The sequence below is a fragment of the Electrophorus electricus genome, chromosome 26 (assembly GCF_041902795.1).
Source record: "Electrophorus electricus isolate QZ-2024a chromosome 26, ASM4190279v1, whole genome shotgun sequence".
Classification (NCBI taxonomy): domain Eukaryota; kingdom Metazoa; phylum Chordata; class Actinopteri; order Gymnotiformes; family Gymnotidae; genus Electrophorus; species Electrophorus electricus.
The window spans coordinates 8815781-8957753 of record NC_137522.1 but is presented as its reverse complement, the minus strand read 5'-3'; the positions used below and the strand labels follow the sequence as shown (position 1 = coordinate 8957753).

Genomic DNA, 141973 nt, shown 5'->3' with positions numbered 1-141973 from the left:
AGTAAGGGTTCTGTGTCTGTATGTGTGTGTCAGGGGTATAACGCACACACTCTTCGCACGTTAAATCCTTTTCGTGCATAATTCTCTGCCATAGTCCCTCTAGGTGGTAAATCAGAGCTGCTCGCAGGGAGTTGGCTTCGATAATGCAAATCCAATTACACTTCCTTTCTTTAACACAGGGAATATTTATGCAATAATTACATGGCACATTACAAACCTTCATTGGTGACAGATCTTTTTCCGCAAAATATTAACTTATCGAATTTTTTCCGTTTTCTGTTTTCAAACAGGAGGTTCATCCCTCAAAGAAATTAATTTTCTAATCTACCTCTTCTGAAATGGGAGGAGCAGGATCTATTTTGGACTCTGGACAAGGACAGGAAAATGACTTAGAAATATAAACATTTATTTAATGCACACAAGATTCCTGTATTACGTGGCCACAGATAAGCACACACCCAGTAAACCCAATACAGACATGTAAGTGTAAATCTAATAATTTTGAATAATAAATTCAATGAATTTCAGTGATAAATGACATGTCAGCTCTCATTTGGATAGCCTGTATGTATGACCCTTCTCGTACTTTATAAAGAACAGCTGATTTAGCACATGTAGCGTGTTCGTCTCTCAAATAAATTAACTTGTTGTTTCAAGTTCTGTTGCTCATACTGGGTGAATGCATGCAGCTGAAGACACATCAGCTGGGTGCATATTACACCAGTAAATTAGTTCCCTCTCATCCCGTATCTATACCCCCCTGGCCTAAACACAACCCGTCTACCTACAAGAGCAATTTTCCAAACCCAAGTGGTTTTGCCAAGCGGTTTACATTCGCTCCAAGTTTGCTGAGATCATAAGTGAGATGTGCTGTCTGTTCCCTCAGACTCCTGTGCACCTCTCTCACACACACACACACACACACACACACACACACACACACACACACACACACGTGCGCGGTGGTGATGGGATGACTTTCCACTGCTACAGCACGTGTGGCTTGGTGCAGCCAGGCCGTCGAATCCCCCCGGACGTCGGCGGTCTCCTGAGCTCTGAAAAGAGCGAGTCGGGCCGTCATCTAATTTGTCGACGTGGTGTGTGAGAGACAAAAAATCGCTCGTGGTTTAAGAGCAGAGAACAGTGCAGACGAGACTGGGGAGCTCTCTGCTGCCTGCTTAAACTCCCTGCGGTCAGAACCGTGGGCAGAGGGACTGTCAGCACGGCGGCTGTATTACACGGCTCAGGTCTTATTAAGAACCCATGTTGTCATGTGCTCGGTGTTGGTGGGCCAGGCTGCTTAGGATAGCACGCTTCAGAGCACAGTCGAAGTCACTTCGCAACGGGGCTCGCCGTTCTGGAGCGGCATCGTGAGGGAGGCTGAGGTCTGCCGGGGGGTTTCCGCGATGACCGCTCTCTGCGTCTCTGGCTTTCACGTGCGCATTGTGAAATGGGAGGGTTTTTTTCTTTTCCTTCATCTTTTTTCTCCGCAATAGCACCACACAGACAACCTGTCAGAGTCACAGCTTCAGGTCCTCCGCCCTAGTGCTCAGTCCACTTGTAGGTGATGAAGTATGCCATAATCATCCTTATTTATAATAATTCTAATGAACATGTTATGTGCCAATATTTTAATCATGTAATATGTGTTATATGAATGTTACAACAGCTACAGAGTACAAACTGGAAGCTAAACTCATAAATGAATGCCAGCTAAATAACATCATTTATAACATTTCAAGAGTTGAGAAACCATCCAGAAAATGTTTACTGTAGATTCCTTTGAAAACTAAACATGCTTGCTAGCCTGTGGACCATATGTATTCGAAAAATTATTATCTGAACAACTGCAAATGTATAAAGTAAAAACATACACTAATAACTAATAAATACATTAATTATCACTAGAAAAATGTCATGTCTAATCTAGGCCTAGCCTCTTTTTTCATGTTTTTCTCTCTTGTTTCTTTGTACTGAGAGCACCTGTAGTGTGTGCTTGGTTGTGCCGAGGTGCTTGTACGTGTGTGTGTGGCGGGTGCTACACACATGACGTTCGTTTCCCAGCAGGCCTCAGCTCACCTCCCACCAGCATCACATCGCCGGCCGTCCCGAGCATCGTCACGCCTATCGTCAACGGCTTCGCTGGCATCCCTCACCAGCCTAACGGCCACCCAGCTGTGGAGGCCGTCTACGCCAACGGCCTGCCCCCCTACTCCACCCAGAGCCCCACCGCGGCCGACACCCTCCAGCAGGCCTTCACCGGGGTGCAACAGTATACAGGTACCCCTACTCGTCTCAATACCACCTCGCCACCTTGCCTCGCTAGCAGAGAGAGACATAAGGGCAGATGTTTGTCTGAGTTCACTGTCGGTGCTGATGATAAAATCTATGCCAACTGAGGCCTTTGAAAAGCTGTTTCAGAAGCAATTCCTTTTTGATGGCTTCCGTGGTGAAATGATGCTTTTTTGATGTTTTGTAAATCATTTATTATTAAAATCTGGTTACTCATTATAGCTCCTTTAAAATCTGCTCTATGAATAAATGTACAAACCCAGAAATTATTGAGAAGAGCTTAATTAACAGAAATTAAGATCTCCTCAATATGCTCCAAGAATTTAAATATAAGACTATTATCACAGAGAACTTTTGATAAGCTTAAGGTTGCCATGTTTCGCCTTGATTTTGAGTGGAAATGACCATGCAGCTGTATTCATGGTGCAAACCCTTGTAGTATTTGAAATTCTTGAAATATAATTTCTTCCGTGTGCAGTGTTTTGCAAGGCACGTCGAGATGCCTTTGCTACCACTCAGTGGTTGTGCTTAGTTGCAATGACTATGACACAGTGAAGTATATTGTGCGAGAGTCTACATAGCTGAGGACAACCAAGTGACATTTAAGTAGATTTTAGTAAAAACCCACATTCAGCTTCGTATGACAAGCCTCTGCTCTTTCTGAGCCTGACTTAACTTGCTCTGTTTCCTCTTTGCTTCTTTGGTAGCAATTTATCCGGCGACCACACTGACCCCTATTGGCCAAACCTTGCCACAGCCAGCCCAGGTCATTCAACAGCAACAACAAAGAGAAGGTGAGAGTGAGGGCCCTGCTTTTGTGACGATAATAATAAGAATACCCAAGCCCACATTTGCATAAATACCATAAAAATACCACATAAATAAAGACTTGTAAAATAAAGTGAAGACTTGCTCATTTGGAATTTGAAGAATTGATATGGGGAAAAAAAACCTACTGAAATATGTTCTATCACCATTTTAAAATTCATGCATCACTTTCCCTTGGGAAATGTTCAAGTCGATGTTTAATCCATACTGTAATAGTATTCAGGCATCAGTGTGGCGTATCTTATGGCCTGTACGCATGGACCTGTTCTGAATCTTTTTTGAGGCTTTTGAATTTCGAGCTACAGTCTCCCTTGGGACACAGGTTTCCATTTAATCCACAATCTAATGCCGTTGCTTTGCTTCAGGGCCTGAGGGCTGCAATCTCTTCATCTACCATCTACCACAGGAGTTCGGCGATAACGAACTCATGCAGATGTTTTTGCCCTTTGGCACAGTGATCTCCTCCAAGGTGTTTATGGACAGGGCTACCAACCAGAGCAAGTGCTTTGGTGAGTAGTTTGCACCGGGGTTTGTGGGAAAAGTACGAAAAAATGCAGAATTATTGTGCTAATAGTAATGTGTGTTTGCATATGCACTGTGTGGTATAATTCTCATAATATAATTAGTACAATTAATGCTCATCACATGCTAAATAATTAAATAGTCTCAGTCTTTTTTTCTTCGGCAGCCCTCTGGTAAGGCTGTAAAATGGTAATTCTTCTTTTGCACACATCAGTCCAGAGTAGTGGTGGTATTAGACTATTAACTGAGGTAATGAGAGAGGTTCAGAGAAACAGCCAGAGAGGTAAATTGCTTATTAATCCAAGACCTGTGATAATTGTCTGTGAGTCTTATAAATAATGCATTTGAAAAGTGTGAATTTCTCTGGCAAAAGAGCAGGCTGAGTTTTTATGTTGGTGTAGACGGATCTTTTTAAACATATTGAATGCATTTTTATGGACATTTGAATTTTACTAGATGTCACTGGGGAGTCTGCACTAATGCCCACAAAGCTGGGTGTGTTAAAAAGGGGCCATGGCTATAAATAAAAGAATTAATTAATACATGTTGGAAAAGCATGTACTCAACCCACAAACTACCACACAGCCATGTTGAGGATTTTTGATGCCTTCTTGCAAAGACGAGGGTTGGAGAAACCAGAGCAGTCATTACAAATCAGCATCTGGTATTCCTCCAGGGAGCGGCTCTTCCCAGGCCGAAACTAATCCTGGCTGCACTCTCCAGAGGGACCTTAATAACATAAATGTGTGCGAGAGGGCTCATTTGTGCTATTGACTTATACACTATGCACTTAACATGCACTGTCAGGTCAGAAGAGGGGGCACTTCACAGGGTTATTAATCTACGGTGGAGGCGCAGGGCGGGGGCCTGAGCCCTGGCCGTCACGTGAACAAAAGCGGTGGCGTGCGTAGATATCGACCCACGTCCCTTTGTTTCGCTTCCCTAAGGTCCAACTGCTTTTCTTTATATGTAAACTTGAAAGGGGGGTGCTCGGGCCACCCCTCCCTCCAAGGATGATGGGCTCCCAGGAGACAGGAGGATTGTGGTACATGGAGATCCTAGTCAGAGTGCTTACCCATTCAGCAAAGTCTGTCTAGTTTTCCATTTATGTCCTATTGCAACAGATCTTTTTTTTTTTTTTTTTTTTTTTAAATAAGACTTGCTCATGCCAGAAGAGAACAATCTCAGGAAAAGTTCACACGGGAAGAGAGTTGATTGAAGCGTGAAGCGTTGGCCGTGTCTCCTGGCCTGCGTGGGCTGGCAGGCCGTGACTCCTTCGTCCTCTGCTCTGTCTGCCTTTGCTCAGGCTTCGTGAGCTTCGATAACCCGGCGAGCGCACAGGCTGCCATCCAGGCCATGAACGGCTTCCAGATCGGCATGAAGCGGTTGAAAGTACAGTTAAAGCGGCCGAAGGACGCCAGCCGCCCCTACTGACAGAGCTGGAACCACGCCGGGCTGTCTTCAGCAGCACAGGTACCCAGCGCCTCCCACCACACGCTGGGACTACTCTGGAGGGATCCGTGGTGCTTAAGTTAAAGGGGATGAGACAAGGGACAGTAGCACACTGCAGATTTTTCTGTCCTTCTCACTCGTGCCTCATTCTTGACAGCTTTGGCACAGCCATGTTAAATACAGAATTGAAATTCAGGTTTTATTAATATTTGTGGCTTGTCACCAAGTCATATTTCTGACCTGCTTTGCCTCATTTTCCACAGCCTTAAGATCCTCTAGTCAGTTGCTCTTACACATTCCAAGGCCTCAGATGGGCTTCAAAGATGACAGTGGAATAGCTTTTTAAAATCTCATTTAGCAAATCATGTGTTTTTCCGACGTTTTGAGTCCTTTGAGGTCTTTAGCATTTAGTCATGTTTTTGTCATGTTGCCCCTTTATTTTATTTCATTTATTCCATGTTTTAGTCTATGGTTTATCTCATGGTTTATCTTTTTATAACTTTTTTGTTTTTTGTGTTTTATAACTTACAAGGATTAAATCATTTAATTTTACTGTAAAGCACTTTAGCCAACGACTCTTAGCTTTTAAGGTGGTCTATAAATAAAGATAACTGGACTTTTGTTATGGCATTTGGAGGTTTAAGACTGTGGGGCAAAATGTTCTGTGCAGTTTTTTAAAATGGAAATTGACTTAGTTTCAACTGGTTTCATTTATAATTTTTTATTTAATGATAAAATGATAAAAGCCTAATGTTGGCCCGGTGTTATAAGGAGGTAATTGATTTACTGTCATGTTCAGTCAAAGATGTTTTTGAAAGAAAAACCTTTTTTTTCTCTTCCAGGTTTTGAAGATTGACATCTCAAAAGGAGTGCAGTTTTTTTCTTTAAAAATAAATAAAACAAGATAAAAAAAAAAAGAAGATGAAAGGTTTTTTTTTTTTTCTTTCCGAAGACATATCAGCATTTACTTACAAAGCTGTTCAGCGGAGTGGAGAGAACTGACGGAAGCAGCACGCCATAGACAAGCAGCACAGCGTAAGAAAGACAAGGCAGGAACAGAGCGGGAAATCCCGAACCACCAGGACTTTTGCGCTCCAGAACTCCTTTCGCTGAGACTCGAGTCATCAGTTACGCAACAAACAAAAAAATAGCATCCAGAGCAAATAGATTTCTATATCCATATTATATACACATATGCTATATCAAGGAAGAGGCGCTTCCAGCTTTTAATTATACTGGACAAATGAGGGTTCAAACTTAAAGATCAAAGGGAAACGCAGTGGATGAATCGCTCCTCTGTGCCGCCAGCAGACTTCCTTCTCTTCTTCCTTCTCTCCTTTCGTCTGTCCCCGTCTCTCAGCAAGCATGGAACTCGGGGCCGTCTGTGGTCGCGGATGTTTCCATAGCTACAGTGCAACTGAAAAACCTTTCACCCCAAGGGACCAAAGGACCAAACATTTTTATTGTTCGACAGTAATATATAGTATTGATGATGATACTAATACTACAAACTACTACTAATGATGTTACACGTAAAAATAAAAAAATAAAAAAAGGGAGGGAAAAATAAAAAAAAAAAGAGAGAGAGAGGAGATACTTCAGGTTGGAAGAGGAAAGGGATTTCTTTTCCTTTTACATTTAAAACTACTGGGTTTCAGAATATTTAAACAAAATAGAAAAAGAGGAAAAAAAAGTATTTTAAAATCTATACTATTTTAGTGGAGTAGAATATGTGGATTGGAGATTGTCACGGGCGTGTTCTGGCATTGTTCATCCATAGTGATTCAGACTCTATATCTGGTACATTTGGAAACAACACCCCCCCCCCCCCCCCCCCGTGTCTGTCAGCCCTCGTTATTAAAGTAAAGCACATTTATGTATTCCTTTCATCTGGCAAATGGACATCAGTGTACGGACCAGCTTGGCAACATGTAGGACTTTCTCCTTGGCAAAACTGAGCATCGACTCAGTGGATAAAGCACATTAGTAAACAGAGTGGTCACTTGCACGGTTTACAGCTGCACCACCTGCTATACCAGGCGAGGATAAGATGAACTTTGCAGCTAAGCCATTATATCGATGTTATAACTGAAATGTTGATTAATGTGAGATGTATCCAAATCAATGACCCTTACAGGGGCCCAAAAACAGACTTTATGAGGCATTCCCAGCACAGACCAATCTTGTTTCTGGCTACCGCTTATAGCGACCTAAATTATAAGCTATGACAGTCCTTTAACAGCGCCTACCATAATGCAGGCACCCAGGGCCCTGCATCGTTACAATAAGGGCAACATTGATCACATGGCCAGCCTCTGCCTCAGGCCAAATTATGCACAATCAATGACACATCGACATTTGCAATTGATTTACCGATGGATGGAGTTAATTTTTTTTACACTTCAAATAACATAAGCTTGAGGCAAATTTGCCTCAGGTTTGCTTTATTAACAGAAGCTAGATCAGCGTTTTATAAAGTGAATACGCAGGTCAAAAACCTATAGCATACACACACACACATACACACACACAAATACACACACACTGACACGACACGCTGTTTAGTGAATCAAAGGTCGAAGGATGAAATTGGATGGCATAGGCTTTATAACAGAAGCAGAAAGGCAACGTGAACTGGCATGCTGTCCCTCATTAAGATTTGTAAACCTCGCTTTCCACTTGTCGCTATTTCCAATCTTTTACTCCCATTTTCGTCTGTTCCCATTGCACCGTGAGTGGACGTGTCAGATCACACCTCTTGATAACTACTGCCTTCACGATTAAATGTTTGCACGGCATCCCTATTTGGCGTGCGAGAACCTAACGAAGCCGCCCAGAAGACTTAACTACACAATGCTAGAATCTCAACAAGGGAAAAAAAACCTCATTTTAACCTCATTTAATTCTGGGTCACAGTTTTGACCTGTTTGTCATACCCAGAAATACATTGGCATGTTTGATATTCAATCTCGCAGAGCTCGGAAAATCAGTTCTGCTGAAAATGAACATCATATCATGACAGATTTTACCCCTGGGCAGGAAAGAAATGGATGGAGTCACAGGTTATAATGGCTTTTCCCGCCTTACCTCTGTTCATCTCGTCTGTCCTCTCCTGTCCAGTGGTAGCGTGTGAGAATGTGGTGATATACACACAGGCAGCCTCTGGGCATCTAATAACCCCGTGTTGTGAGGGCCTTCCTCTCAGAATCTCTACATTCCAGACATGTGAATTATTAAAATCAAATTAAATTTGTCCCTCACGTAACAGAAGGGGTAATGCAAATTAAAAACGGCAACTTGCGCCTCAAGTTTAATAAGTTTGAGAGATGTTATCGTTATGATGCGAAAAACCAATAAAATGAAATAAACATGGAGTGCTGGCATAATGTGTTCAGAGAGGGGACTGAGTGTGTTGATTTGAGTTAATCCTACGATCGTATGCCATTCCCAAAGAAAAGGCTCAGTCGTTGCACCAAATCACCAGCATGTATCGATTCTGTTTCCCTTCCACTCATAATGGCAATAGTTTTGTTTCTCACATCTTAATGCCCAGTTTGAACTTTGAGCATGCTCGGATGGGGCGTGGGTGGGGTGGGGCTTAAAGTGTATTAATGGTACTACTCGTATTAACAATATGATTCTTTAACTATGGTTTGTATGCTAAGGAAAGTAGCTTATTATAGATATAAAATCTGTATATTAGGGAACATCAGCACAGGAATCGTTCTCAGATTCATAAGGGTGGGGGGTGGCGGGGTTCTGCTTTAAAAAGACCATGTTAAACTTCAGCACAAAGAATATGGACACCTACAGTATATCAAGAGAAATGACTTTACTGATGTATGGGTGTGTGTGGCATAAGGACCAAGCACTGCAGGTGGTGCTCTCAAAGCTTGGAATGAGACCATGCTGTTTACACTTATTTTATTTATTTATGTGTTTGTTTGTTTATTTATTGTCTTATTTTTCAGGAAACGAGGAGAGTAAAATCTGTTTGATATGCTCTGTACAAAATGACCAATTGAAATACAGTATAGCATTTTTTTATGATAAAGCGCAGATATATTCAGCCTGAGAAATCAAACATTCTCCTCTTGAGTTTTATTCAGATTTTTGCTGCTCACAATGTTTCATTGTTATGCCAACTCATGTAACTATTTGGTATTTATTTATTTATTTATTTATTTATGTTCATGTGTTGCATTATTCAATTATTATATTTAGAAAAAAACATCAAAGGAAATGCATATTGGGCTTTTCTCTTGCTCTTTTATTTCAATTTTACAATAAAATTTTAAACTAAATATACTAAATTTCTTGTGCATTTGATCAGTACTTCTTTGATGGCTCTGGATCTTGACACATGAAATATTGACTTTTTAGATTTTCTCACAAGCTGACTAATGGCTTTATAATGTGTAAATGTAACATTTCAAGATGTGGACGTCATCAGACCTCTTCTTGGGATTTTGTTCGGCGAGGACTGAGGCTCATTAATCTAATACACACGAGACCCAGACTGTGATTGATCGTCCTTCAAAAAGTGAGATTGTGTCAAGACTGCTGCCATCATGCATATCGATGCACAGGATGCAGGTTCCACGCTTGCACCAGGGGGCACCCCAAAACCATACCTCCTTGTGACTGTATTACAAGACTGATGTCTGTTTAAACTGCTTTTTAGTTTACTTCTCAGATGGGGATGTTGTATTAACATAGTGGAAAGGCAGATAACAGTCCACTTTACTGAAAAGCATATAGGAACACAGACCTCTCTGTGCACCTAATGAGATGATGTACAATGTTTACAGTGTAATGATAATCCATAAAATGAGAAAGCAGAAACATAAACACCTTGAATTAAATCCATTCAAACTCAAAGGCATTGGTAATTATGTTTTATAGCAAGCCTCTAAAATATAAATACTTGGGAATGTTAAGCTCCCCAGTAAGTCCCAGTCTACAGAGGCCTGTACTGGGGAAAGCCGGTGTATATGCTGTATATACAATAAACCTAAAGAGGATAAAGCAAGGTGTGATTGAGTCATTAACAGAAAAGCGTGTGCGTGATTGTAAGAACGTGTTTGTAAGGAGTGGTGTAAAAAGATGGGGCCAGGGAGAACGAGACTAAAATGTGGAGACTGTGGCTCATGAAATAAATTGGCCCAATTACAATAAAGTGTGGCTCTTGGTCAGCGCGCAGGCTTGGTAGTTCATCTTTATTACAATCAGTTAATGAAAATCAATCCCCCTCCTGATAGACTCTTATCTTCATGGCCTCTGAGCACCCCGCACGCACGGAGATAATAAATTAGGCTAATATTGCCTTTGATGAGGAAGTGAATTGCAAATTATTATAACTTTCCAAGATTTATGACACAGACACCTAATTTCCGTGCAGGGTGTTTTCAAGCTTGGGGTTTAGAAGGCCGGGCCATTTGTTAGAAAGTTTACAGGTGTGGACTATGATCTAATATACACTGGTGGTTTGTGTACAGTGCATTTAATACAGTTTAAAAGTTATGTAGTTCACATTTGTTCTTTGGACATGCATCATGCTTCTGGTAGTTCATACTGCACCTGTCATACATTATCTGTGTCTGTTTCTACAGCTCTCTATGTAGTGTAACATTTACAGTATGTAAAATAACATTTCAGTCTTTGGTTTCACTATCCAGAGGAAAAGTACAAAGAAATAAACATTCCAAGAAACAAGATTATTAGGTGAATGCATAAGTATAATTAAGCTACTTTTCCAAAAAACCAAAAAAAAAACCAAAAAACAGTCAATCTAGCAATTTATCATTCAAGGAGAAGACATCACTCATACCACCAATTTATCTTCCCAAATGCCTCATTAGTATTAATTTCTTCATTATGAATATCAATCACTCCTGTTTTTTTGTATGTCATTAGCACAATAATTGCCCTTGTTTATTAGAGGGAAATGGGGACCTTCCAGGGCAAATTCAGCTTTTTATTGCCCTCATTTCATGTAACCTGCTCTTGAACATTAGCAAGCTGGTTACTGGCAACTTACCACCAGAACGTACCACCAGAACATAACTTCTTTAAAAAAGGAAAACGCTTTTGAAACAAAGGCTTGGTCTAACCCAAAGCCATACAATTGAATGAAGTGAAATAACCACATGGGTGTGTATGTTCACTAGAAGCCTTCCCTGGCTCTGCTTGGCTGGAATGACTGAGCACTGGCCTCTACTCCTCCTCTGCTGGATATTACGACTGAAGAGGGTGACGCATTCTGGAATACCACAGCCCTGGAAGTGCGCCTTTAGGATAGCGAGGCATCTGAAACTTTTCCATGGATCTGCTTTTTCACTGTTTGTCTTTTTCCCCCTCCGAGACACCTCACAAAATAACCAACAGCACACAAGTCCAGAATTATCAGCACCTTTAAAAATTGAGTATAATAATAAATAGATCATAAAACTATATGGGTCTTATACAGTAAGTTATAGAATGGATGAATAACAAGATATATCTGGAATTTTTCATAGCTACAGCCGTTTTTAATATCTGAATGTCACCCTTTCCTGCAAGGATAATAGCACTTTCAATATGTTTAATAAGGTTGGAAATCACCTGCGGGTATGTCTGGTGTCAGTGTCTTGTTGGAAGGTTCTTGTGCTGTTAAGGCTAAGCTTCAAAGCACGTTTCACCACACTTTTTTTTTTTTCCGCTAAATGTCATGATTGCAGCAACTGCCCCAAAGCAGCAACACTGCACCACTAAATCTGGCGTTAGGTGCAAGGTGCATTTCGCTTGACACCAAATACGGGATTCATGACCAAATATGTGCATTTCGCCTTAGTCCTCTTATCGTAGCTTCTATGATAACAGTTCCAGTGAGATGGAGGTTCAGATAGATGATTTTACACTAATTGTACTGGTAACCCTGAGGCTGTTCTTACAGAGTGGTGGGTCCATCGTACGACAGTCATTTCATCTCAAATCCGCAGGCCCGAAAACATGGACCTTGTTTCTTTGCCTTCCCCATCCGTTTCTCATTATATAAACACGACTTTGCAGGTGGATCCTGCCTTTGGCAAGACTGCAACTGTTCCAGATGTTTGAAAGTTTTTTTTTTTTTTAATTGTCCCTATAGTGGTTTGTGGTATACCCAAACATTTATGCATTTATCTACTAATTACCTGCTTGGGTAGGTAAACAACCATCTGTTTCTTTTGATTTGATGTCCCATGATATTGAATAACAATGGTATTTTTCATTTGTGGTAACAATGTCCTTGGACAAGGTCCAGATGTAATTATGTTAGACAGTTTCAAATGGGACGTAAGCATTATAAATACGGAATGAAATTATATTAGCGTGGGCTCGTCAGCCACATTAATGTCAAACTTCAAAATAAGGCAAGATAGGGTCACAAAAACGTTTTTAATAATGAAAGGATGAGGGATTACATAAAAGGAACTGCTTTCAAAGTAAAAACAAACTAAAAACAAACAAAAAGGTCAAATGGCTGCAAAAGAAAAATCACATTTAAAATAATCTATACACAGGAGAATGTACACATTATAAAACATATATACAGTCTTTCAATATATTATTATATAAAGAATTTGTTTCTTAACCTTATACAATAATGCTGGGAGCAAAGCAGCTTGAAAAATGAGCGTTCTTACACTGCAACTGTCACTTCTGATGGAAATGAGCAATCCGGAACCATACACAAATGGGTAGGTAGTATTTTTGTTCAGTTGTTGGATCCCACATACTTTTTTTTTTTAAAGCCGGGTGAACACTACATGATTTTTAGCCCCAATTTTGCTGTCACACACAAATGTTTGGGCTATCGCAGTCTTTCCGATATTTCCAAACTTGAAATTCTCGGCGATAAATCATGTGAAATCTTATAGTGCGAGTACCTCTGTGACCAATAACAGGGGCAGCGATGAGGAACAGCCAATGAGAATACAAGAGAAAAAACTCGCATAATGACTTGCGCAGCTACGACTTCAGTATACACTGTAATTACACTTGTGAATAACTTGGGGGAAATACTGACACTGACAGCCAGAAATCAGAGATTTAAACCTGAATCTTAGTTTGGCCGTTACCATTTGGGAAAACATTTGTGAAGGAGAGATTTGTTATGGTTCTTTTGGTCTCTACGACCTTTTTCAAGACTAACTCTCAAAAGCTGAATGATGTGAATAAACAGGCTTAGCTTAGTAGGAAAGATTTTAGATCAGAATCGTGTATACATCTCTATAAAACTCCCAATAAACTTATGACTGGTTCTGGTCTGTACAGACTTACGCATTTATCCACGAGTGAGCACGGAATACATAAACATTCCTGATATCATTAGCCTGTGACAAGTCAGGGCACATGTGAAACCCTGGTTTTGACACTTTAAATCAGATGAGAGCAACCGATTCATTTTCTTGAATGTTTCAAACATTTCATTGCATGTTGTTCCACTATTTACCTCCTGCTCTCTGTGAAGAATATTTAGCCCTTCCTGTCAGCCTCTCCCCAACCAATTCTTCTTCCGTGGTTTCCTTTAACCCTTATTGCTTCATGTTTCTCGTGAGCTGAGTCAAAAGGTCCCAGTGTGTGAGCATCATGTGTGATGGCTCATGTGGTGTGAATACCTCTACGTCAGCCAAACAGGGTACAGGCGATAAACCTGTAGGACAAACAGGATGGCGATTCTGAGATTTGAAAGTTGCATAGTGTCCATTTGACTTAAGGAGTGTAGAGTAGTATCATATTCTATCCAGGAAGACAGACACAAGCGAGTCTTTGTCAGGACCTCCTCCATGGTTCATTTCGCAACTGTCCTCCTGTATGACATCAGACAGCACTGTTTATTAAACATTAAAATAATGTCTATATGCACACCCTCACTGTCCACCTGCAGAGAATTCCTTAAAGAGTGTCAAAGAGCTATTTAGATTATCTGCCCTCAGCCTTCGTGGACTGTAAAATCCCCTTCAGAAAACCACCGTATGTTATGTTGCAAAATAATTCCACATAATTGCGACTTAATTCCACTTAGGAAATCTCACACATAAAGTGTTAAAAGGAGGTAATGTGCTTCAAAACCAGCGTCTTGTGATTTAGGAGGGGTTTTCACGACACACCTTTGTGCACTGGGACTGAGCGTCGCAATGGCAATTCAAAAGCTTCTCCTTACAAGCGTAACTGTAGGAAGCAGGGCTAAGTTATTCAGGAGCGCTTCATACAGGTGAGGAGTGCTCTGTTCTCAAGCCTGGGTCACTTCAGCAGGAGCAGGGGCAGGAGCAGCGTGAGGAGGCGCGCCGGCTGCGCCGCGGCCCCCGCCGCGCCGCGCACCTGTGGAGTCCTCGCCGAGCTCTGCCTCAGTGTGCTGGGGGGCAGTGCCTTCAGGTCCTCCAGGGCGCCGAATGCTGCCATGGAGAACTCCAGGTCTCCCGTGGTGAGGATGTCGAAGACACACGACTGGAAGTAAACGTCCTCCACCTGCAGCGTCTCCCTGCACCTGGTGGTCGCGCGCTCCAGCATGTCAGCGTGCGGCGCGGTGCCCCGCGGCAGCTCCGATGTGGCCGTGCGCTCGCCCTGCTCCACCCCTCCCTCCTCGTACCAGCCGCCGAGGAGGCGGGGCGGTGGGCGGAGACCCTGCTGCCGGGTCAGCACGTGGGCCTTGATGACTTCGCTGCTGGGGCAGCCGTGCAGGCACAGCTGCAAGCCTCCGTTCTCCTCGGCCAGCTCCTCCGGCACGCGGATGGCGAAGGTGAGGTAGTGGCCCACCTGCCGCACGATCACGCTCGTGCCTAGGTAGCGCGCGTGGATCATGACGTGCCGACCGCCAGAGCCGCCAGTGTTCTCGGCGATCCACAGGCTGCCCCCTTTCCCGCCGCTGCGCGTGCCGTCCTGGAAGGCCGAGGGCAGGTCCTCCGTGGTTGCCTGGTACACTTTCTGCTCTGTGCAGTCATGGTAGGATTTGAATATGACCGTTATCTGTGGACAAGACAATCAAGATCAGTGAGAAAGATGCAAGGAAACCAAACTTTTAGCTGTGAGCACAGACTCTTGTCAATACATTGTAGAGATGAGTAGGCACATTCAAACTGATCAGAGGAGTATGTGGCAGAGTCAGAGGAGGTTCTGGGGTGAAGTATCAGATCTCACCACAGCGGGGCAGCAGGTGCACACACAAAATAAGAATGAAAGACAAGTGACAATCTTAGACCAAGCTGTTAATTCCAATCAGAGATTCTGCTTAGCTGATTTGTAGTTTATTATATTTTATATTATACTATTATACACAGATATAATGAAAAGATAATCACTGGCTACTGAGTGATATTGCCTGCTGAATAAACCCACTAAGAATACAGACTTGATCATACAAACATGTTCTACTGTTTTGCTGTCACATTGATAATACGACATAAAAAAAAATTCCTCCCCTATTAAGAACAGTTGTCAAAAAACAAACAAACAAACAAAAAAAACAACAACACATTACCACCAAACAACCAGCAACAGAACAAACCATTCGGTTGTCCCCTTTCTGTGCAGAACAACTACACAGTGACGCTCAACTTCCTGAGAACAGACAGATGCAGTCGACTTGTTGGACAACTGCACCCAGCTGTCTGACTGCACACATCATTTCCTCCATCTTATGTTATCCGCCTGCCGCACAGACTGTGAGGAATCAAACGAATCACTTTTATTCAACTCCAAAGGTCCTTTCTGCTTCCCAGCTGCTCCACACCAGCCCCTGCTGGTGACACTAATGGAAGGGTCTTGCAGCTCTGTGCTATTAACAGGTGAGAGTGGTGCACATGGGAAGGTCTAATCTGAATGCGGACCACTGTTTACCCAGCAGGCAAATAGAAGTCACTGCAGCAAGGCGCTGGTCACCTTATAAACGGAACTCTTCTGATTTTCCTATTTTTGTCACAGTGCACCAAGATGGAATCAATATGTTTACAGTGCAGTTTGATGAAGAACAGACATACTTATTTTTAAAACATGGATAATGAACCTCTTTAATTTGATCTGTTATTACTCAAACTTATCCTTAAAAGCCTACAATATTAATATCAGCATCACCATAAATAGACACAGAATATTGATAACTGGCACATATGCAGAAATTTTAGACCTTCAGACTATTAAAAGCACTTGCAAAGAAACCCGTCTTGGTTGCTGATGATCTACCTTGTTGGTTGCCGTGGCACTCGAGCCTCGCACGACAGGCACGTTGGTGACCTGGACAGAGAGGAAGCGGTTGTGGATGAGGGGCCACGCACCCTCCACCCGGCACGTCTGGAACTCGTCGCGGAAGGTGCGCAGGTGGGGGTCGCCGAACAGGCCACAGTGGCCATACTTCTGCTGCTGTGCGCCGGGGCCCGAGGCCAGCACCCTGCCCTCGTAGTCGCACGTGTCCACGGCGGGCGGCTGTGACACGCGCGGGGCCCTGGCTGGCGATGTCGGCCCGTCGCTGGAGCAGTTGTGCTGGGCAAAGAGCTCCTTGATGCGGAAGACGGCCGAGTGGTACACCAGGTCACCTCGGCAGCCGCGGGCCGTGCGGCGGGTGCACAGCGAGTAGGCTCTCAGGGCGATGCAGTGGTCCACGTCAGGCGGCGCCTCCTCCGGCAGGCCTCCGGGCAGGGAGAAGGACGCCACATACTCTGCGTTACATCGCTGAATCCGACATGTCTGACAGCACGCTGGAGGGCAGAGAGAGAGCGCAGAAGCTCGGTCAGTCTGCCAGGTCCAAAAATATTTTATATTTTATACTGACCAGATTTATGACTACTGGAGTGAGATCTGAGATTAATTGTGGCACAAAACAGCAAAACGTTTTTATTTGACTGAATGTTTAAAACATAAATCTATAGAAACCTCTAATGAAAAAAGAAATTCGTAAGATTAATGATGTTTCCTGACCAGTGGGACCCAGCAACAATACTGCATTAGTAGTAGTAATTATTATTATCAATATGAGGGATCTTACCTATTGAAACACCCGCATTTGCTTTTTATTAGAGCTTAAAGAGACAACAGGTAAATCTACTATCGACATTAACTGAAAAAAGATTTTTAGTAAAATCACAACATATTGACGTGGACTAAATCAAATATTTGCGTTAAGATGCTCTCTAAGTGTGAAGCCTGTGCACCGCTGGACCAGATGTTCAGTCTTTACTATCTAAGAAAATGTCTGTAGTGAAACAGACGACCATCTTACTGCAACCAATGGGACATTTTATTGCAATACTGGCCTTTGTGATGCTGACATCAGAGAAAACAGCAGTAACAAATGACAATTTCTAAATGTATTATTTGAGGTGTATAATCAACTGATTACAGTTCTAAATAGGTGTGATATCCTACTTTAAAATACAATCTCAAAATGACCTTCCCAACCCTACAGTTAGCAAAAGCAAAGCAAAGATTATGTCAAATGCAATGTGTACATATCAAAGCTGTTTCACAGCAATCAGTAGCATACATTACGTCATTAGTAATATGTTTTTTTTTATCCCATATATTTTTAAATGTATAAAGTGGCTAGATTTACAGTTAACTACAGTTAAACCTTCACAGTTATAATAACTGAGGTGGACGCTGTCTGTTATTTGCTAGGCGAAGCAAGGGCTGTTGAAAATAACCGAAATAACTTGGCCTAATCAAAAATAACTGAAGGCATGTAGCTAGAGCACTTTGCTGTTCCAATTGTAAATGTTCCAGGGTCCGATACTGTAGCTGGTTAGTTTACAGGATGTAAATAACTAGTTAGATCCCATGTTTCATACTCTGCGAGTACACTGTGAACTGTGAAGCTGGCTAGCCAGTTAGAAACGACTAATAAACTCCAGCCAAGATCTCCGTACCGCAGGATGAACATGGCTGCACGAAATATTCAACTAGTTACGATAACTAGCGGGGAAAATTTTTTCCCCCCCCAAACACTGTACTATAAAGAAGGCCGGTTATCACTTTTCCACTATGTATCAAAAATGATCCAACTGTCTTGTCGCTTAAAAACATTTGATGGCTTTATTCCGACTCCAAACAAAACTATGAAACGGAAGGCAGCCAACTGGGTATCCGATTTGGTTATCTAGCGATGTACAGCGTAGGTAGCCAGGCTAACTCGTCTTCGTAACCTGCTAGCGTCTGAAAACGCAGAACAAGCAAGATTCGCCATCCAGACGCAAAGTCCTGCCAAATACACCGTGCAGGGTACTTAGTAGCCAACGGCGTAGGTTAATTTAGTTCAAATCACTTCAGTTGAACCAAAAATAATTTCGACTGGCGTTAGCTAGGTTTCCGGCCACCATAACAAAACCAAAAAACAATAAACGAACTAAAAAAGTAGCAAAAAAAAAAAAGTAGTAATGACCGTTACTGAAGTGTGAATAGAAAACCACGCAAGTCAGGCTTAGCTAGCTAGCATAACATGCTAGGGTGTTTGCTAACTGGCTGCACGGCTCCGTATCTAGCTTTCTGGTCATTCGTTTAGCATAAAAAAGTTTTTTTTAAAGGTGTTCAACTTTCCTACGAAACATTGAAAAGTTACCACGTGAGAAACTTTACGACACGACTAGCAGCTAGCTAGCTAAATCGCGACAGCTATTATAACTGGGTTTGAGGAGGGACTTTCAAAAGTTAAGAGTGCGCCGTTCCCTAACCGCCAGCTAGCTCCACCAACATTACCAGCGCTCCGCAAAACAGTTATGCATGCCAATGCAAAAAACTTAAATAAAAAAAAAATAAAATAATATATATATATATATATATCCTACCTGGTCGGAGCAGCAACGACCACAACAAAACCACAATAAAAGAAATCCAGTTCCAGAGCTGTAGCTTAGCCAAGCTGAAAGATCTGCTTCTCCCCATGCCAATCCATTCAGTTCGAATGGAGTTCTCCGACTGCTGCTCGTCGCCGGCGGAGCTGCGAGAGAGCAGACAACTTTTCCATCCCTTTCCCAAGCACTCAAACGCGCCCCACGGGTGGAGCCTGGGGGCCGACTAGGGGGTAGTACACACCCGGGCAAAGCAACGCCACATAAGAAGTGATCTGCGGGCTTAAGTGAGACATTGAAGGGAGCAGAAGAAACCGTGGCGTTCATAGGGTCAGATGCTTTGATTGGAGTGTTGTGTGTCTGTTTTAAGTGGTTTCAGTTTTATTTCTGGAGGTAATAAAAGTTACATTTGGATAAAGAAACAAATGATAAACACATAATGGAGCAGAATCCTGGGCCTACAAATCAAAACCATGATTTGTCAAGAGGGAAAATATAACTTTATTAATACATTATTAAAAGTGATTTACATTAAGACTTATGAATTGCCCACTTTTGAATACGGTGCTTATTTAACTTACCTTCTTAAGACCAGATGCCCAGGATCCATTGTGAGTGCACTCTGAAAAACAGAAGTCAGTAAGTCAAACAAATCGATTAATAAACCTCCCTTCCAATTCCCAAAACTTAGGAAATGCTATTAACACAGCAGGCTGATATTAAACAGCTAATGTCTGTTGTTTGTGGCAGGTTATGAATATATTTTGATGTGGCTTTTGCTATTTAGTGTAATAACCACTAGAAACAAGCTAAAGGTGACATATTACCATCCAGGCACGAAAAGAAGTGAATTATTGATAACTATCGCAGAAGTAGTTACATGGTTCCTCTTATTTGAGCAGACTGAACCCCTAATTTCATTCCTCACCCATGGCCATAAGGTTCCAAAGTTTCAAAGTTTATTTGTCACGTACGTAGTCATACATGGTATAACTCGCAATGAAATGGTTTTGTGACTGCTCTGTCTGAGCTGAGGAAGATACAGGGATATAAAATAAATAAATAAATACATGTAAAAAAAAATAAGGGTGTTGATACCACAGAGGGGTGATTCAGAGGCTGGCCACTGAAGCAGACACTTCGTTCACTCACACGGATGGACAGGCAAGCCATTTACAAGCCTGGCAGGACTGACGGATGGAGAAAGGGCTCCTTTTTTCCCCCTGAGCTTGTGAATATATTACACCACAAAATTAAGTGAATACACATTTAACTCCTCTAGAAATGGGGCCAGTGGTCATCATTTACTGAGATGAATTGGGTAAAACAAACAAACAAACAAACAAACAAACAAACTAGAAGAAAATAAAGAGGAGAGGAAGAATAGAATAGGCCAGTGCATTTCTCCTGCCGCTGATTCACTTGTTCTTGTACACCAGAGGAAAGAGAGGTCAGACTGGTGAAATTAGCCATGCACTGTATGGCTGAATGGCTGACCAGTGAGAAGGGACGGTTAGTCCCCACTGGAGAGCTGGACAGAGAGAGACAGACTGGCTACGTTTAAGGCTGACCGGAATAAAGACGACAGCAGGATAAGACCAACTGCCGTCCGCCTAGATTGTCAACACTTGAGTACTCACCTGGGAGGAGTAAAGGCAAGGGAGTGAACTGGGATCAGCTACTATTGACAAAGAACAGCCGAGAACAGCAGAACGTGACGAAGCTAACCGACCGTCCTAACGTTTACTCGGCCCTGAAAAGGGGAGTGTGAAATGGAAGCATGAGAGGAGGAAATGAGAATGACACAGTGAGGGCAAGTGAGAGACAGAGAGAGAGAGAGAAAGAGGAAAATGGAGAGATACAGACAAAGATAGAAAGAGGAAGAAGTATGTGGTTTCCTGCCTGGGCAGCTGCATATGGTGCCCATTATGTCACTCACACTGTGAGAGCACCTCCACATCGTGCTTTGTTATTAGAGCCATCACACCGTAGTACACGGGCTGCTAAACACGCAGGTCCACTGACGGACCCGCCGTGCACAGCACTGCTAGGACCTTGGCTGCCACAGTTCCTGCTGTAATACCTCGGACCGCGGCCAGAGACTCCACGCCATGCAAAATAAGCAAATAAACTGTAGTGTAGGCCTCCAATTCGGTCTCGCTGTTGGCATTAAATGGAACCTGACTGGCTGAGTGACTCTGAAGGAGAGCTTAGGGATTTACTTTAGAGGAAAGCAGATTGGATGTTCGGAGCAATTATCATCATAGATAACAGAGACAGAAGAGTGTGAGCACCTTTAAGAGGCTGTTCCTGATAACATCTCCACTGAAGAATCCCACTTAACCACTGTGATGGATGTCTGACTACACTCTCATGGGTAGCTGAGGCAGGGGGAATGAGTCCCTTTAGGGGCAGTTCAAGGGCCTGTTTTTATCTCTGACAAGTGACAATTTGTTATTTTACAATGAGTGCACTTGTTACACATAGTACAGAATGTTCTTTTTTTTTTTTTTAACATTTTCACAGACTTGCCTTAAGATTTCAGAAAACATTCTGGATGAAAACTTGGATGGAGGCTTCACGGATGAAGTTTTCTGCAAGTGGTTTAGTTCCAAAATGTTAACTTCAGTAAAAGTGTCACTTGTTTTCCAAGGGATATTCAAAGTAAGATTACAAGATAGTTTAGAACTGAAAACATTTCTTTCGTTCAGTTTCCATGGGAACAGTGTACTCTCTCCTCTGTGTTTGGACCGTTCTTCTCTTTTTTTTAAATCCCATTCCCACTTCTTGTCTAACAGCTGACTAGCTGTTTTCTTCCTGCTAGCTCAGGATCTTTGAAATCCATAAGTGCACATTTAATTTTGTATTGTAATGTTGGGTCCTGCCTTTGTTGAGGAAGTGTGATAGAAGAAGACCAGAGGTTAGGATAGGGCAGCTGGAGAAGCCACTGTTCTCTTCTCACAGGGCAATGCCCTGAGACAACTTAAACGATGGGCACTCACCAGCAAGCTGCACTAACTCACATCTGACAGCAGATCAGCAGCTTGTGTATTATACCTGACTCATCCTTCCAGTGAGTGATCCTGTTTTATTTTCTACCAGAGACCAGGAAGTTTGAGGGCGTGGCACAGTATTTACACCATTCCTAGGACTGCGGTCTTCTGTGCTGAGATCAATGTTGTCATTCCTGACATCTTTTCGAGACACTCCTCTGACTTACGGGTCACGGCCCCAACTGCTCCTGTCGCCACTGGGACAACGTTTATGTTTCCACTTTCTCTTTTGTCTACATAGATACAGTACATATAACTTTATATATAAAATCTAATTGCGTTTAGTCATTGTTTATGTTGATTTCATGTTTTTTTTTTTAATGCTAACCAAACGGATTCTTCGGGCATCTTTTTAGCCAGGTTTTGACTGAATTTCTTTTTTTTCCCCAGTTCTTATGTTTCCGTGTACAAATGTTCCAGGAGAGCAGTGAGAGGGAGAGAAGCAGTGCTCTCCTGAATTCTCCAGAATTCCCTCTCTCCCACTCCAACACCTGCTCAGGATCCCATTTCAAACCCCTCAGCTGTTGCATGGCAGTGTGTGGGAGAACACAATGACCCAATAAATCCCTGGAATCAGATGTGACTTCATTCTCTGAGTCTTTTTTTTATTTTATTTTAACACAGCCCATACAAAAATACCACCGTAGCTGTCCGATACTTTTATGATTATTACGTGAAACCAAATAACTCCTGAACTTCGAATAAGCTGTGTATTGTATTGAGGCTAAAACATGGTGTCCTCTACCAGCATCCTGTAAGGTCCTTCATCCATCCTATACTTACAATTTTGAAAGCTAGAAAATGGACAACTTCCCCTAGTAACCATCCAGTGAAAGATCTTTATCATGATCCGTTCTCCCCAAAAACGGCTCCAAAAATTGTCCAAAATGTCCTCTTAGGTTAAGTAAATCTACTTATACAATTAGTGGAAGGCTGAACCCTGGGCAGCTCATGACAGCCATGACTTTCTTCGTTCAGATTCCTAGTTTTCCATTTCAACGTTGACTTAAGAAAGGATTAGGCAGTAATTGATCTTTTGAATCAAGAGGAAGTATAATATTTGACCCAATAGAACAGAGAGCAAGACACCAGCACTTGGCTGGGGTGACAAAATCAATTTTAAAACTCCAGACCAACACAGTATTTCTTGGGATTAATTTATGCGTGTATTTTAAGGAGAAATATTAGTTATAATTAGTGTAATGCTGTGAAAAGGTTTAACCAAAATAACAGGAAACCCAAATGAAACTTACCTTGTGCTTCTGAGGTTCCCGTACGTGAAGTAAGGGCCAAGAGGAGAGTATTTCTCTATGAGAGGAGAATTTTGCCTGGTTCCTGACTGATTATGCTGCGCGACTAGGTTCAGCCTCGCCCTGCACGGAGACGTAGCCTTGAATTAAAGCACATGACAACAGCTGTCTTTTAAAGAATGACTTTGATAAGTCTAGCTGAGCGATGTTCTCTGATTCCTGGATGTTGGGGAAGGGAGCTTAGAGGGGGAAAGAAGAGGGAAAAAATGCAAACACAAATACACATACACACACACACACACACACGCGCACACGCACACACACACACACACACGTGCATGCACGCACACACACACACGCACGCGCATGCACACACACAAATACACACATGCACACAAATACATGCACACTTGCACACACACACGCACGCACACACACACACACGCACAAACACACACACAGGCACGCACGCACACACACACACAAATACACGCACACACATGCACACACAAATACACAAACAGATACACACACACGCACATGCACACACACGCACGCACGCATGCATGCACACACACACACACAAATACACACATGCAGACAAATACATGCACACACACACACACACGGATGCACACACACACACACAAATATACACGCATGCACGCATTTACAGACTTGAACATGTGTTGGCCTTGGCCAATGTCCCATATTCTCTGAAGTCCTGAGAGACAGACAAAGTGAATGTGCTGCACAACAAGCCCATGCTAATAATATGATCATGTGAAGTTATGTGGAAAATGAATTAGCCTATTGTGTTCTTATACACTGCTGAGTAAATTATATGCCAGCACACTTGTGACAAGAAATGGCTAAACACAAATGTATATGTCACATGTTCTGAGGAAATCAACACCTGTTTCATCACATTTCCAAAACTAGCATTTAAACTCTCTTAAGCAACTAAAATGCAGACATATATAAAGAATTATAAGTCCTATAACGTCTTATGTGTTAACAGAATTTCTCGTACAATTGGCACACTAGTCCATGAAGTATTAACTTGACCCAAAATAACAGTTGGATGCTTGTATGTAAGTTGTTTAAAGAAAGGCCATGGCTGTTCTGACTTTGTTCAGATTACATTTTTGGTTCTGTCAAATATTTTCAAATGAGCAGCTGCTCAAATAGACAGCTGCACTGGCCTTTCACTCCAATAGCAGTGATTACAAATCAAGCCAATGTTGTCTTTGAGTTGATCCATTGCTATTTCAACAAGTAATCCTGCCTCTCACGCACACACACACACACACACACACACACGTATGCAGAGAGGGAGCGAGAGAGAGAGAGAGAGAGAGAGAGAGAGAGAGAGAGAGAGCAATGCATGGTGACACAAACATTAGCACATAAAGTGATGAAATAGTGTCAGAGTGTCAATCCTGGAAGACATTGCACACATATTTTCCAAATACAGATGAGGCCAAATAGCACCAGCATGGCACCAACGGCTTTGGGCCTCCTAATCTCTGCCTCACTCTTCCTCTCATTTTTTCCATATCTCACTTGGCGAGGAGAATGGGACCATCTAAAGCCCCTGTGGCGACAACCTGGCTTTCAGGAGATAGACGAAATGAGCGGGAAATATTCGTCTCTCGACATGTGCGTAGGCAGGCGCTTGTGCACACATGCGTACACACACACACACACACATACTGTGTCTCCAGTTGTTCCTTGATCTTACTACACACAGCAGGTGTAGGGTGCACCCTGGATTTCTTTCTCTTTCTTTTTTTGGTAGAACAGCTCTGCTATTGTTATGGTCGTGTGTTTGTCCCATGATGAGTATAGAAGAGTGCATGGCACTCGTGCAGCCTAGCGGAATGCGGGAGCGCAGCTGCAGAACGGAGCTGGCTTGCACAAGGCCAGTTGCAACCTCCTGTGCTTCTCTCTGGCTACAAAACAGTGAAACTCCACTTTCAAGGGTCTCTTCACTGGGGGAGCAGTGGTCAGTAGGTCATGGCTTCATGTGAAGACCCGGAGCAGTGTGGAGCTACTCGGTCATAATTGTAAGTTGCTTTGGATAAAAGTGTCAGCTAAATGCCATAAATGTAAATGTAAATGTAAATAAATGAGCCACAGAGCCACCTTATCCCCTGGGTGGCTGTCAGGAACACTGATGCAATACTGAAGTTCTCTAACTTAACTGAAGTCCTTCCTTTATTAAGGCACTTCGGCCTAAATTGTTTAAATGGGTGAGGTTCCCCAGTGAGTCCTGTGCCTGTCATGAACATGGACAAGAACCATTTCCAATGGATAAACTTGCATTTCCAGTCAACTTACATGCTATAAATTGTTAGCTTAAGAAATGTAGTCGAGTCACATCAAGTCAAATGTATTTACAACATGCATTGTCACAAAGCAGCTTTACAAATTCCTGGATCCAGATCCTTAAAGAACAAGGCAGTGGCGACAGTGGCAAGGAAAAACTCTCTGGGCAGATTAAGGAAGAAGCCTTGGGAGGAACAAGACTCAAGATGGAATCCATCCTCCTCAGCCCAGCTTACAAACATAAGTCAGTCTGAATATGACTGATGAGTTTCACATCCTTGCACGTAAGAAACTAAAGAAGTCAATTTGGGTAGTATGTTTATTCTGGCTAAAATAGAGAGTGTAGAGAAAAAAAGTATTTGACAGAACACCATAGACTCCTGAGCTGTAAACATTAAGGTGCGTTTGTGCACACCTGCATTAGTGTTGCACCTTAAGACACATCTTGGACCTTGATGCATGAGATGCGTTAAGTTCTGACTGCCACACTGTTCTTAAAAGACCGTGCTAAATCAATGTTCCTCTGGAAATCTGAAGGCAGAGTATAATTGGCCAAGGCCCAGAACATGGAGCGTAATAGGCCCAAGGCATCAAAGTGTGACCACTGCCCTTCTCAGGGAAGCTGAACAAGGGCAGAAACAAAGACCCAAACCAGGCCAGATGTGACAGGAACAGAGACGATGGAAAGGCAAGCTGTTATTATTTAGCAAACAACAGAAGTCCCAGAATGGGGCAAACGGAGCACACCGAAGACATCACGATGTTCCGAGGGACGAGTGGAGGTGGAGCTGCGATGGTGGGGACTATGGGAGGGTGTGGTTGGGGCTGAGGGCAGGAAACCAGGGTGAAGGAATCTGAAACCGGAGAAGCCCAGCAGCTGCATTGGGAAGGCTCTGTCCGACCAGCGCAGGGCTGCGAGTGACCGGCGTTTTAGCTGCACTGCCTGCTTTTGGTGTCCTGCTGGTGAGAGGCGAGGGATGAGAGATGTTGTAACTGCCATTCCATTCAGCTGGGTCATTTTTACTGCTTCCATATTAGCAGTGTATTATGAGATGGTTCTCTGTCACTGACCTTGAGCTGCCCTGCGGGTCACCGAAACGAATGCGGCTTTCAAAGTGTTGTGAAGTCACCGTACTATTAGCGGTCCAGCCATAACTGGGGTTCGTTGGTTTGCAACCAACAGTTTAAAAATACAAAAAGCAACATTACCACACTAAAACCCTTTTTGCCTAATAATTTTAGTCACCAAAGATGACTTAAATCATTATGGAGTAATGGTACACATGCTATATGAGCGCAGTGCAGTCTCGCGGTCTCTGATCAGAGGCTAGAAATATGCACATAGAGTCATCTGGTGCACAAATCACTTAATCAAAACACACAGCATAACGCCCACCAGGTTGCAACCTCCTTCAGCCTATCAGTGGCGTCAATGCCTCAGCGCTGATCATTTGGGTATGGCCAGCATGTTGTCACGCATGGCAAATGTATCTGTGTGTCTTTTATCCCGTCTTAAGTTGTCAGGTTGGGAGGGCCTTTTAAAACGCACGACACCGTCATGGTGTGGCATCTGTCTCCCGAGTCCTCAGTTTAAACCTGCTGCAGTTCACAGGCTGAAGACAGCAAAGAGGAGCTCTCAGAGCGGGACATCCGCCGTGCGCACAGCCAATGGGCTCATGCTCTCCCACCGAGAGAGAGAGAGAGAGAGAGAGAGAGAGAGAGAGAGAGAGAGAAGCATCATTCTTCTACTGTGCTGAGGAGAAGAGAGAGAAAGCCAGGGTGAGTAACTCCACTGAGCATCCTCTGTGCTGAAATCACATCCAGATGTAACGAGAGCATCAGAGCAGGAACGAGTGCATGCCTGCAATTTTCAGCAATTTGTCAGATTTTAGGGTTCACCCCCCTGATAGCACCTGATAGACAAATAAAAGTCCTCCCAGCGCCAGGGCGGTAATTCGAAACATACGGGCAGTCCTCGGCTTGCTCGGTGGCGGTATGCTCCCAGGCTCAGAGACAGGGACAGGTACCTGTCCACCCGGGGACGCACTTCAAAGTGTGTGATTTGCATGGAGCTGAGGCGCAAAAAATCCCAGGAAAGTTGACGCACACTAAGTCCATCAAGCTGCACGCAAAGCCAAGCAAACAACTGCAATGACTCGACAACCAAAACAAACACACGCATAAATAAAGAAGACAGTAGCTTTGCTTGAGTGCCTCCTGCAACACTTCAGAAATTTAGACTCAGGCTTCTTGGCCCCAGGACAGCTAATGTGATTTTTTTCCACTGTTTTGCATTTTTATTTCACATTAACATTTTGGAGCATTTAAGGTCTCCAGTCCCCAATAAATCAAATCAAATCAAATCCAAGCCATCACATTTTCTAGCGCAACAAGGCAAAGAAACAAGGCATTTGTATGGCTTCTTAAAAAGTACCCAGAATATTGAAAGTAACTAAGCCACAGTGTTTTACCTTTTGGCTAGTAGAGCAGACTCATGGATGACATAGTGTTGACTGCAGGCTGGCGTGGGGTTTTTCCTTTAAGGCCTGCATATATCTGCACATACAGTTCAACAGGTTGAAAGACCCTGGGTGAGTGTGTGAACGGTGTGCGAAAGGTACTGTACACTCACGCCGTGCGTGTGTAATTAAACACAACTGCTTTGAGAGTGTGAGGGTGCTGAAGAGCTAAGCTTTACTTTCTTCTCTCTCACACCAGAATATGACTAAACTGCAGGGCATAAAGGCAGCAGAATCTTTATATCTATGCTTGTGTGTGTGTGTGTGTGTGTGTGTGTGTGTGTGAGTGATTGTGTGCTTTTCAAGTGTGCCGAACATGCTTCCATTTATCTTAGGGTTATTCTTGTAGGGTGTGTGTGTGTGTGTGTGAAGATGTCAATTTTCAAAGTGTGAAGAACATGCTTTCATTTGTCTTAGGGTTATTCTTGTAGGGTGTGTGTATGTGTGTGTATAGGAAGCATGTCTCCCCATTCACATGTGTGAGTGTTTCTCCTTAAGGACACAAAACAGCTGACAGGAAGCATCTGCGCCCTAAGCTTCCTGCCACCTGCTGATGCCTTTCTGCCCATGTTGCCTGCTTCTCCACCTCCTCTCTGCTCACCGTGGTGGACCTTATGTTTCGTCTATCACAATTTTACTTTTTAAACACCATCCTACGCAAGTTCTCATTAGAAGCGCAGCTCTGCGTCGTCTCGTAGCCTGCCGAGCAGTGGCTGTCCCCCTAGCCTTTCCTTTCCTGGCAAACATCTCTCCATCCTGCCTCTGAGATCTCCATGCCTCTGGTTCGGGCCGTGCTGTGAACAGGTATCCGTTCTTTAGGGATCACGAGCTGGTTCTCACTTAAAGCAAAGTAAACTTTGAACAGACACAGATTCACATTATCATAAATAGATTTTCAAAAATGATTAGAAATACATGTGCACACACCCACAAAGCACGGGGGAATTCCCCCAAAAAAGTTTTAGAGGTTATTTTTCATCATATTTTTCTACGGTAAATTAATTTTACAGTAAGTCATAAATTAATTCATTTCAGTCAGTCAGCTGAGATGTAGATGTGTTGTCTTCTGACAATAACGGTCAGTATGGGGACTCATATCCTTGGCGGGATGCCACTCAAATACAGTGTCCAACTTCTTTGTCTTCCCCAGTGTCTGATTCTCTTTTTCCCTTATTCTCCCAGTTTTGCCATTAAAGCCAGAGGGTACCATTGACTTTCCTTAAGTTCAAGACAAAAAGTCAGTGAAAACAACAAAACATTTTCCGTATTCACTGGGCTCTCAAGTCTCTACGCCAGAGGAGCCGAGTCTGAGAGGCACGGTTTAGGTGACTCCGGGGAGAGGAAAGAGCTAACTCAGAAAGCAGGAGCTGTATGTGTTAGTAATTTCCAAGTTGTGGGGGTTCAGCTCCCACAATGCACCGGTGAATTCCTTTAACATATGGCACATCAGGAAAGGGGTGGTTGACCTCTGACTTCCCAAGGGTCCCGTGAGACGACCCGGTCTGGCTATGTCATCATCACTCGCTCCGCGACCGTTTGTGACTGGTAGAGCAATCATTCTGCATCTTCTTACCTTTCCCCTAGAATTTGATGAACCACTCAGTGTCTTCTTGACTTCTCAACAGTGGACATTCCTTCTTTTGTAGTCACAGTGCAGTCGCTGATGCTTTTTCGTTCTGCGCTATACATCACTGCCACACATGTAATCCATTAAGGTAAGAGTCAGGAGAAAGCACAGGAAGTAGTCTCTGTGCAAACGTGTTAGCCTACTTTCAACCATTTCCAGAGGCAACGGACGGCCCAGAGCACCATTTCCTCCCCGTGTGATCTGCTGAGCATTTAGACGTGAATACTGTCAGATGTCCATGAACACTGGTCTGAGATCAGTGTGAAGAACAAATGACATTCAAAATGGCCTGAACACATTTTCCATTGCTTACGGGTAAAATATATTAAACGAGGCCTTTCTTTGCAAAGAACAGAGGACTGAAATAAGAATATTTTGACTGACGACCAAATTTAATTCAGTTAATTTAATAGCACTCGGTTATAACACTGAAAAATTGTAAGCATGTAAGATTGTAAGATTACAGCATTAGCCTTGTATGGGTGTTCCTACACTTTCTAAATGTTGGCTTCACTTTTTACTTCAACCTTAGCACAGTTAACATTTTTGTTAAAGATTGTCAACTCTGACGTGCTGGGTCACCATAACCACTCCCAAATGCCCCATGAACTCATGTCAAAAGGCTCAGTTCTCTACCAAAATATAATCAAGCAAATGTGACCTTTGTCAGGGACAGCCATCGATCGAGACTCGACCCTTCCAACAGGTGCAATTCTCCGAGTCGCCCGAGGCCTGTAAGTGATGACTCCCCCAGTATCAAAGGGTGCACTGATAACAGCTCGGGGCACCCTGCAGACGCGGATGCCTTCTTAGGGGTGGTGGAACAGGGAGGGTCAGGGCCAGGGGTGGAGATGCACCGCGCGCTGGTGCTTGTGGCAGCGAATGCTGCTGTGTTTGCGGGAGAAGCTACGAGTGGGGTGCGTCACCACAGCCCAGTGAATGGGACCGCTGCAACAAACTGAATAGGGGATCTCTTGGTCCTGACTCACTCTCTCTCTCTCTATCAATATATATATATATATATATATATATATATATATATATATATATATATATATCTCTGCAAGCGATTATCTGTGTCTGGCTCCTCTTATAGGATTGATAATAAACAGTCTTTTTTTGGAGAGAACTGTGTCTCTGTATATAGTAACTTCTCCCTGCTCCAACATTGCTGCTTCAACATGAAAGACTGAAATCAACATGAAAGACTGAATCAGTGGCTTGATTGCACCAGCACTTGCACTGCAGTGCAGAGAGATGCTGTAAAGAGTAGTAATATAAAATAATAATATTCAGTGTAGGGGTTTTACTATAGAAAGCATTGAGCATTTGGTCATAATTGTTCATTGAATGGGTTCCAGTCACACAGGTCAATAGGGAGGACGTAGGATGAGGTAGTTGAGCTGAACAATGTATTTTCACCCATGTGCTAAACATTACGTGTTAATAGCAGTTAACAGCTCCGTGTTTAGCACAGCCTCGTTAAGTATACTTTACTGTTCCCACAGAATGTTTTTTAGCAGTGACAGGCACAATTGGCATTAGGAAAATTGCTAATTAAAGTGCCCAAGTGGTTTCAGCTATGACTCGCATTCAGTTGAGTTCATTAGTAAGCAACGGGATTGAATTCTTCTAACATTGGCAAATCCCAAAAAAATTGAGAAAAGGGAGAGGAGGAGAGGAGGAGAGGAGAGGAGAGCAGAGGAGACGAGAGATAACAGTGGCTCTGTTTGACATGTTAAGTTTTCCTTTCCGGAGTCTTATATTATTGTTATCATTTTCCCTTGTGGTGAATCTGAATTCGATTTGGTGATCTCAGACCCTGTTTGGAAAACTTTCCGGATGGTAAGGTATGTTGTGTGTGACCTATGCCCTCAAGGGGGATGGGCATATTATTGAATGGGTATAGAATGACTGAGCTGTCAGTGACCCTGGTGTGACCTCTGCTTTTCAGTCATGCACGGTGGCCAGCAGTGATGGTTCTGGTTGATCTTCACCTGTCAAAGCAAGACTCACACTAAAGACCTGCAGTTGGGCAGAAGGAAACCAAAACAAGAAGAAAAACAAAGTGAATAAACAGGCCTCTCACGCACGAAAGAAAACTCTTCAGGATGCCAATTCCTGATTGGTCAACACAGGTAGGGAAGCACAGAAACCCCTCCCCCATGCCCAAGAAACCAAAAAAGCAGTGATCAAATTATTTATTGTTTGAATTTATCTACAAATTTTATAGATCTTTGCTCAAGTTAGATTTTTTTCCCCTATAAACATTCCTAAGGTCACTATATTTAGCACACACACGTATCTTGTGTCAGCTAACTGTAATTTAGAGATGACCACCAGATATTCCGACACCTGAAACTCACTGGTAACAGAAGAGCAGAGCCGTTTGGTGTCATAATGGCGTATTCTGTCTTTCAGTGGGTTCTAGCTTGCCTTTGAAATGGTACGTGCTGCACACACACACACATGGGCAGTTGAAAGATGAGTCTGTCAACACGGACCGGAGCTTCATCTCACATCCTTTGTACTTGTCCTTCTGCTTGTCTTGGGGCTTCTTCCAGCCCGGCCTGCCTGCCTTAGGCGACAAGAATGATTTGGCTTGGGTAACAAAGAAACGCATGGACGTGTTAAAGCGTTAAGACCGCATCAGGAAATACTTGAGGGGGCAGGAGGTAAAATGCTGCAGAAACAACAGAGACCTTCCAACAGCTTAACAAATGTGCAGCAGACAGGTTTACCTTTGCTTGTAGTCAGTAAACTCAGCACTAGTCCTTGGCCAGTCTGCCTCTGTGGAGCTCCTGGTCCCTGCAGCCGTGGCTGAGTTAGCTACAGCAGTTCATCTCACGCCGGGGCCGAGTCTCTTTCAAAAACATCAAATGAATGAATGAATGAATGATGTCTGCATATTGTTGAGATAAATATTGTTGGGGGGGGGGGGGGGGGGGGTTCCTTAAAAACTACTTAATTCCCAAACTGTAACAATACATCCAGGACAGGAACATGGACAGAGGAAAGGCTGGAGCGCTTTAGGCCGGCATGAGAGGTCTTCTTGGAAAACACCAGCAGTGCTTGCAGTTCTGCTTGACTAGCTTAAGACTCCCCCCTTGATCTCTGAGAAGCTGGGAGTCAACCATTTCGGTCCTTGCTATCACAGCTGGACGAATTAAAATAGAAATGTATCCCAGCTCCTTTTCCCTGGGAGTTCTGTTTGTGTTCTAAAGACGTATTTAAAACTGTGCCTTACACTAGTCGAAGCTGTGCCGGGCGGGTTGGGGGGGGCAACTCTTGGCATTGCTGCTGTTTGAAATGGAGCAGTGAGCCAGTGCAGAAAGCTTTCCGTAGCCAGCCGATGAGTCCCCTCATTTGTCTATACTGTAAATCTGCTTCGTTCAGCTCAGCTAACGCAGCTTGCCTTTCCCTTCGGAGCAGTGCCTAGGGTAGTGTGTGTGTGTGTGTGTGTGTGTGGGGGGGGGGTTACCTGTTGCCTGAAAACAGTTCTGCTATTATGTGCGCTTCCCCAGGGGAGGCAGCAGGCTTGTTCTGCAGCCGCTAAAAGACTTGGCCACGGAGCCAAAGGCACATCTGGTCCATTTGAAGAGCGCAGATGCAGCGTGGAGGCTCTTGTCCTCCAGACGTTCTGCTGTAAAGGAAAAGACTTTGGCCAGGAAAAGCCTGCAGTGCCTGTAGTGGGAACAAAGAGCACATGGCTGAGGCCTCCCGTGCTTCCACCCGGCGCTCCAGCGAGAAACCCTTCGGGCTGGAGACCATGCCGCAGTGAGGGGGTCGTTTTCCACAACATCCAAAGACAGAAAGCAATTAACAAATAAAGGTTACCAATACTATCCACTTGAGTGCAGGTCTATTTATGTATAGGGGGCAGTTGTAGGTAACATTAGAATAGAGTAAGGTAGAGTAAGGTCCACCTGATTGTGGAATGTACGTTATATGCATGCGCACCAGTGGGATCAGACCATTCGGTTACTCCTTTTTTTCAATATTATTCTTAGCAATATAAAAGTTAAACATAGATTGACTGCCAAACGCAAAAGTTCAATACTATCCTAACTGAGTTTCTTTCACCAAAGGTTTTTAGAAGCCCTGTGTCTGTAGCATTCAGCAAATGGACTGGAAAGCACAAGCTGAATTACTGGCACAATTTGAATTACATGATAGTTTATGGCTATGCACATGTCCATATGACTAAGTTTTCATCAGTCTTCAAACTTAAACAATCAGACTGTAAACAGCAGGTTTCCAGGCGACATAGAGCACTGCTTTGAGCACTCACACACGTGCACACACACGCAAATGTGCACACACACGCACTTAAACACACACTTTGGAAAACACAGCTGACGGTGCAGTCGGATGGCCAGTGACCTGTTCCACAGTCTAGTGTTGATGGAAAATCAAGGCAGTGGTGCACACACAGACAGACTTTGTGTGAAGCAGCCAGTGAGGTGGGGGTGGGGGAGTCAGATACACACTTCCACTTGCCCCTGGAGAGTCCCAGCAGTGAGATTCTGCCTCCTGGTTGAGCCCAGTGTGAGGAGACGACGTGGAATCAGCCTGTAGACCATCTGCACTGCCCACTTCAGCCAACGTCCATCCAAGAACCTGAAGAGTTAACCTCCAATCTTGGATGATGGCAGCAGTGCAGTACCAACATCATCCATCCGTCCATCCATCCATCCATCCGTCCATCCATCCATCCATCCATCCATCCATCCATCCATCCATCCAAAAATAAATGGAAACTCGGATAGAGGCTAAGGAAATACTAACCAATGTCTCATCTATGAATAATACAGGTTTTAGAGGAATAATACAGAGCTGAAATATTACAGAGCAGACGTGTGGCTTGAGCATCAGCCACGGCTTCAAGCTGCGCACAGACGACAGAGGACAGTGTGAAAGTGGACAAAGGCGTTTCTCTCTCGGCCATCCTTGTTGTCTCTTTAGCTCCACGCGTGTTCTCCTGAGATAAAGGCCGTGTGCTACAGAGGCCCAGCTTGGCCACACTCCAGGCTCACATCTGCTCCACTGCTGCACTTCTCCCGCTCATATTTTCACAGTTGCTGAGCTGTTAGGTCTGGATTTCAGCATTCAGCGCGCGTGCACACACACACACACACACACACACACACACACTCTTTCAGCATATTTTGCTCATATCTTCAAGATTATAGTGTCATACATAAATTGCAGTTTCTAGATTTTACGCTTGGTTAAGACACTTGGTTCCTGTGATAGTCAGATGATTATAGTATAATAAAGGTTTGGAAATTGACTGAGGCTCTTCTTGTGAGAATGGGTGGAAGGGTCATCATATGGGAGCAATTAAACTGAGAAACTGAACAACACAGCAAAACATCACCCAAACGTGGAGGAACGGGACCGCATGACTTTAGCTCGGTGTCTTCACACTCCAGCCTAATGGACCAGCGGCACGGAGAGATGCTTTTCATATAGACAGCAAAACACTGCTGTAAATGGTTCTGAACAAGAGCATCTGCCAGACACTGTAAACGTGTTAACGACACCCAAAAACATTGTCTCCCCTGGTTCTTTGGGCATTTATATACCGCAGGTGGGACCACCGAAGAAAAGATAGAAGAAAAAGAATCGCAAACAAATCCCCGGCAATTAGCAGTGCCTAATCAGCAAAGCATGTTTTTCTCTCTCTCTCTCTCTCTCTCTCTCTCTCTCTCTCTCTCTCTCTCTCTCTCTCTCTGCCCCCTCCCCCACTGGGCTGCTGCTAGCCCTGCACTGTATGTGAACCCACTCTGCGAGGCAGCAGCGGATCAGTCTTGCCGCTCCTCACTGTGCTGAGGCTTTGGGGCCGAACTGCTGACCCCTTCCTCACACCCGGCGTCTGCTGTGAGCTCCGAGAGGTGCAGGACAGGTCACGGCGAGCCGCGAAGGCCCGAGAGTGGGCGGGGGGGCACACAGACAGCATGGGTAGCGATCGCGTCCAACTACAAGAACTGTGGCGTGCCAAGGCGTCAGCGGCCATACTGCGGCTGCAGTGCTGGCTGGCTAGGCTCCGTGGATCCATGGGTGGAGACTTTAACCCGCTTATGTTGGTGCTACTTGGGGGACCCGGGCCATCTTTCTCTGCGGCAGCCATGACATCTCAACGAATCCTTAGTGCTGTACGTCACGCGGCGGTCATGTTTGGTGCTAAAAAAAATATTCAGAATCACCTGTTCCATCAGGCAATCTTATTTTTAACATTTTCCATCTATTTTTCAGTATTATGTGACTGCTTACCTCTAAAAGTGTGTACAAATTGTATTTATGCATTATTAAGTCAACACTGTATTATTCTGTATTTCCTCATTATTAAGACGATTGAAAGGAGCCCCCACGTGTGAAAAGATTAATTTCTTTATCCCAAATGATAACAGCAATGTGTTTTTCACACTGTTCTAGCTACATAAGCCACAGACGTGGATCGGAGAGCATGACACCGAGTGTCTGTCTTGTAGAACTCAACAGAAATGTGGCTCCATCTTCCCATGGCAATACCCAGGCCAGAGTAAGACACTTAGCGAAACATTTCTGAAAGCTCGCGAAACAGAGCATGGGAAGAAGCTGTGTGTGTGGCTTAGAGAGGACGCATGATGCATACTTACGCGAACACAAAAGCAAGACGCGAAAAAGATACCGGAGCGGCGAATCCCATGCAGTGGCCCCCTCCTGCTGTCCGCTCCGCCGGCTTCCAAACTCCCCTGTCAGAGCAATCGCTCCCAGATGGCGGCTCTCAGATGGCGACTCTCAGATGTAACCACGGCCTCTGATGCTTTTTCCACGGCCTGAGTGAAATGCTGCGCCATCCTGAGCGACATGGAAGGCAGTTTTTACCCCCAAGAGCCGGACGCAGTAAATCGGGGTGATGGCTCACTACACACGTTGTTATAAGCAGCTAGGCTGCACCTGCGTTTGCAAGGCCACCGTAAGAGGGATGGCGAGTTTCTGACGCACGTACTAGGCCTACGATCACGGCAGGCAGGAGCGCAGCCAGGCGCTCCCTAACCCGCTCACCGCCACGTCTGCGTTCGACCGCGGCGGACATGATTGCCACTACAGCGCCAATGCTCGTGTGTTTGTGGGTGTCATGCTGGTGTGTGAACATCGTGTGTCGCAGTGTTGCTGGGGTTTTGAACAAGTGTCAGCGTCGCTGCTGGGTTGAAAAGTGGTCAACTGCTCAAAAGTGGCCCCTCGACAGCGGCCCCGTGGCCACACACTGACGAGGAGTCTGAAGGTGGCTGAAACACACACACACACACACACACACACACAAACACACACAGGCACCACATACAGACTATAATCTTTGGATACCTACAGGTCGTTTCTAATTAATTAACCTGATGCTTTTAACTAAGAGGGAGCTGAAGGAATATGACAGTGTTATTATTGTTCGGTGAGGCGACTACTGGTTGGTAGTGACAAGAGGTGAATGAGTGTATAGTCTACACCCTAGACCACACCCTATAACTCCCCTACACCCTAGACCACACCCTATAACTCCCCTACACCCTAGACCACACCCTATAACTCCCCTACACCCTAGACCACACCCTATAACTCCCCTACACCCTAGACCACACCCTATAACTCCCCTACACCCTAGACCACGCCCTCTACTCCCCTACACCCTAGACCACACCCTATAACTCCCCTACACCCTAGACCACGCCCTCTACTCCCCTACACCCTAGACCACGCCCTCTACTCCCCTACACCCTAGACCACACCCTCTACTCCCCTACACCCTAGACCACACCCTATAACTCCCCTACACCCTAGACCACACCCTATAACTCCCCTACACCCTAGACCACGCCCTCTACTCCCCTACACCCTAGACCACACCCTATAACTTCCCTACACCCTAGACCACGCCCTCTACTCCCCTACACCCTAGACCACGCCCTCTACTCCCCTACACCCTAGACCACACCCTCTACTCCCCTACACCCTAGACCACACCCTATAACTCCCCTACACCCTAGACCACACCCTATAACTCCCCTACACCCTAGACCACGCCCTCTACTCCCCTACACCCTAGACCACGCCCTCTACTCCCCTACACCCTAGACCACGCCCTCTACTCCCCTACACCCTAGACCACACCCTCTACTCCCCTACACCCTAGACCACACCCTATAACTCCCCTACACCCTAGACCACACCCTATAACTCCCCTACACCCTAGACCACGCCCTCTACTCCCCTACACCCTAGACCACACCCTATAACTCCCCTACACCCTAGACCACGCCCTCTACTCCCCTACACCCTAGACCACGCCCTCTACTCCCCTACACCCTAGACCACGCCCTCTACTCCCCTACACCCTAGACCACACCCTATAACTCCCCTACACCCTAGACCACACCCTATAACTCCCCTACACCCTAGACCACGCCCTCTACTCCCCTACACCCTAGACCACACCCTCTACTCCCCTACACCCTAGACCACACCCTCTACTCCCCTACACCCTAGACCACACCCTCTACTCCCCTACACCCTAGACCACACCCTATAACTCCCCTACACCCTAGACCACACCCTATAACTCCCCTACACCCTAGACCACACCCTATAACTCCCCTACACCCTAGACCACGCCCTCTACTCCCCTACACCCTAGACCACGCCCTCTACTCCCCTACACCCTAGACCACGCCCTCTACTCCCCTACACCCTAGACCACACCCTCTACTCCCCTACACCCTAGACCACACCCTATAACTCCCCTACACCCTAGACCACACCCTATAACTCCCCTACACCCTAGACCACACCCTATAACTCCCCTACACCCTAGACCACGCCCTCTACTCCCCTACACCCTAGACCACACCCTCTACTCCCCTACACCCTAGACCACACCCTCTACTCCCCTACACCCTAGACCACACCCCGTATTCCCCTACACCCTAGACCACACCCTCTACTCCCCTACAGCTTAGACCACACCCTCTACTCCCCTGCACCCTAGACCACACCCTCTACTCCCCTGCACCCTAGACCACACCCTCTACTCCCCTGCACCTTAGACCATGCCCTCTTCTCCCCTGCACCCTAGACCACACCCCGTATTCCCCTACACCCTAGACCACACCCTCTACTCCCCTACAGCTTAGACCACTCTGTCTACTCCCCTGCACCCTAGACCACGCCCCCTACTCCCCTACACCCTAGACCACTCTGTCTACTCCCCTGCACCCGAGACCACGCCCCCTACTCCCCTACACCCTAGACCACGCCCCCTACTCCCCTACACCACGCCCCCTACTCCCCTACACCCTAGACCACTCTGTCTACTCCCCTGCGCCCTAGACCACGCCCCCTACTCCCCTACACCCTAGACCACGCCCCCTACTCCCCTACACCACGCCCCCTACTCCCCTACACCCTAGACCACTCTGTCTACTCCCCTGCACCCGAGACCACGCCCCCTACTCCCCTACACCCTAGACCACGCCCCCTACTCCCCTACACCCTAGACCACACCCCCTATTCCCCTACTCTCCTTTTTTGTCCTCTGGCTGATCTGCATTTTGCCCCTGTATCTCTGCCTCATCAAAATTTGTTTAATTACTGCGTAGACTTGGAGTCGCTCAGACGTGTCTCTCTCTCTCTCTCTCTATTTCTCTCCCCATATCTTTTTCTTTTCTTTCGTTCTCATGATGGAAACAAACCCCTTTCCAATTCCAACCAGAAAATCATCTCATCGGACTTCTCTGCTCCACCCTGCACACGTTACTTTGCACAGATGTACTGCACTTCTCTCTCATCTCTCCCTTTGAACTCATCTCACATCTAAGACAAAGCTTGCATGGCCTGATTTAGTCTGCGTCACACTTCAGTTTAATGATTAGATGTGCTTTTCCAGCCATTTAAATCCACTTTTGCAATCAGCCACCTAATTGACTCTGCGGGCCTACTGACAGGGCAACGGTAATAACGTGCCATCGGACCTCGGTGGCTTTGGTGCTGTGAACTTTCTCACCCTGCGCTGGACGGCGTGACTCGGCGTGATTCTGGGTGAGGCGGGGCACGGAGGCGTGTGCCTCTCCGAGGGTTTAACTCCGCTACGAGCTGCCTCTGTTTTCCCTCCTTTATTCAGCAGACTGATTTATGGGAGCACACAGAGGGGAGGAAACACACCCGTGTCACTTCCGCGCCTCTGATTAATGGCCGGGGGCGGTGCGAGCGCACCGCAACCCACGGGGCTTTGTGTGCGTTTTCACCCAAAGGTTTGGACGCGTATCACTCGCAGATGGTGGAACGAGAGGAGAAGCGGAGCAGCATCGCAGCGTAAAGCTAGAAGGAGTCCAGGCGGCTCAGCCGGCGTAAACACGCCCGAGTCCAAACGGGTTTTCCAGCAGGTCAGCATTTTATCTGAAACACGTGGCCCTGATCTGCAAGCAACATTACTGTCAGGTGCATAACACAGAGGGCTACGGAGCTGCATGCAAACCTAAACATGAAATCAAAATGGTGGCGAAGCTTCGAGCAGCTATGTTTGTGTCTCCTGCTCACCTCACGTGCTGCTGCCGCACCCCACCCACCCCACCCCACCACCACCCCACCCCACCACCACCACCGTGAAGAATTCAAGGCTCTTCTTCTCTCCAAATGAAAATTCTTTGGAAAGTCACTTTATATCACTCTTTGAAGGTGCACTGAACTGTAAAACCACCCCACTGGAAACAAAATAAAAGGTCTGTGGAAGGGAGGGGAAGACACCGGGGAGCGACGCTCGGGGAGAATGCGGCGCAAGGAGGAGTTTTAGCATTTCTCTGCCGTCTTTTGGTATTAACCCGAACACCACTGCTGTCAGCAGCTCGAGGAGGGGGGTGTGAGAAGAGAATGTTCAGTGTTAATTGGCACTTTGTAAGCTTGGAGTCTTCTCACTGTGAGAGGTGGAGAGCAGAGTGGCAGAGTGAAAGTGTGCGCGCGCACGTGTGTGTGTGTGTGTGTGTGTGTGAGTGTGTGCGCTGGAGAGAGAGAGAGAAAGAGAGAGAGAGAGCTCTTGTTCTTGTTGGGCCTCGCTGAGGGTATTTACGGTTCACTTCTTATCCTTTGTTAATGGGTCTTTCGATCTTTTATGGAGGAGGAAGGAAAGGTTGAGAGAAGAACTCATCCCACCCCCACCTCCTGCACCACCCGTGCTCGGATCCTCCCCGGAAAAGTGTGAGGCAGAGAGGAGGGGCTGAAGCTCTCTAAGCTCCACCATACGGGGCAGCACGTGGAGCCTCGTTAAACCAGCGTGTGGCAAAGACATCCAGAACACTTTCATACACACTTGCGTCCACGGCTCTGGACGCCTTGTTATTTCATCAACAGATCAGTGCATCACCAAGGATTAATCAGTCTAACTAGTTACAATAAACTAAACTAAAACTAAACTAAAATCAAATAAAAATAACATAAAAGCGAAGCCATTTGGAGCCAGAGCACAACTGCCCTCTATCCCTGATGGAATTTTATCTGCCTCCACAAGCCTGAACTAAGTAGTAGTTCGATAACAAAAGTTGAGCTGAGCTTAGCTGTCAATCATACCAACAAAGAAACAGAAGGGCAGGGTCACTCGTACCTTCGGTGTGAGTTTGGCCACTGGCGAGGAGGCTTGCTTAGACAGACAGGGAGAAAGAAATGGAGGGAGAGAGGGAAGGAGGGAAGGAGAGAGGAAGGAGAGAGGAAGGAGAGAGGAAGGTGGGCTGGCATGGCTTTGGCCCATTTCAGAGAACCTTTGGCCTCGTCTTCCCGTTCACCGAATGCATAAACAATAACAGAGGCCACTCTGACAGCACAGAGGGGAGAGAGAGGGGGGGGGGGGGGGAAGAGAGAGAGAGAGAGAGAGAGAGAGAGAGAGAGAGAGAGAGAGAGAGAGAGAGAGGAAGAGAAGAGAATGAGTTGAAGGTGATTTGCCTCCTACCTCACACCATCTCCCTCTCCTCACCCTCTCGGTCAGTGTTTCTGTCATCCTGTGAACAGCACAGCCATTCGGGATTGGTTTAGGTTCAAATGTGGGCCGAACTTTAAAGATGGCTGATTCATAAACATCATAAACAAATATTTTTAATGACTCATTTGCATTGCTTGACAAGTGGTTCTGAAGAAACAGGAACAGACTGGTCAGAGTTCAGAATGTTGCCTCGCTATTCTGCACAAGAGTCTCCCAGAAACTACGGTATCACGCGTTCATGCACACATATGGGCATATTCCTCGCAATCTTTTGAAGTTAAGTGGCACACCTCAGAACGCTGACTAAGATCTCCGGCTGACCGTCGCCGCTCGGTCACACGGGAAAGAGGCGCTACGACCGAGCCCATGTCGACAGCCGCTTACAGCGAAGACAGTGATGTATGAGCCGCGGCATTGTCCTGCTAGCAGTTTTCCTCCTCTGCTCTCTCTCCTCGTCTCTTTCCTTCATCGACGTTCAAGGCCAGAAGTGTTTTGCCAATATTCGTGTTTGTAGCCGAAAACCTACATCCCCCGGGTCAGCCTGAATGGCGGATATATAATAACTGCACCATTACAGTAACTAGGGCTAGATAGAAATTGTCAAAGGTAGCAGGGTAACTGTGAAAGCAAAACACCTCATACTGATCAGCCCTGAAACAGAAAGACAGAGACAGAAAGTTGTGCATGTGTGCTGCGCTGCTAGAGTCCTGGCGATGCGGGGACGTGGGAGGGGATTTATTGCCCAGCATTAGAAACAGTAATCTGTTGCAGGTGTTACTGGCTGCTACCCGAAACAGCGAAGCCTGTGCTCTTACCTCACGAGGCCCCAATGTGTGTGTGTGTGTGTGTGTGTATGTGTGTGGGGGGTGGAGAAAGTAAGAGAAAGTGTTTGTGTGAAAGTGTTAGAGGAAAAGACTGCGCTTATGTGTCCTCAGGCGGAGTACAGCTCGCTGTTACCATTTATGGAGACTTGAGTGCTTCCTCATTCTTCTTTTTGTTATTATTTCCAAATATATTTTGCATTACGTCGTAACATATTTTACCTCCGGATTACCTGTAGTCCCAGGACACTTTCTCTGTCAGTTCCTGAAACTCTGCCATCACCACCGGGCCTCTTTACACACCTTGAAAACGAATCAGGAATGGTGTTCAATGCCTATTACTGTACTTTACACTGTTCCATGTAGAATGCACACAGCACATAATCTATTTACAATGTACTAATTGTAGGCACTACTAACAGCTAAGTAACACGCCTGTCAGGACATATACCAAATTCTGCAAATTATCAATTATTATTTATGTAATTAATTATAATTGAATGATATAATTTCACTTTCATGTTTAATGAACACTCCTACAATATTATTTTTTTAATAATAAACAGTAAAGAACCGCCAAATGTGGACATCAACATTGACCAGTGGGAACGTGCTTGTTAAATGGTAGTCACTATAAAGATAAGTAAGCCACTGCCCCCTGGTGGACAAATTGAATTATTGCAGTTTAAAAGTCTGAGCGCATGTTATTGACGTCGTTGTAGCAATGACATGCTATCTGATATGGAAACAAGGCTGTCGCTCTGTGTCGGGAAGTAATGGAACTGATTGTACGTGGGAAAAACTGGACAGCAAAAAACAAACAAACAAACCACCCGAATTATGGCTGTATAACACATCCGTAATAAATCATAACACACAATTCAGTGTTATTTGCTGGAATTAAATAACAACAGTCTGACAATCACGCAAAGTTCTTTTTCCAGCTTGTGGACTGGGACATTGTGCTTGAGGGCAGAGGGTACAGGGTCCTGCAGGAGTATGTTACATATGGCTAATAGTTTCATTTAAAAAAAACAACAACCAAAAAACACTCCCATCAGCTAATATGGCTATTTGATATGGTGTTTGACCAAAAGTAATTGTGGGAAACATTTATCCTAAAATACATAAGTATCACAAGCTGCATGTTGGAAAGGTCACCAATCGGTAATGAAAGCAATGACCAGGCCCCGTCACTGAAGCAGAGCAAAGCCCAGGAGAAAAGACCAAATGGATCATTAAACTTAAACATTCAGCTTATGTGCCTGTGTGCTGCATCATCTGATCTCTGAGGAGATACAGAGAACTGTGTGATGATTTATGCTTTGGTCATTGAGATGACTTTCTCATTCAGTAACCGCAGATAATAACTTTTTTTTTTTGTTTTGCCATTACCTAATGAAGAACAGACTTTAAAAAGAACACTAAACACTAAACACTGAACACTAAAGTTGCAATAAGACAGATGCCACAGACCTTGTAATCATCACCTCTTTTGACTTTTAATTTTTTTGTGTAAGTTGTTGAGGTGTAACTAGAGACAGGTGAAGGGACAAGCATTTGGAAAGTTGATTCGTGGTGATAACTGTCAATCAGTGACATGAATTGCATATAATAACTCATTAACCAGTTTATCATAGCCCCATATTCCCTTCTTACAAGTAAAAATCATGTAAAAAGCTTTAAGGTTGTTCTCAAACTGTACAGTAGTGTTTAAGTTCAGTAGTTCAATCGCGTTTATACTTGAAAAACTACATTACAATAGCATTTAAAATAATTAAAGGTACAGTATATAAACAATGAATTAATCCTTTGAACACTGATTCAGGGTTTATCTAACATCTAAGCTTTACATATCACCTGGACATTTGAACTACAGAATCCCTGTGCAGGGATCTCATTATCTCATTCGTATCTCATTATCACAGATCCAAAAGTGAGTCTAAAGGTCCTAAAAGCTATTTAGCTGTGCTCTGATCATATATTCGGTAAACTGACCCTAACAAAAAAACAGAAATACAGTGTTTGAAAAGATATGCAGGGCCAGAGTACCACAAAGTTCATGTCAATTGCATCCCATAATCATCCCCCCTTATTCACCAGCCGTGCGTTCCTCAGTCTCTATAAGAGGTCACTGAACGCTTATGGAATGTAGTTGTATGAATTCCGAATCACCAGATCTCTGAAGTAAGGAAACCAGTCTCTGATGAGAGTGCAGTAGTAGGTGTACCAGGGATAGAAGACCTCGCTCTGACGAAGAGCTCCAGCCTTCACAACCTGCCATGCAGCCTCCCGAGCAGGGTAAGGCCTCATGTCTATGTAGCCTCTGTGTTCACAAACAAGCAAGATAAATCCATCTTAGAGCTACATAAAACACTGTAGGTTAATCATTATTGTAATTGTTTTTTTGTAATACTGGTATCACACGAGGCTGCAATATGCAATTCAGCCTTCTAACAAATCTTTTTTTTTTCCCCATAACAAAAATACTTTTAATCAGAAATTTTTTTTCTGAGAGTGTTTGGCAGGTACTCTGATGAACCAGGCATTTCATATATTATTATATTAAGAAAAGATTATTTCATGTGTTGGGCGACACTGTAGAAATTGCAAAGGCTATTCACTCAGATAAAGCAGACACAAATATCTGACACTTGCTCTTTGCCTCTTGCTTTTCAGTGGAAAGGGCACTGTGTGAGGGGATGTGCACTACAGTCTGTATTGCTGCATAAACTACTCTATGTACAATTGGCCCTGCTTGTCAGACTGCTGAATTTTACATCAAGTGACAGACACAGACCCTATCCTGTTAGCACCTTTCTAAAAAAGACACTTGCTTCAGGTTTCCCAGTTGAGCTGTAGCCGATCTCCAGCATAGCAGGAGTCGCACCTGTATACTGCCACTTTGCAAGTCTAAAAGGCTAAAGGCCGACATGACGAGTGCCTCCTCCAGTGTGTATGCAGCACGCCATGGGTTCAAAGAGAAGGACAGGGCTACACACTTGATTGTTCCATACAACCATGAACCAAGCAGGAGATAGGAGATGGTCCTTGCCTTCTCTGAGTGTGAGAATATAGTTGAAAATGTCCTTCCACCCACGGAGACAACAATGGTTCCGACAGGGCCAAACATCTAGTGAACGATGGCTTACTTGGTTTTCTCCATGGAAGAATCTGTGTCGATAAAACCCAGGATGCAGACGCTGACAGAAACGTTACTCTGCTTCATAGCCAACTCATGCTGTAGACTCCCAAAGAAGCCATTCACTGCAAACTTGGTAGCAATGTATGGCAATGCATAGGGTGAACACAATTTTCCTGTGGAGAGTAGTTTGAGAACATTAACCACTCACAGCGCAGGTCGTTTTAGGCGGCTAGGGGTCTGAGGGTTGTTCACTCACCGATCAAGGAGGAGACAACCACTATCGATCCCATGCTTTTCTCAAGGGCCGGTAAAGCCTTCTGAGTCATTTGCACATAACTGTGGAAATTCACCTTCACACAATACAAGTACAAAGGAAAGCTAACAAATGTCAGTGCGCAGACTGAATTTTAAACAAATGCAGAAAGATGTTCTTCAGTGTTTCCCAGGTTTCCTGTGACTGTAACAGTTTTGATTTTTGCCTGCTTTGGCTTTAGCTGCCTTAATGAACTAATGGTCAGGTTCAGGGGAAGGCATGAAAAGGTTCAGCTTCATAAGTGCAGCTGGAAAACACTGTTCTCTGCACCAAATGAGTTTGGTTACAACAAACAAAGGAAATGTCTACACATGACCAAGCTCTAATTCACTGTCACTGCATTGCCATACTTGCATTAGCCATCGCATGTGATCCACATCTCCGTCCCACATTCGGTACGGACTGGGTCCGATGTGGTTCAGCACTATGTAGTCCAGTCCTTCGAGCTGTTCCTCTGCATCCTCTACGACCCGGTTGGCCTCAGCAGGACTTGCCATGTCTGCTGGGATATACAGTATTTTCTGAGCTCCTAGATCCTGACATTTCTTTGCAACCTGCAATCAAATGGGGGGGGGGGGGGGGGGGGGAATCTAATATGGTTATGCTCAGACAGGTTGCTGAAAGCAGAGGTGTGAACTTTGATGGGGCAGTATTGGTTTGAGAGGCAAATGAGAGAAGGAGGTCTCATGAGGGCTTAAAAGAGAACAGGAGAGACGCACTAACAACATACAGGTATACAGTGTATACAGGTGTGTGTGTGTGTGTGTGTGTGTGTGTGTTAAAGTTTCCAGTAATGTCAAGCCAGACTAACCTTGTTTAAGGCATGCGCTCTTCTTGCTGTGATAACGATCTGAGCACCCAACCTGGCATAGTGGTATGCCACCTGCTCCCCAATGCCAGTGCTAGCACCAGTTACTAACACTCTCACTCCCTTCAGAGACTCTAGACAGAGCAGGAAGGTCCATATGTACACATACGACACAACAGTCATGTACAAAGGTAAGACAATCCTTTAAGAGCATCTCTCCTTTCTTCTGAGACTAATATACCAAAGAAAGATCGCAGAGAGAGTAAAAATATTACAACGTACAACCTTGCTTTAGAAAGGTCAGTTAGCTTCAAAAGTGTAAAACAGTTCAAGTACTGCAAACACATAAACCATCTACTTAAACCGATTATTGTGTTATTACAGTTTTGCAAATTCATCGATTAAGTTAAATCTTTAAATCTTATGAACAACTGTAACAAGCCGTCTGTTATGAGCGGCTGAACTCGTATAAACGTATCAAGCAGTATAAGCGTTAACAGAATAGGTGAAACCTTACCTCCACTAAAATATGGGTCGTACCATTGAAACGCAATTAAAGCGGCGCTCAGACTCCCAAACAAAAATATTTTAACGGGAAACTTCATTTTAACGGAAAACCTGTGACCGACGTTCGTGGGAAACTAGCTATGTTTTGAAGATCTGGCAGGTAGGGGGCTCTCAGGGATCAAGGGTGCAGTTGTTTTATTCCCACTGCCTTGAATGCAATGAGCGTAGTAGCAGCTAGCTAGAACTGCAATCCTTACACAAATAATGATGGCTAATGTGGGGTTTCATAAATTAAATGAATGCTAAGCTTACACTAATAGAGAATAATGCGCAGAATGGAATAGGACTAATGCTTGAATTAATAAAAATAATTACTGTATGTCCAGACATAACAGGAAATGCCCTAGACGTGCATATGTGTGATTACGCAAGAAGACATGTGTACGAGACCGTCAGAGGCGACGGAAAAACACAAAAGCAGAAGTGGTGCAAGGCGAGAAAACTATAAGTCTGTCTGTTGCAAAGTTATGCTTTAGATCTCACTAGCACTGCGTTGTGAAGTGACATCTCCAGAGCTCTGCATTAATAAAAGGCCACAGGGTAACGCACTGGTTCCTGTCTCTTCTTTCCTGCATCAACAGACACGACAATTACTAGGATAATTAGCCATGTAGGTGGGTGGATGATTGTATGTAAACGGAATAAAGTACAATAAAACAACAATAACAACGTCATTATTATTATTATTATTATATCATCTATGGAGTACTGTTAGTTACCTTGATTTATTTTGGAAAAAAAGTAGCTTAGCTAACCTACATGCTGTTAGCTAAAACTACAGTAACAGCTAACTACTCTAACTGAAAGTCGGTTGACAGGTAAATTATCAATCATAGGTTATTGTAAGCTAGCACACCGTTAGTTCATAAGGAAGGCTGTTAAATCTGTTAAGAGTTATTCAAATCATAAAACATTAGCAGAAAATGTAGCTGGTTAAGCTTTCTAATTATAGCTAAAATAGTTTTTATAAGTTTGACCCGGAATTCAAATTCTTGCAACTTTATTTACACAGCGTCAGCTTCCTGATAGCTTTGCCCTTGTGCATGGAGCTAGCTGGCTGTTGAGATAGCTAGCTAGCGTGTGTGAAATAGTAGAGCATATAGATATAGATATATATATATAGATAGATAGATAGCTAGGTGGGTATATACTGACCCACACATTTGCGTTCAGGCAGCGGCAGTTCTTGTGGAGCCATGACCAAGGTGTTGCCAGTAGTCAAGTAAGTTAATCTAACCCCAGCTAGCTAAGATAACCCGGCTAGATGTCATTTGCCAAACTAGGCACCATTTCACATTTTACTTTAAACAAGACATCTTTAAATTTTACGTTGGGATATTAACACTTTATTATGTTGTATGAGAGATTTATTGGTGCGAATCCATTGAAAAATACGTTTTGTTAGTGCGGCTGTTAGCAATTTAAAGGAATTGTTTAGTTAACATTCAAGGACGGAATTGTATGTGGAGTTAGGCTAAACTAGAGTAAGCTCGTCTGACTCTTCGCTACCGACGTGTAAGAAAGGGACGTTTTCGTGTCGTTTCAGATTCATTTTCTTGTGTGCGTGCGTTTGTTCTCACAAGGTTGGGATTAATATCTGCGTGTTTATTTGTAATTTATAGCAGTGTAGTGTAGTCTTCCTTCCTTCCCGCAGACTTGCCACTAAGGTGGCCGTCGCCGGAGGAGCGGTCTATGTGGCGTATGACTCCGGGCTTCTCGGGGGCGGTGAAGAGGGTGCGGTCGCTCTGAGCAAAGCTACAGCAGCTATTCCTCCTGCAGTGAATGAATGGGCCAAGTACTTTGGTTTTGAGGTAAAGTATACTTTAAATCATTTTGGAAACCCTTACACTGTAGAGTAGCTTGCTGTGGCAGCCTTGATGGCTCCTACCTTGAAAAGGTCACAGGTTCGTTTACTTCTCAGCGTGCAGGGTTGTCAGAACATTTAAGCTCAAAAGCAGTATATGCTTGTCATATCTACAAAATTCATATTTAACAGCTTTTAATTTAACATTAAGATTTTCTTAAAAATGCAAAATTACTGCTTACTGCTTTACTTTTGTTTCAGTTTCCTGCAGCACCCAAAGTTGAGTTCTCCCCTGTCGATGCGTGGAACTCAGGTAAACCTTTGTGGTCAACAGAATGTGTGATGTACCTTATGCTGTTTAATATTAATTATGTAATAAACTATGCAAGACTTACTTCTAAAACCTTTCAAACATCTTTCACACAGGAGTGAAGAAGTCTATCCATGCTCTATCAGTTGCTCCAACTGTACTATGTGACTACACTAGTCAAGGCTTGCAGTACCTTAAAGACCTAACCAAATGAACACTGTCACATTTAGCCAACAATGAAGCTGCATCTATGGTTCCAGTGGATAAATTTGATATCTAATGGTGTACAGTTTGCTTCACACGGAACTAGTTTCCCACATGTACAAGTCCCTGACTGGCAAGCTAAATTCAAGGGACTGCAGGATTGAAAACTGAAGACATTACACGTGCTGTAAGTTGCAAGGGATTTTGTTTATGTTCTCCCGTTTGTGTTGGTGTTACAAAACCAGATACCTGTTCTAAAGGTATTGATTGCCAAGTAAAATAAATATGTCGATAAGCATATATTTGTGAACATGGCATAAGGTTATGTTATTTTATTTATCATTTATAGTTTTTTCCTTCCCTGTTCTTGATGGGCAAATTCACACTGAAAACTTAATTTGATATGTATCTAATTCCACTGCTTTATTCAAAGTAAAATAAATCAAGACTGTTTGACAGGTGTAATTTCTATGTTAATACTAAAATCTAAAGCATTCTTTAGTTTGACCCTGCAACGTGTTGTATAAAATGTGCTAGGATATAGTATTGCAGAAATTCTACAACATAAATGGCGCTTATTTACAAGAGGCAGCCACTTGTGCACAAGTGGTGAGTTGCAACATGCCTATTTGGGGACCACAGGTTGTAACCTCTTTTTGTTCACAGAGCAGGTGTTGGCTGAATACTGTTCATAAATGGATATTATAAGGTGTTTAGTTGTGTGATTTGCCTCCTTTAGGCATCAGAATAATGTGCCATTATGTACCAGAATAATGTGCCATTATTCTACAAGCTCTTGTTCACACTGCAAGAATGTTGAATCATGCTTGCAGAGGTGCACTGAGTCAAGATGGATAAGTATTAACCCGCAGTCCTATTGGAGTTAAAGCAGACTGTTATCACCACACTAGTTTTAATTAGCGTGCCTATGGAGAAGTTTTTGCTGGTGTTACTCCATAATTAGTGTCATTTGTAAATGCGTTGTTATTCATCACTGGTTTCTTCTGTTCTCAACCAGTGTAGACTTAACAGAAGCCAGACTGTGTCAGATAAAACCAGATTATGTAAACACTCCATCATTAATAACTGAATTTTACTTTGTGATTTGACATTATTTCTGAATATAAAAATGGCCCCAAAATACTTAAGTCTCATCTGGTCTTAGTCTTTGTAGTTGTCTGAGATATAGGATAGGCAGTCCTAATGTTTTAGACGCTTGCGTATGTGCATTATAAAATGTTATCAAAGAAGTGTGGCAGTAGCATTACCATGCTTATGACTAGTGTCCTTTGTAGCTATCTAGTATCAAGTCTTCCTATTAGAGCTCATGTGGCCCTGTGCGTGCACGTGTGTGATATAATCCTACATGAAAGCAGTGCTCAAAGGTCAAGTGCTTTGTTTCAGCCATCACAGGCATTGTATAAACATTTGTGATGATATACACTATGTGGACATCCCTTGTTGGTTTTTAATTCAGTAGTTTCAGCCACACACAGTCTTAATAGGTGTATGTAGTAAAGGACATAGTCATGCAAGCTGCATAGACAAACACTGGCAGTAAAATGGGTCACTCTACTGAAGAGCTCAGTAGTTTTAATTGCATCTTTGTCACAAGTCAATTTGTGAAACGTTTGCACATGCTGCTATTGCAGAATGAAAGTCTGTTTGCAAAACAATGACTCAGCCACAAAGCAGCAGACAGCATAAACTCACAGGGGGGAGATGAGTGCAGCACCGTGCACCATGAAAAAATGGCTTATCTGTTGCATCACTTTGAGTTTCAAATTACCCCCGGAAGCAACATTACAAGAACTGTCAGGAGTCTCATATAACGGGCTTCCATGGCCAAGAAGCTGCACAATGCCAAGCTTCTGCTGGAGTGGGGTAAATCATACCGTCACTAAACCATCTCTGGAGCGATGAGGCATACTTCACAATCTGGTAGTCTGCTGGACAGTCTGGGTTGGGTAAATGGCGGAGACTGATATCAGCAAAGGGTAATGCTACAGCATACAAAGATATTTTCAAATAATTCCCACTTTGTTGCAGCAGCCTGGGAAAGGACATTTCCTGTAACAGTGTTAGTGTACCCCTGAATGAAGCAAGTACCACAAAGACATGGTTTGACATGGTGTGTAGGAACTCCAGCAGCCTTTATCTCAACCCCATTGAGATGAACTGGGAAGTTGATTGCAAGCCAGGCTTTCTTGTCCAACGTCAGTGCTGGACCTCACAAATGCTCTTTTGATTTGAATGGGCACAAGGTCTCACATGCACCCTCCAAAATCTTGTGGAAATCCATTCCAGAGAGGAGGCTGGACAAACGTGGAGCCTACTTCATATTAATGCACATGGTTTTGGAATGGGATGTCCAACAAGCTCATATAGCACGTGGTTTGTACGTCTAACCATATAGTGTAGATTAATTTTCTTCATAGTAGTTGTTTTGTTTTGGGGTTAGTGTGTTCTGCAGTAAGGGAAAGCCTGTGCTGTGCACATTTAATAGCCTTTCTCATACTCATAAAAGCAGCAAAAGTGATTCATGTGGTGATATGGTGTGTTTATTGTGGGTTTCTTTCACAATTCCGAAGTATTGTTTTAAGTTTCGGTTTCCATCAGGCTGCATAAGATGACTGAGTAAATTGAATTTGATCAATGTTGAATTTTCATTAAGCCTGACCATATTATTAATAATCTACATTAAATTGATGTTCTTGATATACTTGTAACACAATATTACTCTCCCTCTACTACGTTTTCAGTACCGGAGAGGATTCTGACTGAATATTTCTACCTTTACGACAAACTCAAAGAACTGACATGTTTTGATTGTGTACCTTTATTTTGGACTTATACATTTGTAAACAACAATGACATAAAATTAGGCAAAGCAACACGAAGGGAAAACCCCTTAAACTCTTTGCCCAATAATTTTTTTAATCCAGTCTCTGTACTTTGAAATCTCAGTATAGACGTTTGGCAGATTTGGATAGTCACAATTTCGCTTAAAGTTGAAGGAGACGATGCCCACTGCTACATTATTACACACCAGCGGCCCACCAGAGTCTCCCTGCAAGGAAATGAGGGATATCAGAGGAAAAATAGAATCAGTTTCATGGCCTGGTGCTTGAAAGTGTTGCAGGAGAACATTGTATCACCTGTTGAGGAGAAATATCGTGGGTTTATCACTCTACCTGGCATGCTCCGCTTTTGGTTTTGTAACCACCTGCACACAGTGCTGCGGCTGGGAGTTCAACATTCATGTCTCTCCACTTCTTCTGGCAGAGTTTTAAATCTACAGTCCGCACGTCAGTCATGCGAAGGTCATCCACTGTGTTTTGAGTTTCTGTTTTGCCCCATCCTGCAATCAGACACTTTGTGTTGGCTTTGACTTGTTTGTCCTTGGTCGGGATTTGGATGATCTTCACGTTTTTATTCCTTGCGATGGTCTTGGAAAGCTTGAAGTGTTTGTGATGGAAAGAACACACATTCTCAGATTTCTGCTGTGCTACTGATTGAGTATATTCTTAATGTACTGACTTTAAGAGCAAAACCATACCTTTAGAAGCATAATGTCCCCACCAGTTTTGGGATTATCATATGATGGGTATATGTAGCTCTTCTTCACTGTATATCTTTGCAGATTTTCAGCCAGCGCTTTTATGTTTTTAGCACCGAGGACCACGCTCATGTTGCCACTTTCCATTTCAGAGTAAAAGGAGCATTTCATGATTAGCAAAAATCAAAGAGCAACACAATCCTGCTTACCAACAGAAGGAGAATGCCTACCTCTTGTTACAGTGGGCAGCAGTAAGGACATGGCGGGAGTCGATGACAAATCCTCCGCAAATGTGTTTCCTGTTGAGCTGCACCGATGCCATGAACTGCAGTGTGTTCTTCTTGGCTTTTACCCCATGAATGATACTCCCGCCATACGTGGCTGAAGAAAGAAGTGTTCAGTCAAGCCTGCTTCTGCCAGAAACTGCCCAGAGTATATTTCAGCCTTAAGCTGCGGACCGAGGGCTTACCGTTATATGCGAGGGAGCTCAGAGCGGCAGCTAGCAGAAGTCTGTGCATTGCTCTCATCTTGCCAGTAAAACAGATTCAGAGACCACCCTGGTTAGTTATATATGCTTCAGGACCTGCTCATTGTGGTTTTCACTTTTAAGCAATGATGCACCCACCTCTTTTTCACAAAGGGCACAGTGCATGCGAACCCTGACAGTGGATACTGGTCTATTATCACTCAAACCAACAACAGTAACAATTGTAACACTCCAGAATGTATAAAATGGCACTTATGCACTGTGTTATTCTATATTAGCGGAGCAAAAGTAACGTATGTTCTGTGCTGCATTTTATGTCTTCAAAAGTTTCCACACCTTCCAGAAAGTGTGCATGATTTAATTGGATAACTGAATAGGACCAAAAAAAAAAAAAAAATCCCAACAAAAAAAAAAGTGAAGTCATGAAAGAATTCACCTATCAGTCATACTAGATACACCTGCTTATTGTGATGAAGGTATGGTCACCTTTTCCTTTTGCCAACTTGTGTCTTTTGTCGTTAATCATTGACGGTTGAAATCACATGTGGAAGTAGTGGTGTGGGGGACGGGATGGGCCCAGGTGAACCGGCAGGTGATTCGGTTGGATTGTACCTGTGTATGATTATCAGAAGCTTGTTTATTTCAGCTTCTCCTTCAGCAGCTCACTGAATATTGAATGAGAGACACCTGGTGGGTTTTTTTTTTTTGTTTTTTTGGGGGGGGAATAATTTTACCTCTGTATCCCGCATCCTGTCTCCCTGCTGACCATAAGATCTACTCCAATATGTGTCTGCATATATATGTTTTTACCAGGATGTCATAAATGCATCTGGAAATACCACAAGCATTCACAAATTTACAAAAGAATGCTTTTTCAGTGATGTTCCATAAAATTAAACTTCTATAAGCAAATAGGCGCATGCCTAACAGTTGACTGTATAAGGAGTTCATAGGCCTATTTTTAAAATTATTATTATATTTTATTCTTCTGTACATTTTTTTTGTGTGGGGTATATATTATGGCTAAACTTCAATTAAATTATTTTCAACTACGGCTTGAAAAGTGTATCTTTTATTGCATCTACAATATCATTATTACAGCTGTGTCATTCTCATGCAAAAAGCCGTTACTACTGATTCACTGAGGCCAGTTTTCTGCACAGCGCTGAGTAATATTTTCCTACCACACTCTTTTTGCTCAGTGACGGAGGCTTACCGTAAACATCTCGCCTCTGCTAAGACACTCAAACCCTAGACCACCAACAGGGAAAGAAGCAGTCCTGTAATGCAAAGGCCTGACTGAACCACATGCTTCTTTTATCAAGCATAAGCAGCCACTCTTCAAGAGAGGAACCTTTTCTGATGTCATGACATGTTAAAAAAGCAAAGTTAATATGGTCTCAGTCAAGAAATGCATGCAATTTTGTACAAATAGCATGTTAAGTGTTTTAAGGCTCTTTCCAATTTAGTCTGGGACAACCCTTAATGAAATTGGCCTCTGGTATAGTTACTTCTAAAATTTGCACAGCAGAAGATGGAGGTCAGAGAAAATGTTTAGAAAATACCTAGTCGGGGTAATGCTAAACTGACTCCAACACACACTTTTTTATATTTAGAAAAATGACTACAACAAATGCCGGATAATGCAAAAATATTTATTAAGTGCTCAATTTATGCTTTTTAAAAGAGCTTTAATCCAAGGCAGAAATTTGGAAATCTGGGTGTAGACATTCAACCTGGACTGGGCTGTACACTTTCCTATATAGAAAGAAACGATGCCAACTGCAGTATTCTTACACACCAAAGGACCCCCAGAGTCTCCCTGTAAAACAACGCGTACATGTTACAGCCATGTTCCTTCTCTCGTACAGCCTATGCGTGAAGTATTCTTTGCATGTGAAACTTTAGGTAAGGTACACTGATGCTTGAGTAATATTATCTCAGACCTGACAAAATCCTTCAGGACCTCCAGCACACAGCATGCTGGAGGATGGGCGGGTCCATTGCTGACATATCTTTTTGTCAAGGACGCTGACATTTGCCTCCAGCAGACATACACTGACAGGGCCCTTGTCTGCTTGTCTCCCCCAGCCAGCCACACTGCACGCCTTGGCCTTGACAGCTGCCTCTTTCTTTGGTATGGAGATCCAGTTGACTCTCTTGCTCTTTTTAGCTTTTTTGTTTAGCTGTGGTAACACTGACTTGATTAATGATTCATATATAATCATTTGGTGATTGTTTAATTATCTGTATAATCACATTTCAGATAACAATTGTTCTACTTACTATTGCAACATATATGTATATATATCACACACACACACACACTATATATATATATATATATATATATATATATATGTAGGGGTGGGATTTTAACGCGTTAATTTCGATTAATTAATTACAGGAAAAATAACGAATTAAAAAATTTAACGCATTTTAATCACACTTTTGCACCGTGGAACGTTTCTCAGTGCACGAGTTCCAGGCATACAGATTATATTGACACACAATGTGACGAGCATGATGGAGACGATGAAAGAGGCTACGCTGGTGGATGGGAAATTTAAATACAAGAACCTTCCAGATGGAAGTACAAACAAAAATGTTGTTATTTGCACTTTTGCTCCTGCTTATCACAGGAGCACTTCCACCCTTCGTTACCACCTCAACGCAAAACATGTTGGGGCATGCGCGCAGGTCAGTAATGTTAACTTAGCTGCTAAATGTGATAGTTTTCCTAGTACGAGCAAACGGTGTCGCCAGTCAACACTCGACCACATGTCGGGGTTCACATTCGGAAACAAAATGTCAAAGTCTACGTCAGACAAATTGACCAATTCACTGGCGAGAAGGATTGCTGTGGACTGTAGACCGCGCTCTGTGGTCGAAGATAAAGGGTTACAAGAGACGCTGCAAATTGCGTCAGCTGATGCAAGTTACGAACTGCCGTCCAGAAAGACGATATCGAAAAAAATCCAGCAGCTGTATGATGAGGAACGGGAAGTAAAACGGGTTATTGTGAAGATTAATTCGATTAATTAATTACAAATCTTCTAATTAATTAGATTAATTTTTTTAATCGAGTCCCACCCCTAATATATATATATATATATATATATATATATATATATATATATATATATATATATATATTGTGTGTGTGTGTTATTTAAACTGGCAACACACTTCAGTAAGATCTGACAATTTCAGGTTTATCTGACTTACAATATGATCAGAATTTCAGTCATATTGTGAGCCAGTAGCATCACTTTTAAAGCACACAGTGTTCTACCATAACGTCTGTGCAACAGGATGGCTTAATAGTAACTGGATGTAGATAGCTACTGCAAACGTTCACAATTTTAATAAATGACTCATACTTTTACATACTTAACAGAGCCAGAAGAATACTCTTATGTTGGGTGGTTTACCTGTAGCAGCATGATGTCACCGGAAAGCGTGTTTGAGTTGTACATTGGATGGACATGGTAGAACTTGACTGTCATATGGACCAGAGCAGGGTCTTTCTTGGACAAATCATGAGCACCAAGCACGACCGTTAGCTTCTTCTCCCTGTTCGAAAAAGCATGTGAGTAACGGAACTCCTTCTCAGTATATGACATCTTTATGCACATGCAATCTATTCCTGAGATAGCATGAAGTATGCTTTGTAGTACGTTTGTGAAACGCCACATCATAAGTATCCATGACTAATTCAGTGACTGTTCAATTAGAATTGACATTAGCAATCCTGTCATTTCGAAAGTAGCCCCGCTGAGACCCCTTTCTCGGAAATCACTGGTCTGTCCATTACAGACTCTTGATGAGAGAAGTGCTTACCCTTTCCAGCAGTGTGCAGCTGTCATGACGAAGTGTTCAGACACGAGGAAGCCACCGCAGATGTGTTGCCCATCTTTTTGAACAGAAACCATGTAGGGTCTGGAGTGGGGTTTAGCCTCTGTGCCGTTCACTATGCCCACGTCCAAATACGCTGTTCCAAATGGAAGACGGATGAAAGGAAAGCAATGGTTCTTATTTTCTACTGTAGTAACACTTTTGAGCGTTTACTAGAAAATAATATTGTTCAGTAAAAAACTCAGTAAAATGACATATTCCCGAACATTGAATGACATTGTTGAAAGTCAGACTGTCAAAACACAGAGAAAGTGGAAAATTGTTATTTCATTAACAAATAAATAGGAATGTTTAACCTTGATTTATTTAATTCTCTATTCTGCATTTATCTATAACAGATTTTGCATGTCCAATGTCCTCAAAGCTTCCATATATTAGTACTTTCTATATAAGCTTAACTTTTTCCATTTTTTCCCCCTAATTCCTACCATTTCTATAACCCAAATTCAGTCGCATATGATATGTGGGACCGACGGTTTCCAAGAACGTGTCAGTGAGATCAGATCAACCTTACCAGAGAGTGCCAGGTATGGTGACAGAGCAGCCAGCAACAGCTGGGTCATAACAGCCATGGCGGAACAGGGGTAGAGGTTCTTCTCTTTAGAGTGGAAGGGGGTTAAGCTCAACACAGTCAAGCCTGGTCCTCATATAGTGGGAAGGTGTTGCTGTCACTGCAGAAATTGAGGTCTTGGGGTCTTTTGCACAGGAGGACTCATTTCCTTTCATTGTTCTGCAGAAGTAGAAATTATGACGAGTTAAATGGCTCAGGACCAGTGGCTACTGAGAAAGACGGAGAACGAATAAATATGATTAATTAGATATAGATATCTGTAAATTGTTTTGTTAAGTTTTGTTCATAGCAGGTGCTGTGCTTTGAGTGGTGATTGTTGTTGTGATAGCTGCCAAAAGTGCAGTGTCTCTAGATTTCATACACATTCTCATTCCAACCACATGTGATTGATAGAGACCAGGGTTTGTTTTGTTCCCAAGGTCCAGCATGACACCTTGGGTTATTTGTTTTATAATGGGAATGAACAAGGCCAAAGATTAGGCTATCATTTGCCCAATGCATATTCATTAAGTAAACCAAAACTGACCAGACAGCAAAATAACATGCAGTAGTATATTTTTTACTTTATTTCATTGCCCAGGACCGTGAGGACAGCAAGAATCAAAGTGCCCAAAATATACACACACTCAGCACGATATGCACATACAGCAAAGAACACCGCAGTAAACGGTTGATGAGCCTGGTGATGAATAGCCACAAATTAGAAAACCACCATCCTCCCAGTTCCAGAAAGGGGGCCCCTGCAGTGGTTGAAGTTTAGAGACAGAGAAAAAGATCAATTACCACTTTGACTGCCTGTCATTTTGAGATTGAAGACTGAAACAGAAACTAGTTTAATGTTTGTTTATTGTTTGTTTATTTATTTATCAGAGACAATGCACATTCATAAGTTTAATGTTTACTGACAAATGTCAGTGTTTACAATAGGACATAACTAGACTAGACAGGTGCTTACTACAAGACATGGCTAGACAGTATGGAACAACGGTTGGTTGTTGTTACCATATGTCCTTTCACAGTACACAGATACTGCTGAGTGTATAGTGTTCCCTACCAACAGTGCTGCTTGGCCTGATATATTTTACAGTTGTATTCTTTACATGAACTAATTTTAACTATTTTTAACTATTTTTCTTATGTATTTGCACATGATGCATTAATGGCAAGATTTTTTAAATGACAGAACACAAGGTTTACTAATACATTATTTCAAAAAATTGCAATGAACAAATTTTTTTAAAAATGCCACAAAGATCCTCCAAAGGCATACTGCAAGAAACATGAAAATGAAAAATTATTAGTATAAAATTATTATTATTATTATTGTAGTTTGATTTCATATATTAAAGAGTATGAGAAATAGGAGCAGCTCTGCTGTGTGTGACACTTCCCATGGAGGTGAGGTAAAGCCGCACACAGCAGCAGAGAGGTGAGCCTGTGTGGAAGACAAGTGTTCACTCTCAGAGGGGAAGTTGAGACAGCAAGATTCTCGTCCTCAAACACCACACACTTCCTGTCTAGAGTGTCTGACTTTAGCAAATGGTTTAATTGGCCAAAGATTCTTAGTAATGTATTGACTTTTTTGGCAGCATCAGAAACAGAATGGCCTGAATCACACTGAATCTCCAGTTTTATTCTTGTGGTTAGTAAACCGTTCAGGATGTTGGTGTATCACACGTGCTTTGAAAAGTCATTCTTTATTATGCTAGAACATGTTTTGTTTTCCACACTAAACCATTTATGAGTATCAAGGCTGTCAGTACATCTCACGCTGAAGTGTTTGATAATCTGATTTGTAATATTCAAACAGATGACATTGGTTGCTGGCATTCTTCCATGTAGCAGAGACATAAAAAGGCCCATATTTCAAAGATGTATTTTCACTCCCTGACTGACTCACTAGTTATTCACCACCAATGAAAAGATTCACATGTAAGAGGGAGTTTGCCACATCTGTGTAGTGGCTAGCTGTGGTACAGACATGGAGACAGCAATAAACATCTCAATGTCTGTGAAAAATGATAACCATTTTCCCATTATTCATATAATTAAGTATTTATACAGGCAGATTACATCCATGAATGAGCATTCTCCACTAGTGGCTTTGTTGAACATATCTAGGTTAACATTGTACTGTAGCATGTTCAGAATTAATTAATAATGATTATTGTTCTTATTTTTCCAACTAATGATACATTTTACTTTGTCCAGCACTGAAAAAAAAAAAAAATTTGCTGCTGAGAAGTTGTGAGCACAAGTCACTATTAGCAAGCCAACACACATATTTATGTAACGTATGATCTGGACTTAGGCAAATGCAGTTAGTAGTCTGTTACCATTCTTCCAATGCACTGTTCATTCTTCCACTGCACTGCACTGGCAAGAAATTAAGATAGCTTTGGAAACCTTTTCAGAATAGTGAAATGTAAGCATAAGTATCCCATTTGTATGTAAAGACAAGACACAAGCAAAATAACTCTGAAAGTGTTTTTGTTAATATTTAAATGCTGAAGCATCTTAAGTGGTTTTGCCCTGATTATGCAAGGCCTACAGAGATATGTGGTTCTCAATCAGGAATCTAGTAATCTGCATAAATATGTGTGCTTGTGTGTGTCCCTTTGTTTGTGTGCGTGTTTTTGTTTGTTTTGTGCTAAAGGCAAAATAAATAAATAAATAATATATATATATATATATATATATATATATATATATATATATATAAGGGACTGAAAAATATAATTTTAAGAATTGTTTTAAGAAATTTTTGTTATGTGTATGATTAAGTGAGATACTGTCACTTCCTGGAAAACATCTGGTAACGATCTTCACCAAAGCTGAATTCTCTTGAAGTGTTACCTCTGAACTGGGCAGTTGTAGCTCAGTGGTTAAGGTACTAGACTTGTAATCAGAAGGTTGGTTCAAGTCCCACCACAGCCAAGTGGCCTCTGTTGGGCCCCTGAGTAAGGCCCTTAACCCCCAATTGCTCAAGTTGTACTCAGACATAATTGTAATTCAATTTGGATAAAAGTGTCAGCTGAATGCTGTAAGTGTAACTGATTGTGACTAACTGATTCACCATCCTGACTGGGACTGACCTTAAACAATATGCCTGATATTAAATGTTATGTTTTTTGTAATAAAAAATAGGTTTGGTTACAGGTTTTGCTTACAGATGTTAAAAGCATTCAACATAAGTGACTTAAGACATGGTTATAACTGACATATGCACTCAATACAACGCACTGCAACACACCAGTAAATACATGGCCCCAGAGCTTAGCTACATTGCATGTCAATGCAATAATAAATAACTGACACTGTGTTAATTTACCATTACATAGCAACAGTCAACACATTCAGAGACATTGATTGAAATTACTAACCATGTGGACACTTTTCCTTTTTATTTTCTAATGTAGATAAGCTTCTCTAATTGTATGGGACTGCATATCTTGTGTGATGCAGAATTCCCCAGAACAGGAAGTATAGACTCTTCTCTTGCAAAAGCACCTGATCAGTTCCATATGTAGCAAGCTTCACAGACTCTAATGAAAATGACCAAGCTTCAAAAATAAACTTATTTACAAAATAAATATATTAAAATATTGGGGGTTTTTGGTTGTTTTTTTTTTTTCCACCAAACAGAGACCCAGCAGATGTGTTCTTTTCTGAGCAGTCTACACATATGCATCCACAGGATTTGTCACACAGTTCTACAGTCTGCTGGGAGAATGAACTCAGACGTGGAGAAGTAGAAGGAGGGCGCGAGGTGCAGCAGATGAATAATACTGGAGGAGAGCACCTGTGGGCTTTATATAGGGAGAAGGAACAAGTGAACGCAATCAGAACTCAGTTTCAGTAAATACTAACACATATTTCTGTCTGCTGCCTGTTATCTTCTGCTGTTTAGCACATCCGTGCATCTCTAGCCCTGTCTTTGTTTCCACACTTCTATCAGTTCACCACCGTAACAATGCCCAAGAGCAACACACCGTCATGCCTGAACTACTGTCCTGCAGCTGTGACATAGCTGGGGGATGAAGAGCTTCGAAAGGCGTCCAAAGAACCTCACCGGCTCCTCCCTCCCAGCTCAGTCGACCTTTTCCAGTTTGCCTACATGCCCAGCAGAGGTGCTGATGTCACCATCTCCTGCCTGCTGCATTCCACCTTATCCCAACAGGACAAGGGCAGAGGATGACTACAACTTTTAATACTATCGTTCCCATTCTGGTCACTAAAATAAGATGCCTCAGGCTGTCGCTCTGCAAATGGGTTCTCGACCCCCTCACTCGCTGACCACACCCAGTAGAGGTAAGAGAACAGAGACCATATGTCAGGTCCTTTCCCTCTAACAGCGGTGGCCTCCAAGGCTGTGTCCTGGGCTCCCTGCCATTTTCAATCCATACCCATGGCAACATCTTCAACTTTATCATCAATTTCACTGATGACACAGTGGTGATTGGTCCGATAACAGACAGTGATGAACAGGCCTGTTTGGATCAGGCAGATGCCCTAGGTCAGGGGCCCCTGGCTAATAATCCTGTACCGGATGGCATTCTATACATGTGCAGTTCGGAGTATTCTGATGGGTAACGTCCTTCATTACCTGGTATGGCAACTGCTCCATCCAAGACCTCCAAGCCGTGCAGAGGATGATACGTTCAGCTGAACATATCATTAGACCATCACTTCCGTTCCTGCAGGACACGTACATCGAGTCAGGTCGGGAGCCTTGGGAATCATCAAGGGCACTTCCCAACCCTGTCATGTACTGCTGAGGTCAAATGGATCACATTAAATGTGCCGGGAGGAGCTTAAACCCACAGGCTAACCGAGATTCTGAGCTCTCACTAAACGGACTCCCATGGCTTGCACGTATATCACATGATCATCTATTATTCTACTACAGAATTTATACATATAACATAAAAGCAACAGGTAGTTGCTCATGTGGACCCAGAGCTTCTACACTACAAGTCAGTACAATAGTAATTACCTGATTGTGAAAGACACAATGAAATTATTGTCACATAGCAACCTTCAACACTTGCAGAGACTTTTTCGGAAATGATTAACAATGTGGAGGAATTTCCTTTTTATTTTCTAATCTAGCCAAGGTTCTCTCACAGTTTTTATACTGAAGTGCAGATATCTAAGCTGATTCTTTAATAATATATAAAAATCCCCTCTAAGAGATTTGTCTCTTGACAAAAGTCATGTCTGATCAGTTACATGTGTATCAAACATTTTCATGTCACATGTCTAACAAAAGTAGCAAAATATAGGTTTCTTATATAACTAGCTTCCAAAATTAGCTAGCCAATGGTATTGTCATTACTTTGACAGCTTCTAGATAGGAAAAGTTAAAATTATGAGAAGTTAAAGTGAAAAACAAAAATGACTTTATTCATCGTGTGCTATTACTTTTCTATCCTCTGTCAGAGAAGGATGGGTCACCTTTCTGAGCTTCGCGTTTTCTCGAAGGAATATTTCCTTGTCAAGGTCACCTTGGCTTCCTCAATATTGGACTGGAATGAATATACTAAAACAAAAAGTGTTGTACAAATGCTAGCCTAGACAAACGGTGGAGGTGCTAACAAATTGATGCAGCCTAGTTAAAAGATAGAGAGGTTAGCGTGGAATTGAAAAGTGACTGGTTTGTAGACTGGATATCAAATGATTAATGAAAACTAAAGAATGCAACATTACTGCCTGAAAATTAAAGGAAAGTCATGTTAAAAACAGACAAAGCTACAGCAAAGGTTGGAAAGTAGGCTACAGCTAGTTTCCTCGCCCCTTCAATTAGATAGTTTAGGTACATTACTATTGAAATCTCAGAAAGAATAACTATGGAGCTGATTTAAAATCTGAGCACAATCAAAGAAAAAATAGCTCTAACAAAGTACCTGACTTATAGTGAAACAATAAGTAAATAATTTAAATATAAATCATGTAAGATGCACTGAAACAAATATGTACTTGATTTACAATCACTTTTTAAACCACATGACAGTTAACCTTAATCTTCACTGTGATAAAGAGTTGTTAGCCAGGTTTCTACCTGCTTAAGAGGCAGTTTTTTTCCCCCACATGACAATATGAGCAGAATTTGTGGAAAATGTTGTGTTTCAAATTAAAGTCAGTCATGCTCTTTCACTGAATCATATAATTATAAATATGTGACAAGGTAGGATTCCAGCTTCATTCAAGTAAGGAACGTGCATCATTCGTGCAGAGCTTTCAGTAATATTACGAAAACTAAACCCAGTGTAGACATCACATCACAGCTTTATTGCAAAGCCAGTTTTGTTCAACCACAAAAACTACAACCATCACATTATTACATTATAAAGAACATTGTTTATTTATTACAAATATTGTATTGATGTTTTCGCATTGTAAATGAGTCCCCTACTCCAAGGCAGGAATGAAAAACTCAAAACGTCTTGGTGTAGACATTTGCTTTGTGAGGATTATAGTACCCCAGTTCACTCTTTCTGTTGTCATCTTTATTTATATTAGTAAAGATAATTCCCCCCACAGACCAGTGCTTCGCAGCCAATGTAGGTGCACAAATATGCTACTAATAAATCCAAGAAGACCGAAACCTTAGTTTATTTGTGATTGGTTCATTATGTTTCACTGAACATGATGAATAATCTTTCTGACCCAAGGCAGGAATGCGGATATCTTTGTGTAGACATTTGGTGCAGTGGGATGATCACAGTTGTTCTTTTGATAAAAGGAGACAATTCCTACTGCAGTGCTGTTACACACCAGTGGACCCCCAGAGTCTCCCTGCAATAATAACAACAACATCAACAACAACAACATCATCATCAACAACAATAACAACAACATCAACAAAGCTCAAAATATACTGGCTGTATATTGAAGTGTGCACTTGTGCCGTTTGTGGTACTGTGCCTGGTATGGTATACGGTTTGTTCCTACCTACCCCTTACTGATGTAAGGGCTAACATGCTAAGGCCTAATATGATCGCAGCTGAATTCTGTTTTCTACGGCTTATTTATTTAATCACTATGAATATATTACCTGACACAACTTTGCTGTTTTTAATAGTAAATATTAAAATATCGTTTATAGACATTTAAGTATATTAACAAAATGTTATTGTTTATCTTTGTGGGAAGGATACATTTCATATGGTTGCTGAATGTTGCATTTTTGTTATACCTTTTTTGTCTCACTAGTAAACACGAATTCTCTTCTGGGGCTAAAAAACATATTAAATGTAATTGATCGTTCATGTTAGCTCAATTGAGGATAGTTTGGAACAGATGTACAGCATTTATTTGTCACTGTGGTATTAAGTATGCTGAAGAAATGACTTCATAGGCTTCCATAGGGCATAATCTTATGAACACAAAATACTTTTAAAAACTCTAACATATTGCTAATTTAGTGATGTTACAGCTAGGATACTAATTCCATTTTATAGTGAGATCTGACAGAGTGAAGAAGACTTGCATATCTTCAAATTTTCCTGAAGTTACATTAATGCTCCAAGCTAAACTGAATGTGGTAGCTAGTGTAGGATTGTTTGTTATTGTCTTGACTTAACCCTATCCCACTATCCCCTTCTACCAGTGACGGACATAGGTGTGGGCAAAGGTTTGATGCATGTAAAACCTAATAAACATATGACTCCAAATTATAATTAACAAATAAGTTGTAAAGAGCAAGTTCTGTTACGTAGCCCTTAGTAAGTCACGAGAACATGCACAATCCATGTCTAAAGTTCCTTAATGCCGAAACAGTCTGCAGTCAGAGATATACCACTCAGCTAACTGTATGTTTAACCTAGTAGACATGCACATCATAGATTGGATACCTCACAGGGAATTGGTGTTGGCAATCTACAGCAGGTTATTCATGCTAATTACATGAGTACTTAAACAGTTACATTATATGTGTATAAGTGAGTGCAAGGTAGCACAGTATTTATTTGTGTAATGCAAGCTGATAAGGTAAATATTGCAATTGGTTGTATTTTGTAATAAGGCAATCCAAACATTTTTTAAAAAGCAGAAAAGACAACAATCAGAAATCCCAGTCCCAGGGACTCACACCACTGTGATCTGGTCACCTGTATCTCTTTGAGAGACTGCAGGTATGCATAGAATTGAGCGGTAGACAAGAACAAGACTTCACAGACCAGAGTTTGGCCTGCAGTCGTGATGCCTTTCTGCATCTTTCATTATATTGTCTGTAACACACATGGATTGTTTTAACCTCTATCTCTATAACTCTATAACTCAACAGTTCAAATCTGGATTTGCATTACATAAAAGTTTTCCTACCTTGTTTTCAGATGTGCTTATTTGTGTGAGGCGAGGGTAAAGTGTTATACTTGTGGAAAGCGATCCTGTACCTAAGGTGTCCAACACCCTCATGCATGATAGCAATACCAGCTGGCAGCTTTCAAGGTAATATTTAAATAAGAATTTGTAGTTACAATTTCCAGCATATAGTAAACAGTTGAAATGTGGTTAATAATAATTCACAAAGTTAGATGGGGATGTGATATTGTTAAATTATGCATGTGGTTGTAAATGAATGAAAAAACGAATCCCTGGAAGGTCCATGAGAGGTAATGACGACACCGTATACAGCTCTAAACCCAAACACATTGCAGACTCATGTAACATTACACTGAACACCTAAACATGCATGATTTTTTGAGGTTTAGCCCGGTTCCTTAAAGGAACTGCATATATGTGTAAGTGTAATGGCACTTTTACCTTACAGATTCCGTGAGAACGACCGCCCGCGCATAGCATAGCTGTGTAATTGTAGCACTGTTTCCAGTGAGCCTCACAAATGTTTTTCATGACAGTGACATTTGCCTCCATAAGGTGGTCACTTGCAGTACCATCGGTTGTTTGTCTTCCCCAACCAGCTGTGCTACAAACTGAATTGTCCTTGATGCCCTGGTTTGGTTCTTCTGGGAAGGAGATCATGTCAACATTTGGAGCTTTTTTGGCTGAGGTCTCAAGCTATAACAAGATAATAAAAATCATTAATGAGAACAGTAAACAGTTGAACAGGACTATTAAGGCTGAGCCTGTCATGAGAAACTGTTCACACATCCTCCTTTTCTTTATGAGGAAATTAAATAACATTTTTGGAAATAAAAGCTTTATTCTACAAAATTGGGTCGTAATAGAAGTGTAGTCTTGTTTTTTTGTTTTGTTTTTTTTTTAAGTTATTTACAGCATAATTACAAATACAATGATATAAGGTACAATGAACACGTAGAGAACCAAGGTTCTATAAAATAATCCATAATAATTGCTAAATCATTCCTCTGCTGCATTTGCTGTATTTCTGTAATTGCTGCATTAAATTGTATTCGTACTTTTCACACATCAAAGGGTACAAAAGAAAAATGATTGATTTATGATTGTTTACTTGCAAGAGCATGATGTCGTTGAGCAGACATATCTTAGCCTCATAATCTGGATGTCTGTGGTATGACTTCACAGGTATGCGGATATGAACCCTGTCCTTTAGATTATGAGCACCCACCACTACTGTAAGATTTTGTGTACTGTCGACAGAAACCAGTGGATACCATGTTAATGGGTAGATAAAGCTTTCTAAAATTATTTTTGTGGGGTTTTTTTTTTTGGTAAAATGCATGCTTCAAAAGTAAATGGTCTTTAAGTAAATCACACTCGCCTAAATCAAAGTTACTAAGTGCTTTGCAGTAGTTATAAAAATACACGCAATAAATACAGATAAAATCATACGAACAAGACTGGACATATGAACTAGCGCTGGACAAAGCTTGTCAGTGTCAGCAGTACAACATCTGAAATGGTTGAGAATGTGTACAGGAAGCATAGAACTCCAGTGGTGTCCTGTCTTCATAATGAGAAACGTGCCGACGTTTTTAAACATCTGCTATCTCGCAAGCTATTCTTCTGCTTGGAGAGCCAAAATATTAGTCCATATTGCACCTTACTATTGATCGTTTCCACCTCAGGTGGAACAATAAATGTGAAACTTGAAGCCCCTTTTTATGCACATTTTAGTAATTGGGAGGTAATCATTTATATAAAAGTTAATGTTACACTTGAAAAAAGTATGATAATTATGATGTATGTTTTTCCTCAGAGCACTTAACTTCAGTAATTGAAGAATCATTGATATGCTAAAATGTGACTAATTATTCACACTACACAGATAGCTGTCTAATAAACAGATATAGCAGCTCAGCCACAAAGTGGTAGACTCACAGACCAGGGCTGATGAGTGCTTAAATATTTGTGTCTGCAAAAATCGCCTTACCACTGTTGCAGAGTTCCAGTCTGCCTCTGGATGCAACATTAGCACAAAAACTGCATCGGGAATTTCTTGCAGCTGTCTATATGTTATTTCTTAAAATTATGAGAATTCTTATTATTTTTACTCAGAAATGTCACTTCTCTCAGATGACAGAAAAATCAGGGTATCAGCACAGGACACTTTACGCTGGTGTAAAGAGCATCCAAAGAACAAGGAAAGGCATTAAAATACACAATAGCTTACTGTGTATGCATGCAGTGGCCAGCTGTCATGACATAATTCTCAGAAACGAGGAAGCCACCACAGATGTGTTCCCCATCTTTCTGGAGAGAAACCATGTAGGGTCTGGAGTGGGGTTTAGCCTCTGTGCCGTTCACTATGCCCATGTTCATTCTGGCTGAGAGCAAGAGAAATTAGAAAAGAAGATTACGATTAATGCTGAAACAAAAATGTACTTGCTTGTTTTTTTTTTGTTTGTTTTTTTTAATGAGAAAGGCAAGATATGTTTCTAGGTTTAGAATGAACATAAAATGAGGAATATGGCTTAGGTGATACTTACCAGACAGGGCCAAGTATGGCAGTAGAGCTGGCAGCAGAAACAGGGAGGTGAGAGTCATGGTGCAGAAGGATGAGAATGACCTTAACTAGGAAGCACAGAGGAGCTGAAGCAGTGCATGCCCTTCCTTAAAAGTATTTCCTGTATTCTCTATAATGGTTGACTTCCCCAAATACGTCTCTAATTCTTTAGGAAATAATGTTCCATACAGTGCAAGTAGGGGCTATATGAACTCTATCAATCAATTATTCCATAGTAGTGCAATTCAGGGTGTTACAACACAATACGATATTTGAATCAGTGCAGGATTAGAGGCCATTTAAATACTGGACAAATAGACAAGTTTTCAGTCTACGTTTGAAGACTGATGGACCCTGCTATTCAGGCAGCCCGTGAAAGTTCGTTCCACTGGAGCCAGGACAAAGGAGATATCTGACATAGATAACATTTTGAACAAAATGCTCTTTCTGGGGTTCTAACATGCCTACTCAAAGTATCATCTACCTTATGAAACCGATGGCATGAATTTACTCAGCGTCAGCAACAAAGCTGTCCCCAAACTCTTTTCAATTTTCATAGCTAGTTGAAGGTGTTAGTCTTTTTTTCTTTTTCACAGGTGCTCAACCACATAACTCAAAATAGTAACAATGTTCTCAAACCAGTAGTAAATAACCTACAAAACACTAACACCTCTTGCAAAACTCATCCTCTCTACAAAATTCCTTCAATAACAATAATTACGCAGTGCAAAAATGTATAATGTATAACTCACACAAACAGTAACACACAGCAGCTCAACAGTAGACACACACAAGCATTCATGAACCATGCACAGGAGAAATACTAGCTACAGAACTCAGAGATGACGAAGCCTCAAACTCCAGATCACAACATGTGGTTGTAATGAGTGGTGAGGGAGGCCAGGATGCACATGCTGAGGGGAGCGACTTTTAATGAGGGCAAACCCAGCAACATAGTCCATAGAATAGTCCAGGGTGGGAATGCCACAAATGGAATACAGCCGGAACACATGGTAAGGAAGGGAACAGGAGACGGAAGCCAAAACACGAAACAAAACCAAAATCTAAATCAGGATACCAGGCAGGGCTTAGAACATGGTAATATATGGAAAAATATATACTGGAAAATAGAACACAGCATACAGAAGATGGAACACTGTACTACGGCCAGTCACGAACATGAACATAATTCCTCAGTAGGATTGAGAAATGGGGAGAAGTAAACTAAGCATGTGTGGATGAGACCTAATCCAGTCCCTCGCTGCAGATGTGTGGTTGTATAGTCCATTGGTTTAGAGTTCTGTCTTCTGTAGTCACCATGTACTAGCCTGTTGCTCATCGCAAGTATTAATGACTGACGTTAGCATAAAATGTCCCTCCTGTTATTATCCACCCTGTTAGTGTTTTGCAGGTACTGGGACAGACACCAGGGGTGGACGTTAAAGGTTTAATAAGTGTTTCCAGCATACAGCAATATTTATTTATAATGTGTCATGCCACCCATGTCCTCAATACACTACAACTCCCAACATTCTGTTCATCACCCAGAGGAAAGTCCAACCAATCACTTCTTTTCAATAACAGTCATACACCAGTCATAGAGTCTGTTAGTTTCTTGATCTGTTGATGATCAACCTTTTGTGCAGCAGCAACCACAGCCTCCCAGACACTGTTCAGAGAGCTGAACTGGTTTCCAACAACGTAAATCTCCCGTTTAAGAAGCACCCACAAGTTCTCAATGGAGTTTAGGTCAGGTGAGGATAGGGGCCATGCTGTTATTCTTTCAACTTTAAGCCTTTTAGCCTTTTCTGGCTAGCCATACAGAGGAGTACTTCAATGCATGCGATGGAGCATTGTCCTGCATACATTTTTTTTTTTCCTGTACCACTGCTTGAAGAAAGTGTCTTCTAAAAACTAGCAGTAGGTTTGGGAGTTGATTTTGAGTTCATCTTGAACCCGAAAAGGTCCACCTAGCTCATCTTTAATAATACCAGCCCATAGCAGTACCCCACCTCCACCTTGCTGGGGTCTGAGTCGAGGTGGAGCTCTGTGGCCGTTCCTGATCCAGCCACGGGCCCATCCGTCTGTCTGTCAAGAGTCACTCGCATCGCATTAGTCCATAAAACCTTCAGTCTTCAGACATTTTTTGGCCGTCTTGATGTTTCACCTTGTGTGTCTTGTTCAGTGGTGGTTGGGTTTCAGCCTTCCTTACCTTGGCCATGTCTCTGAGTAGTGAACACTTGTACTTCTGGGCACTCCAGGTAGCTTGCAGGTCTGGAGTATGACAGCACTGGAGGATAATGGGTTCCTGGTCGCTTCACGTTTGACTCTTCTCAAATCTTTGGCAGTTAATTTGCGTCTTTACTTTTCTCAAGACGTTTCTTGCGACCCTGTTGACTATTTGCAACAAAATGTTTCTTGGTTCTGCAATCACGCCCCAATATCTTCGCAATTCTAGGAGTGTTGCACCCCTCTGAAGGACTTTTTACAATTTTTGTTTCCAGAGTCAGTTAAATCTCTTTTTTGGCCCATTTTGCCTGAAGCAAAGAAGCTGCCTAATATTTTTGCACACATTGATATAGGGTATTGATCTTCTTAGACCACATTCTCCCCCATTACTCAAACACACATCACCCGATATGCTTAAATGCAATAAGCATTCAAGTTTATACAGCTTGGTGTTGGAAAATATGCATAAAAATGATGATATGATCAAAATACTCTCTGGCCTAATAATTGTGCACACAGTGTAGACTCGGTATATTTAAACCTGCCATGTCCAAATTATTTTTTGCAAAGTATTGCCTCTATTGTTTACTGTGCATACAGAGCATTATTTTCCTGATTGCCTGCTTGTGTTTCTGATCCATTTTTCTTTTTTTCTTATTTCTGGGTATTTTGAGCATGTTGTAGGATCAAATATGTGAAATACATTACATGGTGCTGTGTTTCCCTGGGAATCCCCAGAACGTAAGGCACAATGAAGTTTTGCCCCTTTTTAACAGTAACAAGTACTCCAACATTTGCTCACACGATGTTGCTGTTCATTCCATAAACTATTTTTCTCCATGAATCTACTTGTTGCCTGTGTCTCCTGCAAACAGGTAATGGATGCAGTGAGTGTCTGCAAACAGATGCCTGAAAATTCCAGCCTGTGCTATTAGGGCAATAACTGAAAGTTTTAAAACATCTGTGATAAACCCGGGAACAGATTACACAGGCCTCCATGCATAGTGGGGATAGTTTGAAAGGCAAAGGCCATTTATGCAAACATAAAAAAATGACAGAAACCTTACTTATATGTTATATGCCACTTCATTATACAATACAGGATAAGACTCTGACGTTAAAGCTTAAATGTATGCATCATACTGCTGTGATGACCATCATGCGTTTCTATTGTGCCATGGCAGGTTTGAGACACTTCTTAGAAGGAACTAACACTATGTTTTTTTGAGACAGCCACACCCACAAAATGTGGTTATGTTGGTGCAGGCTGCACACTTGCTGCTATTAAGTGCATGTTTGTTGCTAAGAATACTTTTCAAACATTCTGTGTAATTTACAGGAAAAGGTTGGGGGGGGGGGAGTAAACTGCCTTCACTCTAATTGCCTCTTCTGTTCTAAGACTGACTCATTCTCTCTGCTGCACTATGACTATCATCCTGTTATTTCTGCTGTGCGCTCTGCTACCGTCCCTGGGCCACGCCGGTAAGTGATGTCCATTGTAACTACCCCTGGTCTCCTGGACTTTGATTTCAGTGTAGAACTCTACCTATGCATAAAACTCAACCACGAGAAAGCTACACTACTTTAATAAGCACGCATGGTGTGAGGTTTTCAGCCGTTATCGATTCAACTCTTTCATTGTTTCTCAGCTCATGCGCATGTTGGTATAGTGAACGGCACAGAGGCTAAACCCCACTCCAGACCCTACATGGTTTCTCTCCAGAAAGATGGGGAACACATCTGTGGTGGCTTCCTTATATCTGACAAGTTTGTGATGACAGCTGGACACTGCTGGAAATAGTATGGTTTTAAAACATCTCCCCCCCCCACTGATATATCTGTAAGCATTTGGACAATAACACCATTGTGGATGCTTCATACACTGCCACCACGTTTCATAGACATGCTTGCTTTCATAGTTGCTCTGGACCACTGGTGTGCCCTGCGGTTTAGGCTTCTCATTCTAAGAACCTGGTTGAGTCCCAGGTTGTGTCAGTGTTTTGTCCTGTTTATGTTTATGTCCTGGAGCATCTTCTTGAGCAGCTAAAAATTGTGTGAAATGGTCTATTATTACCTACTTCGATGGTCTACTTGGTGATTTATTATTGTTTAGGCTCACCAGTGGACCAGTTCTCAACACTTTACCAAACCGTTGATACTAACACTGACAGACAGTGTTTTGACTGGTTACTTCCTTGTGGCATTGGCGTTTAATTTAGCCAAATGACAGCAACAGATTCAAGATACAAACGACGTCTGTAATCGACTCAACACCTCGATCCTTTCATTAACTCTCTTGTGCATACGCTGTCCAAGAAAAACCTAAGCTGCCCACTTTCCATTTACTTATGGTGCAGTTCCTACAGTACTATACATCTACCGTGTATTTTCATCATGGTTACATTCTAAAACCAGTGTGTAGAAATAACAGAACAAAATGTGTCACTGGCCAAATGCTCACAGGCTGTACAGTAATTTGCAGATATATGTGTTACACTGACCTAAACATTTTGCGCAATGGTTTCTCTTCTCAGCGGAGACAACATGACAGTAGTGATGGGGGCTCATGATCTGTCAGAAAAGTACTCTTCTACCCACATGGAAGTGAAGTTCTACCACATTTATCCAGAATACAATCCTCAAGGGTTCAATGACATCATGCTGCTGCAGGTATTCAGCTGTTTTTGCTTGAATCCACATTTGATAAAAAATCAAATAAATCAGTTGCTTAATGATTTATGGCTTTCTTTCAATTCCCAAGCATCTTCAAAAGCATGAGAGGTGCTGCTCAGTCATTGTTAAAGTACATCTCTCAGTAGATTCTTAAGATTCTAAAACAAATATGCTTGGGCCTGGCTGTGAAGTGAAGTGTTTCCATATGAGGCAAACCAACCACTGCTCGTCACCCTGAGATAATCCTCCCCACAGGTGGTCATAGAGAGGACTGCTGTATGGGTGTTTTTACATTAAGGCAAGAAACATACTTCTAACCAAGAGAGAGATTCACGGTAATTGACGTTCACGTCAGAGTTGGTCTGTCAAATCCACACGTCTCGATTATTAACAATAGATTGTATAGAGAAATGAGACTTTCAGACAGATGAGATAATGCCCCAGCTGTTGCTTCCAGAAAAAAAAAAACAACAACAAGAAATGATTTTCTGTGTGAGTCATAATAACCCCACGGCAGGGCACATAGGACAGGACAAAACATTAAACCAACTAAAGCTCTTTTTATGGGTCCGGCATTTGAGGCAATGTATGCAGGTGATGTGCACCATGTCAGGCGTGTCAGCTGGTTAACCCCTCAGCTGTTCAAGGTCCCCTTCAAAAGAACTGGTGTAAACCTCACTGGACTGTTAGAAAGGGGGTTCCACTTTGTAATAGAATTCAAATGTTCAACCAAACAGTCTTTTGGAATGTCTGTTCTTGCATGCAAATATATATATATATCATTAGCAAACATTTCACTTTGCCACTTTGGTGGCAACTTTCATCTTTCATCATTTTCATTTCCTCCTGACAGTTGCAATAAGCGTGAAAAACAGAAACTGCACAAAACCTGGGTGTTCCTTAGCATGAAGAACCATATAAGTAATGTTTGCAAAAATGTGTTATATGACCTGACAAATACACCCAAAGTCCTTGACATTTGCTCAACAGTGTATTCATATGAAACTCTTTCCTTTCTGGTCTACCAAAACAACTTCATCTATAGGTTGCAGAGTGTGCAAATTGTTGCAGTGAGAATTTAAACAAATTGACATATTCAGGAATTTCTTTGACCTGAATCTTGTGAAATTTGTGGACATCAGAAGTTCAAAATACCAGCAATACCAAACTTGGCAGTGAAATATGCCATTTTTAGGAACCAAAGAGACTGTGCAGGCTATGACAATGTGTAGAGTTTTTTTGTACATTTCAATCACTGACTTGTCAACTTTCAGCAATGGATACATAATAATAACTGTGAAGTCTGCTGGTTCCATGCTTCACAAGCTACCCTAAACTGCCCTGTGTAGTAAGGAATGAGAACGGATTAGCAATGATTTGATTAAAAAAAACAAGAGAGATAAAAGCGCTTTGCTTTTATTATTTTTGTCACATCTCCCTGCATCAGGCACCGACTAAGCCTAAATGACTGCAGTCATCCATGATGTAAAGAATCTATGTCTAATTATATCTAATTATGTGTAACGCAGAGCGGTAAGGAGGCGGACACGTGCGGAGAGGAGAAAGATTTATTATGGGCAAATCCAGAATCAGAGTCGTTTAGGCAGTCCAGGATCATAGAGCCAACATGGAGAGTATGAGGAAACATGATTAAACAAAACCAACACACAAAGGCACACACAGGGAGTGGGAGAGGAACCAAGGCTAGGAAACACAAAGACAGGGAGCACAAAGAAACAACCATAACAAAACGCATTCAAACAATGAAACCATGAAACAATGAACAGCCACGATCAAGGCACACAACAGAGTTTAAATGCATGAACTTGGAATGAGGGACAGTCAATGTAAGGACAAAACAAAACTACGGAACGGAACTAAACACAAGACAGGGCAAACACGGAACACACAACACGGAAGGGACTGATCGTGACATTATGCAATTTGACACTATGAGGAAAATGAGTTGTGCTTTAGAGAAAATAATTTTCGTTATCTTGAAATCATGAGAAAAAATAAGTAAAAACTAAAAAGTTTTATTTTGTTAAAAAAAAAGTATCACCAGTAAAAGCAACCTTAAGATAAGAGTACACAAAAATGAAGTAACTCAGCCTTTCTGGACTGAGTTTGTTTGGCTGGGTAGGTAGACAAATCTGACAAAAATGAGATATCATACAGAATATCAGACAAATTACCTATAAGACAAAATATTATGATCTGAAAAGTGCATACATCACTGATATCTGAAACATCGCTGAGATCAGAAGTGCCCTGTCACATCACTTGAAATGTAGAGAAATGTGAAATGTCAGGGGTGGCGTTCCATGTCACTGTGCGTTCAAAGGACTCCCAGTTGCTGGGTATGATTCATTCTTTTTGTTCAGTTTAGTTTTTTTATTATTTAGCAAAATAGAGTAGGAGTGTGCTCCTCTTTGAAGAGGTGTCTTAAGTATGATTGAGAGAGACATTACACCTTATTCTCAACAGCACACGGGTATATTCACTAAAATGTTGATGGTTTTTTCCAGTTGAAAGGAATAGTCAAAAACAGCACTGTTATAAACTGGATTCCCTTAAGAAAAAGAAGACAACAGATTAAGAACAAAACCATCTGCAGCATCGCTGGCTGGGGGAGAAACATGACTAATGGGCACACCAGCACAAGACTTATGGAGGTGAACGTCAGCATCGTGGGCAGACAGGCGTGCACAAAGGCCTGGCATAAATTTTACTCAGCTCCTAGCATGATCTGTACAGCAGGTCGGGGAGGATTTTGTAAGGTAAAGTTTGAAATTAAGTCACTGAGCCCTTAATCTTTTGAATTTTGCTGTGTTACAGCAGCATAATGAGCTTTTTTTACTCAATGTGAACTTATAAGTACCTAGAAATGACTTTCAAATGTATTTGTTTATTTATTTATGTTTTGCAGGGAGATTCTGGGGGTCCTTTGGTGTGCAATAACAAAGCAGTTGGTATTGTATCAAAATTTGAGTGGGAGAACTGTGACTACCCTCACAAACCAAATATCTATACGAAGATCGCCAAATTTCTGCCCTGGATCAGGGCTATAATTAAGACCAAGAAGTGAAAAGCAATGAAGCAACCGATGCATAATTGAATAAATACATAAAAAATTCATTACATTGAATAAAAATTCTAGTATGTGTACAGAGTGTAATTATTAATCTTTATTTGGTATTTTTAATCTTTAAAAAGTTTTCTTGGCCATTAATTTTTCTAAATTTGCAGCAAAAACAAAAAAAGTGACAATGCCCCACCAAAACGCATCAGTATCAGATCAGTGTACCCAATATTCGAACTGTTGCCTTGAGCTTAAACTCTTTATATATACTCAATATGTAAGTATATTAAGCTACCTGTAATGCAGGAAGGCAGAGCAGGATGCAGAGATGAACCGTGTTGCAGACACAGATGTTTATTTAACACACATAACATGACGAGTACAATGAAGCACACAGTTTATGTGGGCTCAAACACCGACTAACACCAATGACTAGACAGGACTTTATATACATACACAGTAACAACGTGAAATGAGGAACAGGTGTGATACATGAGAGGGCTGCAGCCATGCATATAAACACACACACACACACACACACTCACACACACACATACACACACACACACTCGCACACTCACACACACACACACACACACACACACACTTACACACACACACACACACACACACACACACACATACACACACACACACACTCGCACGCACACACACACACACGCACGCACGCACACACTCACACACACACACACACACACACACACACACACACACACACACACAGGGAGGTGTCTAGGAGGAGGGGGCCATGCAGTGACACTACCATTTAAATATATGTTTAGTGTTTACCATACTGCTATAAATAATTGAACAATCATATATAGTGAATAAAATCAATTTATAATTAGTAAAAGCAATTAATTAGACTACAATTGCTCTAACCTGTTCTCTGATGTGCCCACTCTGCGTTCAGCTGTAGTTGTACAGATACTGCAGAAGAATCCACTTTCTTTTTACTGAAGTTCAAAATTCTGTTTACATGTATTTGCTTAATGTGGGTTAATGAAGGATCATTCCTTAATTCTGATATTTATTTGAAATTGTGTGATAAAACCCAAATGATTTCAAACAGTCAGATTAGGATTAGGAGTCTGATTTTTTCCATCAGATTCTGATTGATTCCGTCTGTATTTATTGCTCAACTGCAGGTCTCTAACCTGCATGTTTGGATTGTGTTTTGGGACACTTAACTAGAGTTAATTAATTCTTTTATTAAATCCTGTGTGATAAATTAGGCTATTGAAACTTTTAACCGGTAACCATGAATAAATGTCTGTGGAATGTCTAACACTGAGCCAGATTAACCAATATCAGTAACTTAATTAGGCAAGAAGGATGCAACAAACAGGTCAGTGTGTATGAAAGCATAGACTGACATTCCCAAAGAGGGTTACAAACATTACAGTGAGTTATGAAATAATTTCACATTTGTAGTATTTAGATGGGAAAAGGATGCATGTTTATAATGAAGCTGACCCGCCCAGTTGCTACAGTTAACCAGTACAGCTTTGTTGTTTAAAAAGATTTGTGTCTAACTGCCCAAATACATCACATAGCATGTGAGAGTATCCCATGGTACAGTAAGCTGTTTTGTATAATGTAAAATGAGACTGTTTGTAACATGTGCCAGAGAATGTATTTATTTTAGTAGCAGCTATTGTTAGGTTGGAAGCAATTGATAGCATTTAACCCCCAACCTATTTTTGCTTGTGACTGATTAATTCATCACAAATCAAACACAAAACTTTTTCTTTTTGTATGGGAAATAAATCTTGCCAAAAAGAATATTGTAATGAAATCAATAAAATAAGCAAACACAGGGTAAACCACAGAACAGTGCAATAACCAAACAAACCAAACACACAAAATAAAACGACAAACAGGGTAACCAAACACAGGACTCCAAGGAGGGGCGATCGTGACAGCCAGCATGAGTCACTTGTGACAAACATAATAAGGAAAGGAAAACATCTTTTTATTTTAATCATTACCATGGTATTTCTTAAAATAATTGAAATGAAATAGCTAGTAAGGAAAGAAAATCCAGTCTTAGCACATTATTAGCATATTCTCAAGAATTTAGTCAATATAGCTTTTTTTTCTTCCAGAAAGAACATTTACTTATCAAAACAAGTGTGATGAAGTCAGAGACCTGCACCATCACCATGTCCCCTGCCAGACGGTAAAGATACTTGAGGCAACATGCAGTGAATCAAAGAAGCACACTCACCTGAGGTCCTGCTTTCAAGAGTGGAAGCTGGAGCAGCTCCAACAGGTTGGAAGGGCCCAAGACTGTACGAACACCTGTGGAGAGAAAAGAACCGAGTCAGCAAATGGTCCTATTTGCTGGTAAACATATTCATGTAATTGCCATTGAACGGTGCACAGGATTGACATGGACACACTGCATTATATTGAGGTGGATTTTATTGTCCTTCTGTAGAGTCACCTTCCAGAGATATTGGTTTAGCCCAGGGGCTAAACCAGTGGTGAGCCAACCTGTGTTTAAGGGGTGTAGAACAGAAGGTGGAGGATGGTGAGATGGAAAGCATATTCATTGGAGGATTACCTGCTGACTGAGCGGTATACAACTCTGTTTCAGCCTGGTACTCAAGTCTAGTCCAGTGTTAATTAATAGGACTGTTGGTTAATTTGGAGGAATATTACAGTCCTACTGAACTGCTTTTAAAACCATTTATTTGTTTTTTTCTTTATTTTCACCATTTTACTAATAACTTGAGCATGCTAAGTTTATCTGAAGGTGTCCTGTACTCTTGGTGCAGTGAACCCCATTACCACAAAACTACGCGTAAATCCTGGAATTCCCGCAGGTCATACCATCCTCCAACAGGGAATCCTCACAAACAGCAATGATAGATCACACATGGTCAAATCAGCAATGGCAGATTACAGTGGCACATAATGTAATCTACAGTACAGTAGTGGGTCACCCAAAAGGTGCAACCTGGCCACCACTGTCACCTGGAAAGTCTTCTGTACACACCTGATTAACATGGCCATCCAGTATCTCTGCACTTCAACTACTTCTATGCCATGTGAGAGGATCTTTTCAAAAGCTGGTGAAATTGTTCACCACAAAAGAAAATATTTGCACCAGCTATTTCCACAATTCCCCTGAATCCCCTATGATTCACTTTCACTTTGCCCTATCATAACTCAAATGCTGACATTATATATATATATATATATATATAGTTCTTATCTGGTTGTACACAAATGGTAGATATCAAAATGAAAACACACTGCCTTCTACTGTATTTTTATTATGTACATACAGCATTACCACTAAGAAATTGTCGAGCACACTTCCATGTTTAAATCACCGTTACAACTTTTGTCCACCACTAGATGTCACTAATGTCAAACTTAGACTCTTTCCCCAGTACAATCAGGGAGGCTTGAACATTTCACATTTTTAAAAAACATCACATTTAATAAGAACAATAAAATATAACAAACTGGATAGCCTAGGGTCTTCTCAATATGCAGTGTTTGCTCTACAGTACTGTAACTTCAAACATGAGCAGTATAACTTTAAACTTTAATAGTATTAACTAAATAGTTAAACTTCTGGGACAAAAGGAAACTGACTCACATCGCTGCAAATCAAACACCGAATCAGGAAATCACCAAAAAAAAAAGAAGAAAAAAAAGAAAGAATTACAAACTTAATTCAAACCAAAAGCCATGTAGTGAACTGCATTTCACAAGGCACAACGCCCCCTCACTCTCAGTATAACTCAGAGAGAAAAAGTCACTAATTTGGGGAGATTTGACACCCAGTTTCTCTTCAAATAAATCAACTTTACAAAACACCACTGTGAGAGACAGCTGGCCTCACTCATCACCAGGCTATCAAACTCCTGATGGCTAATTACGTTTTTTAGAATTTTATTATTTATGAATTACACTGTACTTCCCCTTTTCTTCATTAGGCACAAAGCCGTGGATCGCACATATACCTCGTAGAATCAGTAGATTCCAAGGCCAGAGAACAGGGAAGCTACAGAGACCTGGTATATAGTACACAGAAATTAAACAGAATAGTTACAACTGTATGTGACTTACCTGTGCATACAAGTTAACCTGTGATCACAGTCTAATGGCCTTGGACTAAAGATGAACTATATGACTGTGACATTGCTATACCTATAGCTAAAGTGGTTTACTCCTGTAGGCGTAGCTAGAGGTGTATAAATTGGAAACGCAGGTTAGGGAGACTCGCTGAATGTAATGTGCTGTATCACTGGGGTGAATCTGTACAAATTGTTTTGCTGAATGCTATTTGCAGATTGTGTGTTGAAATATTATTTTGAGTCTTTCAGTTACGGCCCTTGAGCTAATTTTATTTTGTATTGTTAAGAAGTGTCTAAACTAAATTGCCGAAAACTAGAACCCTCCTGTCTTGCAAATTTCTCTGTTTCTTTAGCCACCAGAAATATCACATCCGTTATCATCACAACCACATTCGAGTATAAAACGTTTTATCCGTAAACATTTAGCTCCCTAAAATAGCCAAGGAAAGAAATAACAGTGATCAAATATCATTAGCCAGGAATGCGATTCCTGCAGCTCCTTAAAAGGAACACAGCAAGACATCTTTCAAACATCCAGCCTGTCTATTGCCTGCTGAATCGCAACACAGGCACACCTTATTCTGTTTAATGAAGTACTGATTAGGTGATCCCTAATATCCTTAATCTTATTCAATCTTATTTAAAAAGCACTCTGACAGAGTGGACAGCATGCCAAGATTTACAAAAGCTGTGGCTGAAAATTACGGTTATTGCGCCAAATATTGATTTCTGAACTCTTTTAAAAACGAATATGAACTTGTTTTGTTTGTATTATTCAAGGTCTGAAAATGCTAATTTCGTTTGTTGTAATTTTGACTAGTTGTCATCATTTTTATTTGGAAAATGGGAGAAAAGTGTTTTATGAAGTAAAAAATGTTAATTAGACTCAAACACATAGCTATTAGTAAAACCAGACACACCAATGATATATTTGCATAACACCTCTTTATTTGAGTAATAAAAAGGTATTTTCTGTTGTAAGTGAACTCTTTTTAAATTTTATTTATTCCATCCAAAATTGTTACAAATGAATATACAGAATTGTGGTATAAAATTTATGTACATATGTATAGGTATGTATTCATAATAGACTATACAGACATTTATTTCTATCAATGTATTTGTAAAATGTATCAATTTATTAGGCAGACAGAAGAACTAGATGAAGCTCTGGTCAACTCCAGAATGAGGCCTTTTGTAAATAAGATGAACCCAGCCTGTCTTGCCTACAAGTAATTGATTCAATATTATGGTGGCATACAGATATACAATGGAAAAAGAGCTCAAACAGAAGAGAACATTAAGAACTCTAGGACTCACCTCATCTCTAACTTGTGGGTGGTGCCCTGGGAATGCATTTGGTAGCTCAGTGGTTAAGGTACTCGGTTAATAATCTGAAAGTTGCCAGTTCAAGCCCTGCTACTGCCACCACTTGGGCTCCTGGGCAAGACCTTTAACCCTCAATTGAACAAATAGTACTCAGACATAATTGTACGTTGTTTTGGATAAAATCGTCAGATAAATGTAAATATACACCTAATATGATAGCAATCATGCAGAAGCTAGGTTCATGCAATGTGCTTTGTTTTGCACATACACTGAATTTTGTAGTTTTAATAAGCCCGTGAATTAATATACAGCCTTTCTAAGATTGGTTTAAGAGCAAGAATACTTTCCGTTTTTAAAAGCAGTGCTACTGATGGACTATAGATTCCACAGGAGAGGAAGCCACTAAAGCATGCACAGGAAGTGGAAAGCTGCTGGAGTAGCATGGAGAGCTAGTCAACCAACATCCAGGAGCACCGGCACCTTCCAGATGTTCCACCATTAACCTGTCCTGGGAGAGAGGGATGTCAGCTTCAGAGAGTGTACTTATCATAAGAAGGACTCTGCAAGGTCCTACTACCCTTCCATGGACTACCACGAGGGCTACGTGTATTATGAAAGGAACTAGGAGATGTTAGTCTGCCGTCAGACTCTGAGTTTGACCGCGGGAAGGATCCTTCGATGGAGGTGGAGGAGCTCCTCTATGGGGACTCTCCCTCAGTCAGTGACACAGCGTCTGCTGACTACCAGAGCGACGGGCCGCTGGTACCCAAGGTTCCGTCCAAGGCTCCATCCAGGGCACGGCGCTCTGAGGCAAGCAAGCTGCCCCGTGTGACGTTCAGAGAGGTGTCGCCGTCGTCCGAGGAGGAAACTCCCTCCTCTAGGGCACACACCCTCGGAACTCGTGAGCCCGTACCTGAGCCTCGTAGAGGCAAGAAGGAGGCGACACCAGTGCCCACCCCAGAGACAGGCAAAGTAGCCGGTGCGCCTCCTGAAACAGGTGCGCAGAAGTCACCGCCCCCCAAATTGGCGAGGGGCGATCCCCCACAGGTGAGTTGGCGGCCGGGGGACAGGCTGGCGGTCTTGCTGGGTTCCCTGGACTCTCTAGCACTCCTCTATGTAGTTTAATACGTGTACCTGTCACTGTCTGTCCCCATCACGTTGTTTGGGCCAATCAGTTTGTCTCCCTTTGTGTCTGTGCCTGTACCTGTCAGTGTGTCTGTTCCCGTGTCTGTTGTCGTCCTGGTCCCTGTCCTTCCTCCTCTGTCCTGCTTGCGCTGGCCTGTGTCGGGTCGCTCGGTCCTCCGGCTTCGCCATTCGCCATTGGCTTCGGGGCCGTAGTCCGATAGGCTGGCGCGCTGTTGGGGAGGGGCTCTGTGCTGGTACGGCCCCTCCTCCCAACCGTCTGTGTGTGTGTGTGTGTGTGTGTGTGTGTGTGTGTGTCACGCTCTCCATGATCCTTGTTGTGTGTCATTAGTATGCGTGTATAACATGTAAACGATAGACTTTTACTGTTGTCGGTGTTTAACCATGATAGCCTGTGTGCTACGTCTTTGGTGTTTTGTGTGTTAATAAATGTATGCCTATGAAACTCATCCCTGCGTCCTGCTCTAACTCCACAACATTACACAAATATGATCAAAGTAACATATATGATCAAACATGAATAATCTGCATTTGAGGAGAATGAAGAAACACATATTCAATTAAAAATGAAAAAGATGTGTACATCTCGGGATGGAACACTGGTATGGGTTTGGGCAATGTTTATTATAGACACACACAAGTGAATCAAGCAATGGAGGTGTAGTATTTTTACTTATGCACAGCAGATGACAGAGTACAGCTGGGATTTAAATGCTTTGAAGGACCAAACTATTTTGGCTTCAGATGTGTTATTCCTTCAAAAGCCTCATTCTGCTCATCTCTAATTACAGTGCGTGGTGAACACACTGAGGAACAAAACTACAGACACAGATAAGACCCAGTGAAGACACTCACGAGACTAAAACGCACGAGGATCAAAAAGCAGAGTAAGCCATATATACAATACAAACCAAATAACAAACCAAAGCCAAAACAAGCAAGAAACACCTGCAGACAATTACTGGTCGGGACTAGAGACAAGGCTCAGGTGAGATGCATTAGGAGGTGGTAAAGCAGAGGAACCAAAACAAAGCAAAGCACATGGAGACAAACACAGCTGACCAGGGGAAATACTGAGACAGCAGCTGCTATGTTGTCATCTGGCAGCTGAGAAAAGAAGCCTGTCAGCACCATTCCATGTGTTATTCTATCACACGAGGGTGCATTAAAACTACATATATTAACTGCCTTTAGATGGAGCATGTGTCTCTGTGACCAGTTCATGTTCAAGGCTGTTTTATTGAGGTTTAGCAAATTTGCTTTACCATTTGAGGATTTATTGCCCATAAAGAACTTCTTCCAAAAATGATTGTTACTGTGCTATATGCCATTTCATTTACATTTACAAAAGTGCTTTACCATTTAATCATATAATGTATCCTAGCCGATACAGTAGGTTAGAGTTCAAGATATCACTGAGCTAGAGCACTGTTGAAATACAGGGATCAATGCTGATGCCTAGAAGTGCAAAAAACATATAAGCTCTATCTCAAGAGCTCTATTTAGGGTGTTTCTACCTTATCATGCAAAAAGACAGGATGTCAATGAAAATCAGTGAATTTAGTGCCTGCAGAACCTGAAAGTATCTTTGAGAATAGCAACTGGATGTGTAAATTAATATTACTGAGGGGTATGCACTAATCTCTAGTGCATTGGTGATGTCATTGTGTTGAGGGAGACTACAAGACAAATATGTAGAGATCATTATATATATATATATATATATATATATATATATATATATATATATATATATATATATATATATATATATATATATATATATATATATATATATATAAAATACTATTCTGGTTTTGTTAACATCTGCCCCAAGCTGGTTTTGCGTCTTGCGCCCCAATGCAGTTGCTGTCACGGTATGGCCCCTCCTCCCAAACAGCTCCCAGCCCTTAAATGGAAGCACCCGTACTCTTGGGAACTCTCGGTAGTGCTACAACAGGGGAGAGTGTTCCTGGAAAATTTTGGGGGAGCCCTGGGTGTAGTACAGGGTCGGACTCTGCGGAGTCCTACAGGCCATCAATGGTACGAGGAAGACCAGTATCCAGGTCCGGACTCCACGGGGTCCTATTATCCATAGTGGGACTACCGGGACAGCTACAGGGAGTATGAACGGACTGATCGAGTGGAGAATCCGGCAATGGAGGTGGAGGAGGACCTCCACAGGGATTCTCTCTCAGTTATGGACACCACATCAGCAGATTCTGAGAGCGAAGAAGCTCTGGCACCCAAGTTACCACCCAAGGCTCCGCACAGGAGACGCCGCTCCGGAACAAGCAGGCTGCCCAGTAGGGCTTGCAGAGAGGAGCCGTTGTCCAATGAGGACACTCCATCCCTGAGAGCACGCAGCCCCTGAGGTCAAGCGCCTACACCTAAGCCTCGTAAAGGCAAGGTGGAAACGTCACCAGTCCCCGCCCCTGAAACAGACAAATCAGCTGGTCCGCTTCTGGACACGCTTGCGCTAAAGCCTAAGCAGCCGCCTCCACCCAAGCCATTGAGGAAAGATCCCGCCCTGCCTGGGCGGACTCCAACCCAGCCGATGATAGGAGGACTGGCTGAGGCTCCCGTTAACTTCCCCGGGCTGTTCAGTGATTCTTTATGTAGTCCTGTTAGTGTGCAAGTCTATAAGTGTGAATGTTGTCGGTGTTTAATCTTACATGTGCCTGAGTGCTACGTTCACTGTTTTGTGCTAATAAACGTTACATCCTGTTTCCTATGACTCATCACTCCATCCCGCTTAGCCTCCCATGCGTTACAGTTGCTTTTTCCACAGTAGACTAGTCTTAGTCTGTGCTTCTGAATTTGTGTTTATGGAGTGTGATATATTAGAACTTTATTATTAATCAGGAAAGTCTAATTTGTTAGCATGTTATTGTGTAAACCATTTTATGAACTATACCACTGGGAGCAATTTTCTTTTCTTTTGTCTCCTGGTTTTTGATTAGTTAGACAGAGTCAGGGAAAGACTTTACGCTTTGCTTGGTTTTTGCTTTATGTTACTTTAGAGCCTGCAGTGTGTGCATTATTTTGGCAAGAAGCCCACCTTGGAGACATTTTTGCCTGTTCATCAAATTTTGTCCTTACAATGTTGTATCTGTATTTACACATCAAATGTACAACTTCACGATGAATTTAATCTGTTCTAATTTTCTGTTCTGTTCTGATATTCTGTATTACCAAACCTACTAACTTGCAACAGTCATTTATTAATTAGTTATAAACATCAGCTTTATGTTTTCCGACAATGTGTTTAACATTAAAACTGGGGATAAACAGGAATATGCTTGATAAGTGTGTTTATTGTGATAAAATTTAGATAATGCTTTTTTTGGGGGGGGGGGTTTATTTATTAAATGTTGTGTTCTCTTTCCAAAGACAGCTCAACCAATAAAGCGTTTGATCCAGGGAAGAAATGCAGATATTTTGGTATACACATTTGGAACCCTGGGTGAGTTACAGTTGCCCATCTCATTGAAGGAAACAATTCCCACTGCAATATTATTACACACCAAAGGACCTCCAGAGTCTCCCTGTTAACAACGCAAAAAGAGAAACAAATTCATACCTTACTATCTTTGTAGCTGTTACAGTGAACATATTGTTACAGTTCACATGTTCTGTCAAAACCGAATAGAAAGCCCATATTAATCAGCACATATTCATATCATACCTGGCAAAACCCTCCAGGATGGAATGCGCATATCATTCTTGGGGTTATTTGAAATTCCCTCCACATGCTGTTACATATTGCGGTGCTTACAATGCTGACGTTGGTCTCCCTAAGCGCATTGCTGATAGGTTTGTTGTCTCCTGTATATCCCCAGCCAGCAACACTGCAGATTGATCCAGCTGTAATGTCTTCCTCAGATTTAGGGAGCGAGATCCAGCTCACTGTCGGACTTTTAGTGGCTTTTCTACGTAGCTACATGGAAAAATCATGTATTATTTGCAAAAATGTTAACATCTAAATTATTTCCCTTGAGAAACCAAGTATTTCTCTATACACTGCCATCCTCACTGCAAATTATACACAGTGCACATAGAGAAATTGCTGTCTCGTATTAACCCTTATCTGCTGGACACTGGGGCAACTGCTCTTCATGCATTTTCACGATGTTATCAGAAAATGTGGAATCATCTGTCGTTTCTGTGGATCTCATATGTGTATATATCTGTTCAACATCAATAGAACTTGCAAATGTCTGGGATTAATGTCTGTATAAGCAATATTTATGGAAAGACATTTTCCTATAGAACCAAAATGAAATCTTGGCTAGGTACTTAGAAGTTGCTTTAAAGACACATTTAACCTTTTAAACTGCAATGAATTGTATGCAGTTTCAGCCTTTGATTCCTCACTTTTGTAACTACATACAATTTCAAACCCATTTTATTTAGGTTTCATTAAATCATTGTTACTAACATAAGAAACAAAAAGATTGTAAAATCAATAACTGAATAACACATTTGAAGTTTAAGAGGTCAAATACCTCAGATTGATTTAAATTCATTATTTAAGGCCCATGTTAGTTTCACACAGCATTGCATATACATTATATGCTAATAGCCAAAATGTAGCGAAATACATACAAGAAGGTTGTTGTTCATCGTTTCTGGATTTGGGGTTGGTGTAAAATCTTTCTAGAGATTTAAAATGACCATTTTTATGTATTTATTTACCTTCAGAAGCATGAGATCGCTGTCAAACGTAACATCATTGTAGTTCTCATAGACATAGGGCTCAACTTCCCTGCGCTCAGAACCATGTGTCTCGCCAAGCAGATGAGCTCCCATCACCACCGTCAGCTTACTTCCACTATTTAGAAAAACATGTATGTGACATATCTTATGTTCCTGGTAACAATAAATGAACAATGAAATACAAATAATATAAAGTATGAATAATCTTGTTTTAAATAATAGTTAATACAAACGTTACATTCTTCTCCTTAAAAAATAATTTTCACTTTGAATAGAAGGCTCTAGGTAGTGTGTAACTGTATTTTGATATAATTTTGTAAATTTGAAATGTTTTATAATTATTGTATTTGTTACAAAGTGGTTACACTTTGATATTGTGATATTGACAAAACCTTTGAATTTTAAATATGTCAATAAAATCTGGATACAGATGAGAAAGGAAATATGTTTGCCCTCACTAGATAAAGTACACCCTGACTTTAGTTGTCTCTGAGAAATCAAAGTCAAACTCTGGTTTAAAAAAAACGCTTGTGAATGTAGATAGCGAAAGGAAGTGCTTACAGTGTCCTACAATGTGCAGCTGTTATGACAAACCACTCCGACACGAGGAAGCCACCACAGATGTGTTCCCCATCTTTCTGGACAGAAACCATGTAGGGTCTGGAGTGGGGTTTAGCCTCTGTGCCGTTCACTATGCCAACATTCACACTGGCTGAGGAAGCAAGAAGGTGGAGGAGCTATCTACATCATTTGTTTCTCAAATTGCAAATGAAATAGCAAAAAAAGCAGAATTGTGTTTGTGTTACTTACCAGAGAGGGCCAAGTATGGCAGCAGGCCAGCCAGCAGTAGCAAGGAGACGAGAATCATGACGCAACAGAGACTGAGTGGGTCCTCCGTGAAAATGAAGCTTTAAATAGCAGAGAGAGAGGTAGAGTTTCTCATAACCACCCTTACATGTGACAGGTTTCCTTTTCTCAGAATTGTCCACTGTGACCTTAGTAAACCAGTATGTTTGTTTATGTGGAACCTTTCTCTGTGAACCTGCGGTCTCACTATAAAACCATTCTGATGACACATCATGGGAAAAGAAGCTATAGGTTAATATCGTGGTGAATAAGTGTAACTGGCCTCTGACCGACCTCAATGGAGCCTTTATCGGCCCTGATGTGACAAACAAACAGAAAGAGTTAATTATTTGTGTACATCACATGAAATTAATGAAGACAAAGATTTAGAGTTACATATAAACCAATTTTATGCCATTAGGGGATTGTTCTTGGAAATAACTTCTAAATATGTTATTTTTGATGAATAGAGGTAGGTCTTTTTACAGGTGTAATTGATTGAATCTTTAAATTAAATGTGCCAAATCTCAAAATATTTTGCAAAATGAATAATAGATATTTTGTAATATACATAAATTGGCACATGAGCTCGAACCCAGGTCAGATGGGTGATGACCAACAGCTTACTGGGTGAGCAACCACACACTACCAATGGTGGTCCCGTGTGCAGAACAGTTCGATCTTGGATCAGGTGAAACAAAAGGAAAAACTAAACACCACGCCGAGCGTGGAAAAGGGGAGAACAAAGGACGCCACGGGAAGAAATTGCAGCCCCGATGTACTGGGGAAAACCAAACTAAAACTTCCCATACAAAACCAGAAAATGAGGAGGAACTTGAATGGCTAAGGGAAGCCTTGGGAGAGAGCCAGACTTGAGAGTGGAAACAGGAGAGGGGAAGCAAGGGGTAAAAAATACCTTCGCAACGCAGAAGTAAAGTGTAGTACAAGGCCTCAAAGACCTCAATTCCTGAAGTTACCAGCTAGGAGCTTGGCTCAGAACTTTAGCAAAGACCCAGCACTGAGTGACTGGGTCACTGGGCTTTTATAGATCGAGCCCAGCTGTTGGGCATCAAGCCTGATTAGTAGTGTGGTTGACTTGAGGCCTCCCTCTGGTGACCGGAGGGGGCCTCGGCCTGGTGCCAACCCTTACAAGACCGCCCCCGAAAGGGGTGGCTCCTGACGTCCCAAGGCGAGCCACACAATCTCGCCAAAAAGCCCGAATGGGTTCACGGTCCAGGATGTGATGGGAGGGGACCCAGGACCGCTCCTCAGGCCCGTATCCCTCCCAGTCCACCAAATACTGGACTCCACCACAAACCTGCCGGATGTCCAAGAGACGCTTTACCGTATATGCTGGTGCACCATCCACCATGCGCGGGCCCGGAGGGTCGGAGGGGCCCACTGAACCCAATACGGGCCTAAGGCGAGACATGTGGAAGGTGGGGTGGACCCGCAACACTGTGGGAAGGGCAAAGCGATAGGAAACAGGGTTTACGTGGTGAAGAACCTCGAACGGTCCAATGTAGCGAGGAGAGAGTTTGCGAGTACACCCACGCAGAGGCAGGTCCTTGGCTGATAGCCAAACCCACTGTCCTGGCTGATAGGTCGGCACTGGTTGCATTCTCTTGCCAGCATAATGCTTTTGAGCAGCAGCAGCAGAAGATAAGAGAGCCCTGCGTGCTCTTCACCAGGCTAGGGAGCAGCGCCTGACTGTCTGCTCAGCAGACCGTACACCTATGTCTCCTACAGCCTCTTGGTCGGGAAACATAGGCGGAGCATACCTGAATTGGCACTTGAACGGTGACATGCCTAAGGAGGAGTGCCACATGGTGTTGTGGGCAAACTCCACCCAAAATAGGTGCTCAGACCAAGAGGATGGGCAGGAAGAAGCCAGACAGCAGAGGGTGCACTCTAGGTCCTGGTTAACTCTCTTATTCTGGCTGCTGGATTGGGGATGGAAGCCAGAGGACAAGCTTGCTTCTGCCCCCAACAACCGACAAAAGGCCTTCCAGAACCGGCTGGTGAATTGAGGCTGGCAGTCTGACACGATGTGGCTAGGCAGCCCATGAAGACGGACAACCTGGGTAAGTAATAGTTTAGCTGTCTCTTTTGCAGATGACAGTTTTGGCAATGCAACAAAGCGGCTGGCCTTGGAGAAGCTGTTGGCGATCACTAAAATCACAGTGTTGCCGCTTGATGGGGGCAGCCCCGTGATAAAATCGAGTGACAGATGAGAATAAGCGCGTGAAGGCACAGCCAGAAGTTGCAACAGACCAGCGGACCTTGTCCTGGTATGATAAGGTAAAATCAAACCGGGCAAAGAACTGCACCAGTGCCCACCTCAGATACATCCACCTCAATGACAAATGGAAGCTCGGCATCAGGGAGCTGCAGAATAGGGGCCTTGATCAGATGGAGTTTCAGTTACTCCAATGCCTGCTGGGCTTTGGTGGACCAGCAGAACCGACCCGACGCCTTCCTGGTCAACACGATCAGTGGGGCTGCAACTGTGCTAAAGTTCTTAATGAATCTGCGATAAAAATTTGTGAAGCCCAGAAAACGTTAGACCAGACGCACTGAGGTGGGTCTAGGCCAGTTCTCTACAGCCCGCACCTTGGCGGGGTCCAAGCACAACCTATTGTGGGAGATGACAAATCCCAAAAAGGAGATGGTTTATGCATGGACTGTGGACTTCTCTAGCTTGACGAAGAGGCGGTTCTCGAATAGAAGCTGGAGGACCCATCTAACATGAATAACATGTTCGTCTACCATTTGGCTATAGATCAATAGGTCATCGAAGTAGATGAATATGAACCTGTCAAGGGCTTCCCTTAAGACCTCATTGATGTACCGTTGGAAGACGGCGGGTGTGTTCATCAACCCAAACGGCATGGCGAGGTATTCATCGTGCCCAGAGGGGGCGATGAATGCCGTCTTCTACTCGTCTCTCTCCCAGATTCTCACCAAGTTGTAGGCACTGCGCAGGTCCAGTTTAGTAAAAACAGAGGCCTGCTGCAGTGTCTCGAATGCTGATGTCATGAGGAGCAATGGGGCAATTTTGTCAAGGCCCTAGTAGTCTATACAAGGGTATAGCCTTTCTTCCCAACAAAGAAGAACCCAGTGCCAGCCGGGGAAGTAGACGGCCGGATGAACCTGTCAAACCCCAAGACAGCACTGACCGGGTCAGTCCACATGGGGATTATGTCGCTGAAGCCAGGGGTACCCCAAAATCAGTTGCAAGTTGGGAGCAAAGATAATATACAGTGCAATCTGTTCAATGTGTGGGCCGACTTGCAATGTGACTGGACGAGTCTGATGGCTAACAAACCCTGGCTAAAGGGACCGACCATCGATAGCGGCAATGGGTAAAGGTTCGTCCAGTGGGACCAGTGGCAGGGCTAACTTGTTAGCTAACCCAGCGTCCAGAAAATTGCCCAATGCTCCCGAGTCCACGAATTCCTCGAGATGTGTTTCAGATTTTCCCCAAGCAATTGTGGTACTTAGGAATAACCCTTGAGCTCGGGGAGGACTGGTTGAGCCTGTCAGGGGTCCTCACTCCCCTGACGGACGTTGCCTTTCCCCCAGGAGTTCAGGACAAGCTGGGCGGAGATGACCTGTGCTTCCACAGTACCGGCACCTACCTTCCTGCATCCGAGCGTCGCGCTCACTTCAGGGAAAGGCGGGCGTGTCCGAGTTCCATTGGCTGGAGTCTGGACTCCCCCCGCTTGTCAGGCACATGAACAAGGCTAAGGGTGCACGGAGCTCCATGAGAGACTCCACTGATCTCTGGTCCCCGTGCTCTGTGCCTCTCCCGTACGCGATTGTCAATTCGCAACACCAGATCGATCGGGTCATCGCGAGAGGCGGAAGTATCTTGGTGGACCAGTTCATCTTTAAGCTCCTCGCCGAGGCCCTGGTGGAAAGTGGCCATCAGCACTGTGGGGTTCCATCCATTCTCGGCCACCCTAGCGCGAAATTCGATGGTGTAATCAGCCACCGCTGTTTTCCCCTGACGTATATCAAGTGACTGGATGGTGAAAAGTCTGCTTAAGGGCAGCAGCAAACTCTGCTGCAGTGGAACATACATCGGTTTGGTGCTCCCAGACCGGGATGGCCCATGCCAAAGCCCACCCAGTCAGAAGGGAGACGATATATGCCACTTTAGCTTGTTCAGTGGGGAACTGAGAGAGCTGCTGCTCGACAGCCAGTGAGCATTGAAGGAGGAACCCCCTACAACCTCCTGCCTCACCGGCATAGCGCTCAGGGGCGGGGAGCAACGGCTCCGAGCATGAGGTAGGCAGGATTTGGGCTGGTTCTGCTGCCGCCACAGCACCAGCTGCCTCCTGACTAGGGGCAGCCAGAGGCACTCGCGCTCATGTCAGGAGGTCTGTCAGGACCTGCAACTGAGAAGTGATCTGTTGCAGGACCTGCTCATGTCGACCAACAGTCACCCCTTAGTTAGTGAGATTAGTCAGAGCCACCTTTACCTGATCTAGGTCTAACTGTTGAGCTGGGTCCATGGCTGGGTACTTCTGCAACTTTTATAGATCTAGCCCAGCTGTTGGGCATCAAGCCGGATTAGTAGTGTGGTTGGCCCGAGGCCTCCCTCTCTGTATTTCTCCCTCTCTGCAACAAATACTTACGATATTTTAAATCCAATGTCCCCCATCTCTGAAAGGTATCTCAGAGAAGCTTGGGGCTTTTCTGCAGAATGTTCAACTCCCACAAGGTTGTCATGGTTGCAAAGACCGGCAGTATGTGTGGTACCTTCTGTGGTCTCAGTATGAATAAACTGAAGACTTGGACTATTTTAAATTGGTAGCAGAATGTCTAGATGCACGTAGCCTTGTGGAAAATGTAGTAAAATAGAAAACCTGCCTATACAGATCAAGCTTGAAGCATGAATAAATGTTGCAATTACCTAAGGTATATCTATTATCTAAGTATATATAATTATCTAAATTGGTATTACATATTGGTATGATTCATGATTACAGCATTCATTCATATTGAAATAGAAAATGCACATATATGCACCCCTACACACAGGTATATGCACATATATGCACACTTACACACAGGTACACAACTATAACTTATCAATGTGAGTATGAATAAGATTTTATTTATTTGTTAAGCAATTTCTCCATTAATTTGCAGTTCACATCAGGTGCGTGGGGATGATCACAGCTACCTCCCTTAAAGAAAGACACAGTACCATGTGCAATTTCATTACTTACAGCCTGCTCTTCCCCCCATAAATCACGTGGTACGGCCCGCCATGTGCAGGGGGATTCATAAATGTACTGTCTCTGTTTTTGTAACCCCCGGGATTGCACACACATGCATAGGGTTTAATGATAATGGCTTTTGTGTCTATTTAAGCCCCCCGTCTGTGTGTGCTCCCTTTGTTGGTCACTGTCGCTACCTATGTCTCTTCATGAGTCATAAATGTGAACTGTAGCTGTAGCCCGTAACATCTGTGTTTGTTTTCACCATTTCCTGTTTGTGTGTATATTGTCAGTGTTAAATGTTAATAATGTTCACCTTTGTGATTGTGTGAGTGACACTTGCATTGTCCATGTTATACGTCAATAAATGTCTCACATGAACGAGGAGGTCTGTGCATCCTGCCCCGCGCCCTGTGGCACTCGGACCAGCGGCGTTACAAATACACACCAGAATCCCTCAGAATCTCTTTTTATGAAAAAAACATGTGTATGCAAGGTAACCCATTAAAGTAACTTCATTCCTAGTTTATAAAACAGAGTTCACACAGAGTATACAAGTTGTTGGACTGCCTTAACAGACAAGTTATGGCAAATTTCAGGCCACAGCAAACCTGTACCCAGCATCTGGCTTGTCTTTAATCTGGTCTGTATTTATTTTCATCTGTGATGTTGACATCTACCTCCATAAGACATGTTCACGTCTACCTCCATAAGACAAGTTGACATCTACCTCCATAATACATGTACTTATGTTCGCATCACTTGTTTGACTTTTACAGCCAGCAACACTGCAGATGGACTTTGTCTTTATTCTCCTATTTCCGTTACACAGATCCAGGCAATTATGCATTTTTTAGAATTCTCCCCAGAATTCTAACAAATACTCCCACCAAGTACATGAACTCTCTCCTTCTTCCAGTTTCCCATTAGCTTCCTTTTTATGTTTGTTTGTGATATCAGGGTCGATAAAGGCTCCAGTGAGATCAGTCAGACAGTTACACTTATTCACCACAATAATAACCTTTAGCTTCTTCTCCCATGAGGTGTCATCTCAATGGTTTTCAAAGGCAAATAACAATTAATCACAAATATTGTTTATAATGTAAACAAGTGGCATGGGTCAATATTACCCATAACAGTATATCCTAATTAACAACATGAATGCCAGGATTAACTGTGTTTTGAAAAAAAGGTGTCTCATTTAACTTCTAAAGACTTTCCCTTCCTCTCCAAAACTTATGCAAATATAAAGTTCACAGAGCGTGGTATTGGTAGACATGTTGAAATCTGAAAGCCCACCTTCCCTTTCTTGAACAACCATAAGGTCTCAATAATTCACCCCGATGCCGTAAATAAAATGAAATGCCGTATATGAAATGAATAAATGAACATATAAAGAGAGGCACTGAGCTGCAGTTGATCACTGTCTGGTGATGATTTGGATCAGATGTTGTGGAAATCTGCTGGAAAGGCCTGATAGGCTCAAATGTGTTATGAGGGCCTGCTGGGAGAAACTGGCCGAGGGTTCTGTCCGGAGGAGTTGGGGACATGGAGTCTGAGTGGACCCTGTTCAAGACCTCCATTGTGGAAGTGGACGCACACAGCTGTAGTGCAAAGCTATTAAGTGCCTTTTATAATGGCAACCCAAGTGGTGGACATCAGTGGACATCACATCAAAGGACACTTTCTGGGCTTGGATGGCTTGGGAAACTCATGATTGGCAGCTGGCAAAAATTGTTGTGGATTTGGCAGTTGCAAAGCAAAATTCAGTTTGTGGAAAGAGTTTAGAGAGATCATGATGAATGAATTTTGGGCAGCTTCAAAGAGGTTCTGGAAAACCACTTCAATCATTCAGGAGTGGAAGGAAGGATACCATCAAAGCTGTGATGGACTCAACTGACAATATTGTCAGGAGTTAGAAGGAACACTTTGAGGAAATCCTTAACCTGAGAAACATGCTTTCTATGCAGTAGGTAGGACCTGAGGCTACTGGAGGGTCAAATTTAATTTCCCTGGCTGAGATACTTCCACAGTAGCAATGCCCCAGGGGTAGATAAGATTTGCCCAGAATTGCTCAAGGCCTTGAATGTTGGGGAGCTGTCTTGGCTGACACTGGCAAACTGGAGTGGTAGGTTGCCATATTTAAGAAAGGGGATTGGAGAGTGTGTGCAAACTATAGAGGTATCACACTTCTCAGACTTCCTGGGAAAGTCCATTCCAGGGTACTGGAAATATTTCATTTGAGTGTTGATCCGTGGATTCAGAACAATGCAGATTCCATCCTGGCAGTGGAACAGTAGAGCAGGTCATTACCCTCTCATGAGGGTACTGATCACCAGTAGTGATTGTTTACTTGCAAAAGCATGATGTCATTGCACAGACATGATACCTCTTCTGGCAAAGATGTATGTTGTAGGACTGCATGGGTATGCAGGTTCAGTTACTGTCCTTCAAATCACTACAGTCAGACTTTGTTTGCAGATGACAGAAACCAATGGACAACACTATGTTGTCGAGTAGACAACTAAATCAAACTCTTTTAAACCAAAATTACATTCGAATATTAACACAAATGCAATAAATTGACATTGAAAAGGCTTGCCAAGATAATCTGCTGCATAGATTGTCAAAATATTAATCTACACTGTATTTTACATTTGATAGTTTCCACCCCAGTTAACAATAAATGTTCAACAGGAAGTGCCTTGGATTTCTTCTTAATGCAAATTACAGCGACGGGGAGATGACAACTGATACAATAAAGATTCTAATGCTATACTTGAGATAATAAAACAATCAGTGTCTGAGAAACCGCTGACGTTTCAAAATGTGACATTGTTCCTGCTACATAGTTGGCTTCCTAATAAATATGCCTGTTGGCATCATAATAACAGCCCATGTTTGCAAGTCCTAAGCAGGAAAAAATGTCTAACAAATTCTGACTCTCCTGTCATCATTATCATGTAGCTGAGAAGGGCTCGGGGGTATAGACTCGTTGTCTCACTGGCCGTGTTACCACTGAAACCCATTGTTCAGGTTGCATGCAGAGATGTAATCAGCTGATACAACCACAGATGGTTTTATCTGGTGTTGTGCAAGTGTTTCAGTTCAGTACTTAGATTCAGTGCATGCATTTCTCATATTTCTAAGTCACATCTCCATGGGTGAAAAAAGCCCAAATGTGGAACAGTGGTGAAATTTGCTCACCGTGGTACTTCTTGTCTGATTGTCTGAGCTGAGCGATTTGACAGCAGCCCACTGCTGGACCCAGGAAACTGTTTTTTGTACGCTTTTTTTTTACCCAGAAATGTGGTTTCTGTGCAATGAGCATGTACTGCACCAATTGTTGCATTGTGTGTTGCTTTAGCTGTTGACAGACTAGTTGACAGTAATAATCGGGCAAGATTACTGTCATGATGTGTTAGAGGCAAAATGCTGTTCTACCCACATACAATATAACCATCTGTTCAGCCACGCCATATGCTGCAGATTAACAAGAAAATACGTTTGCCTGAGTTGAAAGAACAAGACAGTTTTTATATGGAAGTTATCTTTTATCTGTTAAATATCATAGGGAAGCCAGAATTTATCGAAGGCAGTCATGACTCCATCATCAGATGTAGGATGACCATTAACCTTATGCTTCCCCTACACTACACCCTGCTTCACACTGGACTTTTATTTGTTACTTAATTTGTGTAAATAAAAAGTCAATTTCTAGGCCTGTAATTTTTGTCATAAATACCAAGAATGCCATCATCTCAGCTTCCTGCTCCTTATTTATTAGGGAGAGGCATCGATTTAGCAAAGACTGATCAACTAAATTAATCTGAAGTGTAGCTCGTTGGGGAAAATAAACACATACTGCTGTCTGCTGTCACCTGGTGGAGCATATGTACTCAGGGAGCCACACGTACTATCATACTGATAAATACGGAGGTCACTCTAGATACGAGTGTTTGCCAAATGCTGTAGAAGTAATGTAATTGGAACGCATGACATCTCTAACACTGAAAATGCAGGCACCTCCAGCACAGGGGCCTGTACGCAGTAAGTAGAGTCAGGGACAAACACCTATGTGCAACAGACAGATCCGACCAGTCTAAAACATCTAAAGTGAGCAATAAGGCTTGTAAAATGAACATCGAAGGGTCCTAAGGATAAGGGCATTAAATTATCCACCGAAGAAGATAAATCCACGTTTCATCTTCATATCCAAATTTTGTTGACTGTAAACTGTTCGCAGCAGTGTAAACGAATGCATAACTTGGGATCACATTTTAAAGAAATAATAGTTAGATTGTAAATAATAGTTAGATTGAGGGCTCACAGTGATTCAATATTTGACTATAATGTGTTGTTTGTTCATGAATTGTTTATTTTTGCGCTGTCTAATATATTGCTTATCGCATAAGCATTCGTACTAACTGACTCTTACTAACCAACAACTATGGAGTATATTTACTATATATAGCATGCATTAATTTTTAATAAACACTATTTATAGTATTTATATGAATATACTCTAGAGTATTTATTGTTAGCTGACAAATATGATAAACTATTCAGCACTGTAATATATTCATTAAACCAACAGATGGAGCCACAGAGGTAGCAGGACACACGCACTAGTTACATGGTGCTTTTGACTGAATTGATCAGCTTGAATTGAACAGTGGTTGTGACTGGGTTTAAGATGTTTAATCACCTTGAAAACTAGTTTTCCAAAACCATCACAATGTTAAGATTACTTAAACTGATATTTACATATCATGCTGACATGCTAAATTTTATACTGATTTTGTGCCATAACGCCTATAGTAAACATATTGCTGAAAAGTACTTCCTGGAAATATAAATCTTAAATAAATTAACAAATAAATATTGCTTATAGTTTGTTCGAAATTAACAATAAATATTGCTTATATTTTGTTATACTTTAATAAATATTGCTCATAGTTTGTTATACATTAATACATATTGCTTGCAGAGGATTTAACAGGGATCTAACAAAGCTCTGTACCCAATTGAGATTTAACTGATGTTTTACCCACTGATATTTAAAGTACAGGTGTTTGTTTGTTTGTTTTTTTAAAAACATTTTTAATTTCTCTCTCTCTCTCTCTCTCTCTCTCTCTCTCTCTCTCTCTCTCTCTCTCTCTCTCTCTTTCTCTCTGTGTGTGTGTTTGTGTGTGTGTGTGTGTGTGTGTGTGTGTGTGTGTGTGTGTGAAGATGTCAATATGATGAGGAGTACATCAGGATTTTTTCTCTGTTGCCTCTGAGTGTGTATGTGTGTGTGAAGGGGGTCCCCCCCTCTCTCTCTCGCTCTCTCTCTATGATCTTCAAATCGTCAGCCTTTTTCCATGTAGATGGAGGGCCCTCTAATACTATAATTGGATGGCAGTATAGATTAGGAGGCTTTCTGACTGGATCAGACACTGGGATGTCAGAGGTGTTGTCGATAAACATCACAAGAACACTGAGAATACCACTTCCTCCAGACTACATGCTTTAGGATATCTGTGGTACTAATATATAGTAAATTTATTACTGATTGTAATTTTAAAATATTGTGATTGTTTAGTTCAACAATAAGAATTCGCAAAATCGGCATTATCTTAATTGTTTGAAAGTTTGAGCTGAAATTGCTGTTTCTTTGTGGTTGTGATATAGATACCTTGGAAAGAATCCAGAGCAAATCAACACTTTACCAAATGTGTTAGAGTGATGAAAGCATACCTTTAATCATGTAGGGTGGAAAAAAAACACACCCAAGAATGAAAACACCCAAGTAATCTCTGAGCCACAAGAGCTAGTGTGTACCACTGCTACGGTGCAGCGGTAGGAAAATATCACAGCCCATATGGTGAAAAAGACAGAGACCATGTAGCCCTAAGAGAAATCTCTACACATGCACGTGTACACACACACAGAGGCCCCACATCTGCACTCTTTCTGAGGGCAGGTTGGACCAGGGTTTGGCATGTCTCTGACTTTGCCTGGACCCACGCTGACCTATACCTTTTCCATTCTCCCCAAAAGCCAAAGACAACCTCCTGATGTGTCCTGGGACAGAAGCCAAAAACAAGGGCAGCTCAGCTGCCCAGAGCGCCACAGCAGTGTCCTGAATGCCTCTGGGCCCCTCTATGCCTACCAGCCCGGCCTCCGAGGGCCGCTCCGTTCGTCCGGCCTGCCCGCAGGCACGCTGGGAATGGCGGCTTGGGGTCGAAGGCTGCAGCGAGCCCGCCGGCAGCAGCGCATACCTCAGCAGGGGCGCGCCGGGGTTCTGCGAGGGAGTGGGGCGTGGGGCCACGCTGCGTCTCATGTGCGTCCAGTCGCTTTAGACAGCGCGCAGTAATCCGCGGCGCGATGACAAGACCTGCTGTGACAGATCTGCCCCCTCTGCCCCTGTCTGCCAAGGCTGAAACGTGGACCAAGGGCAAGTCTTTCTGGAGCTTGGGAATTTCTGAAAGTTCTTTTTTTTTGTGTCATTCAACAACTCATTTTTAACTGCTCTTTGGAATTCTCCTGGGCAGGAGTAAATGTGCCCCTCTTATATTGCAAAACCTACCACCCTACTAAGTGTAGTGAACATATTTAGCTCTGAATAAATGTACACTGGCCACAATTCAATTCAGAGAATGGAGGAAAGACATCGAAGGAAAGGAAATGTTTGATTACTTACAGAACTGGACTGGTTTCAAAGGGAAACTGATAAATGCCTTAAAAACCTGAGGACAATCTGCACATTGCTTGTTCTTGTCTGTAAATCGGCGGGAGTCAAACATGATTTATATTCAAAGAGACCAAACAGGTTGGCTGGTTATTAGTTGCAAATGTTGATCTTGTTGATAGAGAAGAGAAGAGAAGAGGAGAGAAGAGAAGAGGGGAGGAGAGAAGAGGAGAGAAGAGGAGAGAAGAGGAGGAGTTCAAGTTCAAATAGGTTTTATTGTCATTTCAGCTATATACAAGTACACAACAAAAACGAGACAATGTTCCTCCAGGACCATGGTGCAACACAAAAACAACAGTGCAACAGACAGAGAGGAGAGGAGAGGAGAGTGGAGGAGAGGAGAGGAGAGGAGAGGAGAGGAGAGTGGAGGAGAGGAGAGGAGAGGAGAGGAGAGGAGAGGAGAGTGGAGGAGAGGAGAGTGGAGGAGAGGAGAGGAGAGGAGAGGAGAGGAGAGGAGAGGAGAGGAGAGGAGAGTGGAGGAGAGGAGAGGAGAGGAGAGGAGAGGAGAGGAGAGGAGAGTGGAGGAGAGGAGAGGAGAGGAGAGGAGAGGAGAGGAGAGGAGAGTGGAGGAGAGGAGAGGAGAGGAGAGGAGAGGAGAGGAGAGTGGAGGAGAGGAGAGTGGAGGAGAGGAGAGGAGAGGAGAGGAGAGGGGAGGAGAGGAGAGGAGAGGAGAGGAGAGGAGAGGAGAGGAGAGGAGAGGAGAGTGGAGGAGAGGAGAGTGGAGGAGAGGAGAGGAGAGGAGAGGAGAGGAGAGGAGAGGAGAGTGGAGTGGAGGAGAGAAGAGGAGAGTGGAGGAGAGGAGAGGAGAGTGGAGGAGAGGAGAGGAGAGGAGAGGAGAGGAGAGGAGAGGAGAGAAGAGGAGAGGAGAGGAGAGTGGAGGAGAGAAGAGGAGAGTGGAGGAGAGGAGAGGAGAGTGGAGGAGAGGACAGTGGAGGAGAGGAGAGGAGAGTGGAGGAGAGGAGAGGAGAGGAGAGGAGAGTGGAGGAGAGGAGAGGAGAGGAGAGGAGAGGAGAGTGGAGGAGAGGAGAGGAGAGGAGAGTGGAGGAGAGAAGAGGAGAGAGGAGGAGAGGAGAGGAGAGTAGAAGGCTCTCCCCCACAGGCGAGGCTATTCAACAGAGTAACTTTGTCTGTTTTTGTAACAAAACACAACTAATCCTAAATTCATAGAACTGTGAATGGGCCCGATCCAGCAGGAGGATTAGTGGGTCTCTCAGAGAGCAAGGCTCACTAATGATCTCCGGTGGTCCTCACCGGCCCCTGTTTCTCAGGGCCCCTGTGTCTGCTCACTAAGACGGGGCCACTTCTGTAAAAGCTTCAGAGCAAACTCACCTCTTTCTTTTCCCATTAGCAGATCAGCATGCACATCTCTTTTCCCTAAGAAATGAAATAAGGTACCCCCCCATACCCCAACAAACCCCCCTGACACTGGAGTCATTCAGGAAAACTGATGTTGGAACAGGCATTCAGGGAGGCTGTCTTGGTTCCAGTAAAATGAATGGAGGCCAATGTGGAGTCTGTATAGGCGGTTATTACCTGACCTAATGCACAGAATGTCATTTAATTGCATCCAAGCGTAATGTAAGGCTGCCACATTTTTGGCTTTTGTGTAAAAAAAGTTAGCAGAGCAATGCCTTCACCTGCCCCAGCCAAGGGCTCAGGAGATCAGCAAAGGATGCCTGATACCACCATCTGCTAATGACATTACCATCTCCTAACCATGCTTGACTCAGACAATAAAAATCCGAACGGTGCCTTTAGAAGACATCACACAGCTCGGCCGAAACACCGACGGCCCACAGCCTGATGGCTAAACGTGAAACACAGCGCCTGAGCACTCCTCCAGACACGCACGCTAAAGGTGGTGGAGGACCATGTCCCTCTGCACTCCGTTCTTAGAAGCATTCCAGCTTGATTTTCCACAGAGAGGTTTTCAGAGAGGGGAGAGGCTGATGCGGATCAGAGGTCCAGGGCTTTGATCTTTTGCCCCAGCGCTGCCAAGAGATCACTCTGGTCTCTCTGGCGAGGGACCTGACAGGAGAGTAGAGCAACGATGATAATTACAGCCTCCTCATTTTGTTTCTGTGCTTTTGGAGCGCGGGCCTGGCATAAACACACGGCCCTGCCTTAAAGCCAAGAAAAAAGGGGACAAAGAGAAAAGGCCGAATTCCTGGACCGTTGTGGAGGGCGAGAAGAGAGGTAACGACTTCGACGATCACGTTGACTATCAGACGGACAGTACAAGCAGAAAATCGGATTAATATAGAGGATTGCATGTTATAACATGGGCTTCTAAGTTCTTTTCAACTTTATTAAAAAGAACTCATTATCTTTTATTATCTTATATTCTCCCCTTCGTTAACTGACAGCTAGCTTACATCAACCTCTTGGAATTCAGGCACATTTCCCCACCTCAGAGACGCAGAGATGGCGTTTAGCATGTACAAATCGAAACTGGTTAACCGTCGGGCTTCGAAAACCCCATCGGGCATCTTTGTTAACCTGACGTGATCTGCAGTGGCCTATCGGCGCATACGCCAGGGCCCTGTCCACGCGGAGTGATTTCACCTGACGGCACGATAGGCGGGTCGGTCCTTCTCACGCGGCCTTTTGATTCCTCCAGATCCTCTCTGCAGCTCAAAGGACCGCTGCCCTCCCATGCCGCAAGACTCGCGGACTGAATAGAGCTCCCGCGGTGCCCTTTTAGCTCGGGAGTCCAGGTTCTTTAAAGGGTGTGGGAGGTCTATTATATCAAACACCTTACACCTGGTCATATTCATACCATTCATAGCTCCCATTGTTACCTACTCCATTTCGCATTGTGTTAGTAGACATGAGAGGTTAGCATTAGGGGAGGCACCTCTTTCATGTCAGTACCCACACAGTAGTGGAATTATAATTACTGTAAGTAGCAGTGTGTTGTAATGCTCTTTAATAAGCCCCTAATAATAACCTCTATTTACTTTTTGGAAGTTCTAGAGCAGTAGGGTTATATGCAGAGAAATGAGAGCGCTGCTCTGAGATTTGGTTCGGATCTCAGTGAATACCGCTGCACAGGGTGCTTTTACCAAACGTACATGCGGATCCAGGGTAAATGACTAGTTTATAGACGTACCATATATGTGTGGTAACTGCCATTGAATGCAGCAGTTCTTTACTAATAAACTGGCGTATTCAACACAAAGAGGAATGTAGTCCTTTTGGTTGGTGAATATATTATTACTCATGGGTATTTCTCTTTTTCTATAGTCAGTCAAAAGACAAGACCCTCCAGAGCTTTTAGAGAAAGCATGTATCATACCACCTATGAGCAGGACTATGGCTGCACTCTGGCATGTGCACCACTCACTACACCCCGCACAGCAAGAATGCAGCCATTGGCTAGTGACTGTATACTTCCTGTAGGCGTTGAGCAGTGTTTGGCGTATAACGTTGTGGTTTGCGTATGAACACAGAGGATCTCAGAAGATCAAATGGCTGAAAATAACATCATCTCCCTACAGACTCATTCCAAGGATTTAAATATATTAAATGTTCTATTTGCAAAAGGTTGAGTGGAAAAATGTTAGTGTGACTTAATAGAAACACATAATACAAAACATTATAGGATACAAGCTGTAAAATGCAGTCCTGTTGGATGATGTGTGGTGTGGTCACACACGTACACATGTTCATGGGAATGTCCTGTGGTCAGGTTGACCTGACCACTCTGCTTCCAGCAAGGCCTCTGTATGTACACTGTAGAGTGGGTATACACTGTAAATGTATGCATGTTACAGCCAAGTCCTGATCTCTTAGTTACCATAGGTAGTAGCATCAAAACGTTCAAAACATTTCCAGTTGTGTTCACAGATCCGAAAAAGACAACTTGGGTAAAAACTTGTTTTTCTCAAAACTGAAGGCACAAATGGTACAAAACAAAACAATTATGTTATTTGATTTTTCCCTATTATGTCAGAAAAGTCTGTAACTAAAAAAACTAGCTGAGGCTGGTATGCATTCTGGTCGAGCCTGTCTTCAGAAATCCTGACTGTCTACTACAGTTATGTAAAAACACAGTGTATATTACAACAGTGGGTTAAAAGAGACATTGCAAATGCTTAGTTTCTTTTCAGCAATAACATAAATATGGTATACACTCACCACTGCTTTATTTAAAATAAACCTACCTTGCACCTACACTCACTGGCCACTTCAGTAGGGGCACCTGTCTAATAGGTACATTTTATAGGTGTGTAATTATAAACTGTACCCCACATATTGCCCCTGGAAATCTTCATCACAAGCTGTTTCTTGACTGTGGGACGTTGAGCGGATATTATTTGAGTGGCAGGGCGTTCTCAATGCAGTAGTGACAGTGATGTAGTAATGGCATGGAAGTGGTTGTTGTGCTGATCTGAGTATCAGGCCGAATCAGGCAGTGTCACGGAGTTTATACATGTATCAGTGTCAGAGCTGCGCCGTGCAATTTGAAGGGGGGGGGGACCGAGACAAAAGATTTTTCTGAGCAGTGCAGCAATTGCGACTGTGCTGGATATGTTGTGACTATGCTCTATATGTTGAGAATGTGTATTCATGGTCTACAGAGTATCAGACATGTACAAAACATAATTACAGACATATCTTGTTCCTACATGAAAAGAATATTGATAAAGCTAATAATAACAAGTAATTAAATTGCATCTTTTGTTATTTTAAAAAAAACTGCCTTCTTCTGGATCACAATTTTGATATGAACTCACAACCACGATTTCAATAAAAAATTGATTAGTCATTCAGACCTGGTTGAAAATTATTTTGCATCCAAAAATGTCTAGCCAATTGCCGCTCCTTCAGACTGTTAGTGAAAATCTGGAGGTCTGCTAACACAAATGGTTAGGCCATTTCCAATAAAGCTAGTGGTGAGCATACAATTGCTTATGAACTATATTAGAAGCCTTGAAGAAGCTTCATTAAGCTTTAACCTAAGCAGGAAGGAGGAATAAGTTAAGATACTATATGACAATCTCAGAAGAAAACAATAATGACATTTTAAAAAATCCCCAACGAATGTACATATACAGCAGTAATGGTGAGAGGAGCCGCTATAATAATCTTCCAGACACTAGTGTTAAGGCAGAGGAGAGGCTATGGTTATGTGGGGAGCATTGGGAGGAAATGGGTGGAGGGGTGCCTCCGTCGGGCCTTATGGCCCCTCCTGGGCTTCCCCCGGCCGTTCAGAGACACAAACATCTGCCGCCCGTTGTGTCTCCAGCGCAGGGACGCGTACGTGTTATAGCCGTTCTCCTCGATCCGCTCTTTGAACTTGCAGCTTGGGTTATATCTTACCTATCACAAATGAGAAAGAAGCCTCAGGTCAAACAATGACGCCCACTTTCAGTTTCTTGAGGACATAAGTGTAAAGATGTCTGGGTCTGACATGCTTAGAAAATAAGGGCTCGAGCAGAATGGAACAGCATGCTGAAACTTTAGTGCGACAGCTTTATTGGCGAGTCTAGAAGGTCCTCAGGTTTATCACTTCAACCAGGATGATGCCACTCAGGCCAAAACACTAATAAAAATCTGCAAAGCACCTCTCATTATAATGACTGCTACCAGGATGGTTGAGTATGAGGCTCTAATCAGTAACTATTATGCATCTGTGTTCACCTCACCTTACTAAATCAAAACAATCTCACTTTTACCAGACTTAAAAAGACACTTGCCAAAACTGTAGTGATCTTTCGCTCCTCTGAAATGGATGGATGAGCCCTTATATGTCCAGAGGGAGGGGAGATAGGTTAAAGACAATACGCCCTGGTTCAGGTGTCTACAGAATCAGAGTTTTTAGCACTATCTGGCTGCTGGCAGTGAGATAAGATTGGATCCTGAGTGTGTTGTGATCAATGGTCACTCACTGGGTTGTGATTCGGATAAGAATGAAATCAGAGCATTCTTATGTTTTGACAGAATCTCATTCATCTTCTTGTATGCTTGAAGACGAGGGTTAAAAGGGGATGTCCGGAAGCCGTCTTATCACAATCGGACTAACTGATTGCCAGGTTGAGATTTCTCATAGGGTGGTTAAAGGGCTCAAGCAACACATAAAGGGCACCCTTGTTATTGTCTGGGGGCATGCACAAGCAGAACAGACACCAGGCAGGGGTCACTGCTGGGTCCTCATAAACCTCAATCAGCACGAACAAACTTAGTTAAACTGAGACACAGTCGGTCCCTGTCTGCTTAACACAGGTCTTAGCTGAGTGCAGTTTTCTCACTCTCTTTCTGTGTGGTGAGCTCATATTCCCTTCACTAACCTTCAGCCATTATGTTCACCTCCTGTGTTGACAATAACAGAGCTCAGCATAATTGCCAACCTTGAGACCTCAGAAACAGGGGAAATAGAGATTTTCCAGTTTCAGAGACTTTTTGCATTCTTGTGACTTTTTATGTAAGCCTTTGAAAATCAATATAGAGAAACAGCTCTCATCCCAATAAGTCAAACAAAGGATCAACCCAGTTTTCCGACTGAGACACTGAATGTGCCTTAATCAACTTGCTAGTCAGTTAGTCGTCTTCAGGCTGTAATAATGAAAAGGGAAAAAAATCTGAAAAGCAGTGAAAAAAGTAAATATGAAAAACAAATGACCCAAGCCTCAGGTGAGAGCCATATAAAAACAGTAGAGATGGTGAAGTTGACATGTGTTGAACCTACCCCTGCCTGGTTTGGATCAAAGTAAATTTGATTTTTACTTTCAGCCACAGAAGTGTTCATATTCCCAAGTGCACTGTACACTATGGTTCAAAGCAATTTGTAAATTCTCATGCAACGTGAATGCAGCTCTCATAAGTTGCCTCATAGGACAATCAGAGATGTACCTACCGATCCAAACAGTGTGCCTTTTTTGGACATGGCCAAGTACAGGCCGGTGCTGACAGATTTGATGGCGACAACTCCCACACTGACAGATCGGATTTCCATCAGACCTGGAGGAAAACAGTGAACAGAGGTGCGGAGTTAGAGAAGGGGAGTTTCCCCATCAAAAACTACTCTATCATTACCGATTAGAAAAACAGACATTCATATGTTCTGGGAATATTTCTTTCCCCATGACTAGAAAAAACACAGGTTAAACCAGAATAGTCCTTTCTGGAATGACTCTGAGGAGCTAAGCACAGCAGAGCTTTCCAGGCATGCATCTGCTTAAGTACCTCAAGCTGAGAGTTGCCACCTGCCTCGTACAGCAATAAACGCGAACTTAAGACTGAATATAAATAAAAAAGTTGGAATTATACTTCAGGCTTCTGACCATTTTTTTTGAAATGTTAACACATATACACTATTTATTTAGTTAGTTGTGACCACTTATGTAATTCAAACTATTTTCTTTTTAACTCAAACACAAGGTGTCAGTTTGGTTCCTGATGTGCCCATTTGGTGTGACCTGTAAACGGTAGCATTAAATATTTTCTCGTGTCTTTCATTTCTTCTGTGTAGACACGTATGATGCACAGATCATGTCTATGCTCACTGGTGTCTGAAACCGCTCTTATTCGAAACGAGGAGCCAGGCCATTGTTATGGCTATAGACCTGATATGCCACTAACCAGACATGCCTGTCCACATCCGACCCTGAATGGGATCTGATTGCTGTATGGGGTGTTCTGTTGAACCCTCACTTACAAAGGGACCCTGATGATAGTCTCTGATGTTATCTGTTCCGATCATCTCTGCTATTTACGAGGTGCATGACTTGGGATAGCATCCAAGGAAACATTTGGTCTCTCCTGCATGTCAGTGAGTGAAACTGACACAAACACATCAGCTGCTGGCAGTGGATTGTAAACACAGTCAAACATCGGAGTGCTCAGTGAGCTGTTGATCGAGCGCCAGCAGAGAAATGAAGGTAAAGCAGGAATCCAGCAGTGTTGCTGAACACATGTGCTGACGGTGGCCGAGGGAAGGCCTTGGAGTCTTTAACTTTGGAGAAAGTCATTCAGTAATTAGAACATATGAATCTTCTCAAAATGAAGCGCTCTATGTTCTGAACCAAACCTGCACATTTACTTGAGCCACATGATTTGATAGACATTTCATGGATATCAGACGCTCAGGAACATTGTATGTAACTAGATGTTTAGTTCATAGGATCCTTGTCTGGTTGCATACCAGGTCTCCATACCAGATGCCTTGAGTTCCTCAAGGACTACAGGTTACTGGAAGATTTTACTGTGGAACTGGATTTAGTGGAATCTGGCTGGTTGCAATGGTTCACAAAATGCTCGTCTGTCAACTAAAGGTCCTGGCTAACCTTAATGACCACCCACATAGTCAAGTTAGCAAGTGGTTGTAACAAAGCAAAGATGTTCTAGGGCTGTCCTTTCTGATGCATGCCGGATTATTTCGATCGACTCCTTAAAAAACGCCTCAGAGCCTTTGTTTAAAGCTGCTGACATTCTCAACTGTTCACCATGTATAATGGCAAAGGCATGACTTTTCTGGCATGGTCCACTCTGTACACAATCTCATCATCATCAAATAATTGTTCAACAACTAAGGAATCTGTGCTGCTGGAAGAGAAAAAGTAAATGACAGAAGAACAGGCTCTTGTTTGTATCTTTTTGCTAAGGCAAAGCCCTTTGCATGCAGGAATGCTACAAACATCACCATCAAACTTTAGAGGAACCTTTGTCAGAGAAGATGAGAAGATGCATTGACACTATGACCATGGGCAACATCGACTTACTTTATAGACGCTACGAGAACATTTTACCAATGAATCCCCACCGCATTTTATTAATTACACACTATATACCTGTTATTGACTAGAAACCAATCGCAGATGTCCTTCAAAAAGGATGGCTGACATCATATATTAACTCCAGGCAGTACTGTAATGCATGGGATTCACAGAAGGTTTAAAAATGTCAGTCACACATGTTCAGTAATGGGAGGTGTCCACTGACTCTTGTGTCAAATTTCTAATCTTAATGAGCTGCACCCCAGTGAAAGAAAAGCAGTCATCCAGTGTTGGTCTGCATGCCAGGTAAAACTGTTCTCCCCAGGAAGAGAACGAGAGTAAACAACCCGAGATGCTTTCTTCTTTCACCCGCACAGGTGGTGGGGCCGCCAGGCTGCGCAGGTACGCATCGACTGCTGCGACCCCCGTTTGTTGCCTCCAACCGGGGATGCCCGTGCACCGAGAGCCAGTGAAGTTTTCCCCACACACTTGCTCCCTTGGCGTGTTCACACATAAATTTCACGAGGGTGATAGGAGTATGCAAGCAGATTGTGAGCGCTGTCCACCCACCCCCATTATGTCCGAGGCTCACGGTGAGTTCATGAGCATTTTAACCCAAAATCTCTTTGTGGAGTAAACTCTCAGTTGAGGGTCTTTGGCTCGTTCAGAAAAAAACTCTGATTCTGGATGCTTGACCAAACACACATAAAGATAGTTTAGTGTCATATTAAACTTAATATCCTTTGAAACAGCCCTTGACTATTTTCAAAGCCAGTGGACGAGCAAGAGTTTAAAATAGCAAGTTAATTTTCCATTATGTTATCAATGTTATCATGCTTTCACAACTTGGAAGGATCCGCAAATCTAGTGAGGTTCAGAACTGCAACAAAAAAAGGTTTGTTCGGACACATAAGGAATGAGCTGGTTTACACATTGTAAAAAACAATTCTTACAAATTAAGACATTAAATGCTGATACAAAGGTCATCAGCTTTGTAAAAGTCCTGCAAGTGGGTGCTGTTTCAGATGTCACTTACTGACCATATAGGAAAGGATGACTGGGCCAACTTAAGCAAACATATTAAAATCTTCTTAGCATTATCGAGAGTACCAGTGATCTCTCCCAGTTAGGCTTTTCACTTATTTATATATTCCCAGTCCTGTAATGTTCCACATCTCCAATCACTAACTTAATCCTTAACATAACCCCATCTTAAACCAAGTTCCAAGAGCCAAATGAATTTAAGGAAGGAAGGAATGAACTGTAACTTCTCAAAGGAGGCGTTTTGTCAAAGTAATGCCAAATGATTTGTCAAGGTACTGCCAAAGATCATTCAAAGTCTTCCGTGTCAGCTCTTGAATGGAGATGAGCTTGCCCCAGGCAAACTCTTTTAACCTTTGCCATGTTTAGCCAAAACTGTCAATAAACTGCCGTAGCTACTACAAGCAAATCCTTGCTTGTATGTGCTTAGTCAACTGTGGACCAGCCATTTTCCAATCTTGTATGGGTTTTCTCAGAGGATGGAGCAAGTTCTTTTTGCTCAGTTGTTTTTATTCTTTCTGTATACTCTTTCAGACGTCTCCTTTAAGCCCCCTCCGCACTTTCCTTCTCTTTGGACGTGAGCCCATCATCAGATTATTCAGCCTTTTTTGACCTTGAAAAAAAAGCAGGGCCGAAAAGAGAACTCTCACCGAGTTTCTTTTGTCAAAATTATAGTTGGAAGAGGAGAAAAGTGGGGAGTGGGAGGTGGGTAGGGGGCTGTGGATGGTAGTAATAAGGTATTGGTAGTGGGGGGTTACGGGGTCAGCAGGGTCATAAAATTATGTTTCCTTCAGCTGGCCCTTTGCTCCCAATAGGCCTTTGTTACCTACCTGAGATCTGGAAGCCGACAAGGACTTATTAATGACCCAGCTTTTGTCACAAAGACCAAGGTTCCTCCCACCTCAGTTACAAGGGAAGGAGGGGGTAACCCAAGTGAAAGATTGGGCAGAGTTTCTCTAGCTTTTCCCAACTGCCTTCTTCTTCTTTTTTTTTTTTTCCTGGAGGTCTTTAATTTCTCAGGTCAGCCCCTCCAGCATCTCTGCCGGCCCTGCTCGCCCCCTCGGAAAAAAGCCTGGGAATCTCTGGGTTCCAACAGCGCCCTTGCTCTTGATTGACATACCTTTTCAATTATTTCACAGTTTGCTAAGAGAGGGCACTGTTGTTTTTTTTTTTTTTTTTCTTCTACTCGTTCTCTTTCTCTTTTATACGTCCCTTTCAAAACACGAGCTTTTCATGTTGGGTTCCTCACTGCTGGGCCTAATGGCCGTGACCAGGGCCTTTGATCTGATGTGCTTCTGTGGAGGTGCACCCGAGCAGGCCTCTGTCTCGGCCTGTGTGTGGCGAGCTCTTACACCATAAAAGGCTACACCAGCCCCTGCTGCTCCGAACAGCTTGGTGCCGACCCGTGAGAGCTACTGTTTCGGGGTATGCGGGACCTCGAGAACCTGACGCTGGAGACCATGCTTTCAACACTCACGCACTGTGGGCAGGTTCACGCCTTCAGGTGTTTTTTGTAGTTCACATGTCATAAATGCCATCATAAATAGGTCTCTTGTTGTCTTGTTAACTGCCTGGCAATAGAGCGCAAATAATTTCCTGTTACCAGCACAAACTTGTACATTATCGATGGTTTTTGACAAAGGAAATTAAATATAAAATAGTGAAAGATTGTGATGGGGTATTATGGATTATAGAAGATGGTTGCAGACAACAGAAACTTCTAGATTTTCCTGATTCAATTCTACATTTCTGTTTGTGTAGAGGTGGGTTTTTTTTTTTCATTTCTACTTGTGACCACGAAAGACTTCACACACGTGGAGATGAGTGTTGAAGGAAAAACACAGCCCAGTAACAAACACGTCCTTACTGCACATATGCTGTGTACTGTCAGGTATACAGGTATATCTCCGAGCTGCGATCATGTCAGCAGTCCTCCGGTAAACTGATAGCATGATGATGTGTATGGCTGAGACAGAGCTGCAGCGACACATCAAAGGAAATGACACTGAACGAGCCAATGGGAATCTAAAATGACAAGCCGCAATTCTGAGGATGTTCTCACATGGTTTGTCACGCATTGGCAAACAAAACATATGAGGTAATGTTACCCACGCTTTCAGAAAATCTAATCAGGAAGTCATTTTTTAAGGATAGCTAAAATTCATTTGGAGTTATGCTGTTTCTCCAGCCTCCTGATTCAGATTTCAAATGTGGGACTTGCTTCATATGTTTTAAATCAGGAAATACGATTCCTTAGCCATAAGCTTGTGTATTATTTCACGTATACAGATTCAGAACCTCCTATTTTTTTTGCCTTATTCTTTTGTTGAGACCGAGTTCCACGTTGTTAAATACTGTCAGATGTCCTTGACTTTATGTTGGAATACTGAGATCTGAAATGTAGGAGCTCTTTAACAAGCTTGCAAGTAGCTGTGCGGGTGTTCCAGAGAGTGACTCCACAAAGCCAGCCGTGCAGCTCTGTACAACAGACTGCAATACCAGAAATGCATCAAAACTATTAAATCTCTGAAGACAGGATAGAGGTATTACTCCCACCCAAAGGTTATGAGACATGTCACAAACCAACGCGCACGCGCACACACACACACACACACACACACACACACACACACACACACACACACACACACACACACACACACACAGAGGCAACACTGTGTTGATTTGATTGCCATGCCATGGTGTGACCTGCTCGGTTACAATGTTTTCCGGCTGGCTTCTTTACCTTGGTCTTATTATCCACACACATTTCAACATCCTAGTTTAACTTGAGGCTGCATGGCCTGTATTCAAGCTGCTTGGCTTGCACTCATATCCTTCAAACGAGGTGTGACTCACCACTCAGAATGACTCTCATGTCTAATTTAACACCTGACACCCCACAGCAGTAATAAACATAACTTCGCAAAATGAAAGAGCTTGTAATTTATCGAGCCTTAGCTGTTTTTAGAAGCTGACCAAGAATAATGGCGAAGAAGAGACGTCTGGGGAAGAAGGAACTCTCTCTGTGCGTGCTTGTGTGTGCCGGACAGTTTATTCGAGCAGGACCTACGGGCGCTCGTATTTACTATAGAGACACAGAACAGGGCTGCGTGCAGAGGAGTTCCCTCGCATTATGCGCTGATCCTGTCAAACAGGGCGCAGAGAGAAAAGGAAGAGAAGAGAAGAGCAGAGCCTGCGGAGGAGAGGAGGAAGAAAGGATATGGACTGATTTCTCTCTGTCCCGTCTCCTCACCGTCTCGGGGTGAGGCGGGGGCACGGGATATGGACGCACCGATGCCGATAACACTGTGACTTCCAGCCTATTCACTGCCACATTTTCATTTGCCACTTTGTTTTCATACTAACTATACTTAAGAGGCAACACGGCTCATTTAGATTCACGCGTTTATTAATGAGTTTAAATGCAATGCCCACACGACGCATCAGCTTCAGTTGTTTAATTCTATTTACTAATGTCCTTCAAAGGCGTGGCACGAAGATTGTGTCATTGTAACAAAGTTCAGAACAGTGCAAGGCACTGCGGGATGGAGAATGCCAAACACGTTCAGATATAATAGTCCAGATATGCTGCAAAGAGTCCTGGCCACTGCCCGTAGACTGTAGCCAGTGCTTTTATTTGGGGGGAATCTACAACTCACATATGGCAGCTTATTCAATCATCATTGCTCAAAAAACACAAACATTTTGGACGATGTCATACTCAGTAAAGTTTAACAGCTTAGCCAAGCATTCACTGTCCTACCTAATAAATGTTCCTGGGCTATAATATGAAACACCTGTGTGGCTCTCAGTCTGGCTTTTTCTCCTGGTGCTTCATCATGTTACAATATAATAAAATATATGTCAGCTTCACTCAAGCTGTCCGGACAGAAGAAGGAAAGGAATATTCCCGGCACAGAGGAGTTCTGGTCTTCAAACTATATTTAACTTACATAACTTTGTTCAAAGTTGAACATCAATTTTCCCATCTCTGTATCTGCCACTGCGTTCTTTACATAAATGTATCCCAACGCGCAGTGGGGTTGTAACTGTCAGCGATCGCTTTCACATATAACGCAGCTCGTTTCCAAAATGACACCGTGCATGCGTCGTTAGGCTGGTAATTAGGGCAGGGTCGGCTGTGGTGCTGTGTGTGCGGATGAAAGCCCTTTCTCACACTGCCTCGTCCAACTTGCACACTTGATGTTCCCTCACACACAATCCGGCGCTTGTATGGTTCTAGGGGCCGGCCCTGGGCCCCGCTCCCCCTTTCATGGGCTGCTGAATGCAATCTCTGGGGAATAGCCAGGTCTTTCAAAGGCCATTAGTGCCAGCAACAGGTATCCTGTTACCCCCCACATGCACGGAGACTGGCCAGGTGAGAGGCAGAGGCCAGGAGTCAGGAGAACAGGGGTCAGCCAGGGACAAAGAGGACCCTGGACCCCTCCATTCAGCTGTGCTTTTTCCTCCCTGCCTTGTCTAGTCAGGCCTCTCTCATTCACCCAATCAATTCCTCTAAATGTTTTTTTTTTAAGTCACATAGAAGAAAAGAGATGACCACATTTGCCCTAGTTAGGCTCAAGTGTGTGAAACCATAATCCAGCTCATAATAATACCAGACGTGAGCGATGTCAAGGGTTTAGGAGCAACCTTCTCTAAACGCAAAGCACAGCTATATCTGTGTTTAGTAAGAGAAACGCTAAAAAATCTCAGGCAAATGTTCTTCGGTCCCTTCTCTCACAGCTGAACCCTTTTCTAGCCAGTGGAAGACGGAGTAGAGGAAGTCATTCAGTCAATTACTGGGCCAGATAAAGAGGTCACTTAGGGAGTCAGTGGTCTCAAGGTCAGAGGTCCGCATGATAGCATCATCCCATCAGACATGCGCGCTCGGTCTGACTTGCATACTCTTAACAGATCCCTGCAGTTGGCTTTCAACTGGGCACTTCCACAACTATGGATTAAAAGCGTGGACTTAGAAACCACAGTAGTTGATCTTCAGCAAATCTGACTTGTCCTTGGTGTAAACCGATTACAAGGATGGTAATCTTATCAGGGCCTCGAAACTGAACCACAGTGACAAAGTCCACACTCATATTAATCACGGAGGATAAGCTTTGATTCAACTAAGCCTGAGGAAATGAGTGGTAATAAGTCTCACCGAATGCATCCATTTTAAAAAAGTGCGTAGTTTCGCATTTACCTGTTGTACCTTCAAAAGCACAACTGTCTTCAACTTTCTACATCAATAATAGATTATTGAATCCCTTCCTTAGCCAACTAGGGACTTACTCAACCCATTAATTAACAAAGCTCCATCACAGAACTGACCAATAATCACCCACCCTCAAAGATCAGAGCACTAGAGGTCTAGTGCTAGTTCTCCCCTGAGACCTCACGAGGTACTGGCACAGCTTGCCTGCTCCTGTGTCGTTCTCAGTGGTTTGTGTGTGTGTGTGTGTGTGGGGGGGGTGTCTTTTCTTTAATCAGACACAAAAGGAGCAGCATGGCCTATAAACTATGCATCACTTCCTAAGCGAACAAGCCCACAGGCAGTGTGACTCACAGGCTTTGCTTCGTCTACCGCAGATCTATCATAAGACACAGGAACAAGGCTGAGCTCACCGCACACTTAATTACACCGAGCCCTGGAAACAGATTTAGAGGACGCGGGTTTGTTTATGGTTTCTTCTCTCTCGTTTTTTTTTTTCCACTGCCCATATGGAAAAGCCTGTAGTGTTCATTTGAAAAAGGTTCTATCCTATAACAGATTAGCATAAATTTGCATCGGCGTAGATTAGGTCACTCGCACTCCTCTTATTTTCCCCAAGATTGTAAACAACTGTGCAGCCATTCACAGGTAAAGGGCTGGTGCACGGAGGTCCAGGAAGTTCTACTCGGCTGATCTGACGAAGGACAGCTTCTGATGCCCCGGCTAGACCAGCTAGCCCGGGGGGGGGGTTGGATAGATATGTTGCAACAGTGCAATCAGCAGGGAAAAAGGCCACAACTTTCCCCCCATTCTCTAGTGGGGCGTGGGCATGGATGCTCAGATGATGGCAGGAAAAAGAAGACTGCTTTGGGGAAGCACAGTTCATTTAGCGTGGCTGTGGGGAACTGCGATTCTGCCATTACATTTATTAAAACAACTCTTGTGTTGTGTTATTTACAGTCTGTATGAAACCAAGCAGAAGGCCACAAGGCGAAGCTTCACCCAGACTAGACATTGATGTAGAAAACAAGATTTGATCAATTACACAGACCTGGAATTACACAAAACAAGTATATAACTTATCATATTAATCATAGGTGAGTAATCCACCTATCTTTTCTGAGAAGTCATTATGGAGAGGTTGGTATTTGAGGAGAAGTGCATCAGTCAAACATTATCAAAACATCACTCCTGTGACCGGCTCTGAGTTTTCAGAGGAACTGCTTTAGTGTGGCGCAGCAGATATGCTGATAAGACCTTGACTACTAGTCTACATAACCCTTCCAGTTGTGCTGACGATCGGTGGGGTTTCAGGGGCTGCACTCTTACACGGAAGATAATGTCGCTGTTTTGTGCACATGTGACTCAGGAGGTTATTTTCAGTAGGCAAAGTGTTTACAGAAAAAGATCTAGCAAGTTCTAGCGAGCGTGTGGAGATAAGGTTGCAGATAGCACTGGCTGCCCAACCCTAGTTTCTGACTTCTGTGAATACGTTCTCATAATGTTCACTATGGGAAAATTGATAACCTTTTGTCAAGTTGTTTATGAAAATGAATGAATGACAGATAAATGGGAGAGACAGCTGGGCAAAGATCTAAACATGTTTGCAACTATAAACAAGACACTCCCTTCCCATGGATCGAGTTTTATTTTGTCGCTAAGGAAACAGAATGAACTCACATGTCTGAAATATGAAGAGCAATAACCATTTATATATATATATATATAGGTTGTCATAGCACAAATGTGTTTGTAATCACTCATGTAAAGCATCATACGATGGATGAATGGATCGAACATCTGGGTCTTTAACTACATTTGTCAATTCAGGTGAGTGTAGACGTTTATGCTTACAACATATGTAATTTGCCTGATGCCTGTGGCATATATGGGACAGAGCAGGAGCAAGGTGAGTGAAAAACACGTCTTATGTAACGTCTGGACGACTGACAAGATGTGGCCACACGGGCGCCCACGTTTTCTTTTCTGCGCACTTGTCCATAAAGCCATATCTCCACGGCGTAGGGAGCAGTCCAGGAGCTCGGCCAGAGCTGGAGAGTGCAGGGGAGGGTCTGGGTTTGTCAGCTGTGACCCAGCCTCATTTTATTGCTCCCTCTCGCTCCTTTTTACAGCCCAATCAACTGCGTATCTGTAATCCTGGGAGACGTGTGAGCATTTCAGCCGTGGGTGTGGTCTTTTCTTATTATCGTTTCGGCCCTCGGAGATCTGCGAGGTCAGGTTTGGTCACGGTTTGCAATGAGACACTGACTTGGTTTCAATGGGGCCATTTTGTTATTTGGAGTTATTCAGTTACTGATGTATCAGCATGATCACACAGGGCCTGCGCTCCTGAGCTTGGATTAAGCTTCTCAAACACTGATACTCTCCACTTCCTGTTCGGTTGGTGACTTGTGGACCGTGAGGCTCTCACACATATTAGAGGCCAACAAAACGAGAGTCCACACTAGTCCAGCCCTCTTTCCTTAGAAGCCTTCGTTAAACCGTCAGTTCAAATGGGACACAATATTCTTAGCTACAAGACCATTCTGTGCAGCTGGTTTAGAAACCCACATCTATCAAATCAGAGGGACCCCCAGTAGTCCACTGAGATCAGTGCCTAAAACAGCTTCCAAATGTACCACACAATCTGGACTGATTCTGGTTTTAATAATAAAAAAAAAAGGTCAGTTAAGAACTCCTAAAATTCCCTCAGAGTGTTCTATAGAGTTGCTGCCCAGTTCTTCATGCCTGGCACAGAGAGGCTGAGACTGCCTGCCTGCCTGCCTGCCTGCATCCTCTCATTTAAGCCCTTAGAGCTTAACTGGGTTTCCTTTGGCTGGTGTTATGAAGTCTAGCTATGGGTTCCCAACCGATCTAATTAACACTTGCTTTACAGCCCTTCCCCCCAAAAAGTAATTATAATAATAACAGAGCTAATGGTTTTTCATTGAATTGGAAAAAAAAAAAAAAGGTTTGGGTTCAGTCTCGGCCAGTGGCTTGTACCAGAATGGAACATTGATTGGCAAAGTATGGAAGTGCAACTCTGGAAGTGGTATTATTTATCATAGCGTGTAGGCTCATTGCTATAAATGTGTAATGGCCATGCAATGTACTGGGCATATAAATATGAAAATAGATTACATTTATTATCATGCTGTTAATCATATCATTAGTCTCGGCCTATTAACAGATACTTTAGTAGAATATAACAACAACTTGTCTAACACAGATCTGGCATCTATATGAGATGATCGGATTCCTAAACGCCCTTGATACTGCGTGTGACGACTTCCAAGGAAGCCATTACTTGCAAAGAGAGCATGGTGTATTAAGTCTGTGATTTAAGTACTCAGGATGTCAAGCAGGAGAAAAAGTCAGACTCAGTAAACCTACTGATGAACCCAGCAAAACCGAGCACAGAGCCAAAGCCAGACTGGAGCGGTTAGCTGCTAATTGCTACACTTCTTTTTTCTTTCTGCACCCATTCATGGTATCAAACACCGCTGTTGGACATCGCAGAGGTTAAACTAATTCAAGCACCACTACTGCCTCGCTTGGCACCCACAGCTCCCAGGGTTTGTGTGTGTGTGTGTGTGTGTCTTTCAGTTTTTGTCCTCGTGTATTAGTGCCAGGAACAGCTGGCATGACATGAACTTTCTGTATGTTCCCACCTTCGGGTCAGGCGTCCCTGTTGGGAAGAATGAATATTCCAGGCTTGGTGTGATTTTTTCCATCTCTGTGACTCCACCTCCAACTCCACCTTGCAGCGTCTTTGGGCTGAAGCTAAGCAGCATAGCCAAACTTCACAGAGGTGTCCGGAGTTTACACTGCTCCCGCAAACAGCACCCAGATCTCCACCAGACTCTCGGGGTCCACACTCTTCACTAAAGTAAAACAGGTTTCTCCTTAACCGTGCACCATGTTTGTCTCAGGCAGGGCACACTCTCATGCCTGGGCTCACATACATGTATCAATCCAGACGTAAGACCGGCTACAAAAGCAAGACTAGCAATGAAACTTCCCGCATTGCTAAAGGTAATTTGTTACTGGTTTCTCACGAGGGCAGATTCAGAAGCTCAGACCGCAGTTCATTCTGGCAATACCATTTCTTCACAGCCAATACTGATATCAAACTTCAGGCATCATTCAGTACGGGGTACCAGCCCCTGGCTAAACCAGTGCTTTCCAGTGCAGCCTCTGTGAGCCGTACCCCTGCCAGTACTAACTTTCCTGACAGTATGCATTTGAACACTACATCACTTCGACTATCATCACTGCCATTTCCATGGTGAATTCACGAGTGCGGAAACCTAAGACATGCTTTGTTAAGGAACATATAGTGCCAGCAAGTCAGTTCTGGCCTGTTAAAACACATTCTTTCAGAAGACAGGATTCATTTGACACAGGAGGATTAAGTGATGAATATGACTTCTATATACATTCATTTTCACCTCCGCTGACTCCTAGCCATCCTATATGCCAGCCCCAGCCGTACACAGTCTTCCCTCTGTAGCTCCTCTGTGCCTCCTTAGACTCACGCGCTCTCTCTTTTGAAATGTGTTTTAAATAATTCCACAATATATTCAGAACGGGTGGGTGATTTTCTTCCTGCGCCTGCGATCCAAGCTCAACACGCCCGTGAAATCACAGCGAGGGAAACAGGCAGCGCGTAGAGCAAGATGCAGGAGCGTGAGGGAAAACTTGGTCAACGAGACACAAGCCCCTGGAAATACAGCTGAAAAGGGAGAGAGAGAGAGAGAGAGAGAGAGAGAGAGAGAGAGAATGAAACACCGAGAGGCACGGCTCTGGCAAACAGCAAGGTGGCCATATTTTAAAACAAGTGACTTTTTTTCGATTATGCCTGGGCCATGACTTTATTTCCCCAGGGGTGTGCAGTGTCACTGCCTGGACCCAAATCAAGCATTTGAAGTCTTCAGCCACACCCGGCCAAAGCTTCAACAGTGTGTCCTTTTAAAGTCCCATTTCAGGGGGAAAAAGATCTTGTAAGCTGCTCCTGCCTGCCAGCAATATTTCATAAGTACCTGTGACATGAAAAATGAAAAAGAAAACAACTTTGGGTAAGCAAAATCTTCCAACTGGACCGCTGTTGGAGAACGGACAGAAACATTGGCAGTTAAGATACTGTTTTTTCCATAACGGAACTATTCCATCCGTCAAATGACTGCATTCTAGCTGTTTAAACAGCAACTTCTCTGACACTGACCCTTCACATCAGATATTTTAAGTTTCTTGATCTTTTTTAAATGTTTTTTTTTTCCCCACTGCCGATACTCCCGATTTCATTCCAGATTATGTTAATTATTAGTAGGATACTTATTAAACCATGACTCCTCGTTGTTTTTTAGATCCGGACTCCGCGTTATCACAGACACAATGGTTTGCCCATTTGCGTGCGCAAGCTGTCCGTCATCCTGGAACAGCAGCTTTCCCTTTAGTGTAACTGATCGGTTTCACACTAATTTGAATGTCAAACCTTCAAGCGCCAGCAGCCATTCAGTGCTGGGAATAAGATGGAGGACTCATTGCCAAGACTTGTTGTTCAAAAGAAGTGAATGAAATTTGCTCAGGAGTTATTTGCACAATTATGCAAGAGATTTCTTGAGTCAGTGTACTCTCTTTAATCTGGCCTAAAGCAGCGCTTTTCTGAAAGCAGCACGCCATCAAATAAAGCTGTGCTAATACCAGGACACCTGGACCAAAGGAAGCTTCAGCTCGTCACGCTGAGATTCTCTCCAGTAGAGTCTGTCAGCAATGGCTGAGACAAGCCTTGCGGCCCAACACAGCATACGCACAAAAACCTTCTCTAGGTCCCTCTTATTCCTATCCTCCCACCCCCTCGCTCATCCCCTTCTGCTTTCAGCCCTTCTCTCTCTCTCTCTCTCTCTCTCTCTCCCTGTTGAACTGGCGTGCCCGTATCCACCCTCGGGAGCCCCAGCCCTGTCGTGATTGATACAATATTTTCCAACCCCAATTAGCTGCGGGTCGGTTGACTGGTTCCAGCTGTTTTTGCACCTGAGCGGTCAGGAGCAGGCTCTGGAAACTGTGAGCAGGACAGTTGAAGGCTGGGACCCAGCGTGGGTTGACAGGGGTAGGGCCCACGCCAGGGGCACCAGGACGTGAACAGGCCGCGAGACAGGGGACCGTATTCAGTGTGTATGAAGATGCGTGTGGGAGATTACGTTAATCCACTGGCTCAGTCATGGACATTGCAATAAAATGCACCATGCAAAGTGCTTTGCATTATCAATAAGGATCAGATGTTCCCAAACAATTTGAGCTGGGCATACAAATTTCATTTTACTCAGTTCTGATTTAGTGTGTATGTTGATTTATGTGTGTTGCATTTTGATTGACCTTCTCTTCTCGCCGTTTCTGACAGTAAAGCTATAATTGACATGTTATGCTAGGAAACATACATGTTGTTCTTTTAACTGCACCAACGAAGACTGCATAAGCATTACGCAAGGTGTGTTATATCATAGTGAGGGAGACCCTCACTTTCAAAATTCTGGGGCAGGAAATGAGAGTACGGTGTCTTAATTTGGGAGGACTGCGCTACTTCTCCTAGTCCTGCTCGCTCCCAGCATTGGGCAGAGTTGACGGAGCCCAGGAAACTAGAAAACAGAAACTACAGCCAAATTCCACAGTTATAAAGAGCAGTGCCTGGCTATCGCATCACAGGGCTGGGTACAAAAATCACAGCCCGGGGAGCTTAAGACAGCCAGATGCGTGTATTACAAAACCTATCAAATAGTCCACTGCTGTGGTTATTATCTGTTTATTATCTGATAATGATTTTGATTTACTGCATTTTGGCCAAACAACAAATGCTGGTCACAGTATTTGTAGCCTCCATCTAAACACTGTTGTGTATGTTTTCCGTCATTTATACCAAGTGCTATTAAATGGGCTGCAAACCCAAAGACCAGAACTTTGTTCCCATTTGAAGCAATGGGTTGTAAAGGATGACTCACAGTGATCACGAAAAGAGCACTCAGCTACGCAAATGCAGCACCGAACAGGACAAGATCAAACCCTAAATGACAAGTGTCAGTCTCAGGGATGTTAAAAGCCAAGGCTTTAGAATCAAAGACTGACCACCGCTGACCTCTTGCCACAGGAGGTCATGGCGTAAATCACCAGACCCTGAGAGATAAGGAAGGCAGTGTTGCGGGTGAGTGCAGAGCTGTGAGGAGCATAGGAGCCCGTTGACAGCACGCGCATTTGGCTGATTTATTACCGTCAGTTCTGCGGAAAAGCTGCCGTCTCACCTGCTGTTTCATGACTCGAAATTATTTTATGTCTGTTGAGTTTCTTCCTCCTAAAAGATTACAATCAGCTCCAAAAATCCTAAAATATTAGTTATATAGCAATGCAAAAGTGCTAAAATATGCTATATAGTACTATATATTGTATTGTATTCTCTTTCATCATATTATCTTTTACATTAAGTGATCTTTCCTTATCTTTCCTAGTCTGCACCATTGTAAACAAAGGTCTTGATGTTCCCTTGAGGTGATTTTTTTTTAGTTCACATTTATTCGCAGGGCTTTCCAGAGTCTGATGTCGCCCCTTCAACCCAAATAGAAGCTAAATCTGATGGATAAAAAAAGAAAAAAAAAAATCAGAGGAATCCCTGAGTGATAAAGGAGCCATAAAAAAGAGTATCAGATAAGAGGAGTCAAAAGGCAAGACTACCACACCCATCCCAGACACACACAAAAGGGACATTTCTCAGCTGCCTACTCACTGTCAGGGTAGTTTTTTCTCCGGGTGCCATCCACCTTGCCTGTCTTGTCGATGCAGAGGAAGAATTTGTTAGCGGAGTAGAGGCGTCGCAACCGCACGTCGCCCTCTAGGTGGTTGTAGCTGCGCGCGTGGCGCTCCAGAGTCCACGAGCAGTTTGTGCTCCGCGCCAGCGCACGGAGGGGGTCATGGCCCGGCCCGGCCGGGCAACCCCCGAGGGCGGCACCGGCCAGGAGAAGCAAGGATAGGCACGCCAGGCAGAGGGCAGGGGGGCGGCGCCGGAGGGGCCGCCCGAGATGGGCCGTGCCGGCAGAGGTAAGGTTGGAGCGCAGACCAGCGTCCGCTGCCATCCATCCGCACATGGTGGGTCAGACTCCCGAGGTGCACGCGGCACAGCAGGCGGTCTGCATGATGGGGCTCCCCGTCGGCCAGCCCAGTACCTGCAGCCCAGACGCACAGCGGCTGCCTTCAGTGGGGACCATCCAGGAACAGCAGGGAGACCACACAAAACTCCCACCCCAGAACGATGCCAGTCACTGCTCACGGGCGCGAGGCGGATTCCAGGCTCTGGGCGCCTGTGTGTCCTTCTCCACTTTGCTGCGGCCGGTGCCACTCGTCACAGGGGCGATGCGGTGCTCCGTAATTCCATCTCCACGGAAGGTTCCGGCTCTCCTCGGGTCGCTCAGGCAGAACTTGTCTCTGCTGCAGCGCAAGTGTCCTGCGCGAGGGCTGCACCTTGCGGGAGGCTCTCAGGTGCGGCCGCCTGGCCCGCGTCTGTGCGCGAGCTGAGTGGATTGTGTGTGGATGTCTGTGCGTGTGTGCGTGTGTGTGTGTCTGAAAGAACGAGGGAGTGAGAGTGGGAAGAAAGAGAGAGGGAGTGAGAGAGAGGAAGAAGGAAAGTGAAAAACAGCAGCGAGAGCACGTCTGCGTGACTGAACGAGGCGGGATGGTTGTAAATAGGTCTCCCCTCTCTGTGCCCTGTCGTCTGACTCGCACTTTGGTGGGGTGGCTCACTCTTCCCCTGCATTTTATCCTGGGCAGGGCTTGTATCTAGGGGACTAGTATAAATGGGTGGGGCTAGGATTGTTCATAACCACTTCAGACGAACGACCCTCTGTCGTTCCCCTAAGGAAACTCGAGTTGTGGTGTCAGTGTCGTGTTATGCAAATCCAAACAACATCCTGAAATGGTTTCTCCTCACATCACCATTTTAGCAGAGGTATCAGGTTGTAGGTCTCCTTAATCTTGATTTCATCTGCTTTATCTTCAGATCTACTACACCTTCAGAAAAAAAGCAGAACCATTAAGAATGTCAATCATGATTGAGCAAGGATCTGATATTTGGGTTTATGCAATCATTTTGCTATGCATGAACAACAGTAATATTTTATAATACTATTACAGACTGACTGGGCTTACCTCTGTGGAGTCTCTTCATACAACACAGAGAGAGAGCTACAGATTGGTAGATAAAATATTAAGTCATTACATTTTTACACACTGTTATTGTTCATTTCCTACTCATTCGTCTGCATGAGCCTGTCCTCTTAAGGAGTGCTTACAACCCTTTAAAAGGCTCCTGGTTTCAATGATGTGTGCAACCCAGAGGTGTGTCTGTGGGGGGGGGGGGGGGGTCTTAGGAGGTGTGTTTCACTGCGAGAGGGGCCACCATCAGTTCACACTCTCCAGCTCATTAACAACATCTCCCAGAAGCAAACTGGTGCTTGAACTTCCCCCATAAAAAGCAGCTTGTGGAGACGGCAGTCTGGAGTTCCTCAACTCCCTCGACCCCCACCCCCACCCCACCTGGCCCCCGCGCTACCCCTGAGCCAACCTGTGCATGTTGGCCTTTCGACTTCCTGGTGCTCTGCTTCATAGATCCTCTTTAGTCCTCTTCACTCCAGTAGCTTTGGCCCTTCACCCTCAGTTAAACACCCTACAAAAGTCTTCACTCGCCGCTAAAAGCAATGGGACAGAAAAACGATAGCAACCGCCACGCTTGGACTGAATAGTTTACACAGGAGCACAGAGGCAGGACAGGACGGAGCTTTGTTAGCACTGAACTAAACTGTTAACACTGGCCTCAAAAGTGAAGGATGTGCGATAGTTTTTAGCACAGCTGAGTGATTACACACAACCTATGTAATTGGCCAAGGACGATGCAGTTTTCATGCCAAGTTTTCTTGTAATGGACATTGCTGTCAGTAGTGAACAGGACTTCAGGGAATGTCCAGATATCCTACCCAGGCTGCACATGTTTGGAAGTACATAACAATCCTGCATATGCCTGTGGTTTGTTTGTTGGATTATAGCAAATTAATTATACTTCAACCAACCATCCTGTATTAGAAGGGAAAGCCTTTCTCACAGGAAATCTTCACCCCCTGTGGCTCTCTCAGCAACCCCGGAAGTCTTCGCTCCCCTTATTTTGGAAAGTCGTGGTAATTAAAATCATTCATGGCACTGTTAGATGTTTCACTTTAAAGTTTGCCTGCCCTTGGGGTCACAAGTCCTGTCCTCCGACTGAATGTCAGATCTGGTAACAGATATTCCCACATCCAAACACGCTCTCTGCATAATCATATCTGCAAGAACAGTTTCTTTTACTCAGCAAACAACTCCATGGTTACTATGATGTCTGGATCCAGAGTCTGAATGCTTAGTACATGCTGAAGCACACAAAAAGTATACAAGGTTGTGCTTTCTGGTGAAAAGTCTGAATTTAAAGTTTAGTACGCATGGATATTTTCCAGTAGACCACACGAAGAACAGCATTAGGCACCCATGTCTACAAAGAATGCATAAGAGTGTAAGACGTCTCAGGAAGACCCCTGAAAGGGTTTGAAGGTGGCGACCCCAGCCTCGTTCCCATGACGCCCAGCGATGTCTGGGTGCGCCCCGGGCTTAGAAAACCTCCACAGTCCAGGAGGACGTTCACAAGCGAAAGGAACCTAATCTGTCCCAGCAGGGCTCCAAGCAGCTCTGAAAATGTATGAATGGAGATAATATCTCAGTAATGAGGCCTGTTTTGTACCATCAAAGTCCTCTAAAAGGGCCTGAAATCCAACCTCCCTTAGTACTGACAATATCCCTCTGATAGCCTCCATTATTAATTGTTTTCTCGCTCCTGCTACCTCACTGCCCCATTCCCAGTGCCCCTGTGTCTCTTATTTATCTCTGTCTCTCCCTCAGTTTCGCACTTTTTTTTTTGCTTGTCTCATTATCATGGCTGGATACGTCTCGTTTATTGTAATTACTGTTTATTTACTTTATGAAATTTTTTTGCATAAAAGTATAATATCTGGCAAAGTTTTGTATGAACATTGCATCATCTTGCCTTCAGAATGGTCTGCAAATAAAAAATTCAAGTGTGGGTAATGGGCTGTAATTGTTCTGGAAGTACATAACAGGTTACAGAACTCATCTCCATTTGTGGACGTGCTGTCCATCTTCTCCAGTGCAGGTGGCCTGGATGACCTGTGGGTATACTGCAGAGTGGCCTGGATGACCTGTGGGTATGCTGCAGAGTGGCCTGGATAGCCTGTGTGTATACTGCAGAGTGGCCTGGATGACCTGTGGGTATACTGCAGAGTGGCCTGGATAGCCTGTGTGTATACTGCAGAGTGGCCTGGATGACCTGTGGGTATACTGCAGAGTGGCCTGGATGACCTGTGGGTATACTGCAGAGTGGCCTGGATGACCTGTGGGTATACTGCAGAGTGGCCTGGATGACCTGTGGGTATACTGAAGAGTGGCCTGGATGACCTGTTGGTATACTGCAGAGTGGCCTGGATGGCCTGTGGGTATACTGCAGAGTGGCCTGGATAGCCTGTGGTTATACTGCAGTCTGGCTTGGATGACCTGTGGGTATACTGCAGAGTGGCCTGGATGATCTGTGGGTATACTGCAGAGTGGCCTGGATGACCTGTGGGTATACTGCAGAGTGGCCTGGATGATCTGTGGGTATACTGAAGAGTGGCCTGGATGACCTGTGGGTATACTGAAGAGTGGCCTGGATGACCTGTTGGTATACTGCAGAGTGGCCTGGATGGCCTGTGGGTATACTGAAGAGTGGCCTGGATGACCTGTGGGTATGCTGAAGAGTGGCCTGGATGACCTGTGGGTATACTGCAGAGTGGCCTGGATGATCTGTGGGTATGCTGAAGAGTGGCCTGGATGGCCTGTGGGTATACTGCAGAGTGGCCTGGATGATCTGTGGGTATACTGCAGAGTGGCCTGGATAGCCTGTGGGTATACTGCAGAGTGGCCTGGATGACCTGTGGGTATACTGCAGAGTGGCCTGGATGGCCTGTGGGTATACTGAAGAGTGGCCTGGATGACCTGTGGGTATGCTGAAGAGTGGCCTAGATGGCCTGTGGGTATACTGCAGAGTGGCCTGGATGACCTGTGGGTATACTGCAGAGTGGCCTGGATGATCTGTGGGTATGCTGAAGAGTGGCCTGGATGGCCTGTGGGTATGCTGAAGAGTGGCCTGGATGGCCTGTGGGTATACTGCAGAGTGGCCTGGATAGCCTGTGGGTATACTGCAGAGTGGCCTGGATGGCCTGTGGGTATACTGCAGAGTGGCCTGGATGACCTGTGGGTATACTGCAGAGTGGCCTGGATGGCCTGTGGGTATACTGCAGAGTGGCCTGGATGATCTGTGGGTATACTGCAGAGTGGCCTGGATGACCTGTGGGTATACCGCAGAGTGGCCTGGATGACCTGTGGGTATACCGCAGAGTGACCTGGATGACCTGTGGGTATACCGAAGAGTGGCCTGGATGACCTGTGGGTATACCGAAGAGTGGCCTGGATGACCTGTGGGTATACTGCAGAGTGGCCTGGATGACCTGTGGGTATACTGCAGAGTGGCCTGGATGACCTGTGGGTATACTGCAGAGTGGCCTGGATGACCTGTGGGTATGCTGAAGAGTGGCCTAGATGGCCTGTGGGTATGCTGAAGAGTGGCCTAGATGGCCTGTGGGTATACTGCAGAGTGGCCTGGATGACCTGTGGGTATACTGCAGAGTGGCCTGGATGGCCTGTGGATATACTGCAGAGTGGCCTGGATGGCCTGTGGATATACTGCAGAGTGGCCTGGATGGCCTGTGGGTATACTGCAGAGTGGCCTGGATGGCCTGTGGGTATACTGCAGAGTGGCCTGGATGGCCTGTGGATATACTGCAGAGTGGCCTGGATGACCTGTGGGTATACTGCAGAGTAGCCTGGATGGCCTGTGGATATACTGCAGAGTGGCCACCTAGTGCCCGGCCATTTGCATTTCCTGTTTTGCGACCATTGTTCATTGTATGTGGCATCAGTGATAAGACGGTAATCTGCTCAATCAGCTGGCTTGCTCTGACAGTCCTCATCCTCACACGATGAGCACAGAGATTTCCGAGTGAAAGGTAGACAGACACAAACAACTGAGATTTTTCCACTGAGACAGTGGGCACCGCGGCTCTCGGATGAGCTGTGTGTTTTGGTCTGTATTTTGTGCAGCGGGCGTGCAAATGTCTCCTCTAGAGGTGTGATGCGTGATGTGATGTGTGTTTTTTTTCCATGCCGAAAATCTACTTACACCAGCTGTGAATCCACTGACGGCAGGTGCTTTACTGCAGTTGACAGTAAAGAGGGATGCTTCCTCAAAGCTGTTGGGCGAGATGCCATAAAGATCTGCTATGCTTGGCAGGTGTCTGTTCAAAAAGCCGCTGTGAAAATAAAATTTGTCCTTCTATTAGACCTCAGATCCTAATACGAATAAGCTTCCAGGGGTGTCTGACATGAAGAAATCTTCTTTTCAAAAGTTACCACATAGCCTTCACTATACTGACATCTGTGATTAACAACACGAGTTTAGGATTTGGCTCAATAAAACCTCAAATAATACTGCATAGATAATGATACCAAAAGAATGTATTATTAAATTACCATGTATTACATGAATCAACAAAGTGCAATTGATCAAACCATGGTTATATTACTTTTGCACATATTTTCAGTGGTAGCAGAGGAAAGTCAAGCCACCATAAAGAGCCAGTACAGTAGACAGAGACCCTTTTTCCATTAACCTTCCCAAGGGTCACGGATGCCAAAAGCATTTTCTGACACCGGCTTTGCACAAAGCCACGTCTGTCCGGCGTGGTTCTTTAAAGCTCTGCCCATCCGCAAAACAAATAAACAGCTTCTGCATAGGTGTGCGCGCAGGCCCTCTGATCAAAGTCCACGGGAACGGCGGCCTCGTCTTGGCTGAGCTATTATCACGGCCTTGAATGCCTTTCTTCTCCTCTTTTGTTGACAGTCACTCACCCAGCAATGACTGTCACACCAGCACTAAGAGGCAACTGCCGACAAGGGAGGAGAAACATCAAACGCACCAGTCAGAAAGGGGGGCCTGGCCCGTGAACCATGGCAGCAAACACCACAATTCCCACCTACGATCTTAGCCACACACGCACGCACACACACCGCCAGCAAGGATGCCCACCTGTTGTACTTTAGGCAAGGTGTGTTTCTGTCTACGGCCTGCAGTAACAGGTATGTGTTAAGACCGGTTCAGGGTGAAAATGCTGCGACATGCAACTGAACAGATATCAGTGTTCTTTAGAAACAATAAAATTTTATTTTGCTATATGGCATAAAAATACCTGCACCTTGTAGGTATTAGTCCATTTTACACTGGAATGCCACAGCAAGCACATACTACAAAACTAATTCTGTACATTTTTAAATGCAACACAGAATCTCAGACCTATTATTCTGAAAATGACTTTACGCAAGCCAAATGCCGCCGCCCAATCGCGTACACGTGTTTAACCTCCTGCTGTAGCTAATAGGCCCTGATAAGCCTTGTATCTGGGGAAAGTCGTTTAATGTGGTGACCCTGACCAGTGCTGATTTTGGTCATCTCCTACATACTATTTTACAAACAGCAACAGCTAAATAATAAAATAAAAGGCATGACTTCTGTTAAACCTCGCAGGTACTCTGAATAGTGGGCTATACTGGGGGAAGACCGCCACCTACAGGTCTAGGACAAGCTCAGCAAGCCTTTCGCCCTGACTTGTTTTTTTCTCTCTTCAGCTCCTAAGGTTTTTAAAAGTATAGTAGAGCGCAATGAAGTGTATGTGTAACTATACAAAAAGACGAATCAGTTCAAATGTGAAAATACCGGCGATAGTTACGTCGCTGTGACTCGATATGTCTTTTATCTTCTACCAGTCCTTGAGTTTAATTGATCAAAGTCGGCTAGTCATGTCTGAACAAAAATGGCCGCCTACTAAGAGCGATAATGCGGTTGTCGTGAGCTATTAATGATATGTCAAAATGTCACTTTTAAGACTATGTGCCTTTCCAAAATATCTGACGAGTAGGTTAATGATTGAAATAAATGTTGGGCACGCACTAAACGTCGACCGTTGCCACATCTGTCTCCGAATCCACAATAACTGCAAAAGGAGAACACAAGGTAAAATGAGTTCACGCTAACTTCTAGTTTCATCGGCTTTGCAGGGTAATTTACGAATGTTGACGTTCGCACTGGGTGGTGATAAAGATACTGGAGCTTTATTAAGACTATTTGAGTAGGAAGCCCAAAATGTGTAGCTTACACTGCTACTGTTTCTGTTACTGTAACGTCTTGGCCTGTTACCGCCGTTATAACATTGTATTGACGTCGCAACCTTGTTGAAGCTCTGTGTATTCAGTGTAAGTTCTGAACACCTTTATCCCTAGACTGCACTGTTTTTAAGCAACAAAAATACAGTTTGGTTGAGTGAAATGAATGCATGACTTGCACCACATTTAGTATACATTTGTTTCTGTCTGTTGTTTTGGTTTTCTCAGAGAACCCATGGACAAGACATCGAAGACACTATTCAGCTATCTCAAGGAAAGAAGATGGAGACAAAAGAGTGTTGGAACAATATCAGCTGGTGGACGGTATCAGCTTTTTTCTTCTACAAAGGATCTGACATTCCAGTTTATTAGTAGACTTGTGTTAATATCCACGGTATTCACATGTGCCTGTTCTTTGACATTGGCCACGAAGTACATTAACTTAGGGCATATCATACATCAATACATTAAATCATCAATAAACACTGCTTTTAGTTTGCCCTTGTCAGTTTTAATAACTGTATATTTCTAGCTTATTGGATTACTAAATACGAAGGCTTTTTATGCAATTCTTTTTATATCTGCTGTGGTTAAATAGGAGTTAACTCTGACGTACTACAATTGATGAAAAATACGTTTACTGTTTGAGATAGAAGTATGGCTTTTTACTGTGTTGTGTATGTCTCTGCTGTAGTTTCGTGATCTTTTTTAAAATGACCCTTTATACTTTTTTATTGTAGTTCTCGAGGCCCGCATGCACCAGTTACAGTCTGATGCTGTATTAGATCAGAAATGTTCAAAGGTGGATTTTATCAGTGTGCTTCAGGGTGAAAAAGAAATCTCTCATGATCAAAGTCAAAAGGCAGCGTCAACAACGAAACCCGAAAACCTGAAAGATTGTCAGGCCAGCAAAAAAGGAATCGCTGTAGACAATCTGTCCCCCATAACACACACCAGCCGCTGGTTTGAGAAACTCGCGCGAGAGAAGTGTAACAAAGCCAAGAAGCAGCACGCTCTTCGGCAGAAGCTCAGTGACAAAGCAGACACTGCCAAGCATGGCAAAGGGAGCCTGATGCTTCCTGGAACCTCCATAAAGAAAATCTCACCTGGAAAAAAGAGCCATCCAGAACCCAAACACTCTCCGACGCCGTGCTCCAAACCCTGTGTGGCCAACCCTGCTGCAGAAGAATTCTCTCGAGAGGCAGAGCTGGCCGACGTGGAAGAGCTCGACAAGTGCGGGAGCCGGTGGAACCCCGCTAGCACGGCAAGGCTCCTGGAGGACAGGTACGGCAACCAGTACAGCGACTCCCAGCTGAGGGTGCGCTCCTACCTGGAGGCGTGCATGTTCCTGGGGGACACGGAGAGCGCCTGCCAGTGCCTACTCCATCATCACCAGCACATAGCCAAGCGCACCGCACTCTGCATCGGTGCCTACAACGTCCTGCTGAGGATGTGGGCCAAGAAGGTGAGTCCTCGGGCAGGCGCGTGGTGTTTGTGGTTTTCTTGTTTTCGCGGAGGGTGACCGTTTGCTCCGCCTCGTGTGCGGCAGGGATTGCTGAGTTGGATAAGACGCACGTTCGTCCTGCTGGAGGAGGCGAGACTCAAGCCCAATGTGGCGACGTACTGCGCCGCCCTGGAATGTATGGGACGCAAGTCAGAATGTTCCCCGAGGGTCATTTCCAGGTAATCTGCTGTGACTCAAGCCATGCCGATGCAGTCTTGTGTATTAATGCAAAAATTAGGATGCCTCTGGTTGTTGGCCTAATTAATGACTCGAGACAACCATAATTTTAACTCTTTTTTTTTTTGTCCCACAAACTAAAATAAAAAGTATTATGAGATGGTCCTTCTTACACTCAATTGTTAGAATTTTTCTATCAGTTGTGGTTCTAAAATGACTGAGCAATTAAATGTTATAGTAAGTACATATTATTTATTCATAAATAATAAGGCTGTCATAACTTGTCATAAAATATGTACCAACTTGTATCTAAAAGACAGTATGATTATCGCCTGTATTTGGCCTCCCTCTTCAGTGTCCAGCAGTAGTCTGTCAACACAGACGGTAGAACTTTTCAATACTACCTTCCATATTGTTCATAATGATATGTGAGTATACTGGAACTATGGGTAATGGAATAATTATAAAAACATATTTGGATTCAACGTGCCACAATACATAAGAAACCAGTGTTTTGTGCATGGGAATGAAGTCTTTGTGACACAGTGTAATATGCCCAGTGTGATCTGCTTTTGACAGAGTATAAGTAATTGCAGTCTTATTCTTTTTACCGACGGCCTCCTGGAATCCTCTGATCCCACAGATCTCTTGGATATGCTGCATGCCTCCAGGGGGCAGTATTTCCCTGTTCTAGCACTAGAATGTTGGAACAAATCAGATTCCAGTGCAAAAATGAAAAAAAAATAAGACCCTTCAACCTTAGGCAGAGCTGTTTCTGGATATTGTTTGTAAGCATCTTTCAACCTTTCAATGCCATATTAGCTAGCTTATCCATGAACCAATCCTTGCCTGCACAATTGCCAAAAATAAGTGATACTTGTTAAGATTGATAGAAAGGTTCACGTTTGTACACTCTGCCCTTGTCCCTAAGGAACGGCGTTCTAGTGAGTTCTTCACAGTCTGCGTCACATTTAGAAGATCTCTTCGACAAAACGAGGTTATATCAAAGCGTCTAGCTCCTAGCTAAACATGAACCAAACATTAACTGTAAAGCATCTCTCTTGTCAAAATTAGATTTTTGTCTTCATCTTTAATTTCCCAACAGTGATGTACTGTAGACCTGTTCCTCAGCCGGTATACTTTTAAATCCCATGCATATGGGCCCAGGGTTATTTTTACACGCCAGAAGTAGCCTAGAGTCCCATGTATCAGATATCGTGGCGAATCAGACTTGTTACCCCATATCAGATGTGTCCTAGAATGTGTCCTAGAAAATCAAAGAACGCGGTCTGAAGTGCAGAACGATTACTTTTCATGCCATAGCGAAGCTTCAGGTCTCTGTGACACGGGGTCTCCGGATTGGTCAAAAAGCTGCACGCTGTGTTGCCTCCTCTGTTACCCGCCTAGCAACACTTGACCTTATCGTTGAGCCACCTGGTGGTCCCTGCAGACAGCAGCGGAGTTCTGAAGGTGACCGCTAGCCTTCAGCCTGTGGAGCTGGGACCCGTGGAGCTGGGACCCGTGGAGCTGGGACAGGCAGAACCTGGGAGGCTGGGGAAAGCTGGTTAGCACATCGATCGCTGTAAGGCGATAGGAGTGACATTGTTCTACTTCGGACCGGTTCGACTTGCCAATAAGCTGCCTCGCTCTATCTCCACTCTTGTTCTTCAGATCTGTCTTGCTCTTGATCTTTTCTTCTGCTTCACTGGACCATCTCTCTCTCTCTCTCTCTGTCTGTCTCTCTACATTTTTTCACTTACCTCTCTCCCCCTTGCTCTGCTGCTATTTATCGAGTCTGTCTCGTCTATCACGCAGAGCCACGCGGAGACAGCAGCGCGCTGTCTCGTCATGCGTGACAGGGAGATATGGGCGGAGTGTGGCAGTAACTTATCAAGTGAATGTGACACAATGAATCGTCTAGAGACAGTCATGCGCTCAAACAAAAGAATTCCACCAAATTCCATTATTTAGGCTTCAGGAACAGCGAGTTGAGATTTGCAAAGCTGAGAGCTGCATGTGAAATCTCTTTGGGCTCCTTTATAAATGCCCAAGATGGCAACTTTTCTGATTCCTTCTGAATCTAGCAGAAAGACGTGTGGAGTGGAGGAATGTCTTGTTTGCCGAGGCCTGCCCCTCCCCATCTCCGTGCGGCTGTCTGTTCCCTCCTAGGCCACAAGAGGGAGCTCTGAACCCACCACCCGCGCTCCAGCGGAAGCCTGTTGCTTTGGAAACGACCAAAGCGCTACGGCATGGTCCAGCCTCCCCTGAGTTTGCAGAGAGGGGAGCGTCCGTCCGTCCGTTTTTTTTAAAACATTTTGTCTGAATAACGTTGCTCCACTGTCTCTCTGGCTGCATGGCCCCGGCCTGTGTTGGCTGGAATAAATCCGATTTTGGCCTCAGATCCCGGTGACCGGTGCCACCGGTTCGCGTTCTGCGTGGGAGGACGAGTCCCAGACCTTGTCACAGAGGCCTGTGAACAGATTCCAGCTGAATCCCTTCACCACGTTTCACACGGTTGACGCTAGCATCGCACTGCTTAAAGGCCACAAGGTGGTGAGGGGCCTGTGAAGGTTTCTGGGTTTGTCCCGGCAGGTTTCTACTGCCGCGGCCGAGCCGCTATATCTCGTTTCTTTCCTTTTCCCTTCTTCAATAAAGGCAGCTCCCGGCACGCCGATAAAGGTCCAGAGGACGAGGCCCGCGTCAACCTTTTCTTCTGTCGTGCGCAGGTGCCTGCAGCAGATGAAGCAGGACGGCCTGAGCGTGGACGACGTCTTCCGGCAGTACGTCTTCCGGCAGGACGAGAGGGCCGCGGTGCTGAGGGCCGTCCATGTTGTGCAGCCTAACTACAAGCCCCGCCTGGCGCCCGAAGGGCCCCCCTGTTCCCTGCCGCTGCTCAAGAGCTTCTACTCCGAGGTGCCCAGCCACACAGCGGCTCGTCTTTCCGCCATGACTCTAAAGCCAGGTTCCTCACCGCAGCTCCCGGTCCCAGGTGCTCCTGGTTGTAGTCAGAGAGCTCAGAACATTGATCTGGAGTCTCTGGTATTTGCCAATGGCCTGGTGCAGCCATTTTAACGTGGCGCGCTGTGTTGCGTCGTCACCGAAGCTACTGTGCTTTTTGGATTTGTTGCTGCTGTGTTTTTTGCTGGTAGTGGGAAGCAATATTTTGTATCGCAGGCTCATCACAGTTTTTTCTTGATGTTTTACTTCACACTCTAAACACTGTCAGAGAAAGAGAGGGAGAGAGGGAGAGAGGGAGGGAGGGAGGACGACAGGCAGGGTGAGGAGAAAAAGAAAATGTCTTAGCTATCATTTGCATGCATGCGGCAGCACTACGCTCCCATACTGACCTTCCCCTGGACACACACACACACACACACGCGCGTGCACACACACGCACACAGACACACGCGCACACACACGCGCGCACACACATGCACACACACACGCGCACAGACACACACACGCACACAGACACACACGCGCGCGCACACACACGCACACAGACACACACGCGCGCGCACACACGCACACAGACACACACACACGCGCGCACACACATGCACACACACGCACACAGACACGCACGCGCGCGCACACACACGCACACAGACACACACACACACACACGCGCGCACACACATGCACACACACACACACACGCGCACAGACACACACACGCACACAGACACACACGCGCGCGCACACACATGCACACAGACACACACACGCGCGCGCACACACACGCACACAGACACACACACACGCGCACACAGACACACACGCGCACACAGACACACACGCGCACACACACAGACACAGACACACAGACATGCATGCATATGCAAATATTTTTCTTCACATTTGGTGCCTTTCTCATGCAGTGTGGACGCAGATCTCTGCTGCTGTGCACATTCAGTGCAGATTCTTACCAGCAAATATGCGCTGAATTGTTGCAACACACTAACTCTGCCATCTTACCTATATATATATATATATCACACACACACACACACACAGCCTGGCCAAAAAAGTCAATATTTCGTTGGACCGCCTGTAGCTTTGATTACGGCAAGCATTCGCTGTGGCATCGTTTCCGCAAGCTTCTGCAATGTCACAACATATCTATTTCTGTCCAGAGTTGCATTAATTTTTCCCCAAGATCTTGTATTGATGATTTGGACCACTGCGCAAAGTCTTATCCAGCACATCCCAAAGATTCTCAATGGAGTTCACGTCTGGACTCTGTGGTGGCCAATCCATGTGTGAAAATGATGTCTCATGCTTCCTGAACCACTCTTTCACAATTTGAGCCTGATGAATCCTGGCATTGTCATCTTGGAATATGCCCATGTCATCAGGGAAGAAAACAAATCCATTGATGGAATAACCTGGTCGTTCAGTATATTCAGGTAGTCAGCTGACCTCACATAACATTGCTGAACCTAGACCTGACCAACTGCAGCAACCCCAGATCATACCACTGCCCCCACAGACTTGTACCCATCATGCCTAGTGCCTACCGTAAATCACTCCAGCCGCCTCTCTTCTTACCCTGATGCGCCCATCACTCTGGAACAGGGTAAATCTGGACTCATCAGACCACATGACCTTCTTCCACTGCTCCAGAGTCCAATCTTTATTCTCCTTATTAAATTGAAACCGTTTTTGCTTCACTGACAAGTGGTTTTCTTAAGGCTACACAGCTGTATCCCTTGAGTTCCCGCCACATTGTGCGTGTGGAAATGCTCTTACTTTCACTATTAATCATATCCCTGAGTTCTACTGTTGTTTTTCTACGATTTGATTTCACCACACGTTTAAGTGATCCCCGATCACGATTATTCAAGATTTTTTCCAACCACATTCCTTCCTCGAAGATGATGTTTCCCCACTGCCCTTCCACTTTAATAATGCGTTGGACAGTTCTTAACCCGATTTTAGTAGTTCCAGCATCTCCTTAGATGTTTTCTCTACTTGATGCATGCCAATAATTTGACCCTTCTGAAACAGATCTTTTCCACGACCACAGGATGTGTTTTTCGACATGGTTGTTTAACAAATGAGAAGCCACTCACTACATCAGTTTGGGTTAAATAACTTGTTGCCAGCTGAAACATAATCACCCATGCAGTAATTATCCAATGGGAGGCTCTTAACTATTTGCTTAGTGAAATCCAGGTGACCTTTTTTGGCCAGGGTGTGTGTGTGTGTGTGTGTGTGTGTGTGTGTGTCTGTGTGTGTGTGTGTGTGTGAGTGTGTGTGTGTGTGTGTGTGTGTCTGTGTGTGTGTGTGTGTGTCTGTGTGTGTGTGTCTGTGTGTGTCTGTGAGTGTGTGAGTGTGAGTGTGTGAGTGTGAGTGTGAGTGTGTGTGTGTGTGAGTGTGTGTGAGTGTGTGTGTGTGTGTGTGTGTCTGTGAGTGTGTGTGTGTGTGTGTGTCTGTGTGTGTGTGTGTGTGTGTGTGTGTGTGTGTGTGTGTGTGTGTGTGTGTGTGTGTGTTCAGCGTCTCACTTCCCATTCCCCATATTATAATAATACATTCCATCACATCCAAACCTACAGGCCATATTACTGTTATGTCTGAGCTCCCCCGTGGAGGCAGCTCCCGGGATGTCTGCTGTAGCTACAGCTGGGCGCTTCCTGCAGTCTTCCAGTGGGTGTCCCGAGTGCCGGAGCCTGACACGTCTGGAAAAGCTCGGTTTTCTTTAATCGGCTAGGAAAGAAACTGCAGGAACGCAACGGGCAGTGTTCACTGTACGATGATCAGCCGTGTGGGTTGGTGTGTGTTGTCAACTCCCGCCGCACAAGTCTGACACGGGAAGCGCGGTTGAGGCTACACTTCGCCTTAAACAGCACATGTGGAACGATGTGTCATGCTGCTATTTTACTGTTCTGAGGTCAGCCGATAGCCTCTGTATACACCCCAGATACAGAGATTACATAGTGAAGCATGTGTGCTGTTATGTGATCTGACTGGGTTCTGGGTTGCGGTCTGAACAAATCATTGCAATAATTAATTGTGCTGCATGTATATCGACTGGTGCTGGAACTCCCTTGTCCCGTTGACCCCCACTGACTTTTGACCCTGCGTGTGTTTCAGAGGGAAGGAAGCAGGTATCCTAAAATGGACTTCAGCCTGGAGGAACTCCGGGAGCGTTTCAGCCGCCAGCTGGCCATCGAGCAGTCAAACACGATCACCATCGCATCCGTGGAGGCCACGAAACCCATCACTGAAAACATGGCCAGGATGGTGCGTGGTTCCTCAACATCCACCTATAAGCACTGCCAGGAAGATGGGGATGGTCTGGCACCATTTTAACCCGGATTATATTTATTGGTTTGTGGATGAAGCAGGCTAGTGTGCGTTGTTAATCATTACATAATTTCAGTTGTTGTTGTTATATGAGAACCTTGCTAGCATAGTGATATTAAGGTTTTTTGGAGTGCGTGTGTGTCAGAGCATTGCCTTTTCATGGAAGTTTCAGGCCTCTACATCTGTTTTGAGAGAGCATCCATTACTACAGATTCCCTGAGGTTCTGCTCTGGCATTTACTGGCTTGGCCCCCTTCGCCAGGGGGTCCCAGCACAGAGAGGTGGGGGAGGGAGGGTTCCCTGGTGGTCTGGCGACATTTATACCAGGTTGACTGGAATGCTAATGTTTTATGGTGCGTCCCCCCACGTGTGGTGCGAGGGTCACCTTTGGACCGGCCTGTCAGGCCCGTGTTCTGCTTGACGTAGTCCTCTCCTCTCCTGTCCCCGGCAGGCCTTTGGGCGAACGGCACGGTAGAACCCGGTTCCACTGTTTCCATTTGAAACGTTAAAAGTTACAACCGACGTCCGCTCGGCCACGGGTTCATTAAACGAACTCGAACCCAAACCGAACAAAACGAAGGTTCGTTTCGGTGCACGTGGTCGCGTCCGGGCACGCACCATGGCACGTCTCCCCATAACTGTCCTCTCTGTCCCCCCTGCGCCGGGCAGAGGAAGCTCCTAGAGGAGCAGCGTGGGCACTGGCGCGGGGTCCTGCTGCAGGCCCTGCGGAACAGCAAGCCGCTGCTACACAGCAGCTGCCTGACGAGCTGGAGGGTGAACATCTACCCCTTCCTGTGGCTCCTGCACGATGAGGACTACGTGGACGTCATGCTGCAGGTAGGACCGCATGCTGCGGTCACGGCTGAGGTTGCGGTAGCGATGCGGGTGTGGCTCTGACCTTCTTGTCCCACCGATGGTGGCCTCTAGGGCCTGGCTGCCCTGCCGCCCAGCGGAGAGTCGCTGCTCATCATGGCCAGGGAGATGGGAACCCGAGTCTACAACATTTATGGCATCCGGCAGAAAAAACGCAGCCAGTTGGTGAATAAACTGAGCAGAATCTACAGGTCATACGCAGAGCTGCTTGCTAAAGACACAAAGGTACTTCCTATAATTCTGATGTGTGTGTGTAAGTGTGTGTGTGTATGTGTGTGTATGTATATATATATATATGAGTTCATCACATAAAGGCCTGTGGCATCACAGGGCAGCAGCACCTTGCCCCGGGAGCACTGGAGCAGCCTGGAGGCGGAGACACACGCTGGCCCTTCCCTTCTGAGCGATGACGCACCCTGGCCCCTCACACTGATCATAGAGCTGGGCAGCTTCCTGGTGGACCTGATGTTGCGTGAGCTCAAAGTCTGCAAAGACATCCTCAGCCCGAGCCCGGAGGGGACGCTCATCCCCGTGCTCTATCACATGTATGTGTTCCGTAGCAATCGCCAGGTAAGACCCGTGCCTCATTTTTTTTTTTTTTTTTTTTTTCTCCTTTGCTGGCTCCTTCGTGCAAATTGGGTTCCGAACAAAAAGGAACGACCGTGAGGTTCATTTGCAGAATGTTCTCTTCAGTCTGAGAGCGTGTGCAACTGTACTGGGTGAACTGTGTAGGAAACAAAGGCCATCTCATCTCGGTAGTAACCGGGCAGATTAGCATCGTCTCTCATAAACCTGCCGTGTTTAGATCCTACACTCTCTGCGGCCCCCGTGCCTCCGGCTGACCCTGCCTCTCCGCGTCCTCTCGCCTCCTTTCGCTTTTCCAGCGTTCCGCTGCATGTTTTTGTATGAATTATGGAGCCGTTTCCCTGCTGGAGCAGCACGGGGCTGAAGGAGGAAGACTAATGACTCGGAAAGTAATGCCTTTTTTACTGGCCTCTTAATTGGCTGGGTGATTTAGTGCCCCAGGATTGCGCACGTGTGTGTGCGTGTGCGTGTGTGTGTGTGTGTGTGTGTGTGTGTGTGTGTGTGTGTGTGTCTCAGGGCAGGAGAGGAGGGCTTGGGGACAGGTTCCCTGTGCCTGCTGGGCTCGGTTCCTGTTGCAGGTGCTCTGTAGGTCACACGCCAGCCTCCTCTGTGGCCTCTGAGCCTGGCATGGGGCGGCATTGCCTCCGTTGAGCCCGCAGATGGTGCGGGCAGCGGGGAGGAGCTCCGCCCCAGGGCTGGGTCACACTGACATGGCGCCACGCGCCTGCCACTGTTGCGTGAGTTGTCTGAATAGGTAATAATTGAATCTGAGTGGTATTTTTAGTGGTGACGCAGGCAGCTCTGCTCTGGGTTGATTTTTTGAGTACTCTCTGCTGATTTGACAAGCCTTCTGACACCTTTCTGTACCAGGCCCTACATTTCTGTAATTTCTGTAAAAAAAACAACAAAAAAAAAAATTTCAAATGATAAGGGCTCATGGTGGTATTTGAAAGATGAAACTTGGAAAACAGCTGTCCTTCATTAACCCTTAATTGCACAC

The 141973-nt window shown here is 43.7% G+C and overlaps 10 protein-coding genes and 1 long non-coding RNA gene across 25 annotated transcripts in view; 4 read left to right on the top strand and 7 right to left on the bottom strand.

Annotated features, from left to right (window-relative positions):
- Positions 1–8551, top strand: part of celf5a (cugbp, Elav-like family member 5a) — a 140774-nt gene extending 132223 nt beyond the window's left edge. For 6 of the 8 annotated variants that reach the window (XM_081708591.1, XM_035523374.2, XM_081708594.1 and 3 more), the window contains 5 exons: positions 2065–2280; positions 3000–3086; positions 3486–3629; positions 4949–5115; positions 5937–8551. In XM_081708591.1, coding sequence (XP_081564717.1) covers positions 2065–2280; positions 3000–3086; positions 3486–3629; positions 4949–5076 — 575 coding nt within the window. In that variant the 3' untranslated portion in view covers positions 5077–5115; positions 5937–8551. Of the gene's footprint in view, positions 1–2064; positions 2281–2999; positions 3087–3485; positions 3630–4948; positions 5116–5936 lie in introns of those variants that run through there. The other 2 variants (XM_081708592.1, XR_014120157.1) reach the window with 2 other exon arrangements.
- A 3940-nt stretch (positions 8552–12491) lies between these two features.
- On the bottom strand, positions 12492–23527 carry rgmd (RGM domain family, member D). Of its 2 annotated transcripts, none has more exons than XM_035523381.2 (5): positions 23197–23527; positions 19472–19512; positions 18888–19039; positions 16294–16805; positions 12492–15081 (listed from the first exon to the last, which is right to left on the bottom strand). In XM_035523381.2, exons 2-5 carry the CDS (start codon positions 19498–19500, stop codon positions 14359–14361), a joined length of 1416 nt encoding a protein of 471 aa, XP_035379274.1. In that variant the 5' UTR covers positions 19501–19512; positions 23197–23527; the 3' UTR covers positions 12492–14358. The 2 variants fall into 2 exon arrangements, with proteins under 2 accessions (XP_035379274.1, XP_081564721.1); XM_081708595.1 differs by lacking the exon at positions 23197–23527 and adding an exon at positions 19989–23167.
- Positions 23528–31868: 8341 nt separating this feature from the next.
- LOC113576218 (uncharacterized) lies at positions 31869–42737 on the bottom strand. 2 transcript variants are annotated; one of them, XR_014120180.1, is made up of 6 exons: positions 41959–42737; positions 41639–41687; positions 36312–36513; positions 33152–35856; positions 32412–32533; positions 31869–32248 (listed from the first exon to the last, which is right to left on the bottom strand). It is a non-coding gene; the product is annotated as an uncharacterized LOC113576218 (long non-coding RNA). The 2 variants fall into 2 exon arrangements; XR_003410487.3 differs by having other exon boundaries at positions 33152–34765.
- A 258-nt stretch (positions 42738–42995) lies between these two features.
- hsd11b1la (hydroxysteroid (11-beta) dehydrogenase 1-like a) lies at positions 42996–47674 on the bottom strand. The gene is made up of 6 exons (XM_027008128.3): positions 47273–47674; positions 46759–46889; positions 46298–46501; positions 45891–45984; positions 45642–45807; positions 42996–44815 (listed from the first exon to the last, which is right to left on the bottom strand). The coding sequence occupies exons 1-6, from the start codon at positions 47358–47360 to the stop codon at positions 44632–44634; spliced, it is 867 nt and encodes a 288-aa protein (XP_026863929.1). The 5' UTR covers positions 47361–47674; the 3' UTR covers positions 42996–44631.
- Positions 47675–48379: 705 nt separating this feature from the next.
- micos13 (mitochondrial contact site and cristae organizing system subunit 13) lies at positions 48380–50096 on the top strand. Its single transcript, XM_027008137.3, has 4 exons — positions 48380–48544; positions 48977–49133; positions 49388–49439; positions 49553–50096. The coding sequence occupies exons 1-4, from the start codon at positions 48519–48521 to the stop codon at positions 49648–49650; spliced, it is 333 nt and encodes a 110-aa protein (XP_026863938.1). The 5' UTR covers positions 48380–48518; the 3' UTR covers positions 49651–50096.
- Positions 50097–52492: 2396 nt separating this feature from the next.
- LOC113576206 (transmembrane protease serine 9) lies at positions 52493–59240 on the bottom strand. Its single transcript, XM_081708056.1, has 10 exons — positions 58119–59240; positions 57530–57680; positions 57121–57262; positions 55633–55872; positions 55359–55508; positions 53669–53726; positions 53430–53580; positions 53200–53338; positions 52835–53098; positions 52493–52710 (listed from the first exon to the last, which is right to left on the bottom strand). The coding sequence occupies exons 1-10, from the start codon at positions 58174–58176 to the stop codon at positions 52552–52554; spliced, it is 1512 nt and encodes a 503-aa protein (XP_081564182.1). The 5' UTR covers positions 58177–59240; the 3' UTR covers positions 52493–52551.
- Positions 59241–61875: 2635 nt separating this feature from the next.
- Positions 61876–69121, bottom strand: LOC113576180 (granzyme B(G,H)-like). Of its 3 annotated transcripts, XM_081708079.1 has the most exons (6): positions 69050–69121; positions 68734–68887; positions 67612–67750; positions 66942–67196; positions 66501–66618; positions 64843–64973 (listed from the first exon to the last, which is right to left on the bottom strand). In XM_081708079.1, exons 1-5 carry the CDS (start codon positions 69105–69107, stop codon positions 66508–66510), a joined length of 717 nt encoding a protein of 238 aa, XP_081564205.1. In that variant the 5' UTR covers positions 69108–69121; the 3' UTR covers positions 64843–64973; positions 66501–66507. The 3 variants fall into 3 exon arrangements, with proteins under 3 accessions (XP_026863935.3, XP_081564206.1, XP_081564205.1); XM_027008134.3 differs by lacking the exon at positions 66501–66618 and having other exon boundaries at positions 61876–64973; XM_081708080.1 differs by lacking the exon at positions 66501–66618 and having other exon boundaries at positions 61876–64973; positions 68734–68883; positions 69050–69116.
- Positions 69122–72650: 3529 nt separating this feature from the next.
- LOC113576181 (mast cell protease 4-like) lies at positions 72651–77128 on the top strand. Its single transcript, XM_027008135.3, has 5 exons — positions 72651–72777; positions 72945–73095; positions 73830–73965; positions 76497–76748; positions 76898–77128. Exons 1-5 carry the CDS (start codon positions 72720–72722, stop codon positions 77054–77056), a joined length of 756 nt encoding a protein of 251 aa, XP_026863936.2. The 5' UTR covers positions 72651–72719; the 3' UTR covers positions 77057–77128.
- Positions 77129–86878: 9750 nt separating this feature from the next.
- LOC113576216 (mast cell protease 1A-like) lies at positions 86879–89256 on the bottom strand. Its single transcript, XM_027008180.3, has 5 exons — positions 89170–89256; positions 88921–89071; positions 88339–88474; positions 87329–87580; positions 86879–87188 (listed from the first exon to the last, which is right to left on the bottom strand). Exons 1-5 carry the CDS (start codon positions 89225–89227, stop codon positions 87039–87041), a joined length of 747 nt encoding a protein of 248 aa, XP_026863981.2. The 5' UTR covers positions 89228–89256; the 3' UTR covers positions 86879–87038.
- Positions 89257–104689: 15433 nt separating this feature from the next.
- fgf22 (fibroblast growth factor 22) lies at positions 104690–124899 on the bottom strand. Its single transcript, XM_027008185.3, has 3 exons — positions 123911–124899; positions 108029–108132; positions 104690–106494 (listed from the first exon to the last, which is right to left on the bottom strand). Exons 1-3 carry the CDS (start codon positions 124266–124268, stop codon positions 106300–106302), a joined length of 657 nt encoding a protein of 218 aa, XP_026863986.1. The 5' UTR covers positions 124269–124899; the 3' UTR covers positions 104690–106299.
- Positions 124900–131094: 6195 nt separating this feature from the next.
- polrmt (polymerase (RNA) mitochondrial (DNA directed)) overlaps positions 131095–141973 on the top strand; it is a 29631-nt gene continuing 18752 nt past the window's right edge. For 2 of the 4 annotated variants that reach the window (XR_014120088.1, XM_081708399.1), the window contains exons 1-9: positions 131095–131377; positions 131755–131850; positions 132267–132991; positions 133076–133209; positions 135934–136120; positions 139304–139453; positions 140185–140352; positions 140443–140613; positions 140719–140958. Coding sequence is in view for 3 of the 4 variants with exons in the window: in XM_081708399.1 (XP_081564525.1) it covers positions 131236–131377; positions 131755–131850; positions 132267–132991; positions 133076–133209; positions 135934–136120; positions 139304–139453; positions 140185–140352; positions 140443–140613; positions 140719–140958 (2013 nt within the window). In the remaining variant the exon portion in view is untranslated. The remainder of the gene's footprint in view (positions 131378–131754; positions 131851–132266; positions 132992–133075; positions 133210–135933; positions 136121–139303; positions 139454–140184; positions 140353–140442; positions 140614–140718; positions 140959–141973) is intronic. The other 2 variants (XM_081708398.1, XM_035523349.2) reach the window with 2 other exon arrangements.

What these genes read in the sequence shown, in the direction of transcription:
- LOC113576216 (XM_027008180.3), bottom strand. Translation starts at nt 89,227, where the DNA reads ATGATTCTCGTCTCCTTGCTACTGCTGGCTGGCCTGCTGCCATACTTG. An exon ending in GCCATACTTGGCCCTCTCTG is followed by an intron (nt 89,072 to 89,169) that starts GTAAGTAACACA and finishes TTGCTTCCTCAG; the next exon opens with CCAGTGTGAATGTTGGCATA. An exon ending in GCGATCTCATGCTTCTGAAG is followed by an intron (nt 87,581 to 88,338) that starts GTAAATAAATAC and finishes TTTTCCATGTAG; the next exon opens with CTACGTAGAAAAGCCACTAA.
- LOC113576181 (XM_027008135.3), top strand. Translation starts at nt 72,720, where the DNA reads ATGACTATCATCCTGTTATTTCTGCTGTGCGCTCTGCTACCGTCCCTG. An exon ending in ACCGTCCCTGGGCCACGCCG is followed by an intron (nt 72,778 to 72,944) that starts GTAAGTGATGTC and finishes ATTGTTTCTCAG; the next exon opens with CTCATGCGCATGTTGGTATA. An exon ending in GCTGGACACTGCTGGAAATA is followed by an intron (nt 73,096 to 73,829) that starts GTATGGTTTTAA and finishes TTCTCTTCTCAG; the next exon opens with CGGAGACAACATGACAGTAG.
- micos13 (XM_027008137.3), top strand. Translation starts at nt 48,519, where the DNA reads ATGACCAAGGTGTTGCCAGTAGTCAA. An exon ending in AAGGTGTTGCCAGTAGTCAA is followed by an intron (nt 48,545 to 48,976) that starts GTAAGTTAATCT and finishes TCCTTCCCGCAG; the next exon opens with ACTTGCCACTAAGGTGGCCG. An exon ending in CCAAGTACTTTGGTTTTGAG is followed by an intron (nt 49,134 to 49,387) that starts GTAAAGTATACT and finishes CTTTTGTTTCAG; the next exon opens with TTTCCTGCAGCACCCAAAGT.
- hsd11b1la (XM_027008128.3), bottom strand. Translation starts at nt 47,360, where the DNA reads ATGAAGTTTCCCGTTAAAATATTTTTGTTTGGGAGTCTGAGCGCCGCT. An exon ending in ACATGCGATGGCTAATGCAA is followed by an intron (nt 45,985 to 46,297) that starts GTATGGCAATGC and finishes TATTGTGTGAAG; the next exon opens with GTGAATTTCCACAGTTATGT. An exon ending in GGTTGTCTCCTCCTTGATCG is followed by an intron (nt 45,808 to 45,890) that starts GTGAGTGAACAA and finishes TACTCTCCACAG; the next exon opens with GAAAATTGTGTTCACCCTAT.
- LOC113576180 (XM_027008134.3), bottom strand. Translation starts at nt 69,107, where the DNA reads ATGACTCTCACCTCCCTGTTTCTGCTGCCAGCTCTACTGCCATACTTG. An exon ending in GGCCACTGCATGCATACACA is followed by an intron (nt 67,751 to 68,733) that starts GTAAGCTATTGT and finishes TTCTGTCGACAG; the next exon opens with TACACAAAATCTTACAGTAG. An exon ending in ACGACATCATGCTCTTGCAA is followed by an intron (nt 67,197 to 67,611) that starts GTAAACAATCAT and finishes ATCTTGTTATAG; the next exon opens with CTTGAGACCTCAGCCAAAAA.
- fgf22 (XM_027008185.3), bottom strand. Translation starts at nt 124,268, where the DNA reads ATGTGCGGATGGATGGCAGCGGACGCTGGTCTGCGCTCCAACCTTACC. An exon ending in GAGAAAAAACTACCCTGACA is followed by an intron (nt 108,133 to 123,910) that starts GTGAGTAGGCAG and finishes GTTTTCCTCCAG; the next exon opens with GTCTGATGGAAATCCGATCT. An exon ending in AAGGCACACTGTTTGGATCG is followed by an intron (nt 106,495 to 108,028) that starts GTAGGTACATCT and finishes CATTTGTGATAG; the next exon opens with GTAAGATATAACCCAAGCTG.
- LOC113576206 (XM_081708056.1), bottom strand. Translation starts at nt 58,176, where the DNA reads ATGGCTGTTATGACCCAGCTGTTGCTGGCTGCTCTGTCACCATACCTG. An exon ending in GCTGCACACTGCTGGAAAGG is followed by an intron (nt 57,263 to 57,529) that starts GTAAGCACTTCT and finishes TTTTTCGAACAG; the next exon opens with GGAGAAGAAGCTAACGGTCG. An exon ending in CCAAAAGCGGAGCATGCCAG is followed by an intron (nt 52,711 to 52,834) that starts GTAGAGTGATAA and finishes ATTTCCTTGCAG; the next exon opens with GGAGACTCTGGTGGGCCGCT.
- rgmd (XM_081708595.1), bottom strand. Translation starts at nt 20,063, where the DNA reads ATGGCTTGCCTGTCCATCCGTGTGAGTGAACGAAGTGTCTGCTTCAGT. An exon ending in GGGCATCTGGTCTTAAGAAG is followed by an intron (nt 19,040 to 19,471) that starts GTAAGTTAAATA and finishes GCTCTCTCGCAG; the next exon opens with CTCCGCCGGCGACGAGCAGC. An exon ending in GTCGTTGCTGCTCCGACCAG is followed by an intron (nt 16,806 to 18,887) that starts GTAGGATATATA and finishes TCTGCCCTCCAG; the next exon opens with CGTGCTGTCAGACATGTCGG.